At 47.8% G+C, this 139,634-nt stretch overlaps 7 protein-coding genes across 11 annotated transcripts; 6 read left to right on the top strand and 1 right to left on the bottom strand.

Moving 5' to 3' along the window:
• Window positions 1–16,288: 16,288 nt before the first annotated feature.
• LOC134390088 (serine protease 42-like) lies at window positions 16,289–20,205 on the top strand. Its single transcript, XM_063113390.1, has 5 exons — window positions 16,289–16,505; window positions 16,770–16,926; window positions 17,265–17,527; window positions 18,404–18,564; window positions 19,969–20,205. The coding sequence occupies exons 1-5, from the start codon at window positions 16,289–16,291 to the stop codon at window positions 20,203–20,205; spliced, it is 1,035 nt and encodes a 344-aa protein (XP_062969460.1).
• Window positions 20,206–43,968: 23,763 nt separating this feature from the next.
• LOC134390087 (serine protease 44-like) lies at window positions 43,969–47,256 on the top strand. The gene is made up of 5 exons (XM_063113389.1): window positions 43,969–44,218; window positions 44,575–44,731; window positions 45,096–45,361; window positions 46,185–46,339; window positions 47,029–47,256. Exons 1-5 carry the CDS (start codon window positions 43,969–43,971, stop codon window positions 47,254–47,256), a joined length of 1,056 nt encoding a protein of 351 aa, XP_062969459.1.
• Window positions 47,257–49,789: 2,533 nt separating this feature from the next.
• LOC134390086 (putative serine protease 45) lies at window positions 49,790–57,888 on the top strand. Its single transcript, XM_063113388.1, has 7 exons — window positions 49,790–49,952; window positions 50,335–50,520; window positions 51,874–51,900; window positions 55,341–55,488; window positions 55,996–56,270; window positions 57,171–57,334; window positions 57,655–57,888. Exons 1-7 carry the CDS (start codon window positions 49,790–49,792, stop codon window positions 57,886–57,888), a joined length of 1,197 nt encoding a protein of 398 aa, XP_062969458.1.
• A 6,127-nt stretch (window positions 57,889–64,015) lies between these two features.
• On the top strand, window positions 64,016–83,276 carry LOC134390302 (putative serine protease 46). Its single transcript, XM_063113506.1, has 5 exons — window positions 64,016–64,100; window positions 67,092–67,269; window positions 67,418–67,677; window positions 68,460–68,617; window positions 83,022–83,276. Exons 1-5 carry the CDS (start codon window positions 64,016–64,018, stop codon window positions 83,274–83,276), a joined length of 936 nt encoding a protein of 311 aa, XP_062969576.1.
• A 1,867-nt stretch (window positions 83,277–85,143) lies between these two features.
• On the top strand, window positions 85,144–90,316 carry PRSS50 (serine protease 50). Its single transcript, XM_063113387.1, has 7 exons — window positions 85,144–85,267; window positions 85,343–85,531; window positions 85,840–85,919; window positions 86,742–86,941; window positions 87,969–88,252; window positions 89,483–89,649; window positions 90,080–90,316. Exons 1-7 carry the CDS (start codon window positions 85,144–85,146, stop codon window positions 90,314–90,316), a joined length of 1,281 nt encoding a protein of 426 aa, XP_062969457.1.
• A 1,341-nt stretch (window positions 90,317–91,657) lies between these two features.
• TMIE (transmembrane inner ear) lies at window positions 91,658–106,683 on the bottom strand. Of its 5 annotated transcripts, none has more exons than XM_063115030.1 (6): window positions 106,624–106,683; window positions 105,818–105,994; window positions 102,281–102,386; window positions 96,797–96,914; window positions 93,142–93,291; window positions 91,658–92,823 (listed from the first exon to the last, which is right to left on the bottom strand). In XM_063115030.1, exons 4-6 carry the CDS (start codon window positions 96,846–96,848, stop codon window positions 92,726–92,728), a joined length of 300 nt encoding a protein of 99 aa, XP_062971100.1. In that variant the 5' UTR covers window positions 96,849–96,914; window positions 102,281–102,386; window positions 105,818–105,994; window positions 106,624–106,683; the 3' UTR covers window positions 91,658–92,725. The 5 variants fall into 5 exon arrangements, 4 of the variants coding, with proteins under 4 accessions (XP_062971100.1, XP_062971098.1, XP_062971099.1 ...); XM_063115028.1 differs by having other exon boundaries at window positions 106,564–106,667; XM_063115029.1 differs by lacking the exon at window positions 102,281–102,386 and having other exon boundaries at window positions 106,564–106,667.
• Window positions 106,684–106,775: 92 nt separating this feature from the next.
• Window positions 106,776–128,742, top strand: ALS2CL (ALS2 C-terminal like). Its single transcript, XM_063114807.1, has 26 exons — window positions 106,776–106,800; window positions 110,630–110,758; window positions 111,609–111,807; window positions 112,213–112,278; window positions 112,728–112,893; window positions 113,362–113,493; window positions 114,151–114,270; window positions 115,681–115,739; window positions 115,884–115,950; window positions 116,364–116,560; window positions 117,567–117,632; window positions 118,039–118,137; window positions 118,238–118,399; window positions 119,062–119,173; window positions 120,261–120,338; window positions 121,143–121,273; window positions 122,518–122,691; window positions 122,815–122,911; window positions 123,154–123,311; window positions 123,898–123,966; window positions 124,870–125,043; window positions 126,309–126,351; window positions 127,154–127,215; window positions 127,324–127,473; window positions 127,800–127,896; window positions 128,306–128,742. Exons 2-26 carry the CDS (start codon window positions 110,656–110,658, stop codon window positions 128,384–128,386), a joined length of 2,862 nt encoding a protein of 953 aa, XP_062970877.1. The 5' UTR covers window positions 106,776–106,800; window positions 110,630–110,655; the 3' UTR covers window positions 128,387–128,742.
• The last annotated feature ends 10,892 nt before the right edge of the window (window positions 128,743–139,634 follow it).

Here is a 139,634-nt window from a genome sequence, read left to right as displayed (position 1 = left end):
GTTCTATGCCCGTGGGGGCAGCCGGGGAGGGCTCATGCACGACCCTTCCCTGGTCAGCTCAGCCTCCACGTGCTGTGTGGCCGTCGCCTCCCGGGGCCCGCGCCCGCGAGCAGGTATCGCAGCTCAAGCCTCCAGCCCCAGGGCCCTGGCCAGGCCCCGCCCACTACTGTTCCTCTCGGAACAAACAGCCCAGTTTCTACTGGGAAAGCAGCGGGGGCCTGACCACCGCCTGTTTTTAATAAGGAACTGGTATTTCCCCGAAATCGCCGGCCGTGTCTGACCTCATGGGGATGACGGCTGGCCGTGGGCCAGGGGGCGGGAGCCGGCTCCGGTGTGAGTCCCGGACGCCTGGCCTTGCGGAGAGGACGGGCGGGGAGGAGGGACTCTGGTTTCTAGTCCCATCTCAGCTGCTGGCCCATCCCCAAATCTGTCCATCCGTTTGTCTGATGCGTTGCGCACCCTGGGCCGGCACCCGCCAACCCCCTGCACCTCAACCCTGCCCTGGGTCCTAGATTCAAGTTCCTCTTTACTCCTGCCTCGTGTGATCCCGGCAGTCTACTAACCTCTCATTTCCTCCTCAGAAGGATGGGACTGTTGTGGGGATTAGAGAGGGAACCAGTGTGGGAGAGTAGATGGATCCCAGGAGCATTTCCAGAGGGCAGGAGGAGGGGGCTCTCCTGGGTTACTGGGCTTCCTGGGGCAGGGGCAGTGTCGGCGAGGTAGAGGAGGGGCTTGGGGAATTGTTGGGCTGGGGGCAGATAGTATCAGCACAGGTGTTCCTGCAGAATGACAGTGCTCAGCACAGGGGGCTGTGGGCAGCTGGAGGCTGGGCAACGTGTCAGGGAATGCTTTCCAGAGCAGGGGCACTAGTCAGGTGGAGAGATGGGGAAGAATGGAGGAGAGTGGAACCAGGCAGTCTCGTCCAAGGTATCTTGGGTATGGAGGGGGACTCTGCCCGAGGAACTGCGGGGAGTGAGGGGCCCTGGGGGATGGTCTGGAAGTCCCATCTGTAACAGAGGGTCAAAGACTGAGAGAGCCAAAGGGGGATACAGGGTCCAGTGGGAGGAATAGAGGCCAGGAGCCACAGAAGGGGCAGGGAGACAGGGAAAGGAGATGCAGCAGGCGGGGAGGCCGGCAGCAGGGTGTGTCTGGTGGCTGGAAGATTTTGTTTGCTCTGGTGCTTGCACCTTCCAGATGCCTAGGGCCCCTCCCCAAAATAACAGCAATAATGTGACTGATACTTATTGAGCACTTAGTGTGTTCCAGGCAATTTTCTAAGCTCTTATAGGTATTAACATGTTCTATCTTCACTACAGTTCTATTCATTCATTCATTCATTCACTCATTCATTCAACAGATGTTTATGGAAGAGGAAGACAGCTAATATATGTGTGAATAAAATATATAGTATATCAGATTGTGAGAAGTGCTACAGAGAAAAGTAGAAGAGGATAATGGGGTTTGGGAGGGCAGGGTGAGGGGACACAGTTTTTTAGGATGTCCTGGGAAGGAGGTAACATTTCGATATAAACCAAATCTGGTCTGCCGCCTCTTAGCCCATGAGCTGAGAATAGTTTTTACGGAAGAACATTTGCAATTAATTTCATGGTAGGGCACGTTAACTTTGATGTTATCCCCCTAAAAGAATTTTATTTTTCTCTTTAGTAGACCTGTATTACCAAAAAACAAAACAAAACAAAATAAAAACTCAGTTGTAGTTTTGAATTTCATCTATAAAGTATTTTTGAAATTTGTTTTCTCTTGTTATATAAACCCCTACATAATATTTCAAGTTTGTCTCTTGGCCCATGCCTTGGGGTTATGGTAACTGCAAGGTGGAGCCTTGAAGAGGTGATTAGATCGCAGGAACTTGCCTAGTGAATGGATTAAAAATTGTGGTCATAGGCATGGTTCTAAGGGCTTTGAAAGGAGAGTGCATGAGGAGCTATCTCTCTGCTCTGCCATTTTCTGCCATGTGAGTTCCCTGCATTGCTGTAAAGCCACCACCAAAGAAGACTCACCAGATGTGTTCCCTGGACTTTGGACTTCCTCGTCTCTGAAACTGTAAGCAATAAATTTCATTTTCTTACAAAGTACCCAGTTCCATGTATTTTGTTATAAGCAACAGAAATGGACTAATACAGTCCACAAAGCCTAAAGTATTTTCTATCTGGCCCTTTACAGAGAAAGTTTGCTGACTCTGGTAATAGACCCAGGAGGCGAGGAAATGAGCTGTGTGGATATCTGGAGCCAGAGGGAAGAGCCAGTGAGGAACATCAAGGAGGCCACTGTGGCTGGAGCCCTGCAAGCAAGGAGGGCACGTGGTAAGAAAGGGTCAGAGGAACCTGGCCACATGGCACAGGATCTTGTGCCAATTCCTGGGTATCTTTTAACATGTGTGTGGCTATCATTAATGGAACATCTTTCTTCTGTTATATTTTCTAATTTGTTATTGGTGCTGGGTCGAAAGTTATTGATTCTGTGTGCTGATCTTTTCCCTCAGCCTCTTAGTTTATTTTCTTATGGTTTTCCTAACTTTTCAGTTGGTTCATTTGGATTTGTTTTACAAGATGATTACATCTTTGGCAAATGATGCATTTTGCATAACTGTGCATAACTGTACATAACTCAGTTTCTTCCTTTCTTTCCCTCTTTCCACTTCCCTCCCCTCCGTCGCCTGCCTTGTCTCCTTTTCCTTCCCTCTCCTTTTTCTTCATCTCCCTCTCCTTTCCTTCCTCCATCCTTCCCCACACCTCCCTTTCTGGTTCTGTTCCCTCCCCTCTCCTCCTTCCTCTTTCCTCCCCTCCCTTCATAAATCGAGAGGTTAAGTTTTCACAAGAGCCTGAACGAGAGGTGTCTCCATCATGTACCTTTGCTGGCCTCCCCGGGGTAGGGGGCAGAGGCTTGTCCCCTGACTCGGCCTCCACATGGGTGGTGTGGGGACTGGAAGGGCCATACATAGACTCCAATAAGGGAAAGTGGAATGACTGCCTGTGTTGATCAGAAGATGTTCTGTTGCGAGAAACAGAACACGGATGTCAAGTGGCTCCAAGAGTAAAGGAGAGTGGTGCATAGTTGTCCCTGGACAGTCCAGTGGTCGGGCAGTTTTAATGGGTGGACCCAGGCTGTCTATTTTACTCCTCTGTGCTCTGCCATCCTTAGGACCGATGATGTCAAAGGCTGACTCCTGTGAGCTTGCAGAGGGTCTGAACCACCCCAGTTAACCTACCTGTTTCCATTTACTCTCAGGGAGATGGGAGGTGGCTTTCTTCTAGAAGCCTCTTGAGAAGAATAAGGAAGCCTTTTCTTCTGAGGTCCTGGTATACCTTTCCTGAATCTCACTGGCTGGCACTGGGTCACCTGCTATTCCTTACCGAAGAGTTATAGCCTAGGATGGGATAATGGTGGATATCTCTACAGTTGGGCAATAGGGTGGCTTCTGTGAATGCCCAGGGCCTTGCAGAGATGTGTGGACACATAACGGAGACAAGTAGATTGGTGGAATCTTTGCCAGAGCAGTAACTGCCTTAAGACATCTATCAATCCACCCGCAGCCAGCCCAGCAATGCCCCCCCAACATGTGCAACCAGCTCAGCGACGACCACCAAGTTGCAGCAAGAAGGGCCCCGGATACCCGAGCTGGGATGGTGGGGGGCAAGGGCTATTGCCACCCCCACTGCCGTTACATCTGCACCCAGCCTGGTAATGACCAAGCCACCGCTGGAAGTCCCCTGGTCTCCCCTGTGGGAATGAGGGAGGTGCCACAGGCCTCAATCCCACCCCTCCTCCTTCCTCCTTCTTTCTTCCTTCAACCCATTTCCTTCCCCTTTCCCCTCTCCTCCCTCCCAAGTGCTCTGCAACAACATCCTAGAATGTAAAAAATAATATTAATAAAATTACATTTTCTTTAAAAAAAAAAGACATCTGTCAATCATTGGGCTCCCTCATGTAAATATACAGCTATGAATATAGCATGAGCTTTCTGCAGCTACCCAAATGGGATATGCTGTGTACATCATTCTTCATTTTTAATTTAATTGTGTGCCTTCAAGATCATTCTATTTCAGTGTGGGTTACTCTATTGCATCCTTTTAACAGCTTTAGCATTCCTCAGTATGACTATGTTTATTAGTTTTCTATCATGGCTGTAACAAATTACTACAAACGTGGTGGCTTAAAACAACACAGTTATTCTCTTACAGTAGGTCAGAAGTCTGAAATGAATCTTAGAGGCTAAGATCAAGGTGTTGGTGGGGTCAGTTCCTTCAGGAGTTCTAGAGGAGAATCTGTTTTCTTGCTTTTTTCTAACTTCTAGCATTCCTTGGCTCGTGGTCCCCCTTCTTCCATCATCGAAGCCAGCAGTGTTGCCTTTCTCTGACCCTTCATTGGTATTCACATCTCCACTTTTAAGAACTTATGTGATTAGATTGGGCTCACTCAAACAATCCAGGATAATATCCCATTTCAAAGTCCTTAATTTTAATCACATCTGCAAAGTTCCTTGTGTAATGTAAGGTAACATATTCACAGGTTTTGGGGATTTGAACATGGGTGTACAAGTATCTGAGTCTGCTTTCAATTCTTTTGGGTATATACCTAGAAGTAGAATTACTGGATCATACGGTGATTCTAAGTTTAACTTCTTGAGGATTTGTCAAACGTTTTGCACAGTCACTGCACCTTTTTACATTCCTACCAGCAAGCACAGGGTTCCAATTTATTCACATCCTCTCCAACACTTGTTATTTTCATTTTTTTCTTTTCTTTTTATTAACCATTCTAATAGGTGTGAAATAGTATCTCATTGTGGTTTTGATTTGCATTTACATAAAGATTAGTTATGTTGAACATCTTGTCATGTGCTTACTGGCCATTTAAATATCATCACTGGAGAAGTGTCTATTCATAAATTTCTTTACCCATTTTTAAATCAGATTGTTTTCTTGTTGTTGAGTTGTAGGAGTTCTTTATATATTCTCGGTATTAGTCCCTTATCCAGTATATGATTTACAAATATTTTCTTCCCTCTGTGGGTTCTTTTCACTCTCTTCATAGCATTCTTTGTAGCACAAAAGTTATTAATTTTTATTAAGTAAAATTTATCTATATTTTTCTTTTGTGCCTGTGCTTTTGTTGTCATATCTAAGAAATCATTGTGAAATCCAATGTCATGAAGATATTCTCCTGTGTTTCCTTCTATGGTTTTATAGTTTAACTTTTACATGGGGTTTTTGATCCATTTTGAGTTAATTTTTGGATATGATGTAAGGTAAGGGTTCAACTTCATTCTTTTGCATGTGGATACTCAGATTTTCTAGCACCTTTTTTTTTTTTTTTTTTTTTGTGGCTGACCAGTACAGGGATCAAATCCTGGACTTTGGTGTTTTTAGCATCACACTCTAACCAACTGAGCTAATTGGCCAGTCCCTCTAGCACCACTTTTTGAAAAACCTTTTCTTTGCTCATTGAATGGTCTTGTCACCCTTGTTGAAAATAACTTGTCCATATATGAGAGGGTTTTTTTTTCTGGGCTCTCTATTCTATTCCATTTGTCTATATGTATGACATTTTGCAAATATCACACTGTTTAGATGAATGTAACTTTGTAGTAAGTTTTGAAATTAGAAACTGTGAATCTTTGAGCTTTTTTCTCTTTTTCAAGATTGTTTTAGCTATCTGGGATGCTTGAGATTCCATATGAATTTTAAAATGGTTTTCCTATATCTGCAAAAAAAGTCAATGGGGTTTTGGTAGGGATTGCATTGAATATGTGGATGGCTGTGGATAATATTGTCACCTTAGCAATATTAAGTCTTCCAATCCATGAACATGGGATGTCTTTCCATTTATTTAAGTCTTCATTAATTTCTTTAAGCAATGTTGTGTAGTTTTCAGTGTACAAGTATTTCACATTCTTGGTTAAATTTGTTTCAAAGTATTTTATTCTTTTTGAGGCTATTGTAAATGGAATTGCTTTCTTATTTCCTTTTTGATTGTTCACTGTTAGTATATAGAAATGTAACTGATTTTTGCATGTTGATTTTGTATCTTGCAACTTTTCTGAATTCACTTATTAGCTCTTTCAGTTTTTGTGTGTGGAATTTTTGGGATTTTCTACATATAAGATCACGTCATCTGCAAACAGAGATCATTTTACTTCTTTTTTTCCAATTTGTATGCATTTTGTTTCTTTTTCTTACCTAATCGCTCTGGCCAGAACTTCCAACATTATGTTGAATAGAAGTGGTAAAATGAGCATCCTTGTCTTGTTCCTGATCTCAGGGGAAAAGCTTTCAGTCTTTTAACATTGAGTATAATGTTTGCTGTAGGTTTTTCATATATAGCCTTTATCATGTTGAGGAAATTTCCTTCTATTCCTAGTTTATTGAATGTTTTTTCATTTATCATGAAATGGTGTTGAATTTTGTCAAATGTTTTTCTGCATCAATTGAGATCATCATGTGGTTTCCCCCCTTCATTATATTAATGTGGCAATTATGTTGATTGATTTTCATATGTAGAATCATCCTTGAATTTTGGGAATGGATCTCAGTTGATTACTGTGTATAATCTGCCCCCCTCCCCCACCCTTTTTTGGTGGCTGGCTGATAAGGGGATCCATACTTTTGACCTTGGTGTTACCGGCACCACCCTTGAATAAACTGAGCTAACGGGCCAACCCATAATCCTCTTAATATGCTGCTGATTTAGGTTTGCTAATATTTTATTGAGGATTTTTGCATCAATGTTCATAAGGGATATGCAACAGTAGTTTTCTTTTCTTGTAGTGTCTTTGTCTGGCTTTAGTAGTATGGTAGTATTGGCCTCATGGAATGAGTTAGGAAATGTTCCCTCCTCTTCAATTATTTGGAAGAATTTGAAAAGGATTGATGTTAATTCTTCTTTAAATGTTTTGTAGAATTCACCAGTGAAGCCATTTGGTCCAGAGTTTTTCTTTGCTGGGAGGTTTTTGGTTACCGATTCAATCTCCTTACTTGTTGTTATGGATTGAATTGTGTGCTACAGAGTTCCATGTATTAGAAGTGTAATTCCTACTGTGACAGTGTTTAGAGGGTGGGAAACCTATTATGGTAATTGAAAGGTGGGGCCTTTCAGAGGTGATTAGATTCTGAGGACCATGTCCTAGTGAAGGGATTAATCCATTGATGGTTTAATGGTGGTCATGGGCATGGTTATGATAGCTTTAAAAGGAGAGCAACTGAGAAGTCTACTTCTCTCTTTTGCTCCTGCCATATTTGCTATGTGATACCCTGTGTCATTGTAGAGCCACCACCACCAAGGCCCTCACCAGATGTGTTCCTTGGACTTTGGACTTCCCAGCCTTGAAACCTGTAAGCAATAAATATTATTTCTTCATGAATTACCCAGTTTCAGGTATTTCTGTTATAAGTAACAGATATGGACTAATAAACTAGTTATAGGTCTGCTCAGCTTTTCTATTTTTTCAAGATTCAATCTTGGTATATTTGCATTTCTAGGAATTTGTCCATTAGGTTATCCAATTAGTTGGTGTACAATTTTTTACAGTGTTTTCTTTTAATTCTTTTTATTTCTGTAAAATCAGTAATAATGTCCACACTTTCAGCATCTTCATTTTCAAAAAATACTTTGCTGTATATACCATACAGGATTGGTAGTTTTTTCCTCGCACTTTGAATAAGTTGTTCCACTGCCTTCTGGCTTCTATTTTTTCAAATAAAAACTCAGATGTTAATCTTATTGTGGTTCCCTTGTATGTAATGAGTCATTTTTCTCTTGCTGGCTTTAAGATTTTCTGTTTATCTTTGGCTTTCAGCATTTGAGTATGATGTGTGGGTGTAGATCTCTTTGAGTTTATCCTACTAGGAGTTCATTGAACTTGTTGGATGTATAGATTAATTTTTGTCACCAAAATCTGGGAAGTTTTTAGCCATTATTTCTTCAAATTTTTTTTGTTTCTTACTTTCTATCCTCTTCTTCTGGTACTCCCATTATGTGTATGTTTCCATGCTTACCAGTATTTTACATTTCTCTGAGACTGTTTATTTTCCTACATTCTATTTTTGTTTTTGTTTCTTCAAATTATAAAATCTCTAAAGATCTGTCTTCAAGTTTACTAATCCAACTCAAATCTACTGTTGAGGCCATTTCATGAGTTTTTCATTTCAGTTATTGTACTTCTGCTTTTTTTTTTTTTGAGTTATTATGCTTCTTTGTTTGGTTCCATTTGATTCTTTTAAATAATTTCTCTTTTAAAATCTTCTCTATTTGATGAATCATCATTATCATACCTTACTTTAATTATTTAAACATGCTTTTCTTTAATTCTTTGAACATATTTAAAATAGCTATTTTGAAGTCTTTGTCTACTATGTTCAACATATGGTGCCCCTCAAAGACAATTTCTGTTATCTGCTTTTCTTCCTGTATATTGGCCAAACATTCTTTGCATGTCCTATGAGTTTTTCATTGAAAAGAAGACAAATATATTTGTCACAAATTCAGACCTTGATTCCTGCTTCTCTTTTCCTACTTTACTTGTGTTGTTGTTTGTTTGGTCATTTGTTTATTTGTTTAGTGACTTGGATGAGATAATTCTGTGAAGTCTATTTCCCTCTCAATTTTCAGCCTCAGATATTCCTTCTCAGGTTTTTCCCTCTTATTTTTATATTTCAGCCTGGCTTCTTAGGGTTCATTCCTGGATCAGCATAAACCACTCATTGGTTGATGGTTGTGTGTAAGCCCCCTTAGTCAATTTTATTTGTACTATTTACGATTGGATGTGTGTGTGGCTTGGAGACTGCTTTCATATATTAGGAACTTACTCTTTTTCCACATGTTGAGCCAGGAACCAGTAGCTTAGAAGTTCCCTCTTCATTCTCTCCTGAAAATACATAGCTTTGGGCCTGTGCACAGTCTCTCAGCCCACTAGGGATGAATGCGATTTTATTTTTAAGCCTGGCTTACTAGGAGTTGTCCCTGGGTCAGGGTAGCTTGTTGTTCAGCCATTATTTGATTGGAGGTTATACTTAAGTCTTTTGAGCCAGCAAGTCCACTGAGCCCTTTGCTGATAGATCTGAGAGTGGCTTGGGAAATGTATTTAAATCTGCTCCACTTCCCGCACTTATTGTTCCTGAGTTGGTGTAGCCTAGTGCCTACATAGTGTTTTAGACCCTTAGGGATAAGTGTGATTCTATGATGACTCTTCTTGGTTGTACCTTTCACTGGTTTTTCCCGTTAAGCTTCTTGATGGGTTGCTGTTTAACTTCTTGAGGCTAGTATCATGGAGCTACTAACCCTCTCTTAGTTGCTCATCAAGATCTCCATTGTTTTCAACACACCCTTAGGTATGAGCTTCTCTGCTCTCTGTTTCAAATAAATGTAGTAATCTCAGGCAGAGCTTCAGAGCACTTGTCCTTCATCCTGCCTATCCTCCTGGGCAGAATATATGTGCCACTGTACTAGAGATAGATATGGGGATGGCAGCCTACTTCTACTGGAGTGAACCCCCTGTTCTATGAATGAGTACTGGGGAGGGAGATGGTATCCATTGGTCTTCTCATTTGTCCCTTCCAAGGTGAAACCTCTGCCCTGTAAGTAGGGTGGGATGGGGCAATTGAGGCCCAAAGATTCTTGGCCTGCTTTGCCTGGGGTAGAGCTTTTGCCTTATGAGTAGGGGCTGAGTGCAAGAAGGGAGCTCCTGTTCTCCTGGTCATGTCTGCTGGAACAGAGCGAATGGACCTTGGGAGAATAAGAGATACCAGTAACATGCTTCTTCTAGGGTTAAACCATAGCTGGGGGGGGGGAGCAGGAAAGAGCCCCCCATCTTCCTGGCTACACTGGAGTAGAGATCCATAATATGGAACTGGAGACGGGGCATGGGAGAAGATAATGGCTCAAATGTCACAAATTCTTGCTGTTCTTACCAGGATTTAGTAGATTTTTATGGATAAATGTTTCTCAATTTTCTGTATGCCCTTAGGACAATTCCAAGAGAACTTCAATGATTATTTTTAAAAAATAATTTTAACAAGTTAAATAGCTTTTTCTCTAGAGAAAGGGTCAACCAATTTCTTTACATGGCATTCTAAAAGTCCAAAATAAAATTTAAAAAAATTTCCAAACATTTGGCAACTTTCAAGACATATTTCTGTTATTGGTTTCTAATTGGATGCTCTGATAACCTAAGGTCTATTCTGTAAGGTTTCAATTCTCTTAAATTTGTTGATGTTTGTTTAATGGCCCATAACATGCTCTATCTTGGTGTATGTTCCATGACCACTTGAAAAAAGTGTATATTGTGCTGTTGCTATGGTGGAATATTCTATAAATGTCAATTAGGTCTAATTCACTGACAGTTTTTTGCAGATCTTATATTTACTTACTGGTTTTCCATGTACTTATGTTATCCACTATTGAGAAAAACATGTTGAAGACTCAAATTCTAATTGTAGTTATATCTTTTTTAGGTACATTTAGGTGCATACACATTTAGGATTTTGTTTTCTTAGTGCATTGATCTGTTTAGCATTATGTAATTAATGTCTCTATTTATCCTGATAATATTCTTTGTTCTGATGTTCCCTTTGCCTGATAGTAATATAGCTATTCCTTTTTCTTCTTCTTCTTTTTTTTTTTTTTTTTTCTGGCAGCTGGCCTGTATGGGGATCTGAACCCTTGACCTTGGTGTTATACCACTGCACTCTAACTGGCCAGCTCCACTCCTTCATTTGATTAGTGTTTGCATCATATATATATTCCATCCTTTCCCCCATAACTTACCTATAGCTTTATATTTAAAGTGGGCATATAGTTGAGTCTTGTTTTTTAAAAATCCAGTCTGACAATTGCTGTCTTTTAATTCATGTGAAAGAGCATGAATATGAATTAATAGAGCTATTAATTCATTTATCAGAACAATTACCTTTATTTATTTATTTATTTATTTTTTAAAAGATGACCGGTAAGGGGATCATAACCCTTGACTTGGTGTTGTCAGCACCACGCTCACCAGTGAGCTAACCGGCCATCCCTATATAGGGATCCGAACCTGTGGCCTTGGTGTTATCAGCACCACACTCTCCCAAGCGAGCCACAGACCGGCCCTAGAACAATTACCTTTAATGTAAGTATTGATATGATTAGATTAAAATCTACCATCTTGGTAGCTGTTTTCTATTTGTTCTATCTCTCTCTTTTTAAAATTTGTTCCATCTCTTGTTTCTCTTTTCCTCTCTTTATGCTTTCTTTTGAATTAATGTTTTAAATCATAAGTTTTTAGTGATTTTTTTCCCTTCACTATTGTCCTCCTTATAATTATTTAAAATTTTTATGGTTTCCCTTGAGTTTACATGTTATATCTTTAATTGATTCCCTTCTTCCTCCAAATGATAGCATCTGCTTTTTATGTAGCACAAGGACCTTATAACAGTTTCCTCTCTATTCTTCTCTCCCATCCCGTATTAGTTTTCTATTGCTGTCTCTACTATGGTAAAATCATTTTGATGATAACAAATGTTGTTTGAATCACAAGTAATGTCAAACTTCTTTATATAGTTACTGTGCTGTCAAAAGTTAAAACAAGATTCCCGCACAAATATGAAGCGGATATATTTTCTGAGCTCTCCGCTACAGTTCAAGAAGCAGTTTTTTGACCTCTATAAGTGCAAAGGAAACTCACATATTTCAAAATCCATTTAACGGTGCCAATTGAGGATTTTCCACCTCAACTTCAGTGGATGTTATTAATCTGCAATGTAATGACATGCTAAAAGGCAAATAACAAGAGAAGAATCCAATAGAATTCAATAAATGTCTTCCAAGTGAAGAATATGCTCAATTCAGTCCATATATTCATGGATTAATATCAGCATTTGGCAGCAGCTGCTTGCATGAAAAGAAATTTTTAAAGATGAAATGCATAAAAAGTTACAGTTTGCCAGTAACAGAAAATGTGCATTTGATTTTGACAATAGAGAGCACTAACTTGAACCCTAATTAAGTAAAATGTTATTCTCCCCCTAAAAGATTTCTGTTCTTTTGTTAGTAGATCTGTATTACAAAATATTATATTCAATTAGTTTTATTCCTGTATTTTTGTGGGAAAGTTTCCTTCTTGTTAAGTAAAAACCTGCATAATATCCTCGATTTCACCTCATAAGTCCTAAAATATTTGCTATCAGGTCCTTTATAGAAAATGTTTGTTGACCTAGGAACTAGAGTCTACAAATATGTTCATCATAGTATTTTAATTTTTTTTAGCATATTTGTTATTACAAATCATACTTATTCTTTATGCCCCTTATCCAATCTCTCCCTCCCCCCCCCCACTCTAATAATCATAGATTTGTTCTCCCGGTCTGATAGATTAACTATTCCTCTGTTGAGTTGCTGCCTAGATGATCTGTCCAGTACTGAGACAGGTGTGATAAAGTCCTCCCCTATTATCGTAAATCAGATGTTTCTATTACTCTGGACTGTGCTTTGTGGAGAAAGAGGACTTCTTCTTTTTTTTTTTTTTTTGGTCTCTGCTGGTGCCTCTCCTTGTGTCAATACAATTGAGAGTCTGGTGTGCTATATGCACAGTGGCTGTGACTGCTGCTATAGAGACTAGCCACTTTTGCGGCAGCCATGGCAACTGTGGTGGCTGTGGTGGGCTACCCACGTGGAAATGGTGTTTTTGGTGTGCTCTTTTCCTGGTTGCAGCTGTCAGCTTCCCCCAGCTCTATGCCTCAGGACCCTGATGGGGTCCCAGGGCAGTAGCAGTGGTGGTGGTGGTGGCAGCATGCCTACTTGTGGCTGGGTTTGTCTTCCCCCGGCTGCAAGCCTCAGGACCCCAGCAGGCCCATCATAGTATTTTAAACTCTCTGTGTGATAGTTCCAAAATTTATGTCATAGCTGAGTCTGGTTTTGTTGATTGGTTTATCACTTGATAGTGTATTGTTTATTTTTTGTTTCATTTTGTGTCTCGTCATTTTTGTTTGAAAGCTAGTCATCTTGCGAAGGCTGTGGAGATTTAGGTAAACACTATGCTCAGAAATGGGTGTGCCTTTTCTTTAGGGAGGAATGTTGAAACAATCATGTCAGGTTTTTTGTGGCTGTGGTTACACTCAAAAAGCACAGGCTTCAAATTCTTTTAGTGTAATTTTTTGCTTAGAGTTGTGGCTGGTTTGTTTGAGAGTTTTTCTCAGTGTCTGTTCCACTCTCATCTATTGATCTTCTCTTTGTACCTATGCCTTAGAGAGGATGTCTTTCCATGCTTCTACTCCCTCCACCAGCAGTAGATTGCCGTTGCTTGTTCCTGGACACTTGCTAGCCTGGTAGTGGGGGGAAGGGTGGAACTTTATTGTTCTGGTTCAGCCTCATTATTAGGTAGGTGCTGTGTTCCTGGATCTGAGGGATGGAGCCTTCTCAGTGCCCTTGCCCCTCTCCCAGCATAGAGAATCTTTAAAGGTGTCATCCAAAATAATTTCCTGGGGCTGGCTGATTAGCTCAGTTAGTTAGGGCACAGCCTTATAACACCAAGGTCATGGGTTTGGATCCTGTATCAGCCTGTTTTTGTGTTGCTGTGACAGAATACCTGAGACTGGGTGATTTATAAAGAAAAGAGGTTTATTTGGCTCATGATTCTGGCCTCAGGCTGCTTCTACTCATGGTGGAAAATGGCAGGCAGCTGGCAGGTACAAAGAGATCACATGGCAAGAGTAAGCAAGAGAGAGAGAGAGAGAGAGAGAGAGAGAGAGAGAGGAAGTTCCAGGGTCTTTTAAACAGCCAGCTCTCAGGGGAACTAATAGAGCGAAAACTCACTCACTACCCCACCCTCAGGGCATTAATCTATTCATGAGGGATATACCCTATAACCCAAACTGCTCCCAACACTGCCAAGTTGGGGATCAGATTTCCACATGAGTTTTGGAGGGACAACACATCCAAACTGTATCAGATTCCCATACTGGCCAGCCACCAAAACAAACAAACAAAACAAAACAAACAACCCCCCCCAACAGTTTCCTGCTCCTTCCTTGGGGGTAGAGGTTATTTTATGTTCTCTTCACCCAACTACAATAGGCTTTTACCTGTGCCCTGAAAGTGAAAAGAGTTTTCTGCCTCCTCTTCTGTCATGGCATAAGACTGTTTTCATTGGAAGAGGGGCTAGGAAACAGAGTAGATGGGTCCAGGCCAGTCTTCATGTTTTTCCCACAGTGCTTTTGCTCACCTCCCCAAAGACTGCACTGTGGTCTGTCTTTGATCTCTTTCCCCTAATCTTTTTCACCTGATGGAAGTTTGTGGAGAAAGACCTGTGAGTGGGTGCAAATTTGCTTTGTGTCTGCAGTTTCCAGAATTTCTTAACTCTTACATTAGGCCGCACTCTGCCTTTCACAGTTCATTAAAAGAAAACAGGCTGTCACAATAGATGTTATTGTGGAAATGAAGAATACAAGGACTGTGGAGAGGGCTGATTATTTATTATTGCACTGAAGATTTTGTTTTGTTTTGTTTTGGCAGCTGGCAGTTAAGGGGATCTGAACCCTTGGCTTTGGTGTTATCAGTACCACACTTTAACTCAGTGAGCTAACCAGCCAGCCCCTGCACTGAAGATTTTAAAGAAAGAAAATGGCAATCTCAAATTTTAGTTTCTTGGATTAAAATCTTCTTTGATTTCCCTAAATAATTTCATAGCCCTTGTAACTGCAGGATTGAAGTAGTTGAAAATAAGATGCAGTATATGATTTTGAGGGTTGTTGAATTTCAACATAAATGGAGTTAACAGCTTCATCAGAATATATACATAAAAGTTAGGCATTGATGGGGAAAGAGTGAGATCCTGAAAATTTAAATGTGGCATATTTGGACAGATTTAGAACATTCTGACCCCCAGCCATATTGAAGCTTCCTTGCTAACAAAAGCAGTGCTTCTTCCTATTTCATAAGGCTGATCCTCTCTACCATAGAGACACTGTAATGACTTCATCTGAGGAAGTTATGTTATTAGGCATGCCAATTTTTTTTTACCTGTACCATCCTAACCAGTCTTCACTACTTGTAGACCTAATAACTTGAATCTGATCCCAGCATGCTCTAGAAAGACAGGGGCAAAGATAACCAAGGAGGAGAAACTTCCTTACAAAAAGAACTGCAAGATTTTGCTAATTTACATGAGAAGGAAACTGGGGTATTTGTATAGGATTGGATTCTAAGGACTCTTGGGCCCAATATACCAGGATACACTTGCCAGAAATTCTGAATTCAGTTTGCTTGTTCAGGCAGGTGAGTGGTGAGAGTGATTCTACATGTCTATGTGGTCGTTTTAAACCTGAACTCAGTGGTGGCCCACACTTGGCTATCAAGAGTGATACGTTAGAAATTCCTAGTTTAATGTAGGAAAAGGAATGTGAAGAGTCAGAGAGAGAATATTGGACTGGATTCATGATGTGTGACCTGCTTGCCCACTCCTCTGACCTTCAGGAGGGGCCTTAGAGAATGCCCCCTTCATCAAGACACTGAAAAATAAATTGGTGAGGGGAGCACCGGCAGCCTTGAAAACACTGTAATGGCTATCCTCTTTTGTACAGGGAAAAGTGGGAAGCACAGCAATTCGTAAGTTATGATTATTGTTTTCCCCTGACTTCAACAGGGATGATGAAGCCCAGAGAGGCAGAGGCCTAGAAGCACTTGGCCCGAAAAGACAAAAGAATGAGCTACCAGAACAGACATAGGGGACACAGGCTATTAAGAATGGACTGACCTGCAGGTATCTTTGGTGGTGGCTCATCGTTTAAGGTATTCCTGCGACTGAAATAGAAGAGCAGCCTACCCAGGTGTCTAACCTCCTTAATCTGTATGGTCTCCCTGTCCCCAAATCTAGGTCTGGTGAATGAAGCCCCGACTTGAGGAAGCACTGTGGAGCATCAGGGCTCCTCAGCTAACGCTAGACTGCCCATCCTCACCAGCTCCAGGCCAGGTACCACCCCAGAAAGGGCAGGAGGGTCAGGAAGCACCCGTGCTGGCTCTACAGTGGGAGGGCTCTCCCAAGGACGGTTTCCTAACAAGTACCTGAACCCGTGGGTCCTGGGCAGGGTTCTGGCTGGACAGAGTCAGGAGGGAGCATCTGAGTGAAACAGCGAGGGCGACATGTCCCACTCAGTCGAGGACCCTGCGCGCAGGTGTCCGCCCCGCCCAGGCCCCGCCCCGCCCCGCGGGAGGCCGCGGTTCCCGCCAGAAGCGAGGGCAGGGCCGGGGCCGCCGCGAGGGGGCGCCACCAGAGAGGCCGAGGACGCCGGCGGTCCCCATGGCGTCCCCGGGGGGCGGTGGCTCCCTGGGCCTACTGGCCTGGCTCCTGCTCCTGCTCGGCGAGGCCCGGGCGGGCGGGGCGGCGCCGCTCCCCTCGGAGGGCCCGCTCGCTCAGGGGTCCTCGCCGCCGCCCCCTGTAGGGGTTCCGGGATCCCCGGCGACAACCCAGTCTGATAAGGGTGTGATGACCACCGATATGTATGCGTTTGGCCCAGGTGACTCGCGTGGGCGTCTAGAGGACGGTTGAGGCTCCCCGGGGGAGCCGGTGCTACCTGGGAGTCTGGGAGGACACGACTGTGCCTGGGAAGTCTGCGTTAGGTGGCCGTGGCCGGCGGATCTGAAGCGCTGTCCTCAGGCTCGGAGGACACGGCTTCCTTGGCTGTCTCAGGGGCACCGGGTGCTTTCCCGGGCAGTCCCGGGCGCGGGGGAGACAGGGCCTGTTTCTTTGAGTTCTTCTTCCTCCACTCTCCTCACCCCAGTGTGTGGCCGGCCCAACCTGAAAATCGTGGGAGGCACCGACGCCGAGGAGGGGAAGTGGCCCTGGCAGGTGAGCCTGAGGATCAACGGCAGGCACGTGTGCGGAGCCTCCCTGCTCACGTCACAGTGGGTGCTGACTGCCGCCCACTGTATTTTAAGGTGAGGGGTGGCAAGTGGAGATGTGAGAGCTGTGGAGCCGGGCTTGTCCTCCTCAAACACCCGCTCAGTTCTGTTCCCTTGCAAATTGGCCAAAAGAAACAGAACATGCACTATAAAAATGGCAGGGATTCTGCACTGGTAGTCGTGGTACTAGGAATACTTAGGGGGCAGGCAAACCCGTTTGAGCGTGATGGAGGAGTTTTCAGTGACAGAGATAGGATGGGAGGGAGAGTGGCGAGGGAGGTTGGGGCCAGTTCGGGAAACAGCTGAAATGCGTGGAAAAGGCACAAGGTACGCTTCCTAGGGTCTCTGTGAGGGACATGTCCTCTCTTCTACAGCCATTTCCGGTACACTGTCAAGATAGGAGATCGGAGTGTCCGTAACGAAAACACAAGTCTGGTGATCCCCATCAAAAACATCATTGTCCACCCTAAGTTCTCAACAATTGTGAGCGCTAGAAACGACCTCGCCCTTCTCCAGCTCCTCTACGCCGTGAATTTTACCTCAACCATCCGGCCCATCTGCATCCCTAGGGAGACTTTCCAGGTGAAAGATGGGACCAAGTGCTGGGTCACCGGATGGGGCAGAACAGCAGAAGGCGGTGAGACTTTGAGGCAGAAAGCAAACTCAGGCAGAGGGAGGGACAGGGAGGCAGACTGCCTGGCAGGCGGGTGAGGGGGAAGAAGTTCGGCAACAGTAGGGGTAATGGTTCCCAGTTGGCTTGGGTGACCCCAGAAACTGGGCTGGGATCTTTTGCTGCAACACAAGTATTTGATGGCAGCCATTTAGGAAAGTTGCCTGTTCTGGGAACTGGAGTTGCTCAGCCAAGAGAAGCAGCACATGGCCAAAGTCTCCTTTTGCAGATTTGTGGGGCACTGTGTCCAGCTGGTTTGTGAATGTTGTTTTAGGTTCCCTGGGAACAGAGTCAGACGCTATGGAGTTCTCTCCAGGGTGGATTTCTGCTCACGAGGTGTTGAGCTGTTGGCTAATCAGAGCTGCTCCTCTCTGGAAGTACCTGCCTTGGTGGGTAGGAGCTTCCTGTCCTGGGGGTGTAGGCAGAGCCAAAAGACCCTTGTTGATGAGGCTGTAGGGCCTCCTATCCCTGGGGAGAGGCTGGATTTGGTACTTTAGGGGTGCTACCTGTTCGAGAGTCTTTGATCCTACTCTAGAAAGTAAAGATGCTTTATTGAGGCACAGGACACTCTGTTACTATTATTATTGATATTCGGAGTGACAGATGCTTGGTTTTGATTTTGGGGGCTGGTAAGGCCCTGTGTCTCCCTCTCCTGAAATATTCTTCCTTCTCTTCTCTTGGTTTTCCTTCTTACATCCTCCTCTCCCCATGGCAACTTTGGGCCTCAGTTTTCTCCTGTGTCAAATGGGGATAATGATCACTGCCCTTCTTCCAGGGAGATCCTGGGTCCTTGGGGGCTTACTATCCACTTGTGCAGATCCACATACTGCTGATCCTTTTCAGTGTTCCTGCCTCCATCAGAAATTCTCCAGGAGGTGGACCAATACATCATCCACTACCAAAAATGTAATAAGTTGATACAGAATTACTTGTCATCTGCTAAGGATTTAGTAGTGAAAGGCATGGTCTGTGGCTATAAAGAAAGAGGAAAAGATTCTTGTCAGGTAAGTTCATGGGCTCTTTCCTCATTTCCAGGTGGCAGGGCCTGGGTTATTTGCTATCTCCCCCATCCCCCCTAGTCAAGTTAAGGAGATTTCATGGGGAGAAGCCCTCTATGGGCTTCTGGCCTCTATGAGCTGGCCTGGCCTGTTCCTTCCAAAGGGAGCAGCCCTTGCTGCCTGGGGGCACTGCTAGGGTGTGGGGAAGTTGGGAGAGGGTAATGCATTATAATAGTATGCATTGCATTAATTGAGTTCCTTCCATGTGGCACTCACCATGCCAGTGTGATTAGTAACCCACATTATTTCAGTTAACCCATATCACAACCCTGCAACATAGACATCATACCTATTATACAGATGTGGAAGATGAGATCCAAAGATGTCAGTTCAAGGTCCTCCTGTGAGTACCTGTATGACTGCCAGGCCCACACTCTTCCCTCTGCACCAGGCTGCCTTCCTGAGGAGAAGCCATTTGAGTTGGATCTTAGGGGATAGTATTTGGATTTCTTGGAAAGAAGAGAACAGCATTGTAAGGAGAGGGAACAGCATGTACAGAGGCTCAGAGGTCTGAGGGAACTTCTCATGTTTAGGGAACATTTTACTTGCCTGGAATAAGTTGGTAGGAAATGTGGCCACAGAAGTGGGTTGGAGTCAGAATACATGTAGCCTGGAATGCTGTGCCAAGTTTCTAGATGGTGCCCAGGCAGGACTGGGAGGTGGGGCAGGGTGAACACGATCAGATTTGCCTTTTAGGTAAATGATTCCCTGAGCTGTGTGGTGCATGGACTGAAGTCTAGGAACTTGTTTTTATCATCTGGGCAATGATATTGAGTCCTGAGCAGGGCCTGGGGCAGTGAGATGGGTGAAGGAGGTGTAATTGTCAGCTCTTGGTGACTGACTGCATGGGGGGTGGGGGTGGGGGTGAGGGAGGGGTTGAGGAGGACCCTGTTTTTCTCACTGAGGTGGTTGGTGGTTAGGCTACTGGAGCAGTTTCAGAAAGGACATACAGAGTTCTGCTTGAGTCGGGGTGTGTGTGGGATGTCTGAGAGTGGGACTTAAAATGTGGAGGGAGCTGGCTACATAGGTTAGTTCTAGAGCAACTTCAGCCTAAAATGTAAGGGGCTGCCATGCAGAGGTGATATTCAAAATGTTTAACGACCACTGTGGTTTGGGAAATGATCAGTCATAATATCCTGGGAGCATATTAGAGCTTTCCTATTAACTTTTCAATTCCCATATTCACATATTCAGTTCTCGTATTCACAAAAGCCTGGGCCTAGCAGGACCTTTGGGGTGTCTAGGGAAGCCCCCTGTTTGCCTGTCTCCCCAGCATCTTGCAGTGCAATCAGCCTGCTGTGATGGGGATCCTATTCCATTCCTGCAGTTTTTTTCTTTCTCTTTCTCCAGGGAGATTCTGGGGGCCCCCTGGCCTGTGAATTTAATGACACATGGGTCCAGGTGGGGATTGTGAGCTGGGGCATTGGCTGTGGTCGCGAAGGGGTGCCAGGAGTTTATACAGAAATTGGCTTCTACAGTAAGTGGATGGTTGCAGTGGTGAACCAGGCTACCTCTTTGTGTCCAGTGATGTTCCTCATCCTACTCTTGTGTCTGGTGCTGCCCCTCGGCATCCTGGTGACCCTGTGATCACCCCAGTCCACTCCCCGTCCTTTTTCTGAGTCTCCCACTAGGCCTCTCCATTGACCTCCCATTCCTTCCAATGCCCTTTCCTCAAATTCTGGTTGGGATCCATTGACCCTGAAGAGATCCACACAACAGAGCCTGGTGGGGACACTGGGGCCTGGAAAGTGTCCCAGCGTGATTCTCTGGTCACCTGACTTGGCCACTCCTACCTGGGCTGTGCTCTGCCTGATGGGAAGAAGGGCATGAATCGATCCCAGCTAGAGGGACAGCCCATCTGCCAGGTGGAGTGTCATGACTCTTTGACATCTTGGAGAACATCAGCCAAAGAAGAGACATCATCAGCGGTGAAACAAGCGTTAGACCTGCTTCCGGTTTCAGGGCTCTCACCTGAGACTTTGCGAAACCAGTCAGCTTGGTGATGGCTCAGAGAGTGTGAAGGAGGCGTTGCCAGGTCCCTGCAGAGGTGTGAGGCCCAGGACTTCCACATCTGGCTCAGTGGACTGGGGCTGGGAGAGGTTCCCCTGCACCCCAGTGGATCCATGTGTGAGTGGACAGCCTCTGCCACACAAGCCTTCCTGGGGCAACCCAGTCCTCCCCTTTCCTCAGTGCCCTGGTGGCCACGTCCACGGACACTCCAAGTTGTGTTGAGGCAGTTATGGAAGGTGGAGATTTCAGATGTCAACTGAATAAATGTCTGGAGAGTCTTCCTGTGTGTTCTGCATCTCTACTTGCCCGGAGTGTGGGGACAGAGGAGAGAACTCAGCTCACATTAAGCTGAGGAAGATTCTTTTTAAACCATAGAGTGAGAGGGGAGGCACCTGCCTATCCTGATGTGAACTGGACTGATGGTTTTAGCCAGTTGGGTTCTGCTGCCTGTGCTCCTCATAGCCATCAGCATTTCTGCATGGAGCTTTGTAGCTAAGTTTGCTAGTATTGCATCTGGGAAGGAGGAAGCGAGAGAAACTAGGAGCAAGAGAGGGGTTAGGGCACTACATCTCAAACTGCAGCCTGCATTTTCTGCCTGTTTCTGCCCCTCTCCCTTCAGGTGCTAGAGCCTTGATAACCAGATCACTTTAATTAGGCTGTATGGAAAAGGGAGGGCTGAGGTGTAGGGAGATGATGGTAGGTTGGGGTACTTACTGTGTCTGTGGCTGGGTCATTTCCCTGTTACCCTGTGATTCCAGGGTAGCTCTTTTTTTTTTTTTTTTTTATGATACAGAGCACTTCACTGCTCCCAGTTTTCTTCTTTGTTCACGAAACTTTGAAGTAGCCTCCTTTTGGAAGAGTATTAGTGTGTTCTGCGTATGGAAAGAAGATACATGTGAACATTTAGATAAGTAAAGGAGAGGACCAGAGTAGAGATTGATAATCGTCTCCCCTGGTACCTTCCTCTCCTTCCTTCTGGGCATATAGCTGATCAGAATAAAGACTACATTTTTAAGCTCCTCTTAGATTTAGGTGTGGTAAACAGAAATGTTAGTTGTGAATTCTGGGAAATGTCCTTAAAGGGAGGCTAAGCCCTTCTTCATCCCTTTCTTCTCTTCTGGCTGGGCTGTATGTGTGGCTGCTGGAGCTTGAGCAACCATCTTGGCACATGAGGAACATGTAAAGTATATGGGACAGCAATTTAGAAGGAACTTGGCTCCATGGAATTTTATGCAACAGAAAAATAAGCTTTACTTTTAATTAAGCCACTGTCATTTTGGGTCAAAGTTATTCATAAAAACCTCATTCTTATCAATTCACTTGTATCATCTGGAGCTTTATTTCTATATATATGAAATACATATTTATGAATATAGATTTTTAAAGTCATTTCTTATTTAGGCTAAATTGTTTTTTGTTTCTACTTTCCTGCATCTCATTCCTTCCTTCTCTATTAATTTCTTTAAATTGATAGGGTTAAAAGCTTTGTTAATGCATTTTTATCTTATATTTTTTATTGAGATATAACATATATAGTAAAATGGGCAGATTGTAATATACAATTTTATTAGTTTCAGCAAATGTGTACCCCATATTCGCATCACCCAAATCATGATAGAGAACATTTCCTCCTTCCAGGATGTTCCCTTCTAATCATTTTCTCCCAGAGAAAACCACTATTCTGATTACTATCAGATTAGATTTGCATGTCAGTGAACCTCATATAAATGGAATCGTACAGTGAGTGCTCTTTTGTGTCTGGTTTCTTACCCTCCACATACTGTTTTTAAGATTCATCCATATTGTTATGTGTATCGTTCGTTCATTTCTTTTTTATTACAGAACAGTAATCCATTATATGAATACTCCACAGTTTATTCTCCTGTTGATGGACATTTGGGTTGTTTGCAGTTCGGGTTCTATTGTGAATGAAGCTGCTAATAAACATTCTAGCAGGAAACTTTTTGTGTATATGCTTTCACACCTGGGCATATAGCTGAGTGCAACTGCTGGTTCATAGAACAGATGTATGTTTAACTTTATTATAAATTTCCAAAGAGTTTTCCAAATTGGTTGTATCATTTTGTACTCCTACCAGCAATAAATGAGAGTTCCAGTTAATCTACATCCTTATTGGTACTTTTATTTGCCTGATTCTCATAGGTATAAAGTGGTATCTCATTGAAGTTTTAATTTGCATTTCCCTGTGACTAATGATATTGAGCATCTTTTCACGTGCTACTGGACATTTGTGTATCTTCTTTTGTGAAGTGTCGTTTGAAGTCTTTTGCCCATTTTTTTTTTTTTAAAGATGACCAGTAAGGGGACCTTAACCCTTGACTTGGTGTTGTCAGCACCACACTCTCCCAAGTGAGCCAACCAGCCATCCCTATATAGGGATCCAAACCTGTGGCCTTGGCGTTATTAGCACCACACTCTCCCAAGTGAGCCACGGGCTGGCCCCTATTTTTTGTCCATTTTTAATTGAGATGGTTGGCTTTTTATTGCTGATTTGTAAGTATTCTTCATAGAATAGAAGAGTCCTGATTAGAGTTCTAAGTCTGTGACTTGCTTTCTTCACTTTCTTAACTGGGGATTGCAAAGAATTTTTCTTCTATTTTTTACTCCTCTAAGCTTTATAGTTTTAACTTTTACATTTAGGTCTATAATCTACAAATCAATTTTTGTGTATAGTATGAGAAAGGGATCAAGCTACATTTTTAACATGTCTTTAATGTTTATTCCTTTGTTCTAGTACCATTTGTTGAAAATGCATTTATTTTCACATTGATTTACAGTACCCAATTGACAGTATATATTTGTACCTATTTCTGGATTCTAGTTCCTTATCTATTTATATAGGCTTATGCCAATTTTGCACTGTCCTAGTTACTGTGGCTTTATAGTTATTCCCGAAATTTGGTTTTGTTATACCTCCAAATTTGTTCATGTTTTTCAAGCTGGAGTTTTTGTAGAAATTTATAGGCTGATTCTAAAATGTATATGGAAAAGCAAAGGACCTAGAATAACCAACACAAAGAAGAACTACTGAATATCAAGACTTACTATAAAGGTATGGTGATTAAGACAGTGTTGTGTTGGTATTAGGGCAGACATATAGATGAATGGAACAGGACAGAGAGTTCAGAAATGGACCAGAAATATATTAAATATATTAATAAATTATTTTGACAAAGGTGCCAAGGTAATTCAGTGGGGGAAAGGACAGTCTTTTTTAATAAATGGTGCTAGGCCAATGGGATATTTCTATGCAAAATATGAGCCTCAATCCTTACTTTTCATTATACAGAAAAATTAACTCAAAATAGATTACATAACTAAATGTAAAACTTGAATCTATGAAACATCTGAAAGAAAGCTAGAATAAAAATCTTTGTGATCCTTGGGAGATAAAGATTATGTAGGACACAAAATGTATGAACCATGAAAGAAAAAATAATGATATATTGGACTTCATCAAAATTGAAATATTCTGCTCTTTGAAAGACATTGTTCAGAAAATGAACATATAAGCCACAGACTGGAAGAAAATAGAAACAATGTCCACCGTTGAAGAAAAAATTATTCAGTGACACTTGATAAAGCATGGTAAAGAAGACTTTATTCAGGACTATTGCACTAGGTATAGGACCACTGCAATGAGGTCTTGAAGTGGGGGAGAGAGAATGGGCTGAACTTCGAATACAGCATGGGCAAGTGGGAATTTATAGCTAAGGAGCAGTGTGGGGTTGGAGGATCAAAAATTCTAAGAGGAAACATCGGGTGTCTCAGTCTGTTTTGTGTTGTTATAACAGAATACCACAGTCTGGGTAATTTATAAAGAAAAGACATATCTCACAGTTCTGGAGGCTGGGAAATCCAATATCAAGGTGCTGACATCAAGCAAGGGTCTTCTTGATGGGTAATCCCATAGCAGGAGGTGGGAGGGAAAAGGGGTGTGTGAGCAATATTGAACTTACAGCCTTAAGCTCTCTTATAATCGGCATTAATCCATTCTTGAGGGTAGAGCCCTCATGACCTAAACACACCCCCATTAGGTCCCACCTCTCAGTACTGTTACATTGGGGATTAAGTTTCCAGCACATGAACTTTGGGAGACACATTTAAACCACAGCAAGGGGTGAGGGGGATTCTGGCTAAACTGGCCTAATAGGATTCTTGCTGAAGACAGGCCAAGGTGATCAGACATCACCTGGGGGGTGGTGGAGAATGAGGAGCATAATCAAATATTAAGAATAATTAGAGGGGTTCTGGCTAAACTGACTTAGCAAGGTTCTTTTGCTAAAGCTGGATTTTTGAGGAAGTACATGGATAGGCCTAGGAGAAGGTTCAGAAGCCTGAGTAATGTTTGGCCAAGCTAAGAATCTTTGTCACCACTCAAAGACTTATATGCAAATGTTCATAGCATCTGTATTAATAATAGCCAGAATCTGGAAACAACCCAAATTTATGGAATACTACTCAGTAATAAATTTTAAAACTAAATAAAAAAGAAAAAAATTTTAAAAAAGTAAAAAAAATAAACTGCTGATATATACAATAATAGGGATGAAATTCAAAAATCTTTTATTGGGTGAAAGAAGCCAGACCTTCTCAATTTAGATTGTAAGCTGTTGTAGGAGCCTAGGGAAGACTTCCCCTTCAACCTCCTGAAGGTTCCCTGGAAAATAACTGGTAAACAGATTAATATGAAGAAAAGGCATAACACATTTTATTATTTTAACATGTTGGGAGGGGTTAATGCATGGGGGAATCACAAGAGAGTAATTTCCCAAATTTCCAGTGGAGTACAGAAGCTTATATACCAATATTCATAGGGAAGAGGGAAGGTGGGGAATGTAGACAATGCTTTTGAGGGACAGTAAATAATTATTAGGAGATGAGACTAAGAGGCAGATAATATTTCATGAAACCATCTGTCCAGGCACGGTGACCTCCCAGTCTCTCCAATTACTCCAGGGAGTTGTTCTTTCCTGGTTATCTGATGAGATTCCTAGGTAAGGGATCTTAAGACAGTTGCATTTCTTTTGGAAGGCTTTCTTAGTCAGATAAGGAAATTCCAGAGAAAGTCTGTTCCTGTACTTAGGGTGAAAGGAACACAATAGGGTTAGAAGATCCTTGATTCTGAGCCTTATTTCTGAGGCCTTTTAGTTTTCAAAGCATTCAGCATGCCAAAGTGCCATATTTTGGGGAACAGTTTTCTGCACTCCAACACAGTCTTTCCAGTTAGGAGAACAACTGAAGGCTTTCCTAATGCTGGCTGGAGACTGTACCTCACCACACATCTGTGACTTCTTTGATGCAGGTGCTATATCTACAATGGCCTTTAAGGCTCCTCCCATAGACCAACAGCATGAGCTTTAAACGCTAGCTTTACCTTTCAGCCACTTTTACTTCTCTGCTGGTCACCAGTTGCAAAACAGAGAAATTTCACCTGCAAACTACCAAGCACCTGGGTCTTGAGTAGCCAGAGGAATAATGAAAAGGAAGAAAAGGACAAAGACCTCCCCAAACTCCCCAACTTCTTTTCTTCCCTACTTTTCTTTTCTTTTTTTTTTTTTTACATTCAAATACGATTTATTGATTGTTTTGTACCATGCACTGATTCTTCTTCTTTTTTTTTTTTAAATTTTATTTTGTCGATATACAATGTGGTTGATTATTGTGGCCCATTACTGAAGCCTCCCTCACTTTTGGTATGATGTATCATTGTTTTCATTAGTTTCAAGAAATTTTTTGATTCCCTGTTTGATTTCTTCTTGGAGCCATATGTCATTAAGTAGAATGCTGTTTAATTTCCATGTGTTTGTATAGTTTCCAGAATTTCGTTTGTTATTGACTTCTAATTTTAATCCATTGTGGTCTGAGAAAATACATGCAATAATTCCAATTTTTTTGATTTTGTTGAGACTTGATTTGTGACCTAACATGTGATTTGTCCTGGAGAATGATCCATGTGCTGATGAGAAGAATGAATATTCTGAGGTTGTTGGATGGAATGTTATGTAGATATCTGCCAAGTCCAATTGGTCTAGAGTGTTGTTTAGATCTTGTGTTTCTCTGTTGATTCTTTGCCTAGATGATCTGTCCAATATTGACAGTGGGATGTTCAGGTCCCCTGCTATTATGGTATTAGTGTCTATTTCCTTCTTTAGGTCTAATAGAGTTTGTTTTATAAATCTGGCTGCTCCAACATTGGGTGCGTATATATTTATGATTGTTATGTCTTCTTGATGGATCAATCCTTTTATCATTACGTAGTGTCCCTCATTGTCTCTTTTATGGGTTTTAGTTTAAAGTCTGTTTTATCAGATATAAGAATAGCTACTCCAGCTCGTTTTTAATTTCTGTTTGCATGGTAAATCTTTTTCCATCCTTTCACTCTTAGTCTATGTGAGTCTTTATGGGTGAGGTGGCTCTCTTGAAAGCAGCATATAGTTGGGTCCTCCTTTTTAATCCAGTCAGCCAGTCTCTGTCTTTTGATTGGGGAATTTAAGACTTTTACATTAAGAGTTGTTATTGAAAAGTGTTGATTTATTCCTAGCATTTTATTGATTAGTGTTTGGTTGTCTTAATTGTCTTTTGTTCCTTTCTTTCTGATTTACTGTTTGTTTTCTGTATTGTTGGTTCGTTGGGTTGTAGATAGCCTTTTTGTTTGTTTGTTTTCTCTTCCTGGATTTGAAGATCTGTGATTTTCCCTATACCTGGGAAGTTTTCTGCCACTATTTTGTTGAATATGTTTTCAATGCAATCTCCTTTTTCCTCCCCTCTGGAATACCCATGACTCGGATATTTGAGTGCTTAAGGTTGTCTGATATCTCTCTCAGATTTTCTTCAATGCCTTTGATTCTTTTTTCTTTCTTTTTTTTTTTTTTTGTCTGCTTGTGTTATTTCAAACAGCCCATCTTCAAGTTCAGAGGTCCTCTCTTCAACTTCCACAAGCCTGCTGGTTAGATTCTCCATTGTGTTTTTTATTTCGCTGAATAACTTCTTCAGTTCGGCAAGTTCTGCTACATTTTTTTTCAGGACATTGATTTCCTTGTACATTTCTTCTTTCAGGTCCTGTATAATTTTCCTCATTTCATCATGATGTCTAGCTGAGTTTTCTTGTATCTCATTCAGTTTCCTTAGAATTGTCACTCGAATTTCCTTGTCAGTCATTTCCAGGTCTTCTTGTTCTATAGGATCTAGAGCTTGAGAGTTATTACCCTTTGGTGGTGTACTTTCTTGATTTTTCGTATTTCTGGTATCTTTTCTTTGATGTTTATTCATTGTGGCAAGGGGTTTCACAGTCCACAGGTTTGACACTATTGTCTGACTAAGATGTTGCTGTGGTTGCCAATTTGGTATGGCCACCTCAGTGACTGCTCAGTTGGCCACTAGTGCCTTGCATGTGTGGTTGTCTCAGGTCTTGGGCCTTTCTGGGGAGCCACCTCTCTGGTCAGCTTGGACTCAGCCGGGCTGCTGGGTCACGGGGCAGTACCGCAGGGTGTGTGGTCTCTGCTGAGCTTCCACCTCCTGTGCTGGATGTCTCCCTGTTCCACGCGCACTGGGCTGGGCTACTGGATCCCACGGCAGCAGTGTGGTCTCTGTGGAGCTTCTGTCTCCCCTGCTGGACGTCTCCCCGCTCTGCGCTCACTGGGCTGGGTTGCTGGATCACGCGGCTGCGGTGTGGTCCCCGTGGAGTTCCCGCCTCCCCTGCCGGATGTCACCCTGCTCTGTGTGCACTAGGCCGGGCTGGAAATGGAGCCGGGTGCTTGTGGTGAAGCCTACCTGGTGGATCACGCAGTGGCAGCCCCACAGCGTGTGTGGTTTCTGTGGAGCCTCCTCTTCCCCTGCTGGACGTCTCCCCACTCTGTGTGCACTGGGCTGGGCTGTGAATGGAGCTGGGTGGCAGCAGTGAAGCCTATCTGCTGGATCGTGGGACGGTGGCCCTGCAGGGCATATGGTCTCCGCGGAGCTTCTGCTTCCCCCACCGGACGTCTCCCCATTCTGTATGCACTTGATGTTATGTTTTTATAGTTGTAAATCGGTTGATTTGTGGGAGAGAGTGATGCTAGGGACCGTCTATTCTGCCATCTTGACCGGAAGTTTCAGAGATGTGACTAGATAAAACTATACTTCCAATTCTCTCCAAACAGCTTTGACCTATGCTTCCATCTCATGAATTACAAGACAGTATTAAACTGATGCATATTTTCATAAATCCGGACACCGGAGAACTCATCCTCCAGCCCTCAGCGCAGAGCGGGTGGGCACGGCGAGCTGCCGGGGCATGCGGGGGCCAAGCTTGGCCTCTGCCTTGGGCGTGCAGTGGCCGGGCCCTGTCACCCTCGTGTGGCCATGCAATCCTTGTCTTGCACAGACGGATGCACTCGAGCCTGAGCCTTCCTCCCCACCCTCCTCCTGCCCTCCCTCCTCCTCTGCCGAGACCAGGAGGCGGATTCCCCTTCCCTACTTTTCTAAGTGATTGCCTCCTCTAAAGTCATGTGTCGCACAGTAAGGAGGATAGGAAGAAAAGGGAGCTGCCAAGAAGATTCTGATTCTACCTCCTTCACCAGATTGTATTAAGAATTTGTCAAAACCAGGGCTAACTCCTGTCTTCTGATTAGGTATTATTTTAATCAAAAAGTGTGATGATATGGAAATTTCAGGACAGCAAGACACCTAGAAAGCAGTCTAAACATTATTCTATCATTTTTTTAAAAACTCGAAATGATATTTTAGAACCATGAAGAAATATCTAGTACAGAACTTGCTTTCCCACTATAAGCAATTAGAAAACTGGACAGAATGAAATAAATTACTTTTCAGACATTAGGACAATAGGCATTATAGAACTGTGATCCCAGAGAGAAGGGAAAAAGGTGAGGTCAGTCCTATAATTATGTTGGCTTCCTATGTTGGGGCAATTTTCAGAGAGCACAGAGAGAGAAACCCAAACAGAATGCAATGGTATCACTAAGTTAAGGAGACAAAGGTTGGAGTTCAGGAAGGCTAGGCATCTGAAGTTTGTAGGTCAGAATGCTGTAGAGCAGGGATTGGCAAACTATGGTTTGTGGGCCATTTCAAGACATAGCCTGTTTTAGTACAAGCCTAAGATAAGAATGATTTGAGCAGTTTTTCTTTTTGTTGTTGTTGTTTTGTTTTTGGTGGCTGGCTGGCACAGGGATGGAATCCTGGACCTTGGTGTTACTAGCACTGCACTCTAACCAACTGAGCTAACCAGCCAGCCTGATATAAACAGTTTTTGAAGAGTTTTTTTTTTTAAAAAAGAATATGCAACAGAAACCATGTGTAGCCTGCAAAGCCTAAAATATTTACTATCTAGCTCTATACAGAGAAAGATTGCCAATCCCTGCTATATAGGATAGAGATGTACAGAGAGAGAGTTTCAGAAATCTGCACAGTGATCCTTTTTATTCTTTGGGTGAATATTAATCTGCACAGGGATCAGGTGAATTTCCAGGAGGCTAGGCAAAGAATAAATAACAAGAGCTATAAACTGAGCAATTCTCAGAGCTCACACAACACTGGGAAACATTCAAGTTTCATCCAGTCAGGGACCTCACTGAATAATTGGGCAATCAGTAGAGACCCCACAAGTCTCAGACCTTAGTATCAAAGCCCAAGGTAGCCTTAGAATAAAGGCTGCTCTAGATTTGCTATGTGTCCCCCCAAAAGTTCTTATGTCCCCATTGTAAAGTGTTAAGAGGGTGGGAAATCTGATTATGGTGTTTGAAAAGTGTAGCCTTTGGGAAGTGATTGGATCCTGAGGGCTATGCCTTCGTGTATGGATTAATCCGTTTACAGACTAATGGGTTGATGGTTTAATGGATTGTCATGGGTGTGGACTGGTAGCTTTATAAGGAGAGCACATGAAAGTTCTCTTGACATTCTTGCCATGTGATACCCTTTGTTGCCATGGGACCCTGTAGAGAGTTTTCATCCAGAAGAAGGCCCTCACCAGATGTGTCTTTTGGATCATGGACTTCCCAGCCCCCAAAACTGTAAGAAATAAATTTCATTTCTTTATAAATTACCCAGTTTGAGGTATCCTGTTATTAGCAACAAAAACCAGACTAATACAAGACTTATCCTAACAAATTTAAAAATCAACCTCATGGATCAAGGTGAACTGCAAGTAACTTAGATATCTGCCGAATTTCAACATTCTTTAAAGAAAGACAATACAATTCAAGTAGTCAACAATGTAACATTTACAGTGTTCAGTATCCATTAAAAATTATTAGATATGCAAAAGAGCAAATTGCTGAGCTGAAGAATTCATTCAATGAAATAAAAAACACAACAGAGAGTTTAACCAGCAGGCTAGAAGAAGCAGAATAGAGAACTTCTGACCTTGAAGATGGACTGTTTGAAATAACACAGGCAGCCAAAAAAAAAAAAAAAAAAAAAGAATTAAAAACATTGAAGAAAATCTAAGAGAGATATCAGACAACCTTAAGTGCTCAACTATCCAAGTCATGGGTATTCCAGAAGGGGAGGAAAAAGGAGATTGCATTGAAAACATATTCAACAAAATAGTGGCAGAAAACTTCCCAGGTATAGGAAAAGACACAGATCTTCAGATTCAGGAAGCTCAAAGATGCCCAACTATATTCAACCCAAAAAGGTCTTCTCCAAGACATGTTATAGTCAAACTGGCAAAACTCAAAGACAAAGAGAGAGTCTTAAAAGCTGCAAGAGAGAAGCATCAAATCACCTATAAGGGAGCCCCAATCAGACTAACATCAGACTTTTCATCACAAACCCTAAAAACCAGAAAGGAATGGGATGATATATTCAAAAAACTAAAAGACAGAGATTGCCAGCCAAGAATACTCTACGCCACAAGGCTATCCTTCCAAAATGAAGGGCAAATAGTATATTTCTCAGACAAACAAAAACTGCAGGAGTTTACTACCACACGACCACCCTTACAAGAAATTCTTAAGGGAGTACTGGGTTTGGTTCCTGAAAAATAACTACCAATACCATAAAAACTGAAAAAAAATCAAAACCCACTAGTAAAATAAAAATGCCAACAATGAAGAGAAAAAAAAGTGTATCTAAAACCCAAGGAACAAACCAATACAGAAAACAAACAGTAAATCAGAAAGAAAGGAAAAAAGACACTTGAGACATCCAAACAAAAATCAATGAAATGCTAGGAGTAAATGAACACTTTTCAATAACAACTCTTAATGTAAAAGGATTAAATTCCCCAATCAAAAGACACAGACTGGCTGACTGGATTAAAAAGGAGGACCCAACTATATGCTGCCTTCAAGAGAGCCACCTCACCCATAAAGACTCACATAGACTAAGAGTGAAAGGATGGAAAAAGATTTACCATGCAAACAGAAATTAAAAATGAGCTGGAGTAGCTATTCTTATATCTGATAAAACAGACTTTAAACTAAAACCCATAAAAGAGACAATGAGGGACACTATGTAATGATAAAAGGATTGATCCATCAAGAAGACATAACAATCATAAATATGTACACACCCAATGTTGGAGCAGCCAGATTTATAAAACAAACTCTATTAGACCTAAAGAAGGAAATAGACACTAATACCATAATAGCAGGGGACATGAACATCTCACTGTCAATATTGGACAGATCATCTAGGCAAAGAATCAACAGAGAAACACAAGATCTAAACAACACTCTAGACCAATTGGACTTGGCAGATATCTACATAACATTCCATCCAACAACCTCAGAATATTCATTCTTCTCATCAGCACATGGATCATTCTCCAGGACAAATCACATGTTAGGTCACAAATCAAGTCTCAACAAAATCAAAAAAATTGGAATTATTGCATGTATTTTCTCAGACCACAATGGATTAAAATTAGAAGTCAATAACAAACGAAATTCTGGAAACTATACAAACACATGGAAATTAAACAGCATTCTACTTAATGACATATGGCTCCAAGAAGAAATCAAACAGGGAATCAAAAAATTTCTTGAAACTAATGAAAACAATGATACATCATACCAAAACCTGTGGGATACTGCAAAAGCAGTACTAAGGGGGAAATTTATGACATTAAATGCTCACCTCAGAAGAATGGAAAGATGGCAAGTGAACAACCTAACACTTCACCTTAAAGAACTAGAAAAACAAGAACAATCCAAACCTAAAGTCAGCAGATGGAAAGAAATCATTAAGATCAGAGCAGAACTTAATGAAACTGAAACCCAAAAAATGATACAAAAGATCAATGAATCAAAAAGTTGTTTTTTTGAAAAGATAAATAAAATTGACAAACCATTAGCATAGCTAACAAAAAAAAAAAAGAAGAGAGAAGATTCAAATAACAAAAATTAGAAATGAAAAAGGTGATATTACAACTGATTCATCTGAAATACAAGGAATCATTCGAGACTACTATAAACAATTATATGCCAATAAATTTTAAAATCTGGAGGAAATGGATAAATTTCTGGACACACACAAGCTCCCAAAACTGAGCCATGAAGACGTAGAAAATCTGAACAGACCAATAACAATAAAGGAGACTGAAGCTGTTCTCAGAAGGCTCCCAACAAAGAAAAGCCCAGGACCAGATGGATTCACAGCAGAATTTTACCAAACATTCAAAGAGGAATTGACACCGATTCTTTACAAACTATTCCAAAGGATTGAAACAGACGCAAATCTCCCAAACTCATTCTATGAAGCAAACATCATCCTGATACCAAAACCAGGTAAAGATATAACCAAAAAAGAAAACTGCAGGCCGATATCCTTGATGAATATAGATGCAAAAATCCTCACTAAAATACTAGCAAGCAGAATACAGCAACATATATGTAAAATTATTCACCACGATCAAGTGGGATTCATCCCAGGGATGCAAGGTTGGTTCAACAGGATGGCTAAAATCCAAAAGACTCTGAACGATAAATGCTGGCGAGGTTGCGGAGAAAAAGGAACTCTCATACATTGTTGGTGGGACTGCAAAATGGTGCAGCCTCTATGGAAAATGGTATTGAGGTTCCTCAAACAATTGCAGATAGATCTACCATACGACCCAGCTATCCCACTTTTGGGAATATACCCAGAGGAATGGAAATCATCAAGTCGAAGGTATACCTGTTCCCCAATGTTCATCGCAGCACTCTTTACAATAGCCAAGAGTTGGAACCAGCCCAAATGTCCATCATCAGATGAGTGGATACGGAAAATGTGGTACATCTACACAATGGAATACTACTCAGCTATAAAAACGAATGAAATACTGCCATTTGCAACAACATGGATGGACCTTGAGAGAATTATATTAAGTGAAACAAGTCAGGCACAGAAAGAGAAATACCACATGTTCTCACTTATTGGTGGGAGCTAAAAATTAATATGTAATTCACACACACACACACACAAAAAAAAAAAAAAATGGGGGGGGGAAGAAGATATAACAACCACAATTACTTGAAGTTGATATGACAAGCAAACAGAAAGGACATTGTTGGGGGGAGGGGGGGAGGGAGGAGGGAGGGTGGTTTTGGTGATGGGCAACAATAATCAGCCACAATGTATATCGACATAATAAAATTAAAAAAAAAATAAAGCTGGAGGCATAACACTACCTGACTTTAAACTATACTACAAAGCTATAATAACCAAAATAGCAGGGTACTGGATAAAAACAGATACACTGATCAATGGAATAGAATAGAGAATCCAGAAATCAACCCACACACCTACAGTCATCTCATCTTTGACAAAGGCACCAAGCCTATACACTGGGGAAGAGACTGCCTCTTTAGCAAATGGTGCTGGGAGAACTGGATATCAATATGGAGGAGAATGAAACTAGACCCATAGCTCTCACCATATACTAAAATCAACTCAGAATGGATTTAAGAATTAAATATACACCCTGAAACAATAAAACTTCTTAAAGAAAACATAGGAGAGATACTTCAGGAAATAGGACTGGACACAGACTTCATGAATACGACCCCCAAAGCACGGGCAACCAAAGGAAAAATAAACAAATGGCATTATATCAAACTAAAAAGCTTCTGCACAGCAAAAGAAACAATTAACAGAGTTAAGACAACCAACAGAGTGGGAGAAAATATTTGCAAAATATACATCTGACAAAATATATTTGCAAAATATATTTGCAGAATATACAAGGAACTCAAACAACTTTACAAGAAAAAAACAAGCAACCCAATTAAAAAATGGGCAAAAGAGCTAAGTAGGCATTTCTCTAAGGAAGATATACAAATGGCCAACAGACATATGAAAAAATGCTCAACATCACTCAGCATCCGGGAAATGCAAATCAAAACCACACTGAGATACCATATAACCCCAGTTAGGATGGCTAAAATCCAAAAGACTCTGAACGATAAATGCTGGCGAGGTTGCGGAGAAAAAGGAACTCTCATACATTGTTGGTGGGACTGCAAAATGGTGCAGCCTCTATGGAAAATGGTATTGAGGTTCCTCAAACAATTGCAGATAGATCTACCATATGACCCAGCTATCCCACTTTTGGGAATATACCCAGAGGAATGGAAATCATCAAGTCGAAGGTATACCTGTTCCCCAGTATTCATTGCAGCACTCTTTACAATAGCCAAGAGTTGGAACCAGCCCAAATGTCCATCATCAGATGAGTGGATACGGAAAATGTGGTATATCTACACAATGGAATACTACTCTGCTATAAAAACAAATGAAATACTGCCATTTGCAACGACATGGATGGACCTAGAGAGAATTATATTAAGTGAAACGAGTCAGGCAGAGAAAGAGAAATACCACATGTTCTCACTTATTTGTGGGAGCTAAAAATAAATAAATAAATACACAAACAAACTGGGGGAGGGGGAGGGAAGAAGACACAAGAATTACAATTCCTTGAAGTTGATACAACAAGCAAGCAGATATGAGGTTGTTGAGAGGGAGGGGGGAGAGAGAGGAGGGAGGGAGGTTTCGGTAATGGGCCACGATGATTATCCGCACGGTGTACTGACAAAATAAAATTAAATTAAAAAAATAAATTAAATCAGAAATTAAAAATATATTTTATTATCTCTCTAAAAATAAAAATGATAAACCCATGCTTGTAATCATAAAAGACGTATTTTTATGTTAAAACTATATTTTACAATAGAAAAAACTACTGTAAAGAGTGTTTTTACAGTTTTCCAAATTTCCTTAATGTCAGGCTTAATAGAAGACAGCTGGATTATCATACTTATCGGCATTAAATTTATTGTTTTGGTTGAAGTATATGAAGAAAACTCAGCTTCACACAGATACACAGCTGGAAAGGAGAGGAGTGTTTTAATAGCCATTCAAGTAATTGTGGATATCCTTTTGTTGTTTGTGCTCCACCAAAACTTGAGAAGTTGTAGTTTCTTGCAATGTGGAATATAAAAGTTTTTGAACTTTTTGTACTCATTACATTAAAATCCATTGGTCTATCTTTCACTTTGAATGGATCTTTCATGCATGTATAACTTTGTAAAATCATTGGAAAATACTGGTTCACTTAGTTATGCAGATTTTTCCAAATGTTGATATATTTCATTATACAATGTAAAAGAGAATCACATTCACTCATATTACCACCACTGTTGTCAGAAGTCTTTATTAGAAAGCTGTTGAGTCCGTGGTAGCAAATACAAATTTTCCAAAATTAAAATTTTACTTGAAAGCTTGAATTTTATCATTGGTGACAAATATTATCAGTTGTTTTTCTAAAATGTTGCTGACTCTATTTTTGACAAAATGTCTGCCAGTACTCAAGTCTAAATAACCATAGTTTGATTATTAGTCATTCTTTTAAAGTAAAGATGAGATTTCATGATAAAACTGGCTAGTTCAGCTCACAACTCAAACAACTACACACATTTTGAGTTCATGCCATGCTTCTGTATATAGCAGAATTGCTCTATGCGTATTATCATTTCATCCCACAAAATATTAAATATATGTGGATTAAAGGGTTAATACTTAATAACACTATTTTTTATAAAAATTATTTATAAGAAATATAGAAATATATGTGTATACGTTTGTGTGTGTGTTTGTGTGTGTGTGTATAGTATACATCTTTTGCTCCATGTATTTTGAGGATCTGTTGTTACTTACATTTAGATGCATACGCATTTAGGATTTTTTCTTCTTAGTGTATTGATCCCTTCACTATTATGTAATTAATATATATGTATATCCTGTATTTACATATATATATATATATATATGTGAGTGTGTGTGTGTGTTGTCAAGACCTGCCATGATCCAAGCCCAAATGTATCATTTCCACTGAATGAGGCATTGCTGTTTTGGCCAATTGAGTATATCACTTGGCGAGTCTGACTAAATATCCACCTTATGGTAGGAAGCTCCAGTCTCTTATTCATTTAATATCCCGTGGTCTGGCACTTAGTTTCTTTTAGGGATCAGTAGTGTTACAGGATTTGCTTTTCAAATAGTGTACAGTTTCTTTGCTTCAGACAGTATGGTCTTGCTTCAGAACTGTAGAGATCTACACTGTGACTCTCTAGTTAGGACATATCAGAGACTCCTTACAACATTTTACTCACCATAGCAAACTCTAGTACCATGGGATTTGCCAGGTCATATAGCCCAAGTGACAAGGCTGCTTATACCACAGCTTGGCTCCACTCTGTGTAGAAGGAACTGCAAAGCATTGTGACCACTTTTGCATTCTCCCAGAGTTCTTTATGTATTAAACAACATCTCTTGTTAATTCCTATCTAAAAAAACTGGTTGAATAACACAAAATATTGAGTTAATGATACTGAATCAGAAAATTGCTAAGAAACTCATTTGGTCAAAACTACCTTAATAGAATTCTACCAACAAGGATGGTAAATCAAAAACTAGCCATTCTGCTTTGCTTCTAATGCTTAAGCACTTACATAGTATATAGTCAGAGGGAAAAATTGAACAGAAATAAACCAAAATGTAACAGGGTTATCCTATCTGGTTCTGATCCCAAAGTAGTATAACTGTCAATAATTCTTATAAACTTGGACTCCATAATAAAAATGATTTTATCTCTTAATTTTCTGTGCTGATGTCCGAATACATGAGGATACTTCAAAAAATTTTTGGAAAGTAGAATTAAAAAATAGAATCTTCCCATAAACTTTTTGAAGACCCCTCGTATGTCACGACTTTGGGAATATGATAATCATGTGAGAAAGTTGCTGTTTTCTCAGAATGAACAAACTAATGTAAGCTTGGTGATCTTGGTCGTTTTGTGGGGGTCTTCCCTTTAAATACTCATTGTGTAAATTTGATGAATCAGTTCTTCTGAGGTCTGACTTTCTCACACCCTACAGAGAAACTTATTTTTCTAAATATATTTATCTGAGTTATCCTTTGCCACATTTCTTGGCCATTTGTATTTCCTCTTTTGTGTAGTGCCTTCAGGGTGTCTGCCATTTTCCACGTGATTTTCAGGAGTTCTTTCTACATTCTGGATACTGGTTGTTCCTTGGTTATATGTGTTGCAAATATCTTCCCCCACCATGTGGCTTCCCCCCGCCCCACAAATTTTTATGGTCTTTTGATCAACAGAAGTTCTTAATTTAAAAGTAGTCACATTTGTTACTCTTTCCTTCATGGTCAGTGTTTTTCTGTATTTTAAGAAATAATTCTCTTCTCCATGGTCATGAAGATATTCCTTTATAACTAGTGTCTTTACTGACGAAAAACTTTTTACAGTGTTTTGCTATTACTATTACAAATAGTTGCTGCAGGGGGCTTCTTGTTGAAATAGGAATGTTTTCTTAAAGGATGTCTATGTAGAATAAATTTCTATCAGGGGAATTGCTAGATCAGAGGATATTTTAAATTTTGATAGTTGCTGAAAAAAGGCTTTCAAAAGATATTTAACAAATCTTTCATTCAAGATATTTATCACACTGCACTACAATTATTGGTCAATATATTTACCCACCTATGAAGAGATGATATAAATTTCCATGTAGCCCTGGCAACTGAAAAAGACAAAGCAAATCTGTTCTCTAACATGGCTGTAATTGGGTTGAATTTATCAACTGCAAGGGAGGAAAACAGCAGACATAGTGAAAATTGTTGCCTGGACATGGCTTAAGGTCTAGAACTTGGGTGTTGAGATCAGAGTAGTTGTATTAGTCTGTTTCTGTTGCTTATAACAAAATACAAGGAACTGGGTAATTTATAAAAAAAATGAAATTTATTGCTTACAGTTTTAGAGGCTGGGAAGTCCAAAGTCTAGGGAACACATCTGGTGAGGGCCTTGTTTGTGGTGACAGTGACCCAAGGGTCTCACATGGCAGAATGGCAGAGCAGAGAGACTAACCTCATTCACTCTCCTTTTAAAGCCACCAGAACTACTCCCATTATTCCTAGAATGGATCAATCCATTCATGAGGGTATACTCCTCACACTCTGACCACCTCTGTAAGGTGCCACCTTTCAATTACCATAATAGGATTTCCCACCCTCAACAGATACAGTGGGGATTTAAGCTTCAATGAGGTTGGGGGGCATCCAGTCTACAGCAACAGTGAAGGATTTTTTTTTCTTCAAGGAGAGAATTTAGAATGATTTCAAAAGGAACATTCTAATACGTTTTGAGATAAAGGTTGGATTGGTATATCTAATGATGACTAGAAAAGATGGCAAATTGGACTCTAATGCTGATTATTTTTTAGCTTATAATTTTAAAAATATATTTGTTGTAAGAGTATATTGTTATATTAAAAAGTGGGCTCCCAAAATATGTGTCCAGTTATTAAGATAATGAGACTTTCCTCTTCTTTTTGCTTATCTGTTTTTAAAAAAATTTTTCCACAATGGAAATAACTTTCTTTCATAATAATAATAATAGTAACAATAATAATAAATTGCTGTATACTCATAGCAGACAGGCTATACTTGGCTTTTAAAGTCAAAGTTTCAGGGTCAAGATTAGATAATAACAATACTGCATAAAAATTTTATCTTATTAAAGCTTATGATTGGGTGTATTATTTATTTATTTATTTATTAATGGATGATGGAGCTTTATTTGACAGTTGAATCTGCATGTACCCTCTTAGAAGAAATCAAAAACAGTAAAATCTCTAATTTCACATTTGTAGGTATTTATACTGTGTTATTACTGCCAAGAGAAGCAAAATTTTAATTTGATATCTCAGGAGATAATCATATTGTTGTATCTCAAATGAGGGAAATAAATTATGTGATATTGTTGTCGACCAGTACCCGAGGGGAGATGGTGAGAAATGAAGAGACACACTTTATGGGGTCAGGAGGACCTTACAGGATGCTGACTTGTAAGGCATCCTAGTTTATTTTAGGTTCCATTTTATAAGGCAGTGAAAATAACAAATTGTATTGATTAAATCAGTTATGTCTGGTACCGAGCTATTTATAGAACATTTTTGGCCGCCACAGTGCTTGAAAATTCATAGCTAACTGCTTATCAACAAAATAAGAACATAAGTTTCTCATTTACAAAGCTTCTAGGGTCCTCAGTTCAATCAAAGGTCAGACATCAAGGGCAGGGAGAAGGGGGAAGTAGGCAAAAGGGATGCCAGCCTTGCTGGCTTCCCTTGAATAGCAAGGGCTTTGTCAGCTTGCTATTTAGTACCTCACATGATATGAAACTGTCTTTCGAAAAAAATCTACTGACTTTACATCTATAAAGACAATAACAGCAACTGATTCCAAGTTTCAACTATGAGTAACTCTGTGAATTTATTTTAAGAATTTATTTTAAAAATTTTCTCTTTTTGATAATTGTTTAAGCAACTATCTACTGTTTTACTTTCTGAGATTTATGGTTAACGTTAGGGATGTATTATTTTTTTAATTAAGTTTTAAAAAATTTAAAGATAACTTTAGATTCACATGCAATTGCAGGAAATAATACAGAGACCCCTATACCATTTACTCAGTTTCCTCCAATTGTAATGTCCTGAAAAAATATCACAACCAGGTTATTGACTGTGATACAATTCATCTCTCTTATTTAGATTTCTTCAGTTTTACTTGTGTTAATTTGTGAGCATATATGTGTATACTTCTATACACTTTTATCACACGTAAGTATCTACCACTATAGTCAAGATGATACTGGAGGAGAGGGTCTGGGGAGGCCTATAACCTGCCTCAGCCCACCCCATCCTCTACCAGGTTCTTGACTCTGCCACAGGAAATAACTCAAGAGTAGAGTCACAGCAGAAAGTGAAAACAGGTTTGATACAGAAAATAAGAAATACAGACTTCACAGGGAAAGTGCAGCCTAGCTCCACAGACTGGGCGGCAGCCGCAAGTTTAATACAACAGTAAGAAGTACATGCTTCACAGACAAAGTTCAGGCTGGCTCAGGAGTGAGCACAGCCTGCTAAGGCAAGTTCGATACAAAAAGTAAGAAATACTCACCTCCGGTGAAGTGCGGGCTTGCTCCAGGAGAGTGAGCAACAGCCCAGCCTTCTTCCTGCATTTGACTTGCATAGTTTAGCTATCTATACATACTCATGCTATCTAATAGTCAACTAAGGGGGTGGTTCCAAGTTGTGTAACCTAGTCTTGCACATGCTCAGTTGGTCTCTTTGGAGCACATTCACTGTTCAAATTCGATCACATGCACCAAATATATTCAAATATATTCTAGGTGCTCTTTAGCGCCTTAGTGGGAGGTCATTCAAGGGATAAACTCCTTTTTACTGAGTATGCTTGTCCATGGAGGTTACACAAGTCTGCCTCCTGTGGTTTCAATCTCTATGTGCTGGTACCAAAAATAAGTGCTACAGGCCACTGTAGTTCAGGACTCAGAGATGGGGCTTGAGACCTAGAAGAATGGTATGAGACCCAGGGAAGTAGCCTGAAACCCAATCCCAGGGGGACTGAACACCTCCTATCACAAAGGCACAATACAATTTATTAGCAGAATATTCTTTGTGTTGTCCTTTCAAAACCACACCTACCTCGCTAACTTGGCAACCACTAATCTGTTGTTCATTTCTAAAATTTTGTCTTTCAAAATGTTATATAAATGAAATCATTCAGCATGTAATCTTTGGGATTGGCTTTTCATTCAGCATAATTCCCTGGAAATTCATCCAAGTTGCTGCATGTATTGATAGTTTATTCTTTCTGATTCTGAGTAGTATTCCATGGTATAGACGCACCACAGTTTGTTTAATCATTCACTCACTGAAGGGCATTGGGGTTTGTATTAATTTCCTATGATAGCAGTAACAATTACCACAAATTTAGCAGCTTAAAACAACCCAAATTTATTATCTTGCAGTTGTGGAGGTCAGACAGCTTAAAATCAAGGTGTTCAATGGCTGTGTTCTTCTAGAGGCCCTAGGGGAGAATCTGTTTCCTGCCTTTTCCAGTTTCTAGAAGCTTCCTGCATTTCTAGGCTCCTGGCCCCTTCCTCCATCTACAAAATCAGTAGTATAGAATGTTCAAATCTATCTCTCTCACCTCTGCTTCTGGAATTAAATTTCTTTCTCTTTATTTATTTATTTATTTTTTGGTGGCTGGCCGGCATATGGGATCCAAACCTGTGAGCTTGGTGTTTTAAGGTTGCACTCTTATCTGCTGAGCTAACCAGCCACCCCTACGTCTCTTTTCTTAGACCCTTGCTTGTGATTACATTGGGCCCACCTGGATAATCCAGAATAATCTTATCTCAAAATCTTTAATGTAATCACATTCTGTTTGCCATGTAAGGTAACATATTCACAGGTTCCAGGGATTAGAATGTGTACATCTTTGAGAGGTCATTTTTCTATCTATTACAGAGTTGTTTCCAGATGTTGGCTATTATGAATAAAGATACTATAAACATTTGTACAGGTTTGCATGTGTTTGTGTGAACAAATCTTTATTTCTTGGGGATAAATGCTCAGGAGTATAATTACTGGGTCATATGGTAATTGTGTATTTTTCGTTTTATAAGCAACTGCCGGGGCCGGTCCGTGGCTCACTTGGGAGAGCGTGGTGCTGACAACACCAAGTCAAGGGTTAAGATCCCCTTCCAGGTCATCTTTAAAAAAAAAAAAAGATACTGCCAATGTGGGGAATCAGGGGGAAGTGGTGGATTAATAGGTACAAAGCTACAGGTAGATAGGAAGAATAAGTACTGGTGTTCTAGGCTGATTAGGGCTAATATTACTATATTGTATATTTCTAAATAGATGGAAAAGAGGATCTTGACTAAGCACCAGAAAGAAAAGAAAAATGTTTGGGGGATGTATATACTGCCTACTCTAAATGAATCATTATACAGTTTATGCATGTATTTGAAACAATATACTGTACCCCACAAATGTGTACAATTAAACTTAAAATAAAAAAATTGAATAAAAATAATCTGATCAAGCCACAGACAAAAAAAAAAAAAAAAAAAAAGAAAGAAAGAAAGAAAGAAAGAACAAAAAGCATCCAATCTTTTTTTCCAGAGTGCTGTAACATTTTACATTCCCACCGCAATATATGAATGATCCAATATCTCTGCATCCACGTCAGCATTTGGTGTTGTCACTATTTTTCATTTTAGTCAGTCTGATAGGTGTGTAGTGATATTTCTGTGTGGTTTTAAGTTCCGTTTTGGTAATGGCTAATGATGTTGAACATTTTTTAATGCAAATACTGATTTTCAAAAAGGTAGCAGTATCATCTTTAACTCAGTGGTTAGTAATGTTAACAGCAACTTTTTTTTTTTTTTTTTTAAAGATGACCGGTAAGGGGATCTTAACCCTTGACGTGGTGTTGTCAGCACCACGCTCTCCCAAGTGAGCTAACCGGCCATCCCTATATAGGGATCCGAACCCATGGCCTTAGTGAGTGGGCCACGGGCCGGCCCCAAGAGCAACATTTATGTCAAGGAATTTTAATTTGTACTGCAAACAGGTGGGGGAGGGAGATTCTGGGAAAGGCCTGGCCTAATCTGAGTCTGGGGAAGGTCCGCGGTGCGGCAAGTTGTGGACACATCTCTGTGTGAACAAAGAACGGTAGAGTGGCACCTACTCGGAAGCTGCCACTCTGTGGCTAGGGACCTAGGCCAGGGGACGTTGAGTGCCTGGGAGGAGGCCCTTCACTGACACGGACAGGCCTGAGTCCACGCAGAGCAGGGGAGAGGGAAGACTCCTCTGAGACAGGACTCCACAGCGCGGCCCCGCCCAGGCCCCGCCCCGCCTCGCGGGAGGCCCCTGTTCCCGCCAGAAGCGAGGGCAGGGCCGGGGCCGCCGCAAGGGGGCGCCACCAGAGAGGCTGAGGTCGCCGGCGGTCCCCATGGCGTCCCCGGGGGGCGACGGCTCCCTGGGCTTCCTGGCCTGGCTCCTGCTTCTTCAGCTCGGGATCAGCGACGCCCAGACGAGAGCGGCGGCCCCGCCGACCCCCTCTCCTCTCCCCTCAGGTGGCGGTGGCGAGGCCCCCCTAGCGAACGAATGGGAGCCGCCCCTTGTAGGTGTTCCGGGACCCTCGGCGGCCCCCCAATCCGGGCAGAGCGCGGTGACCGCCGATTTGTATGCGTTTGCCTCAGGTGACTCTTATTCCTACAAGGCTCAGACAAACCACCCACTAACGACATCACCAGCAATGACCACAGGTACAGTGGCATTTACTCAGGTGATGTTTCTGGGCCATGCCTGATACAGAGTGGCTGGTCTGAGGAGGATGGGACCTTGCCCTAGAGGAGAAGAGTTTCAGGGGGTTGGGGGATGCTGAGGGGACCCAACCTGCCCTTGAGATCTGAGAGGGTGCAGCCCTTCCCTGAGGAGCCTTACTGCCCTGGGGGTCTGAGGGGACATGGCCTTGCTTGGAGGGTGCTGAGGATCATCTGGCTCTGGTGACGGTACAGCAAGCTGCTTTACCCTTCCCTTCACTGACCTGCTCCAGCATGTGGCCATAGGACTGTGAGGATAGTTGGTGGAATGCCAGCCCCAGAGAGGAAGTGGCCCTGGCAGGTGAGCCTGCAGATCAAAGATGAACACCTGTGCGGAGGCTCCCTTATAGCAAATCGGTGGGTGCTGACTGCGGCCCACTGCATACTAGGGTGAGTGTTTGGGGCTCAGGGGTTGGGGCCCTGATCAGGCAGTGTGACCTGGAGCCCATCCAGACTCCCTCCCTGAGCTTCCTCTTCCTTAGCTGAAAAAGTGGGTGACAGCCCTGTAGTTTTTATTCAGTCTGGGGTGGGACCTGAGGATTTGCATTTCTAACAGGTTCCCAGATGTTGCTGCTACTGGTCTGTGGACCACATGTGGAGAACCCCTGGCTAGAGTGGTCAGGGGTCTGGAGAGGGGATGTGATTTGGAGGGAGGGAGGTGGCTGATGGCTGGCATAGGAAGATGGGGCCAGGATGGGAAGCACTTATAAACTGTGGAAGCAGAATATATAGACCCTTCAGGATCTCCCTGCAGCCACGTGGAATACACGGTGAAGCTGGGAGACACAAACGTACGTCATGAGTCCAGAACAGCAGTTGTGGTCCCAGTCCGAGACATCGTTATCCATCAATATTATAATTCTATTGGATTAATTGAAAATGACATTGCCCTTGCTCTCCTCGACTTCCCTGTGAATTACTCCTCGCACATCCAGCCTGTGTGCCTCCCTGATAAGGCTTTCATGGTGCAAGCTGATACAGAGTGCTGGGTGACTGGATGGGGGAAACTAGGAGAAACAGGTAAGACTATGAAGCAAGACTATAGCAAACTTGGACCAGGGAAGAAGCTGCCTGGTGCCCTGGGGTTGGCCTACGAGGGTACTTCAGAAAGTTCATGGAAAAATGGAATTGAAAGATAATATGAATCTTTCTGTGAACTTTTCAAGTACTCTTGTATAAGCTAAAGGGAGGGACAGGGAGGCAGATTTTCTAGAAAGTGGGTAAGGGAGGAAGGTGGAGAAGATGCCGCTAGGAATTAATTTAACAACGGGTTATGAATTTGTATTGGCTTGTCAGGACCTGGGGTCTTGGGTGCCAAGCATGGTGGGTTTTCTCCAGGATGGGTTTTAGCTCAGGGGCTGATGAACTGTCTGCCAATATAAGCTGCACTTCCCTGGAAGTACCTGCCTTTGTAGACAGGGAGCTTAGGCCAGAGAACTCTCAGTGAGGCTATAGGGCTTCCTATTCTGGGGAGAGGCTGAATTAGGTACCTTAAGGGCACTACCTGTCTGAGAGCCTGTGATCCTGCCCTAGAAAGTAAAGATGCTTTACTGGTGCATAGGACAAAAGGTCACTATTACTAGTCATACTCAGAGTGACCAACAGTTTTGATTTCTCAAGCTGATATGGCTTGCCTTCCTTCTCCTGATCTGTACTTACTTATGCCTTGATTTGGATCTCACGTCCTCCTCTTTTCATGTCAACTATGGGCCTCTGTGACAAATGAGATTTCCAATGCCTAAGAGGGTATCTCTGTGTGAATATACTTTAAGACCCAGAGTGGGCACAGGATACTTATGTACATCCACTCCACTCCTAAATCGTCTCTATGTAGATCCTCCAGAATTAGCACCAAGAGAGCTTCAGGAAGCTGAGCAAAGTATTATTCGTTATGAGAAATGTAATGAGATACTCAAGAAAAAGACATCAAGGAAGACTGACTTGGTCAAGAAAGGGACTGTCTGTGCCTATAATGACCAAGGAAAAGATTCCTGCCAGGTCAGTTCATGGGCTCCTTGCTATTCTGCATTATGGTTGTCTCCTCAAAGATTCCTCATCCCCAGGCAGTAGAGCCTGGGTTACCTCCTAGCCCCTCCATTCACCTTTATTCAAATTAAAGGGACCAGAGGAGAAGCCACCAAGCTCTCCTGGGCTAGCCTGACCTGATCCTTCAGGAGAGAGTAGCTGGAGTGGGGGTGGTGTTGATCATGCAGGTAATACCAATAAAACACATTCTGTGTTTTGAGCCCCTTCTATGTGACCGGCAGTGTACTCTGGTAAGCACTTTACTCATTATTATCTCAGAGCAGGTACATTTTCCAATCTTTTTTTTTTTTTTTTTTTTTGGTGGCTGGCTGGTATAGGGATTGAATCCTGGACCTTGGTGTTATCAGCACCGTGCTCGTGCTCTAACCAACTGAGCTAACTGGCCAGGCCCAGAGTAGTTACATTTCTGTTGTTTATATTCAGTTTTTTGAAACATCACTTTTTGAGTAGGTACACAATTTTTATTTAAAGTTTTCCATTCTGAAATCTCATATTCACACAAACCTAAGGCTGGTAGGACCTTTGGGGTGTTGGGGGAAGCCCCCTGTGTACCTGTCTCCCTAGTGCCTTGTAGTGCAATCTGCCTTCTCTGATGGGGATCCTATTCCATTCCTGCAGTTTGTTTCTTTCTCTTTCTCTAGGGAGATTCAGGGGGCCCCCTGGTCTGTGAATTTAATGACACATGGATCCAGGTGGGGATTGTGAGCTGGGGCATTGGCTGTGGTAAAAAAGGATATCCTGGAGTTTATACAGAAGTTAGTTTCTACAAGGACTGGCTCATTAGACAAATGAATCAAGCTTCATGCCTGGACTCAGCAGGCTTCCTCATCCTACTCCTGTGTCTGGTGCTGCCCCTGACATCCTGGTGACCCCGTGATCACCCCAGCCCACACCCCCTCCTGTTTCTGAGTCTCCCACTAGGCCTCTCCGTTGACCTCCCATTCCTTCCAATGCCCTTTCCTCAAATTCCGGTTGGGATCCATTGACCCTGAAGAGATCCACACAACAGAGCCTGGTGGGGACACTGGGGCCTGGAAAATGTCCCAGCCTGGTGCTCTGGTCATCTGCCTTGGCCACTCCTAGAAGTGGGCTGTGCTCTGCCTGGCAGGAAGGAGGGCATGAACCGATCCCAACTAGAGAGACAGCCCACCTGCCAGGTGGGGCATCATGATTCATTGATATCTTGGAGAACATCTGCCAAAGAAGAGACATCATCAGCGGTGAAACAAGCGTTGGACCTGCTTCAGGTTTCAGAGCTCTCACCTGAGACTTTGTGAAACTAGTCAGCTTGGTGATGGCTCAGAGAGAGTGAAGGAGGCATTGCCAGGTCCCTGCAGAGGTGCGAGGCCCGGAACTTCCTTATCTGGCTCAGTGGACTGGGGCTGGGAGAGGTTCCCCTGCACCCCAGTGTGGATCCATGTGTGAGTGGACAGCCTCTGCCACACAAGCCTTCCTGGGGCAACCCAGTCCTGGCACCCCTTTCCTCAGTGCCCTAGTGGCCACGTCCACAGACACTCCAAGTTATGTTGAGGCAGTTATAGAATGTGGAGATTTCAGATGTCAACTGAATAAATGTTTGGAGACTTGCCTGTTTGTTCTGAAGCTCTGCTCACCTGAGTGTGCAGTTGCAAATAACTTGCCATGTAGAGAACTAGTTTTCCATTTAGCTAAGAAAGCTATTTGTATGAACCCTAGGAGAGGTGAGGCCCTGCCTGCTCAGAAGGGAGTGGTAGGAATGGTTTTCGCCAGTGGGCGCTGCTCTCTGTGCACCTGTTACAGTCATTAGCGTGTCTGCAAAAGCTTTATAGTTGTTTAACAGCCCCTGCAGCAAGGGAGAGGGGATCAAGAGGGAGTGGAACTGGGAGCAAGAGTGAAGCTGGGACATGAGAAATATTCCTCTTCTTCCACTACTTCTCCTTGCTGCTCACCCTCACTTTGTTACCAAAGACCTGTGTTCCCATAAGGAGAAGGATGAGATTCACTCTATTATACACAGGTTCTTTCCCCTCATTACAGAGCCTGATGTCCTAGGGTCTCTCTAACTGCCCATCAACCCCCTCCCAACCTCCTGCTCTTCTCCCTTCCAGGGGTCAATGTTTAAACCCTAGATATGGGGGCATAGATGCGTGGGCTTCAGTGGGCAGTCTGTGTCATTCCCATCTGTTGCCTGAGGAAGCCTGGGGCTGAGAGACTGAGAGCTAACGTCAAACCCAGTCTCTTAATGAACATAGCATCAGCTGCTTTAAGGAACCACTAAATAGTCATAGATTAACAAAATAAATGTAACTGCTTTTGTCTAGCACATCCCACTCAGGTGTTCTTCATCAGCATGATGCTTTCTCCATCTTACAGCTCCGCTCTTAACTCTATGGCTCACGTTTTCCCTGCACCAGAATTCCTGAGGGCTTTTTAAAATACAGATTACAGGTTCAGCCCCTGAAGTTTTCAATCCTGGGGGTCTCGGGTGGGGCCTGAGAATGGACATTTCTAACAAGTTCTCAGGTGATGCTGATGCTGCTGGTACAGCGACCTCACTTTGGGAACCGATGTGCTACATTATCAGGAGTAGAAAAGGCAGCCTTCTTTTGACCGCCTTGGCATAGAAGTGACACACATCACTTCTACTCATGTGGGCCAGCTTAGGATGGAGAATGTGGTCCTGAGTCCAGCTGGACACCCCACACTAGACAAGGGAAACAGGAATCTTGGCGGTCATCTCCCAGTCTCTGCCATGCCCAGCAGATTCAGACAGTATCCTTTTGCAAAAAAGCCCTGTCAAAGCCCAAGGCCTAGCACAGGTCACCATCCCTTTTAGTTACAAGGATCTTATTGGTGGTCTGTGAAAGCAGATGAAGGTCTTTCCTTTCTGAGGTGTCCCCCAAGACTCCTCGTTTAAGTCTTAGCTCCAACTCAAATATCACTATCTCAAAGACATCTTCCTCGATTCCCTAGCCTTAGTGTTTTTTTCCCCTTCTTGTACTAGCCACATCTTTCTGGATTCTCAGAACAGTAATGGGGAAACTCTCCAGTGCACCAGGCCTAGGGAACCAAGAGTGTAGTCAGAAGCTGGGCAACCAGGTTCCCCTAGTGGTCCAGGGATCTGGGCGCACCATCACCACCAGGATCTGGGGGCAGTCACAAACCTAGGGCACTTGGGGGTGCTTTCATGGGGCCGCCAACCTGGGAGCAATCACAGACTTAGGGCTCCGAGGTCATCTTCAAGGGACAGGCCAGACGTGGAGATGCAGGAAATGCGCCAGTACGTGTGTTGGCGGGGGGTGGGGTGGGGGTGGGCGCGTTCAGGATTCCCCTGCGCAGTCACGTGCTGGAGTGCGGTCACGCGTCCGAGACGCCGTCCCTTGCGGTGGGGGCGACACGCGTAGGGGCGCCGCGCACGGGCTCATGGGAGCCGTCTCAGCAGCCGCCAAGTGGCACCTCCCTGGCCTCATGGCCGCCCCTCTGTCCAGCCTCGGCTCTGGGCCCGGAGCCTCGAGGCCGTCGGTCCTGAGCTGCCGCGTCCTCCTCCTGCTGCTGCTGCTGCTGCCGCTGACCCCGTTGAGCTCTGGTGAGGCGGGCGCCTCCTCAGCCGTCCCGCTTCCTCCTCCTCCACCCCCTGACCCCCACCCCGCAGGCCTGCTCCCCCTCCAGGGGACGGGGACTGGCCCCGGGGCGCGTTGATCTATTCGGCTGTCCTGGACTTTTGTGGCTCACACCCACCCCACGGCCACCTCTCTCTACCACCCCCTCCCGGGACCTCGCCAGGGGTCGTCCACTCCTGCCCTCTCTGCGACTGACGCCCCGCGCACTCTCTCCACAGCATCCTCACTCCACCCCTCCGCCCAGGGAGCTGGGCCCCACGGAGTCCCCACTCGGGCAAATTCCTGGTCTTCTCCCACTTAAAGCAGTCGTTTAATATTCACCCTCTTCCCGATCCTCTGCCGCCCCAGCCGCCTCACTAGCAGCGGCTGCGTTCACCCAGAAAACAGACCCTCGGGGAGCGCTGGCTTGCTCACTCTTCCCAACCCCAGGGGCCCCTCCAAACCCGAATGCCGACACCATCCTCGCCCCTTCCTCAGGGACCAAAGAGACGTTAGTCCTGTGCAGGGCCAGCCTGCTCACCCATGCCCTGGAGTGTGGGCCCCCCTCTGCCATGCTCCCTCCACCGTCCTCTCCCTTTCTCTTTGCTGTGTTTCTTCCCCTGTCTCTTTCCCCTTCACTGCCAGGCTGCTCAAAATAATGCTTTTCTCTTCAGGCTTCCTTCCAGGGCTTCCTCATTTCCCACCTACCCTGTAGCCCATTCCCGGCATGTCCCTGCCCTTATGGTCCCTGACTCCTTACTTCTTTTTCATTTTCTGTGGCCTGCTGATTCTCCTCTCCCTCAGGGGTAATTAATTCTCTCCTCTGTCTGTCCCAGGCCGCCAGTGCTCTGTTCATCCTTGATGTACTGGTGTTCCCTAAGGGGCTGTGCGGTTCCCTGCTTCTTCTCTCCTCACTGCTCCCTGGTGAACTCACTTGCCTAGGGCACTGGGCTGCCATTCACATGTTGGTGACTCATAAAACAACGTGTCTGGAGGTGCAGGCGCCTGTTGGATATCTCCACCTGAAAGACCTAGAAACATCTTAACTCTATGGGGTCCAAAACCGAGGCCCTCCATTTCCTACAAACTAGCTTCTCTTACTTCATTCTCTAACTCAGGGGATGACAGCCACTCTTCTCCAAAACCAGAAACTGGGGTGTCATCCTAGATTAACCATGTTCCTAAGTCTCCTATCCAGTTTATCATGTTGTTCTTTCTCATAACCACACCCTCATTCAGACCTCCCCATTTCTTGCCTTGATTCTGCAGAGCCTTTGGTGGGATCTCACTGCTCTCAGTCTTATCACCTTCCTGTCTATTCTCTATGTTGCCTTCACAATTCAAGGCTGACCCTGTCACACCTCCTTTGGCCTTCCTCCTCCAGAGGGTCTCACCCCAGCTTGGCCTGGCTTACAAGGCCCTTCACGGTAGACCCCTGACTCTCCTCCCCTGGCATTATCTCTTGCCATTGCACACCTTGCCCTTCGTCCTCTGGAGTCTCTGGCGTACACCATGATATTTTTTTCTGCAAGTAATGTCATTGTCACTTTTCATTTTTGTTTTACCTTCTCGTATTTAAGACCTGGCACAATAACCCCTCCTCCCAGAAGTCTCTTCTGTTCCCCACTTCTTCTGGGCTCACCTGACATCTGTGGCCTGTCCCTGCACTGATCTCATGCAGGTGATAGTGTACTTACTTCTGTCTCCTCTGCTGGACAGTGTGTTTGTCGAGGGCAAGCTCTGTCTGATATCCCTCTGTCTCCCCAGCCTCTTGCTCCAGGCTGGGAACAGAGAGGGAAATTAGGAAATATTTGGCAAATGACAGAATGAATTAATGAAAAGTACCTCTCTTCACTGTCATCTTGTCACAAGCTCTTGCTTTATCTCTGTCTCCCTTTTCTCCTCCAGGTTACAAAGAGGACAAAACCAATCCAGGTAGGTAGAATCAGCCCCTGCTGCAGGAAAAGTTTCAGCTTTTGGGAGGGTATGTTCTGAAGAGGGTCACACAGATAATGTTTATGGGTCTGTAGGAAGTAGGAATTTAGTCTAAGGGGCCTGCTTTCTAAAGAACTGCTTGAAGCTGCCGGGACATACACACCTAACAGTCCAGAGGAAAGAGTATCCAGGCCTCCCATGGGAATGCAGACCCTCTTTGAATTCAGCCCAGACTGCATCAGGGACATCTCAGGAAACAGATGCAGATCCTTTTCACCCAGAAACTTTTTGGGTTCTAAACTGTTCAGTTGCAGATGGAGCCTCCTGGGCCCTGTGACAGTGTCTGCAGAGCCCAGCTCTTCTGGGGTTTCCCGTCTTTTACCTTAGACCTCAGGGGTGGGGGGTTGGGTTGTTCCTGTTCTTTGGTTCATGGGCTTCCACTGTCACAGGTCCTGCTAGGACTCCACCCCGACTCATTACTGGTTGTTTGGTGGACTGATTAATTAGTTATTCCTGCTCTTACTTACTCCCCTTCCCCACGCCCCCAGCCTATGTGTTCAGTGTGGATCTTTCTCTGTGTTTGTGTTTTTGTAAAAATTCATCTTGCTGTTGTGTGTGCATGTATTTTAAATTTACATAAATGATATATATATACTAGATCTGTTTCCCCTTCTTTTAATTCAGCCCCATTAATAAAATTTTTCTATTTGGAAATAATTTTAAACTTACAAAACAGTGCAAAAGTACCTGTATTACGAGGAACAGACAAACAATTTTTTTCAGAATCAGTTGAGGGAAACATACAGCATGGCTCTTTATTGCTAAATACTTTGGTATGTATTTTCTGAGAATATTCTCTTACATAACCACAGTATACTATTTATCAACTTCAACTTCAGAAGTTTACATCGATACCATGCTTTTATGTACTATCCGTATTGTGATTTAGTCAGTTCTCCAAACTCCTACCAGCAGTGCATGAAGATGTATATAATGCTACAGACCTACCAACCCTTGGCATGATCCAGCTTTTACGTTTCTCGCCAATCTAACAGATAAAAAATGACTTCTTGATTCAATTTGCATTTTCCTCATTACTAAAGAGTTTGAGCATGTCTCAATATGCTGTTGGCTTCTTGAGTTTCTTCTTTTAATGCAGTAAATTGTTTGTCTTTATCCTTTGCATATTGTCTATTGTTCTTTTTTCTTGTGGATTTCCTAGAGTTCCTTGTATATTCCTAATAAATGTTTTGTATTGATTTTCAGATATTACAAATATTGCCTCCCAATCAGTGCTCTGTCTTTTAACTTTGTTCCTGGGGTCACAGCTCCTTGATTTTGATTTCATCAAATTAATCAGTTTTATGATTTATGGCTTGTGTTTTGAGGTTTTGTTAAAGGAGTCCTTTTTCACCCATGTCACATGGTTTGTTAACTTTACGGTTTTACCTTCTACCTTTAGGTCTTCAAGTGCTATTAGCAAAGAATCCAGCTTTGCTTTTCTTATTTCTTTTATAGCGAGACTGTTTCTCACCACCATTTACTCAACAGGCCTTCCTTTACCCACAGATTGTGGTGCCTCCTTTATTTTGATGTAATAATCTCAAGCTCTCTATTCTTTCCCATTGGTCCTTTTTTTTTTTTTTGGCTGCTGACCGGTACAGGGATTGAACCCCAGACCTTGGTGTTATCAGCACCACACTCTAACCGGCTGAGCTAACCAGCCAGCGCATTGGTCCTTGTGTCGATATCACACTGTTTTTGTTATCATGGTTTTCACGTGTCTTAATATCTGCTAGGACAAATGATCCTTCTTTGCTATACTTTTTCAAAGACTGAGCTATTTGTGTACCTTTGTTTTTCTATTTGTATTTTAGAGTAAGTTTATCAAGTTTCTTAAAAATTCTAAATCGGGAAATAAATTTACAGATTAATTTTGGGGAAAATTACTTCTAACATATTTAGTCATTCTATTTAAGATCAAGGAATGTCTCTCCATTTATACTGATCATTTTCTGTGTCCTTTATCAGAGTTCTGAACTTATTACCACAGAAATCTTGTGAGGTGTTAGATAAGTTAATTCCTGTGTATTTTATAATTTTTTGCTACTGAAAAATGTATCTTATTTATCTCATTCATGCTTAGCAGTGCCTGGGCTGGGCATGATCATCTGTCTCTTACAGAAGTTCAGAGTTGGGGATTCATAAATTCACTCACTCACTCATTCATTCATTTGAGAATGTATATTTTATAGGGGGTTTTGCTGGGATAAAGAAGTATTATTGACTTTATAAGTAAGTAATTTTAATGCAGTGTTACATGCATAAAAATGTTCTCAAATTATAAGTGCCCGGTTCAAGGAATTATCAGACAGTGAACACACCTTGTTACTGATCACCCAGGTTAAAAAGTAGAGCAATATCAGCACCCAGAAGATTCCTTGTGCTCTCAGTTTATTTCCTCTGCCTTGTTCCCACAAAGTATCCTTATTCCTGACCTCTGATGGTGTAGATGCTTTTTTGCCTGTTCTTTAATGTTATGTGATGTTTACTATAAAGTTTGTGGCGTATAACTTTCCTTTCTATTTCTAGTTTGCTAAATAAGAGTTGTTTTTATTTTTTTAAGTCATAAGTATGTGTTGAGTTTTTCAAATGCTTTATTCTGTGTCTATTGAGAAAAACACATGATCTTTCTGTCTTTAGATTGTTAGAACTATTTGTGTGGAGACAGAGAGGTCTTCTAATGTGGGACCACCCTTGCACTGCTGGGATAATCCTTATGTAATCATGGTGCATTGTTTTTTAAAAATAGCATGTCGGGCTAACATTTTATTTAGAATTTCTGCGTCTGTGTTCATTCATACATTTATAGAGTCGTACAATTTGATTGGTGGAACTACGTGCAAATTAAGAAGAGTGTGCATGCTGTGAATGCGGGGCCTTTGTGGGCTCGATGCTGGTCAGTGTAAAGGCTTCTGACGTAGAATTCAGGAGCTTTTCTTCACTCTGAGCAGTGTGGGGTGGGGATAGAGGCCTTTTGCATCTAAGAGATGCAGCAAGCATTATAGCTTTTCAGTAGTATGGCCTAGGAACTTAGCCCAGACGCAAGAAAATGCATTTATGGTTTTGGGACTCCTCTGCTTCTCTCTCATTTTGAGGTTCCATGCTTATTGCTCTCTGTGAATCTCAGTATCTCTCTCTCCTGCTGTGATGTCTCTATCTTTATGCCTTTTATCTCTGTCACTGTCATTTTCTGTCTAGCTGAATGTCTTCGGGCAGGCCACTGCTCTTCTCTCACCCTCAGTCTCCCCCTCTGAAATGGGAACAAACCTCTGAATTTACACCTTGTGCAAACTGGCCTGGGAGGGAGTCTTGGTGTCAGTCATTCTCATCTTCCTCTATGTGGTCACTATGTCTCCCTGGAACACTTATTCCTGAAGTTTGTGGCGAGCCCTGGTGGTCAGAAGATTTGGTTGTGATGCGCCATTGGCCCTGGGAGGTGAGCCTCCGGATGGAAAACGAGCACGTGTGTGGAGGGGCCCTCATTGACCACAGCTGGGTGGTGACTGCTGCCCATTGCATCCAAGGGTGAGTGTGGCCCATGTGTCCAGGGCTTGGAGACCCAGAGCTACAGTAGACCCCGTCCAGTTTCCTTATTTCCTCTGTGAAACGATGTGAGAGGAGGGGGTGGTGGGGGGAGCAGGAACGGGCATCCAGAAATGGGAAGAATAATGCTCAGGATCTTGCATGGTGCCAGGGACTGAGCCGGGGCAGGAGCCTCAAGCAACAAAGACTGTATCCTAATCTGGACAACAGGAAAACCCAGAACACCTCGCCAACCCTGAGACATGAGAACATACGTGTACACTGACATCTATACATCTGCACACACAAAACATAGACCAGGCCTTGGATCAACTTGAACAATGAATGAGAAGGCAGTCAAATCTCTGACGCCAAGGGGCACCAGTCTAGATTAGACAAGATGGGGTGAACAGAGCAAATCAGGCCGGACTTCTGCTAAGGGAGAGGGGGAAGGAGCATATTCTTGCTTGGGTACCTGGTATCTACCAGGTGGCTCTGTATCTCCTGCAGCACTAAAGAGTACTCGGTGATGCTTGGCACCCACAAGCTGCAGCCCGTGAACCTCACCAGGGCCCGCTGGATCCCTGTGAGGGACATCATTATGCACCCCAAGTACTGGGGCCGGACCTTCATCATGGGTGATCTTGCCCTCCTCCGTCTGCACACTCCCGTTGCCTTCAACAAGTACATACAGCCTATCTGCCTCCCAGAGCCCAACTTCAACCTGAAGGTTGGGACTCAGTGCTGGGTGACTGGCTGGAGCCAGGTTAAACAGCGCTTCTCAGGTAAGTGGGAAGGGCCGGGGGGTGAGGGGGTGGGGGCAGTGTGGGGAAGTGGGCCGTGGGACCACAGAAAATGCACTTCTTTCCTTCCTGGGTCTTTCGTTCTGGACCCTCATCATAGTGCCTCATGGGAAACTTGTGGCTGTCACCTCTGGTCCATGGTTCTTTGAATGTGTTAGGACCACTCCTCATGTGGTGACCATTGTCACAGTTTATGTGGGCACCTCATTCATGCTTAAGCAGTGCCTGGGCTGGGCATGATCATCTGTCTCTTACAGAAGTTCAGAGTTGGGATTCATAAATTCACTCACTCACTCATTCATTCATTTGAGAAACTTTGAGCATCGGCCACATGCTGAGCCCCTGGTATTTGAAATTCATGCCCTGACTGGAAGGAAGTCACAACAAAATGTAGGTGGGTTTGCAGGCCGACAGGGAAAGAGGCAAAAACTTTGTGAGGTGATGTTGAGATCAAGCTGGGAGGGCTCAGGGCTGAGCTCTAGGCAGAGGGACTGCCTGAGATGCCTGAAGGAGGAGTGAGTACTAATCAGATGGCAGGAGGAACAGCCAGTACAACGTTCAGAGTCTGGAGAAAAGCAGCACATGGTTAGGGTCCCACTTATAAGGGGCTGCATTGGAACTTGGATCATGGCCTACTTGGTTCAGAAGCAAAAGTTTCTCAGAGAAAGGGATCCCCAATCAGAGCTTTAGAGGGTGAGGGACTTGCCAGACAAGGTCTGCACCGTGGGGGTGGGGGCTTGGTACCAGGTGAAGGAAGGCGTGGAAGTGTGAAAGGGCTTGGCTTGGCTGAGTCTCAGGGACAGCGGTGACACAGACACTGGGCAGGGGTCAAGGCTGAGTGCAGTGAGGAGTCAGTGTTCATTCCACTGGGCTCCTCCACAGCAGACTCCACGCTGACCCCAGAGCTGCGAGAGGCTGAGGTGTTCATCATGGACAACAAGAGATGTGACCGGATTTACCACAGGAATTCCCTCTTCACCCGTGCTGTCCCCCTTGTCCTGGGGGGCATGATCTGTGCCACCAATTATGGAGAAAACTTGTGCTATGTGAGTTTCCAGGAGGTTCTGGCAGATCTCCTTCTATTGGGAATGACTCCTGGGTGGGGGGCAGTTCCCTGGAGAGGGGTTTGCTTGGCCTCCCTCTTTGATACCATCAGCAAGCAGTGCTCTGCTTCCACCTTCCTTCCCTTGTGGCTTTGATTTTGGCTGCCATTCTGGGGTAGGGTCTCCAACTGAGGAGCCAAAGGAGGACCCCAGGTAGTGAGATCCTCGAGGAGTGAAAGAACCTTCCAAGCAGAACTCAGAGGGTGGGCATTTTGGGTCCCCTGGGGCCCAGAGCCTTCATCACTCCCTCTCTCTTTGTCCAGGGAGATTCTGGGGGGCCACTGGCTTGTGAAGTCGAGGGCAGATGGATTCTGGCTGGGGTGTTGTCCTGGGAAAAGGCCTGCGCCAAAGCACAGAATCCAGGAGTGTATACCCGTGTCACCAGATATACCAAATGGATCAAGAAGCAAATGAGCAATGGGTCTCTTTCAGGTCTCCACACTTCCACCTGGCTCCTATTTCTGTTCTGGCTGCTGCAGCCCCAGATGGACCCATAACCACCTCACCCCTTCCTCTTCCTGCCTTGCCTATGCTGAATGGGGCTAGAGGGAGGTTTGACCAAGGTCATGTGTCCATATTCAACGAGAGTCAGGGTAGGGAAAGAGTGGCCCTTGGGAGACTGGGTCCTGCTTTGGCATGTCAGCGGAGAGGAGTGTGTTGGATGACTAGGCCTTGGGTGACCAGGAGAAGGGAAGTGTGGCCTAAAAGGGTTGAAGAATATGGGACCAGGATAGCAGGGATTAAAGTTGTATAAACATGAACTGGCTCTTTTCTCTTTTCTGTTCTCTGGGGTGGCCCTGGGGGTTAAGAGTAGGGGATAGGGAGAGAAGAGCCTCCCGTGATTAATTCTGCCAGGAAACCTTCTTGAGTGGGGACTGATGGTTTTTGTTGTACCACTAGTGCTGGGACATAGGGAAAGGGCCTGGATGGTGGCCTTCGTTTTCTCGCTTGTAAAGTGTGCATGCTGTAAAAGAGCTGTTGAAACATGCCCGATAGGCTGACAGTAGGAACAACTCACAGACAGCACTGCAAAGCCACCTTTCTTTCTTGTTTTTGTTTTTTTTAAAGCTGATTACAAAAGTATTACATGTTCGTCGTAGAAAATTTGGAAAGAGTAAAGGCTAAAACAGTAAGCCTAAAGAAAGGAAACATCCCCTGCAGTCCCACCACCCAGAGATATCCAATCTTCTCATTCTGGTGTATTTCCTTCTACATTTTTTTTCTTTAAAAAAACAAAGAGAAGATTACAAGCAATATCTGAATACATTCTTGCTGTGATTTACTAAAAAAATTCAGAAATACGTGTCTCATCTACCCCCACCAACAGTGCTGCTCCTCTCCCTAGAAGTAATCATTATTATTATCTTTTAAAAAATCCACCTTTATGATTTTAACTAAATGGGATCTTATGTATTAAGTAATAATATGTATTATTAGTAACCCACATTTCAAAAAGGCATAACTTGAGAAACTTTCTATGTCAGTTCCTAGAGCCGTTCGTACTTTTACATAACTGCATGTGTTCTGTGCGGATGTGACATATGTGGTTTAGCTAGCACAGGTTTTTAGGTTGTTTCTGACTCGTGAGCGTTGAGGCAGTGCTGTTGTGAACACATTTCTGCATTGGGGGGGTGGGGCACATTCTGCAGCATTTCTGCAGCTGTCTTCCCAGGAGTGGGACTGAGGGGAGGGCAGTCAAAGGAAATACAAATTTTATTTATTTATTTATTTATTTGTTTATTTTCAACTTCTGGAAACACAAATTTAATAATTTTGGAAGAATACTATCAAATTCACCTCCTGTCCTGCCCAGATGAACCAGTTTACATCCACACCTACAGTATGCTACAATGTTTCTCCCTTTTGCTAAATATATCTATTATTGATCTTCTAAATTTATGCCCACCTGATGGCAAAAAATTCATTGAGAATTTCTTTTTTATGTATGGTGTGCGGTAGGGATCGAACTCTATTTCCAACTCGAGAGCCAATTTTATTGACACCAGTTTTTGTAGCATCCATCCTTTTCCCACTGATTTGAATTTCCACATTTATACTAATGAAATCCCAATATATTCCTGAGTGTATTTTTCAAGCCTCTATTATTATCCCATTGATGTGTTTGTCTGTTCCCGAGTTAGTGCTGTGCTGTTTCAGTCAGCTTTGTTATGCTTTGTTAAATGGTAGCAAAAACTCTCCTCTTCTTTAAAAAAAAATTGCCCGTTGTCTTCCATAGAAACTCTAGAATCAATTTGTCAAATTTCATTAGAAATATTATTGATATTTGAATTGGAATTAAATACACAGATTAATTTGGGGAGAACTATCATTTCTACAATGTTGAGTTTCTAACCAGGGCTCCTTTTATTCAGCTCTTCTTCTGTATCCTTTCAATAGTTTTATAGTTTTATTCATGGATGTCTGGGAAAATATTAAGTTTATTTCTAAATATTTTATAAATTTTGGTTATGTTGTGAATAATATCTTTTTTCATTACATTTTTTCTAATTCTACATGTTAGGTGTTATGAAGCTATTTATGGACTTAAAAAAAAATAGTGATCTTGATTCCTGGCCCATCTTGCAAAGCTGTCTTATTAATTCAGTACTTTTTCAGTTGATTCTCATGGCTTATTTTCGGGTAATCAAATCAACTAAAATGGTGAATTCATCTCATCCTTTCTGAAAATCATACCAGTTGTTTCTTTTTATTATCTCATGGCCTAAGACCTCCAGTGAAATAGTAGGAATAATGGTGGGAGTACATACGCCTCCTCTGACTTCATTCTTTCATCCATTCCACAGATATTTTTTCAGAGTTTTCTCTGGGCCGGGGACTGTTTTGGGCCCTGGTGATGAAGTAGTGAACTATTAAAATGATTTTATGGTTTTTCTCATTTATTTACATACTCTATTACATTCCTAGATCAATAATATATCTAGATAAATCCTGTAACATACTGTGAATTTGATTTGCTGACATTTTGTTTGGAATTTTTGTTCCACTGTTGGAATTAACCTACTATTTTTCTTTTTGTTCTATCCTTTGTTCAAATTCGGTGTCAGTACTACGCTAGCCTCTTAAAACATGTTGAAAGTCTTTCTAGTATTTTCCTATGCCCTGGAGCAGTTTATATAATACCAGCATTATCTGTGCCTTAGGTGTGGTAGTTTGTGCCCAGAAAACTCTCTGGGCCTGATGCCTTTTTAGGGGACAAATCTTGACTACTTTAAAAACTTCTTTTTAAAAATTAAAAAAAAAATTTAATTGATATGTAATTGATGTACATATTTATGGGTTACAGAGTTATATTTCAATACATGTACACAGTGTATGATGATCAAATCAGGGTTAATAGCATATTTCATCACAAAAATTTTTCTTTTATAGTTACTGGCATAGTCAGGTTTCCGACCTCTTTTTGAGTTAATTTTAGTACATTTTCCTAGGAAATCACTTAATTTAGCCTAGATTTACAAATTTCAAACTGATGTATAAAATTTGAACCTATGTTCCCTTTCCTGTTTTTCACATTATTTATATGTGTATTCTCCGTTTTTCCTAATTATTGCAGATTACAGTTGCCAAATTTTTGTCTATTTCATAGGTATTTTCAAAAAACCATGTGGCAGACTTTTATTGGTTAGCTCCATGGCATCTATCTCCCCATCCTAATGTTACCTCAGTTCCTGGCCAGGGTTCCACACCTCGCCATGCTGCCTAAGTTCTTTATGGGGAAGCGATCACTATCCCGGCTCCCTGGAGGGGTGGCTCATTGGCTTGATCTAGTTAGCATATTCCAGTGCCCTAGCCACCTAACACAGCTGGGCAATGACCTGGGTTGTCCCTGTCAGCGTAAGGCATGGTTACAGGAAAGACACGCACACTGTCTTTCTGAATGTGGATGAAGCAGCAGGAGGATGTTGGCTGTTGGCAGTCATTTTCCAGCAAGAACAACTCAGGATGAAGCTGCCACCACTGAAGGCAGAGAGAAGAGATGGAAACTGCAAGCCTGTTTGAGTGGAAATTTCTGTGACTTGAGAACTCCGAAATGGTACAAACTAAGTTTTGGTTTTAGTGATCAAATCTACTTCTTTTTATTTCATTAAAGTTCTTTTAGTTTTAGTAACTCCAGCCTTCTACTTGTGGGGGATTTATTTTAATGTCCCTTTTCTAACTTTTTGAGTAGTATGTTTAGTTCATTATTTTAGACTTTAATTTCTAGTATTTTCACTTAATTCCTTAAAATTTTCTTTAGTCCCACTCGGGTCATATTTCACAGGATTTGATATGTACTGACCTCATTGTCATCATTTCTATATTGTATATAATTTATTACTATACTTCTTATTTAGCCTAAGAGTTATTTAGAAGGGTGTTATTTAATTTCCTGATGAATAGTTTTGGGGAGGAGAGGGAACTTCTCCTTTGTTATTCAATAATAAATGCCTTTAAGGTTATAAATTTGCTTTGGACACCCCTAATAAGGTTTTAAAAAAATGCATTGCTCTAATTATTAGTATTTTCTAAATAGTTTATAGAGTTTCTTTTATTTTCCCAAACAATATAACAAAGTTTATTTTTTTAATTTTTGAATTATTTGGTTTCTTTTGTTTACTCTTTTGTTATTAAGTCCTTGTTTCATTGCATTGTGGTAAAAATTGTGGACCAAACTAGTTCAACGTTTAGGGAAGTTATTGTGGTGGTTTTCTTACTAGACTAATGGGGTCGATTTTTATAAATATTCCATCTCTCAAAGACAGAGTGAGTTGGAAGAGACTCTTCCACTACAAGTGAGTTTTCTCAATTTCTAATGTGTTGCTGATTGATTTTGCTTGATATGTTTGATGTTATTTCATTAAGTCCAGAGTGTGAACTATTACACCATGGGACCAACTAATGTTATTTTATTGATAGATTGAACTTTATGATGTTACAAATTTATTGTAATCTGTGTCATTTTTCAACGTGAAATAACTTTCTTTTTCTGTTTAAAGCTTTTGTCTTGAATCAGTTTTAGAGATTAACATTGCCATTTCTATTTTTGCTTGTGTATACTTAATATATTTTTGCCCATCTTTTTACCTTCAACTTCTTCGTGTCACTTAATTTTAGGTGTGACTCTAATAAGTAGCATGTGAGTGGATTTTTTTCTACCTAATATAAGAATCTTTTTCTTTTAAAAGTAAAATTTTATGCATTCACATTGGCTGTGAAAATGGGTATGCTTGATCTTTATTCATTTATTTTATTTTGATTCTTTCCCCCAAAGTGTTATTTTCCACAAAGGCAGAGAATAGATAGGATTTCTCTTCTCTGGAGTATCTCTTCTCCTTCTCTCCCTTCCCCTTTCTCTGTCTTTTCTCCTTGAAGGAATCTGACTGTAGAAATAATCATTTCCTTGTTTTTCTACCATATATCTCTGAAAATTGTTTTGCCTGATTTTGAATTTCATACAGTATGTACCCTTTTGTTTCTGGCTTCTTTCACTCAGAATATGTTTATGAGATTCACCAGCTATGTATAGCAATAGATGGTCCATTCTCATTGCTGTGAGTGTTTCATTTATCTGTCTGGCCTTGAGTGGCAGATGGGTAGTTTCCATCTGGGGCTCTTCTGAACAGTGCTACTGTGAACAGTCCTGTGCATCTTTCCTGCTGCATATGTGCTCTTTCTAGGGCACAGGAGTGGAACTACAGGTTGTGGGGTAGGCACACTTTCTGCTCTCCTAAATGATTCCAAATGGTTTTCTACAGTGGCTATGTCAACAGCGTGTGAACTACTGCATTACCCCATGTCCTCGACAACAGGGGCAACTGGTGAAGCAGGAGTGAGCCATCCTCATGGATAGTGTGAGCAGCACAGGATCCTTGGGGGAGAGGACCTCAGTGGAGTGGCAGGGAGGTGTCCCAAGATGTTATTCATTCTGCTGATTTATGAAGACTCAAGCTGCAATCTGTTTCCTCTCAGGAAGCTACCTTCCCAGGCCAAACACACCTGGCCTCTCTCTACTCAAGAGCTGTTCTCTTGAAAGTACCGACCCTGAGGGAAAAAGGAAAACTCTGATTCTGCCTCAATTACACACTACAGAAACTAGTCATCCCCCTCTTAGTTATTAGTGCCTTTACATTAGTGCCTCAGTTTCCACACTTCCAGGGGGCCAACTGACAGGCTTTTGAAAGGAGCCTGGGCTGAGCACTGTCTGTCACAAAACAGACACCTGGTGTGGTCATGGGCCAAGTATGTGGTGCTGTCACAGGCTCAGAACTAGGCACAAGAGGCACCATTGAGGCCAGGCTGGGCATTGGGTGCAGTGCCAAGAGTTGGGCCTGGGAGGCACTTTCACAGGCTCAGTGCTGGGCACCAGGAGCACTGTTCCAGGGAGGTTCCTGACAGCAACATCACGTTGTGGCTTGGCAGGGCCTTGCTGGGACCATACTGCCTTCTTCTGAGAATCTTGCTGCTGTCACAGCTGAGTAAGCCCCCAACACTGGAGCAGAAGCCCACTGCTGTGCTGAATAAACAAACCATGAGTTCTAGAATCTTAGCACATCAGAGATGCTCCGCCCACCCTGCCCCTATGTCCGATTATAAGCAACAGTGAGGGATAGACATCTCCTTGCCATGGCATGTGGGCCGGGGGGTCTCCAGGGCCATCTCACATCTCCATTTTCTTCTGCCGGACTTGAGAATCAGCCCTATATTGAAGGTAGGGCTTCAGGGATGGCGCAGAGGCAGGAGGGGTCTGTCTGACTGGGTGCCTGTGTCAGCTGTCCTCATGCCTGGACACCCTCCATTTGTCCATGTCCTGATGGGTACATCCCTAGCAGACTGAGGACCCGCATGGTGTTGGAGCAGTTCCAATTTTCAGGGTGACCATGAACACACGAGGGAAGAGCCTTATTAAAAATGGGGGTACAAGAGCTGGCCCATGGCTCACTTGGGAGAGTGTGGTGCTGATAACACAAAGGCCATGGGTTCGGATCCCTATATAGGGATGGCCGGTTCACTCACTTCGGAGAGTGTGGTGCGACAATACCAAGTCAAGGGTTAAGATCCTCTTACCAGTCATCTTTAAAAAAAAAAATGAGGGTACAAACGAACACCCATGAAACAGGTGAGCTTGTTTGGGAGGCACAGACTCAGGAGAAGCTGGATTTGTTGTGATGATGATGTGGTATGTGAGTGCCCACTCACTTGACATCAGGCACTGCTGAGACAGCTTTGCATCTCAACACTCTGTGAGGTGGGCTTTCCCAGCAGCCCCATTTCATAGTAGGAAACCCCAGGCCCAGAGAGCTTAAGTGGTTTGTGAATGGTGGAATCAGGATTCAATGCCAATTTCCAATAGGCTCTTTGGGGGTGAAGAATTTGGGACCCTAACTGACAGAGGGTCTCCAGGCTCCAACCCTAACCTATGACCACAGATGATGTTGTGGGGGCTGCCCTGGCTGGCATCACTTGCCAGCTGCCCATTCTGCTGCTTGGCAGGGAGCATGCTGGGGTGGCAACGTGTCCCCCAACTCAGGGACTTTGTCTTTTTCCATCTCTGGGTGACTCCCCCTCCTGGACTAGTGCCTTGTTGAATGAAGGAAGGAAGGAACGGATGGTTTCCTACTCTGAACTGTGCTATAGCGCCATCAGGCATCTGTGATGTTTTGGGATGGTGAGGATGTGTGGAGCTCCATGTAGATGACTCTGTGACTGTGATGATGTGGGGATGGGTGTGTGGCTGTTGTCTTACAGGGATGGAGGTCATGTCTTCCTGTGACCACATGTGAGTGAGTGTGAAAAATGATGGCAAAGTGCTGCTTGTGTGGGGGTGAGTTCTGACTCTGGGGCTCCAAGAGGGGGTAGAGACTGTCTGCAGTGGAATCTGCTTGAGCCACTGAGTGTTGCTGTGTATGAAATGGTGACGTTGTGCCTGAGACCAAGTTGATCTGTGATATCTTGTGCCGAATAATCCATCATGGCGCCTCCCAGATTCAGCTGCTGTACTTGGTGCTGACCTCTGGTGCTGGCATTTCCAGGCCGAATCCTGCAAATCCCGTGTAAAGTTTTGAGGAAGGGGGTTGGAGTCAACATTGTCCTGGATGTGAATTCTAAGGAGGGCTGTTCTTTGAGACCTGAGGAACCCACTGAGGATGGGGAGCACCTAGGCGAAGCCCGAACCTGTCCCCTAGAGCTGTCACTTTTTAAGTGGTGAAGTTCTTAATGGAGAACCCTAGCTCCATGGGCCTCAGCTTTGTGAGAAAGGAAATGGCAAGCTCTGGAATCCCTCTCTTACCTCCCAACGTGGAACAGTCTTGATTGGGGTGGCTGTAATCAGAAGTAAAAAGGTAACTATCAACCCACCACAGTGTAGGAGAAGGCCCAGAAATGTGGCTCCCCCTGCGGGAGACAAAACTAGGACAGCCATGGAAAGGGACATGGATGGGAATCACACAGTAAGCAGGCAAGACAAGATAGCACTCCATGGAGACATGCGGGGCTCATGGGATTCCTGTGGATCCTGGTGGAAGGCCACAGAAGTTGGCAGCAAGGGAATTGGCCATTTACATCTGATAGTGCACGGAGCCCTAGGACACATGGTGTGGATGAGCCTTAACATCAATGGTCTGTGACCCTCTGAGAGATTTCCATGAGGCAGGGCCCAGTAGATATTTCTGCTGCTATGTACAGGTCACCAAAGATATTAGCTTTGTGTGTTTATTGCTGTACTTCCTGCACCACCACTGCTTCCCACAGACTCCCCCAGCAAGGACAAGCTTTGGCTACTGCTGCTGAGTCCCTGACACTCTGCTTGTCACTGCATGCCAAGCTGTGAAGGGAAAGAGACTTTTTCTAAGCACGACAGCTTGTGATGGGGTAGACATGTCCAGCTTTGCCTCTACTGAGGAGATCCGTGATCACATGTAACAGTTTGTTGACCAGCCCAAACTTGGCAGAAGGCCATATAAGAAACCTCTCCGTTTATCTTTAATCTTGGTCTCCAACTCTTGCTGTAGAATCTTTCTGCCTTATCCTTTATGATGTTCAGTTATTAAATACCAATCCAAGCTGGTCCAGTTTAAAATCTCAATCTCATATCCAGTTCAGTGTAGTCTCCTCTCCTTCTGCCCCTGCTGTAGGGGCCAGTGAGAGTCAAGGAGGGAGTGGACAAACATCTCTACTCACTTCTGGTTATGGTCACAAAGACCACACCTCCAGTGCCGTGATCTTTATCAGAGTGGGCCCTGGAATTGTGCAATGTGACATGACTATCCATTTCTTTTTGGTTACAACTGACAGGCAGCCCGGGCCACTTGTGCCCTGTCACTTACCTCCTGGCTGACAATCTACCCCTCTGCCGATTCTCTGTTTTCATTTACTTCCCTAACCATCTGTGTGTGTAAACTATGGGCAGGGGATGATGTCCTGGGATGATGGCTTATAACAAGCCCTGGAGGAGTTGTTTAGTCCCCATTGTTTGGGGGCTCTCTTTGTAAGGCAGGGTAACTGCTGCCTCTGGGTCTCTGATTGCCAATTTTGTGGCTGTGGGAAAAGCCCCTTCCCACGTGTGCATGTGGCAGTGGCTGTGACAGGGCTGGAAGGCAGCTCTCTCTGCCTTGACAGTCTACTGTGAACAGGGGTGTGAGGGCTGCCCTCTACTGCCCAAGAGCCCGAGAGGGCACAGCCCCCTCTCCACCTCTTTCCTCAGGGTCTTGGTTCCGGGGCTGTGGTCAGACCAATATGTCTTGTAAGATGGTGCAGGGGAAGCTGGTGGAGGTAGGCAAGTGGCCATGGCAGGTGAACATCTTGTTCCTGGGCATGTACATCTGCAGTGGCTCCCTCATCCACCGCCAGTGGGTCCTCACAGCCGCGCACTGCTTACAGAGGTCAGTCAGGGTGGCCAGCCAGGCCCAGGGACTTTACTTTCTGGCCTGGGGGCCCTGGTGAATCTGGGGATCTGGGGGTAGGGGGCCTGGCTGGGTGGCCTGTGCTCAGCCCCTGCTGCCGAACTCTTACCGACCCATGGCCCTGCAGATCCAAGGATCCCCAAATGTACTCTGTGATGGTGGGAGTCCATCACCTCCCAGAAAACGGCACTCAGCTCCCCCTCACTCGCATCGTGATTCATGAGGATTTCAGCAATCTCATGTCCCAGGACATTGCCCTCCTGCAGCTCAGGGACCCCGTCTCCTGGTCCCCCCTTGTTCAGCCGGTCTGCCTTCCCACCATCAAATTGAAGCCACCCGTCGGAACCATGTGCTGGGTGATCGGGTGGGGACTTACAAAGAAGCAAGGTGAGTGAAGGCAGGCAGAGGTTCAAAGACACATGCTTCTTCAGAGCACAACCCCATCACAGGCTCATTTGTTTATTCCTTTATTCGCCCATTCACTGAGTCAGCAAACACTTCCAGGGCACCTACACATGCTGTACACTGTCCTGACCTCTTGATATACGTAATGCTCTAGTGCAGAAGACACACATGGCCTGCATGGACCTCATCCCCAAAGTTAAGTTAAATCCAGTGCCAAGCCCTCACCCTGCAGCATGGCAGGAAGTTAACCCTTGGCTATTGATGGGATTCCCTGTCTGCAGGTGGCACGAAGGCCATGCTCTCAGGAGGTACTGAGGCATTGAGGAGGCCTCTCTAGCCATCGTGTACACTGGTTACCTCGAGGCACCTGTAATCCCTGAGGCCTGGCCCCTGTTGGTGCTACCCTGGGGTCCTAGAAAATGGGTACCTTTGTGGGTTTCTGCCTCCCAGGGGATGCCACACTCTGGGCTGTAGGGTCTTACCACCTTGCCAGTGGCCATGGAGCAGTGCTCTCAGCCCCTCACCCTCATAGAACCTGGATTATTGGGGAAATCACTCCTTGTCCTCATTTGGTGCCTGGATGTCACTCCAAGCCCCTTGGCGTCTCTTTAATGAGCTGGGGGCTTTTTCAAAAGTCAGGCTATGGGCTGGAGCCTTTATAAATCACCATTTCAGGAAATGGCCCTCTCTCCCTCATGAGTGAATGAGTTGTAGATGTGCTGAAAAGTTGAGGAGATGACAAGGCAGGATCTCTCTCTCCACAGTGACCCCAAAGACCCCTTACAGCCTTCAGGAGGTGGCTGCCAGGATTGTAAACAATGATATCTGCAATAAACGGTACCGATTCCTCTTGAAGAACCAGAAGTTAATTGGGAATGACATGCTGTGTGCCAGCTCAGAGTGGGGTTTGGACACTTGTAAGGTATGGAGTGTGTGGACTGGGGCAAAGAGGAGACTTTCAGGTGTCATGCTTTCTTTTTCACATGGCTTGGGAGACCTTATGAAAATCTTCTCCCCCTGAGCTTCAGTTTCCCAGTCTGTAAAGGAAGGAAAATGATGCTAATAATGGCAGTACCTCTTAGGTCATTTTAACACTCCTAAACATCAGCCGCATGCCCAGATCTGGGTCAGGTGCTGGCAGAACCTGTTTTGTGTAAATTGCATCTTTCTGTAAGTATGCTTCTGTCACTTGCAGCTTCTATTCAACATTATTTTTGAGATTTATCCATGTTGAATACAGGCAGCTTTAATTTACTAATTAAAAGCTCTACGATATTCTCTTTTGTGAATATGACACAATTTATCCATTCTTTTCTTTACAAACATTGAGAGAGTTTCCAATTTTTTCATATCATAAACTCTCCTGCTCTGAATTTTCTCACACACATTTCCCAATTTACTTGTTCCAGAGTTTCTCAGCAGGATGCATCCTGTATGGAACTGGTGGATCATAGGCTGATTTACCTTCATCTTTAATGGTCATGGCCAAATTGTTTTCCAAAGTGAGTGTATTAATCTATGTTCTTTCAGCAGTATTTGAGAGTTGCATTGCTCCATATCATTGCCAAGTTTGGATATTGTCATACTATAAAATGTTTTCCATTCTGATGGATGAGGAATAGTACCTCACTGTGGCTGCAATGTGTACATACACAATTACTAGAGCAGTTGTGCATCTTTTCATATGTTTGTTCAGTATTTGTGATTCCTATGAATCAATCATTCATATACTTTGCACATTTTTCTATTGTTTGCCTTTTTCTTTTTTTTATATTCTGGATACTAATTCTATGTTCATTGTGTATATTGTAAATATCTTCTCCCAGTTTTCCATTTATCTTTTCATTTTATTTATACTGTCCTTTGCTGAACAGCAATTTAGATTTTATTTTAGTCAAATATATCATGTTGTCCTTTCTGGTTTATGCTTTTTGTGTCTTATTTAAGAAATCCTTCCTTTTCCTGAGGCTATAAAGACAATGCTCCAGAATTTCTCCTATATATGTTTTTTTAAAGTTTGGAAATTTTGGTTTCCATATTTTGAATCTGCATGTCATTTATTTTTTGAATGTTATATGATAGGAATCTATTTCATCATGTGGACTACCAATTGTCCCAATGCAACGCATTGAAAAAATCATTTCCTGCACTTGATTGTCACCATCTCTCTCATCTATCCAGTTTCTATATACACATAGGCTAACTTCTTAGCTGGAAACATAGTTATTTTAATTTTAGTCTTTCTTCCTTTATAATGCAAGTATTTGAGGCTACAAATTTCCCTCTGAATATTTCTTAAGCTTCATGTCACAAATTTTGATATGTAGCATTTTTATTGTTATCTAGTTTAAAATATTTTATATAGTTTCCATTTTGATTTTGTTCTGACTCGTGCATGTTTTTGTGGTTATTAATTTCCAACTCAGTTCTCCTGTAGTCATAAAATTATTTCTACAGTGGTACCAGTTATATGGAATATGTTGAGACTTGTTTGGTAGCCTGGTATGTAGTTAATTTTTTAACATTTATTTCACTATTTCTATTTCTATTAGTTTGTGTGCTTTCCTTGGTCTTGACTTGGCTTTTGTTTTATGTCTTCTTGGGCAGAAAGGTTTACTCTTCCTAGTTTTGTGTTTAAAGCATTTAAAATCATGAAATCACCTTTATTTTGAACTTTGAATTCATCCCTTTAATTTTGTACTGTTGTGATTCCATCATCACTACTTTATTTTAAAATACATATCTTTTTTTGTGATTTGGAAGGAAATGCAGACATTTTGTAAAAAAAAAAAAAAAAAAAAAAAGGTAATATCTAAATGCAAAAATTAGAAAATGATACTTTCCCATAATCAAACTACCTAGAAATTTCCACTCTAAATTGTTTGGCTTATATCCCTAACAGCTCTTTCTATACATATAAAACCCTAAGCAAGTTTTTTTTTTTTTTTACTTGTTTTGTTTTTTAACAAAAAACTTTTATACAATTTTATTCTCTAACTTTTGGGTTTTCATTTAAAATATATCTTGAGAGGGCTGGCCAGTTAGCTGACTTGGTTAGAGTGTGGTGCTGATAACACCAAGGTCAAGGGTTCAGCTCTCCATACTGTCCAACCACACACACATGCGCGCGCGCACACACACACACACGCACGCACTCTATATATCTTGGACTCCTTTCCATGTCTATATATGTAAATATATTCCATTCTCCTTAACTACTGAATAATAATTCTCTCATATGGCTATGTCACAGTCTGTTTAACCATTCTTCTATTGATAGACATTTGATCTCATTTCAGTTTATTTATTTTACCATACCAGAGTAAAAGTCTTTCTTCAAATATCTTTTTGCATTTGTTTAAGCATTTCTCTAGAATAAAATTTTAGAAGTTTAATTATAAAATCAATTGTATATGCATTTTAAATTTTAGTAGATATTAATAAAGTAGCCTCCCCAAAGATGTAATCCATTTATTTTAACACCAACAGTTTATGAATGCCCTTGTCCTATATCATCACCAGCATTAGGCATTATCTTTATTTTAACTTTTGTTATTTTGGTGGACTAAAACTTGTATTTTATTTTTGTTTTAATTTTATGAAATTGAGTAATTCTGTAAATTGCATGTGTAACAGGATATTAAATAGGAAGCTTCAACAAAGCATTAAACTACAATATGTATCAGAATTCAGAGTATAACTGATATTCTACTACATGTGTGTATCAAAGGGTGAGGAGAATTGAGTGGGAGGTGATTTTGTGTATAGGATTTCTCTGAAGAGAATGTTCTTATGGTCTCACCTTTTCCCCTTTAAGGGGATGAGGGGGTGCCTGTCCCACACTTCAAGTCTACTGGGAGGGGTTTCAATAGGATCACTCAAAATGAGTGATGTGTGCCCCTGAAGCTAGGGAAGAGTCAGCTGTAAATCCCCTCCCGGCTCAGGGAGTCGCCTGAAGAGGTTAAAAAAGTTCTCCTTTACTTCTCACTCCTCTCCTGCTTTAACTTTGCAGGTTCAGAAGGCAGCGTTAGCAAGATGGAGTGGGAGTGGAAGCTAAAAGAGAAGGAAGGGGAGAGTACAGACCTCTCTTCCCACTTCCCAGGCTTCCTGCTTGACAAAGCCCCAGATGGCAGTGGGAAGTTTTACTTTAAATCCTGTCTTAACATTGTGATTATTCGGTTGCTATGAGTCCGATATGTCTCCCAAAAGTTCACCCATTGGAAATGTAATCTCCATTATAACAGTGTTAAAGTGTGGGAAATCTCACTATGGTAATTGAAAGGTGGGGCCTTTAAGAGGTGATTAGATTGTGCGGACTGAATGGATTAATTCATTGATGGTTTAATGAGTGTTCATGGGTGTGGTTATAATGGCTTTATAAGGAGAGCAGTGAGCAAAAGCTTAGCTCACTCCTGCTCAGCCCATTTTTGCATGTGACACCCTGCAACGAAGGCCCTCAATCAGATGCACCCCTGGACCTGGGACTTCCCAGCCTCCAAAACTGTAAGAAATAAATTACCCAGTTTCAGGTATTCTGTTATAAACAACAGAAGCAGAACAACACATACGTGAAAATGGATATTCTGATTTCTGAACTGATGTATTTATGTGACACTTGATGTAATTATAGTGATTACATTAATCATAATGAGCAAAAAATTCTGGTTCTAAGTTTTACCCAGGATCAGGGAAAAACTTGCCTTCTAAATAAATTTTAAAGGGAAAAAAGGGATCCAAATAAAATGCTCACTTTGTTCGGTATACCATTTACACTTTTCCCTGTCCTTTGCCCATGTTCTTCTACTAAACTACTTGTGTTTTCATTGACTTATAAAAACTCTGGATATTATATTCTGTGGTAATTAGTGGCCAAGGAGCATTATGTCTTTTTTGACTTAATTTCAAATGGTTCATAAATATTCATATATATGTGCATATGTATACATACATGTGGAGAGAGAGAATATAAAACAAATATGGTGAAACATTAACAATTAGTGAATCTGGGTAAAAATATTATACTTGTAACTTTTCTGTAAGTCTCAAATTATTTCAAAATAAAAAGTTATCAAAAACTTTGGGTATTGGAAGTTTTAACCTTTTAAAATGCTTTATAATATTTTACCATATTTGTCCATCATTTACCTTTTTTTGGTGTGAATTTTTATCCCTATAGAGTTATGTAAAATTTTTTTGTGTTGAAATAAAATTTATCATTATTTCTCTTGATAATTTTAGGTTTTTTGCCATGTTTAGAAATACCTTTCCCACCCTAAGATTATGATATTATTTACTCATCATGTTCTAATTATTTTCTTTAAATATTTTAATTTTGGCTCATCTAGAAGGTTGAGAAAGGAAATCCAGCTTTATTTTTCTACAAATGAGTAGCCAGTTATGTAAAAATCTTTTATTGAATACTTTTGGTTTTTTGGCTATGAAACAGAAATGCCCCATTTATTGTATTCTAAATGTCCATCTTCTTTTGATTTATTTCTGCCCTTTACAGTCTCATCCTATGCCACAACTATTTTAAAATTATCATAGCATTGTAATTCTTTTTTTGTATATGGTAAGGGAAGTCCTCCTTCATTATCCTTCTTTTAAAAAGTTTACCTGGCTATTCTCCTATGTTCATTCTAATTTAACATTTGTAAAATAGTGCTGTCAAAAAAAAAATCACATGGGGATTTTGGTGGAAATTAAAAATTTAGGGAAAACAGACTCTTATTTTGCTATATTTCTTTATATTTATAGAGCAGGCATTTGTAGCTTTCTCTACATAGTTATTGCATGTTGCTCCTTAGGTTTATTCCTAGATGCTATGTATTATGTCCTTATTATGAGCAGTATATTTTATTTCATTGTGTTTTCTGTTTATGTTATAGATTTTTTGTGTATTTACTTTGTAATAAGCAACTTTTCTGGATCTTGTTGGTTCTCTTCAATTTTGTAGACCCAGATTATATATCATCTGCAAACAACAGTAAATTTTCCTCCTTTTCAATGTGTATGCCTCATTTCTTTTTCTTGTCTACTTGCAATGTCCACAACTGTATTGCAGAACAACTGCTGTCTTTCAGAAGATATTGAGGCATTTAGTTTTAGGTTTGTCTCTTGTAAACAGTGTAAAGCTAGATGCCGTTCTTTTCAACACACCTGAGAGACTGTCTTTTAGTCCATTTATCAAGAATGTATTTTTTAGTCCTTACCTTGCATTTTGATTTGATTTTTTTTCTCCCTCCATTTTTCTCCTTAAGTGGTTTAGAAGTTATGTATTTGGTAAATTCCATTCTGCTACTGGTCACCTTATATTTTCCACATACATATTTAAAATTGTATTATCACTTAAAGTTAATCAGTGTCTACATCCTCCTTTGCAGGACCAGAACCTTCCTCCATTTCCACTTTCTTCATTTCCATCATCCAGACTCATCTTCTTGTTGAAAACATCTGAAAATTCAACTTACTGAACTCTTTTATTGAATTTAAAGGTTTTTATTGACTCTCATGGATTTTTCAGACCTACACTCATATGAACTGCAATTAGAAATATCACCTCTTTTATTTCCATGACTTTTACTTTTTTTCATAGCTATGGAATTATAGCTATGTTTTCTCTTGTTGCTGACTTTCATGGAAGTGCTTCTTACACTTCATCATGAAGCATTTATTTCATGATATTAATCTGGCACTTTAAAATTGAGAGTACTTCAAAAAGTTCATGGAAAAATAGAATTAAAAGATAATATAAATCTTTTCATGAACTTATTGATGTCCCTTGTATAACCTGTCAAAGAGAGACCCATTCCTTTCTGTTTTACTATCACATTTTATTTCAAGAATGAATGCTCTGCTTTATAAATGTGTTTTCTGACCGCATGCTTTAATTTAACATGCTGAGTCAGTTCAGTGAACAGATTCCTCATGTCCATTCACCCTGCATCCCAGGATTCATCCCTCCCTGGTCATGGTATACTTTTGCCTCATTCATCGTGGGACTAAGATTTATAATATATTTTTTTAGACAGGTTTTAATTTATTTATTCATCCATCAGACACTGTGTGCTGGTCCCTGGGCCAGGCACAGGATAGCCCTGGGCCTAGGAAAGACACTGGCCTTGGGAACAAATAGCCCAGGTGGCACAATCCAGGCAATACAATTCACACAGCTCTTTTTTTTTTTTTTTTTCCTCCAGTGAGGTTAGGCTCCAATTTGAGGTGCTTAGAGGAAGACACCCCCTTTGGTCAACGTATGGTATCAGGACTATGCTTCACTTGAAAGATATTCGTCCATGTTCTGGAACATTTGAGATAACATGAATTATCTCCTCCCTGAACACTGGATAGAAGTTGTTTGTGAAACCACATAGGTGTGTTTTCCTCTGAGTGGTTGTTCTTGGGCAATATTTTAAGTTGTTTTGCGCATAGTTATTGGACCTGTCAGACTTTCATTCTTTAAATTAGTTTAAATAAATGATTTGCATGTTCTTATAAATTATTCATTTCATCCAGAATTTAAACCCACAAAGAGGAAGTTGTAAACAGTCTTGAGATTCTGAGAAAGTATATTTTCCCTTGATGTGGTTCTAGTCTCTCTTCTACACAAACTATGAAGTATTTGCATTTTCCTTCTCTTTCTGTTTTTCTTAGTAAGAGTTATAAGGTGCTTATCTATTTTGTTGTTTTTATTGAAAATATTTTAACATTTACTTGTATATTTTTGTGGGGTACAGTGTGTTGTTTCAATACATGCATGTACTGCACAGTGATTCACATAGGGTAGATAACATAGTTTTGTACCCATTAAATGTCCACTACATTTCCTCCTCTTCACCCTTTCAACCCCTGGCCTCTGGTAACCATTACTCTACACTCTACTTCTATGAGAACCACTTTTTTTTTTAAGATTCCACGTATCAGTGATATCATGAAGTATTTGCCTTTTTGTGCCTGACTTACTTCACTTAACATGATGGTTTCCAGTTCCATCCATGTTGCTGCAAATGATAGGATATTGGTTTTTATAGTTGAGTAATATTCCATTGTGTGTGTGTGTGTGTATATATATATATATATATATATATATATACCACAGTTTTTAATCCATTCATCCATTGATGGGCATTTGGTTGACTCCATCTCTTGGCTATTGTGAATAGTGCTGTGATGAACAAGGGAGTGCAGGTGTCTTTTTGATACATTGATTTCATTTCCTTTGGATATATACCCAGTAGTGGAATAGTTACTATGGTAGATCTATTTTTAGTTCACTGAGGATCCTCTGTACTGTTTTCCACAGTAGCTGTATCAATTGACACTCCTACCAGCAATGTAGGAGAGTTCCTTTTTCTCCACATTATTGTCAGCATTTGTTATTTTTTTGTCTTATTGATAGTGATCATTCTGACTAGAATGAGATGATATCTTACTGTGTATTTAATTTGCATTTCCCTGATGATTAGTGATGTTGAGCATTTTTTCATGTGCCTGTTGGCCATTTATATGTCTTCTTCTGAGAAATATCTGTTCAGGCCCTTTGCTCATTTTTTAATTGGGTTATTTGTTTTTTTGCTGTTGAGTTGTTGAAGTTCCTTATATATTCTGGATATTAGCCCCTTGTCTGATGTGTAGTTTGAAAACACTTTCTTCCATTCTGTAGGCTGTTTCTTCACTCTGTTGACAGTGTCCCTTGCTGTGCAGAGGCTTCTTAGTTTGATATAGTCCCATTTATGTATTTTTGCTTTAGTTGCCTGTGCCTTTGTAGTCTCACACAAAAAAGTGTTGCCCACTCCCATTTCATGTAGCGTTTCCCCTTTATTTTGTTCTAGTAGTTTCATACTATTAGGTCTTAAATTTATGTCTTTGATCCATTTTGAGTTGGTTTTTGTGTATGGTGAAAGATAGGGTTCTAGTTTTAATATTCTGCATGTGGATGTCTGGTTTTCCTAGCACCATTTGTTAAAGAGGTTGTCTTTTCCCATTGTATATTTTTGGCACCTTTGTTGAAAACAAGTTGACTGTAAATGTGTGGGTTTATTTTGGGGATCTCTATTCTATTACATTGGTCAATTTGTCTTTTTTCATGCCAGTACCATGCTGTTTTGGTTACTATAGCTTTATAGCATGTTCTGAAGTCAGGAAGTGTGATACCTCCAACTTTGTTCCTTTTGTTCAAGATTGCCTTAGTTATACAAGGTCTTTTATGGTTCCATACAAATTTTAAGATCATTTTTTCTATTTCTGTGAAGAATGTCATTGGTATTTTGATAGGGATTGTGTTGAATGTAGATTGCTTTGGGTAATATGGACATCTTGATGATGTTAATTCTTCTGACTCATGAACATGGGGTATTTTTCCATTTATTTGTGTTCTCTTCCATTTTTTGTTTTTTACCAATGCTTTATAATTTTCATTGTAGAGGTCTTTCACCTCCTTGGTTAAATTTACTCCTAGGTATTTCATTTTTTTGGAAGCCGTTGTGAATGGGATTACTTTCTTGATCTTCTTTGGCTATCTCATTATTGGCATATAGGAACGCTGCTAATTTTTGTGTGATGATTTTGTATCTTGCCACTGTACTGAATTCATTTATTAGTTGTAGTAATTTTTTGGTGGAGTCTTTAGGGTTTTCTGTGTATAGGATCATGTTATCTGCAGATAGGGATAATTTGACTTCCTCCCTTCTGATTTGAATGCCCTTTATTTCTTTCTCTTGCCTATTGCACTGGCTAGAACTTCTAGTACTATGTTGAATAAGAGTGGGGAAAGTGAGCATCCTTGTCTTGATCCAGATCTTAGAGGAAACACCTCCAATTTTTGTCCATTCAGTATGATATTAGCTGTGGATTTGTCTTATATGGCCTTTATAAGTGTCCTTCTATACCTAATTTGTTGAGTGTTTTTATCATGAAGCGGTGATGCTTTTACTGCATCTATTGAAATAATCACGTGATTTTTTACCCTTCCTTCTGTTAATGTGACTTTATACCAAGGGTACAAGTAGTTTATTCACCACCCTTACAATATTGGAGTATTCTGAGGTCGTCTGTGTATTTATTAATGAGTTCTGTACCTTCAGATGTTTTCTTGCTACTGTTTAGCATTGTTTCTTTCAGACTGTAGAGCCCCCTTTGGCATTTCTTCTAAGGCAGGTATAATGTTGATGATTTCCCTTAGCTTTTGCTTTTTTGGGAAAGACTATTTCTTCTTCATATTTGAAGGTTAGTTTTTCTGGATACAGAATTCTCCGTTGATAGTCTTTTTCCTTCAGCACTTTGAATATATCATCCCACTTTCTCCTGTCCTGTAGGGCTTCTACTGAGAAATCCATTGAGAGATGTATTAGGGCTCTGTTGAATGTTATGTGTCTCTTTTCTCTTGCTGCTTTCAGTATTCTCTTTCTGTCTTTGGTTTTTATAATGTGTCTTGGGGTGTTCCTCTTTGGATTGAATTTGACTGGAAATCTCTGAACTTCCTGTACCTGGATGCTGTCATCTTTCTCCATATTTGGGAAGTTTTCAGTCATTATTTCCTTGAATGTGCTTTCTAAGTCTCTTCCTCTTTCTTCTCCTTCAGGTATGCCAATTATGTGGAGGTTATTTCAGTAAAGGAGGTCCCATATTTGCTGTATTTCTATTTCATTTTTTGTTATTCTTTTTTCTTCTCTGATTGGATAATTTCATGTGTCTTATCTTTGAACTCAATGACTCTTTCCTCTGATTAAATCTGCTGTTGGAACTTTCTATCAGGTTTTTCAATTTAGATAATGTATTCTTTATTTCTAGAATTTCTTTCTTTTTTTTTCTAATTGATTCTATTCCTTTGTCAAGTTTCTTGTTCTGCTTCTGAATTTTTTCCCAGATAGCATTTAATTTTCTATCTGTATTTTCTTATGACTCCCAAACATCCTTAAGAGGGCTATCCTGAATTCTCTGTCAGACATTTCATAAATCTGCTGTTCCTCTGCATCCATTACTCGTGTTTAGTTTGTTTCCTTTGGTGGCAACATATTTGTCTGTTCTTTCTCAATATTTGTGTCTTTATGTTGATGCCTGGGCATTTGAGGAGACTACTACCTCTTCTAGGTTTTCTGGGTGTTCTTTGGTTGTGTTAGATCTTTACTGGTTAGTATCAGAGCTTTGTCTCTGGTCTGTGTGTAGGTGTGTTTTCCATTCTGTGGTGGAATAATAGCTACCACTGGCACTTAGACCCTGCACTGGAACAAATGTGCTGTTGTATGGTTAGTTCCTGAGTTGGGGGAACTTCCTGTGGGGACCAGAACTGGAGCTCTGTGCTTGAGATAAATTGCTGCTTTGCTGCCAATTCTCTGAGAAAGGCTTTTTATGTGGACCTTAATCACTTCTAGGTCTGGGTTGTGTGGAAATTCTGGCCCAGAACTGGATCTTCCCTGCAGATTGTGCCCCCTGCACTTCTATTACCCTGACCGATTTCCACTGAGACTAATGCACCTCATCCAATGTTCCCTGATGTGGCAGCCTTTCTCTTGCATTCTAACCGCTTCCAATGGAGCAGGCCATGTATGCAACCCTTGCAATAACTCACTAGCCTCTGGGAAAATCCTTTCTCCAATCAGCGGTGACTGCTTGCTCCTATGCAGGCCCAGGGGAATCTAGCCTGTGGTCTTTATGGCCTGTGGGCTGGTATGATGTGCTCCAAACTCCTCCTCTCCCTTGCAGACTCTAAGCAGGTTTATGTGAAGCATGCTGCTGCAGCTTGTTCTGGCTTTGATCAGTGTGCAGCAGCTACTCCCCACCTCCATACCAGGCTGGCTCAGAAGTGGCCAGGGCTCAGAACGATAGGCACTATCACTGCACCCTCTTGCCATGCGCTCTCGTGCATTCACAAAATTCACAGGCCTCTCCTTCTCTTCCCCCAGCTCCGGTGGTCCCAGGTTGGCAGTGTTTGCTTCTTAATAGTTGTAAATCTACCTGTGGGGAGGGGCAGTGCTGGGAATCATCTATTCTGCCATCTTGATGACGTTACTCTCCTTTTGTTGTTGTTTTTAAAGAACAGCTATTGATTTCATTTCTTGAGTGTTAAATTTCTGCTTTCCAATGCATGAATTACTTTTTGTCTTTATTAATTCCTTTTCAAGTATCTTGAGCTGAATTTGCACTGATAAATAATTGATGGTAATAACAAATAATTTATTTTCATTCTGTTTTGTCTGATATTAAAAGTATTTTAGATCAAGACTCTTCAGTGTGCAGTTTCGGCCCATATCCCATGGGCTTTGCAATATGTCCTGTTCTCATCTTTCTTCATTCTAATTGTGGATTTTAATTGTTTTTACTTTAATGTATTTGAAAGTACTTCTTTTTTTTATATTGATGGGATGGCTCACATTTTGTTATTGAGTACTGGTTTTATTTCACTATGATAAGAGAATGTCTACATACAATGGATGTCTCTCTCTCTTTCTCTCTCTCCCCTATTCTCTCTCTGTGTGTTCTCTTTCTCTGGGCCCCTAGAGTCTAGTCAATCATTTCTTCAGGAAAGGCCCTCACACTATCACTGACTTGATTATTATGGGCTTGATTTTTTTTCCTTCATCTTCCATTTCCCTTCCCCCAAAATACACCTACTCAAATCTGTTTAATGTGTATATTTAATAAATGCATAGTGTTGCTATGTGTATATTTTAATTTGTGTAAATTATATTGTGCTATATATCACCTCCTGTAATTGTTTACTGAGGAGTCTCCATTGGTAGAGTAGTCACAGTAAATGGTTTTATTCTTCAAGTCATTGCCCCTGCACGCATATGTCAAATCTTCCTCCTTCCTGCAAACATCATTTTGGGCAGAGTTCATAATTTTCAGTAACTTTCAGTTATTAAACACCCTGTTCCTTTAAAAGTTTCAATTTAAGAATCAATTTGATTTAACTCTCATTTAATGACTTACCCTTTCTCCCATCTCTGGTGCTCTTGGCAGATGGGGTTCCAGCCTCTTCTAGCCTATCTCCTGTCCACAGAAACCCTCGGATCTCTCCCAACTCTCTTTTTCTGCTTGTTATTTTCATAAATTCCTTGAATATGCTAAATATTGACCTCTAGTTGGTTTTAGACAGAACAAATGCCCTATCTTAATTTATCTATATTAATGAGATTTGGTGTCCTTCATTTAACAAATAACCTTAATTTTGACGTAATCAAGCCTAACACACTTGCCCTCTTCAGGTTTGTGGATTTAGAGTTTTATTTTTAAAAATATGCTTTGTCCCAAGTCATAAAGATATATATTTTTAATTAGCTTTATATATTTTTAAAATTAGCTTTATCTTTTTACTTTTCACATTCAGAGTTTTAATTCCTCTGGAGTGTAGTTATGGTAGACTAAAACTTTATTTTTTTCCATCTGGTGAGCCAATTTTCCCACCATCTACTGCAGAGTCCTCCTTTTCCATAGACTTGATGCTTTCTCTGATGTGTGCCCAGTCCCCTGAAGTGCAGGTTCTCCATTGCCACACTGGTCTATTTTTCTGTTTCTATGCCAGTACCACACTGTTTCTGTAATTATTCTGAAAATATGATTCAATTATTTGTCACTAGCTGGCAGGTCAAATCTGCCCTGAGTCTGACTCTCCAATTTTCTCTTCTTTCTCAAAACTGTCATGGAATTTCTGGACTATTATTCTTTAATATCAATTTTAGAATCACGTTGTCAAGTTCCTTGAAACATCCTGCTGACATTTTAGTTGGAATTGCTTGAACTTTAGAGATGAATGTAAGGAGAAGTGACATTGTTACAATTTTTAATTATTTTTATTCTATATTGAATAAAGACAAAATAATATTTATAAAAAATGTATGGAGAATAGAGAATAACACGACCAACATCCATTCATCTGCCACCAAGCCTAAGAAATAGTGCCTTGCCAGACACTGAAGTTTCCATGCACTTATTCCTGTATCTTGAGCCTCGAAGGCTCTTACTCCGTGCTCAGTTTTTCTGCTGGCTGGCTTTTGCTCATGCTGCGTTGACTTTCTTGTGTGCTGTGCAATGTTTTGAGGAGTGAGGACATGTTCTTTAGAGTATTAACTGTGGGAATGCTCTGAGGTATGGCTTGAAAGGTAGGTTCCTCTAGACAGAATCTACATTTGCTTCTGCCAGGTCCCTGGGGATATGACCAACCCAGGACCATTTTAAACAACATCCATCCTTGGCTCAGGTTTTTTGAGCCACCCAGCCAGTGAGAATTCAAGTTGCAAGTTCACACAAGGGCAGGTATTTCCAGTTCATCCTCACTCTGAGAATGTGGTTCTTTTTTGGAGGTGTAGCTTTTTGCAGGAGGCCTTCTTTTCGGGCTCTCCTCTTTGGGCAGGGCCTGGATTTTGTCTTTGGTCTCCTGCACCCATGGACAAGGCTGTGAAAACTGAAGCTCAGCTTCACTGGGTTGGAAAAGAACCTTGGGACAAAAGCTATCTTTTGAGCTTATTGACTTCTCTGGGTTCTATCTCTCACTTAGGTTTTGTACTCTGAAGAGTTTATTTTCTTGCCAGCTCACCCATACATTTAAAATGAGAATTTTTTTAATCCCACATTTTTAGCTTTCTTCAGCAAAAAGGTTGGTTAGGGTATCTTATCTTCCATACTGAATGAAGCCAAATGCTGAGAATTGACATTTTTACATTGCTTTAAGTTGTCTCATCTGTGAACACAGTGTACCTATACATTAATGTAGGTCTTCTTTTATGTTCTTAGGCATAGTTTAATTATTTTTTTCCTTAAGTGTCTTATGTACTCTTCATTAGATGATGTCTTGTAAATCTCAGTTTGCATTATGTTTAAAAAATTAAATATAATGAGCTGGTTTTCTGATTTATAAAATTACATTTCCAGCATTACCGAAGAGTGTAAAGGAAGTTTTAAAAAAAAATTATAAGAAACCCACCATCACAAGAAATAACAGCTGTTACCTTTTGATGGATGTCATTGTAAACATTGTCCTTACACATGCACCCATTTTTGCACAGAAAGAGGGAGGCTGGTTTGCATTTCAAACAGCTCACTCTGCAAGCAGGATTGTAGGAAAGACAAAGGTCAATGGCAATACCTTGGAGGCCCACCAGGATTTAGGGAGAGGGCAGAGGAGGGAACCAGGGAGTTATGGGCAGAGAGTTAGAAGAATGAAGAGAGAGGCCAGCACGTCCCAAGCTTGGGCCTCGGTGCAGAGCTTACGTGTCACGAACAAGTTCATGGCCACGTCTTGTTCTCGAGGACAGCACAGGCCTAATACAGCTCATTCTGAGGAGGCCCTCCTGCGGCCATCCTTATGCTTCCCTTCCTCTCCTCTGCAGGCTAACTCTGGCAGTTCCCTTGTCTGCCAAGTGAACAAGACCTGGATTCAGATGGGAGTGGTGAGCTGGGGCTTTGGCTGTGGCCGGCGCCAGTACCCGACCATCTACACCAGCACCTCTTACTTCACCCAGTGGATCAAGACACGGGTTGCAGACGTGAGGTTCATCAGTAGGGCTGACCCTGCCTTCCTGAGCCCAGTCTTCCTCACTGCCTACATTCTGCTAGTCTCCTTGGGCTCTCTGTGGCTCCTGTGAGCTTTGTGTCCAGGGTGGTCAATCCTGAAGGTTGCTTCTCCCTCCCCTCTGTTTTGCCCTCAAAAGTGGAGACTATAGTTTGCATAGGACATCAGGGCAGTGACCTTGGGGGAGGGTTCCAGAGCCACTGTTTTTTTGGTTGTTCAATGAAAGAGACGCTCTTGAATTCTGAGCCACTGAAGTCATCATCTTTTCTCTTGACTTTGATTGGAGCCCTTCAGAACCTCCCTCACCACCAACAGTCCTGGCTGTCCTCTCAAGATGAGCCTTCCTTGATAGTCTTACCCCATGTCTGTCTTGTGCTTGTTGTGTGACCTGTTTGGGAGATTGTTCCCCTTTCTTGCTGCAGTTTAGTCTTCCACCAAATACGGGGTTGCAGTCCCTGCTCAGTCATCCCAGCATTCCAGCAATCCCCCAGGTCCTCATGGCCCTCTGCTAGGTATCTGAAAAACACTTTCCCTCAGGTCTTCCTGCAAGGGTTGGCCTCTTTCCAAGAAACTCACAATGGCCAGATCACACACTCACATGTGGACCGTGTTCCCGAACCCACAGGCCTCTGCCAACACCTCATTTCTTCCTGAGGGTCTGCAGAACCTGACCTGTCCATCCTCCCTCCCTGGCAGGGGTGGGGGTGTGAGGGCAGCAGGAGTGCCTGCTTAGAGGATGAATGTGTGTGACTTTACTGTGAGCTCCTGAGCTGCCTCACTGACCTCCATCAGACTCCAAGAGAATGAGGAAGGCTGGCTCCAGCTGGCCAGACTGAGGACAGAGCCTTGCCCCTCCTGTCAGACCTGGTGGGCCTCAGGTTCAGAGTGGCTAGCCACCCTGGTCCCTTGGGGCACCAAAGGGCAATGCATGCTAGTCTTTTCAGAGACTAGAACACTGAATGGCCAGTTTGAGTGCCTCTTCCAAGACCCAGACCCTGACAAATGTTAGAATGTCCTGGTTTGATTTAACTTTCACCTGTTCTTTTATTAAGCTGTAATTTTCCAAGGGCTTTTAAAAAAAATTATTATTTTTTATTATACATACATGTAGGGTACTCCAAGAGCTTTGAACCAAAGCTTCTCCTAGGATTCTCCCACACTGCCTCTTAAATGTATTATCCATTTGTGTCAATGAATCATCAAAATGTCCCCCAAATCCCAACATACAAAGTGACCTTCTCCCACAACGGCCAGATGGTTACATGCTTTCTCTGTGTACGGACATTTTGCCTGTGCCATTTTCCCAAAGCAGATGGATCTGTGAAGCAAGGGACATTTGTTGAATGGGAGAGCGGTGGGGTGGGGGGAGGGATGTTTGCTTAAAATGATGCAGTCTTTAAAAATTGTTATTTAAAACATGTTGATCTGCTTAATGTCAGTGCCCTGGGGCAAAGTGACACTGCCATTACCAGACAGGAGGTGAGGTCACTTGGAGATCCGGGATGCCAGCCCCAGGGGTTTAGTCTTCATCTCACTACAGGAGGGGTGGCAGCCAGTCCAGGGCAATGGGCCACAGACTTGAGGAGGCCCAAGAACCAGCCGAGGTTAGGTTGAGCGACTCCAGGAAACTGCTTGTTCAAGAAGAGTAAGAGAGGAGGCGCCAAGGAGGGCGGAGGTGTGGCCGAAACAGGGCGGTCAGCCGGCAGAGGACACCAGCCCGGGAGGCATGCGGGAGGCCAGTCGCTAGGGACACCCTCGGCGCAGACACCAGGAGCAACGTGGCGGGTGGCCCCTGGGGGGCGCTCGCGCAGGCCGGGCCCGGAGCATCCTCCCGCCTCCAGCCCCCGCCCCGCACCCCCCACACTAGAGGACACGGCGGGCAGCCAAAGGGGGGCGCCGTCGAGACAAGAGCTCCGCAGCGCAGTCACTGCTGTCCCAGGATGGCGCCATGGTGCTGGACACGGGCCCGTGGACAGGGCCCCCAGGAGCCCCAGACGTCTGGCCACTCCCACGCCTGCGCCCCTCTCTTGCTGCTGCTGCTGCTGCTGCTGCTGAGAGCCGAGGGTGAGCCCCACCCCACCCCTCCTCCACTGAGGCCCGCGCCTGTCCACCTCTCAACCGCTCTGCGTCCTTCTCCAGGTTGCTTGGGCGCGGGAGGAGCCCAGGGGGCGCTGTCCACGGGAGCCCCGCCAGACCCAGGAGTCCCCTGCACTCCCAAGGCCGCCTCTCCCTCGGGTGGGCCTCGCCTTCCCCGGCAGGCCCCTACCGTCCAGGCGCTGACTTCCACCATCCAGTTGGAGTCCCCTGTTTCTAATGATTTCTTACCCTGTGAGTACTGTGGACTGGGCAAGGAGGGTGTCAGAGGAGTCTTAAGGACCTTTAATCTCTGGGGGCAGGAGGGATGGGAGGAAGGGGTGGAGAGACATGGGAGTAGAAGAGACCTTCCTTCTACAAGTGTTTACTGAGCACTTATTGTGGGCCAGGCCCTGGTCCTGCCTGGAGGGCCAGACCATGGGGGGTCTTGTCTTCATAGGGAGGAGACAGGAAAGTCAGAGGAGCCTGGGCCTGGCTGCAAGTTCTCGCCTCCCTGAGCTGGCTGTAGGGCAGGGGGTAGGTGGTCTCTTCTCCTGCTCCAGGCTCTGCCTGGGCCTGTCCCAACTCAGGCTCCCAGCCAGGGACCTTGGAGCTCTCCAGTACAGCTTTCAGGGTGGACTGTGTGAGCCTCTTCAGGGCACATGCATAAGACATTCTCTTAAGCAGTGGCTTTCAAGCATGTTTAACTGAGGCCCACATAAGAAATACTTATTATCCTGGGACTTAGCATGTATAATTGAACTGCCGCAGAAAGTCTCACAAACAGGACCTAGCAGTACGTGCTGATATTCTTTTTCCTGTTATCCTTTTAAAAGGCTGGTTATGGTCCACTTACATTGGTTTCACAATCCACTAATCCATTTGGAAAACTCTAGGAGTTGGACTGCTGGGATGTTGGATTTTGCATCTTCAGTCTAAAGATCTATTTTCCAGAGTGGCTGCAGCAATTGACACTCCCAGCGACCAGAGCCTCGCTGTGATTTAAGTCTGTGCTTCCCTGAGGACTAACAGGGCTGAGCAGCTTCTGTGCTCATTTGCTGCTGGGGCTTCCTCATCAGGATGTACCTGTTCGTGCACATTGCCCATTTTTCTGTTAGGTTGTCTACCTTTTTCTTACTGAATCCCAGGAGGGGGGTTCCCAGAGAAGGAAGAAGGGTCTGCCTTGGCCACAGTAGGGGGGATGGGACAAGTCTGTGAAGGGCCTGGCTGGAGCCGAGGGTGCTGGGTGGGACAAGGGGCCCAGGTGGCTGCGGATGCTCTAGGGCTTGGGCTCTGGGAATGGGCAGGGATTCCTGGGCAGTGCTGAGGTGCTTCCAAGGCTGGAAACCAGCCCACTTGTGGACAGCCCCATTCCGCGGTGATGAGTGGAAAAGGCTGGAAAGGTGGGAGGGCAGGCTGAGGCGAGAGGAGGGGCAGGGCAGGTGCCACGGGGTGTGGCTGGAAGGGCCCATCCCTCATCAAGCTCTTGCCTTCCTCCTCAGCCTGTGGCTACTCCTACGAGCAAGACCCCACCCTCAGGGACCCAGAGGCCATGGCTCGGCGGTGGCCGTGGATGGCCAGTGTGCGGGCCAATGGCACACATATCTGTGCGGGCACCATCATTGCCTCACGGTGGGTGCTGACCGTGGCCCACTGCCTGACCCAGTGAGTTGGGGCCCAAGTGGGGAGGGCAGAGAGGTGTTTGGAGCCGTTGAGGGCCCACTCACCTCGCTCGGCTAGTCTTCCAGCTGTGCCCCCTCTAGAATCCCACAGTCACAGCCCCAGCCTCACTCTGGCCCCAAGCAGGTGGGGGCTGAGTCCTGCAAATTCCTTCCTGGGGGTCAGTCTTTTGAGTGTACCCATCCTTTGTTCCCCTCACCTGCTCCTTAGTTGTGTGCAGTCATTCCACAGATAGGGAATGGAGGTTTGGATGCTATCTGTCTGGCCTCCTGCTCCTCGCCACAGGAGGAAGGTCCTCCTAGTTCATTATTTCCATCCCCGGTAATCCCTCTTACTCCTTCCTCCCTTCCTTCAGTCAACAGTCTTACACTCCTTTGAGCCAGAAGCTGGCCTAGGCACTGGAGGCAGAGAGGGGATGAATCACTCCTCTCAGATTGGTGGGGGGAGACAAACAAGCAGATAGGTGCTCACAGGGGAGTCTGGTCAGTGTTGGGACAAAAGAGTGGTTATACTGATGTTCTGGGGCTAGGGGAGTGGCTTGAGAGCTGACCAGCGGAGAAGTGTGTTCCAGGCCTAAGGGCCAACATAGAAGCCCCACGGGGTAGGCCAGTAGAGGCAGCTAGAGAGCCAGGCAGGCTGGTTCCATGGGGCCTGTGCCACCTGCCAGGTACAGCATGGGGTTGCTGGCAAGATTCCAGTGGTTGGAACCAGGGAAAACTGGATCCACATCCCAGCTCCACCACTTCCTATCTGTATATCCCTGAGTGGGTCACTAGGCTTTTCTGAGCCTTAGTTTCCCCCTTCATAAAATGAAGGCTTGTTGTGAGGACTGGACCACACTGTGTGCACAGGGCCCTACTCCCATCTACTGTGAGAAGGAGGCTCAGGGGGCTTGATGCAGATAGGTGGCCTGCCTGGATTTGCTCAGAAGCAACATTTAGGTGAAAAGCAGGGGCAGGAGGCTGGGGGTGGTGCCTGGAGCTGACTGCAGACTTCCCTCATGGTTCCCCAGGAGTGACGTTCTCTATTCAGTGAGGGTGGGGAGCCCATGGATTGACCAGATGACGCAGACTACCTCTGACATCCCGGTGCTCCAGGTCATAGTGAACAGCAGGTACCGGTCCCGGCGATACTGGTCCTGGGTTGGCCGCGCCAACAACATTGGCCTCCTCAAGCTCGAGTGGGTGCTCAGCTACAACAAGTATGTCTGGCCCGTGTGCCTGCCTGGCCTGGACTATGTGCTGAAGGACAGCTCCCTCTGCACTGTGACGGGCTGGGGACTTCCCAAAGTTGACGGTGAGTCAGAGCCTCCCCAGATCAGGGCATGGTGTGAAAGAGGAGCTTGGTGCAGGCTGGGGCGCCACCACAGGCAGACATTTCTTAGGCACCTTTCCAGGGACCTTCCTGTTGCGCTGTCATCTCTGAAGTCTTCTTCTCTTGAGGGTCTCAGCAGTGAACACCTCCTGGTCACTTGGGCCTCAGGGCCCTTATTGCCTTTGAGCCCACAGTCCTACTCCAGGGCATGTAAGCAGAACTTCTTTGAAGGCAGAGAAGGCACAGAGTAACATCTGGCAGTCCACACTCAATCCCAGGGCATCCCCAAGTGATGCAGCACATCGGAGGTGACATACAGGATTCTCTGTCTGTAAAGTGCTCCCCAGAAGACCACACATGGCTGGCCAGGGGCAGTCTGCACCTGGAGGTTGGGGTCACTCAGAGTCCGCCCAAGGTACCCCCCTCCCCTCAGTGGCTCTCAATCTCTTGTCATTGCAATTCAGGAGCAAGGCCTAGAGAGGCAAGGCCGTTTCCTGATGGACTCTGGAATGTCCATTCCTTTCAGGGAGCCCCAACCTATAAGAGAACTGCTGTCCTCTGTGGCCTCAAGGAGCCACCTTATCCCAAGAGAGCCATCAGGGGCTACAGCCCCAGGGGGAGGAGGTGAGGGGTGACTTTGTCATCCTTGCTGTGCCTGTCTGGGGAGTGGCTGGGAATGGTCAGAAGTCTCCTGTCTCCTCAAGCTCAGGCCAGGGACAGAGACACACTGGTGGAGGTGGGGAAAGGAGGAAGCAGAGCCTCCAATGGGGTCTGGGAGAAGTGTTTCAACACTTCCACAGATGGGGTCTGGGAAAGTGAGTGGGGGAAGAGGCCTTTGGAGGGACTGAAGAAAAGGAGGGATTTGGACAGAGGCTAGGCAGGCATTCGGGATAGAGAGAATGGCTAAAGCCAAGATGCTGAGGCGGGGATGGAGGGGGTGTTAAGGGGACTTAATGGGCTGGACTCTGCGGGAAGCAAGACCAGGTCCAGCAAGGCCAGATCATGGGTGCCGCCTGCTGCATGGTCTCTGTATCAAGGGCCCTTGAGGTGCCAGCTAGAGCAGTGGGCAGGCTGTGCCTGGAGATCTCCATGGCCACTGTGTAGCAAATGGAAGAGGCTGGGGGAGTGGGGAAGAGCGGAGAGGATGGAGATGAGGCGGCGGGCAGTGGGCAGCAGCCATGCGCCATGCCTGAGCGGGGCCCTGTCCCACAGGTGAGTGGCCCCAGTTCCGGACCATTCAGGAGAAGGAAGTCACCATCCTGAACAACAAGGAGTGTGACAGCCTCTACCACAAGTTCTCTAGAATCCCCTCTATGGTTCGGATCATCAACTCCCAGATGATTTGTGCAGAGGACATCAACAGAGAACACTTCTGCTATGTGAGCGCTCTCCCCTTGCTTCCCACCTCCAAGGGCACCTGGCCAAGAGTGGGGAAAGGGTGTGGGGAGGCGGGGGGATAAGTGGGGAAAGGGATGGGCAGGGATGATGGGGGGGGGACATAGGAAGATGGGAGAGGGGAGATGGGGTTGGAGGATGGGGGAAGGAGATGTGGCTGGGAGTGGGGATGGAGGTTGTAGGTGAGAGAGGGGTGGGGGGTGGTGGGGAGATAAAGGGTGGGTACTGGGTGGGGGATGAAGTCCTGTGAGGAAGATTCCTGGGTCTGAAGTACCTCTCACCTGTGTTGACACTGGGGGGCTGTGGAGAGGACCTGGTGGGAGGGCATCCTGCTTGTTCCTGAGCTGGGTCACATCTCCCTCAGGCCTTGCCTGGCCTCCCTGACCCTTTTTACTCCCCCACCCCTCCCTGCAGGAGATAACTGGTGAGCCATTGGTCTGCCCTTCGGAGGGCGTGTGGTACCTGGTAGGAATGGTGAGCTGGGGCGCAGGCTGCAACCAGAGCGAGGCCCCACCCATCTACCTACATGTCTCTTCCTATCAGCGTTGGATTCGGGACCGCCTCAACGGGCAGCCCCTGGCCCTGTTGACCCCATCCAGGACCCTGCTCCTGGCACTACCACTGCCCCTCAGTCTCCTTGCTGCACCCTGACATGCTGTGTGCTGTCCCTGGGTGTGTCCTCCCACACCCAGGCCCCTCCTCGCACTCTGTGCCCAGAATGCTCCAGGGCAGAGACGTGGTGCTCAATTAAACACTTCTCTTTCCCATGCCTCCTTCTTCCCGGGCCTCGGAGGCCCCTCACTCCCTGGGCCTGCTTTAGTGGGAGACAAGTAAACAAAATAGGGGTTGGCTGGGGGACTCCAGGCAGTTTATACTGAGAAGTGCAGAGACCCTTGGGATCTGTCTACTCCATTCAAAGGTTTGGGGTGGCTTGTGGAAGGTGGAGGGAGCGTGAAGGGGTGATATTGGGGTCAGATAATGGAGGGCCTAGAACGTACTGCCAGGCTGACGCTGGGGCTGCCAGGACAGCTGGAAGCTGGGGTGAGGGTGCAGCTCTGTCTGAGCTGGGAGGTGAGTGAGTTCTTTCTGTGATACTTTAGAGGGAATTGGGCTCTCCTCCACTTTGGCTGCCTTCTGACCAGTGGCTAGACCACACCCTTTCACTGCCCCAAAGAGCCATAGTGAACTGTGACCTTCTAGCTCTGCCCCCTACCTGGAGCTATCATCAGCAGCCATATCTGCCCATAAAGGGCTAGTGAAGGCCCCAAGTAAGAGGTAGGGAAGATGGAGCCCAGCTCTGGACCTCCCTCAGGCCACACCAATTGCTGCTGTACGTGACCTTGAGTGCCCCGCCCCTCTGGACTTCTGCTGCCAGCCACATAGGAGGGTTCTGGTCCATATGGGTAGAATGACCTTTGCCAATGCTACACGAGAAGCCCATAGCCTTCTTCAACAGCAGAGAACAGCCAGCTGCTCCCATCTGGTAGCTCCAACGGTGGCCCTTCTGCAGCCTCTGTGCCCTCACTGCCCCCAAGACCCCACGTCATACTCCTTCCTCATGTCAGCCTGGATTACTCTCCTTGCATGATGATGATGATGGTGATCAGGGTCCATGTCAGGAGCCAGGTTTGACTCTTCTGTGTCCCCAGCACCAGGCTCAGACCATCAAATGCCTATTGAAAGCCAGGGGGTGGAGTACATGGGAGTCGCATCAACCTAGCACCCGGCAGAGCCCTGATGCCTGCCTCGGAGGTGGCCCTGGAGCTGCAGCTGCCCCTCCGCCTCTTAGCCACCATTTCTCCCTCTGTCTCATCTTAATTTGGGCTGGGAGAAGATTCAGAGGGTCGGGGAACTTCAGCTGGCCTGAGCCAGCTGTGTCACCCTCCACTTACGACGGAGATGCTCCAGGAAGAGCATCCTGAGGTCATCTCAGGAGGCGGTTTATGCGCAGGTCTGAGAAGGCACTCAGCTTTATTTAAAAATCTCTGCGGTCTGCTTTCCAGCAGTGCCCCAGCTCAGAAACCTCTGTGTCTCCCGAGTCAAGTCTCCAGATGCCATCGGGAAGCCCCTCTGCGCACCTCCCCCCCCTGAGGATTCAGCCCCCAGGGATGTTTGGGTAGAGATGCTTCTTTTAGGTGCCAGGAGTGGAAAGTGGTAGAAGAGGAAGCTTTGTGCTGTTAGGAGGCCGTTTGTGCCCTGCTGTAACCCCCTATGCCCTGAGACCTCCTGCCACAGCTGGGCATAGAAAGGGCCACCAGAACAGCCTGTGGGCCTCCTTGACTTCTCAAACATTCCCTGATTCCCAAGAGAGGGTCCAAGCCCTAGCTTTCTTCCCTGCTCCCACCAGCCCACTGGCCTCAGCCCCCTGCCCTCCTGCCCTCTGAGCCCCTAGGCCTCATGCTGGGCCTCCTAGTAGCCTCAGGTTCATCACAGCGTCACAGTGTGGGAGACAAGTAGGTCCCATGGCCTTGAGCTTGGTGTCTGCTGGGCTGGGGGTTCTCCTGCTTCTGGGACCACCTCTACTCACTCCCCTGGGCCAGAACCCCTGCCAGGCTTGGAGCAGTCTCCTTGCCATCAGGGCTGCCACCTGGCTGAGTCAGCAATCCTCTCTCCCTCTTCATGGCCAGTCTAGGTGTGGCCTCACACCCCAACCCATTCAGTTCAGCCATCCCCTTCCAGAAGGAACCCCACATCTTGTTACTCCATAGTCACTGCTGTCCCTTGCTGAAAGGGTGGGACAGAGGCATCTTGGGTGGGGAGAGCATTGTGAGGCCACTCTGCATCTACAGAGAGACAGTGGCCCCAGACGACCTTTGCTGAGGAAGGTGCTCACATGGATAGGGAGAAAGGAGCAAAGTCCAAGCTGGAAGGCAAGACACCTGGTGTAGTCTTGTCCTCGACCCTGATGGGCTGTGAAGACGTGGCCATGGGCCTCAGCTTCCCCCTCTGACCACAGCCTCTGTGGTCCATATATGAGTTCGAGTCCAAGATACCTGGACCCTGGCCAGGGCTTGAGCTCCAGAGCCTGCCAGCCCCAGCGCCACCTCCAGGATGCGCCCCTCACTTCTCTCCTTTCTTCTTGGCTTCGTTCTTCTCCTCCTCCTCTACCTTGATGGCCACCGTGTCCACGCTGTCCTTCTTCTTCTTCTTCTTATCCTCTGTGGGGTAGGGGAGAGAGGCTGTGTGATAGTGGTGAGACAAGGTCCTGGGCCCAGCAGCCTCAAGGGGAAGGGTCCCAGGCCCCCCACATCCTGTCCTTTACTTCCTCCTTCCAAACCTCTCCCACTGGAGAATAGACTCCTTGTTCTACTTGCCTCACTCTGACCAATTTCCATGCTCCGGTCTCCTGGGACAGGGCCGGGTCCCCTCCCTGCACCTGCTGCAAGTGGAGGGTAGGAGAAGGGAGAGTCCAGGCAGCAGCACTGAGGAACTGGCCGGCTCAGCAGCGTCAGCTGGGGCTGGGCAGGGCTACTCACCTCCAGGGATTTCTGTGAGTTCATTGAGAGGCGGCACAGTCTCCAACTTGTCCGTGTACATCTTGGCTGCCTTTCGCTGCAGGTACCGGGCTTCGATCTCCTTCCGGGTCCGTGGCACGCGACAGTTGAAGACACAGCACAGGGTGATAACTGTAGGGAGGGCACAGCAGGCCTGGCAGGGCTGGGCCTCAGATACCCCAGGTATGGCACCCAAACTTCACGCCTGACTCCATCCGCCTATGTGTGTCTTACCCAAGGGACTCCAGCAGGAGGCTTATCATCTTACAAAACCCCTGTGGGCCCTAAGGTTTCCAAGGTGGCTTTCCTGAGCAGGGCTGACTTCATGCAGTTGCGCAGGGCCCCACGGTTAGAAGGGTATTGTGCCTGATTTAATGCTGTCCTGTAAAATTCTTTTTTTTTTTTTTTTTAAAGATGACCGGTAAGGGGATCTTAACCCTTGACTTGGTGTTGTCAGCTAACCGGCCATCCCTATATGGGATCCGAACCCATGGCCTTGGTGTTATCAGTGCCACACTCTCCCGAGTGAGCTACAGGTCGGCCCCTCCTGTAAAATTCTTAATAGCTCTTGAACAAGGAGCCTCATATTTTCATTTTACACTGGCCTTGTAAATTATGTAGCCGGTCTTGGTCCTGAGGGGCTTTCTGACTAGACTAGGAATTAGTGGAGGGTAAGGCAGAGGGCTGCGTTGTGACTAAGCCATAGTTTCCTAGAGACCATCCTGTGCTTCCAACCCAGGCTATAGTGCATTCTAGTTGCATTCCAGTGCATTCTAGTTTTTCCTCCCCAGGTCTTTGAGAGCTGGGCCAGAGCTGCCTCGGACTCCCTCCCTGAGGACAAGCCTTCAGTTCCTCCTGGGTGGGGAGGGAGCTGGGGAGAGGGCACGGATCCTGCCCTGGGGCGTTCCCCTCAGACTGAGTTATTCTAGGAGCGGTTTTCCGGCCAAGGGCAGCTGCACCCACGCCAGTTGGGCCGGGACATGGAACTGTCCTGTCTAGTGATGGGTAGGGCAGGGCAGGGCAGGGCTGCCAGGACCTGGCTGCACTGAGTTTATTTTTTTAAGGCCCCCACAGCCTGACCACCTTGGTTCCAGCCCCAGGGGAGGGGATAGAGCTGGTTCCTATTACAAATCAGATGATCAGACATGACTTCCTGGCAGACTCCTGGGGGCAGAAGGGCCCAGGCAGGACAAGCCAGGCCTATTTTGGGGAAGATGGTTCAGACCTATGTAGCCTGGGCTGAAGCATCCTTTGGGGTCATCTTGTGCAACCAAGTCAGTGTCCCTTTAGCCAAATATTGTGGTCCTACTGGATCTCATCCAGGCTCACAGAATGAACGAAAAGAGTGAATGAATGAATGAGATGGTTTTTGCTGCTGGGAACAGAACTGGACTCCTGAATGAATGGATTAGGGAGCCAAGAGCATCCAGGCACACATTGGGGTGGGGGTGGTGGGTGCTGCATAACAGACCCAGCAGTAGGTCTGACTACACCACTGTGGGGGGATAGACCTGAGCAGACAGCAGGCCTTTGTTATCCAAAGAGCTTGGTTCTGGTCTTCTCTAGATACCCAAGGTTAGTCCCCCACCTCGACCTTACTGGCTTGGGCCACTTCTTCTAGCCACCCCACTGGGCACCTCCTTGGGACCATGCCCACTTAGGCTCCATGCAGGCTGTTCCCAGGCCCTCGGGGGCTTGGGCTTCAAAGGGAGCTCAGTGGGCTATTGGCAGCCAGAGCAGGGCTCAAACACTGCCCCTCATCTTACTGCCCCACCTAGCCTGCCCGGTTGCTTGTCTTAAAGAAAGGGAAAAACAAAGTGCTTTGGATTGAGTTCCAGGGCCCAGGTACGGGCTTGGGATATAAGTCCCCAGGGCTCAAGCAGACCCCCAGAGGCACCCCATAGAGCCTCAGCCCGCTCCTTGCAGGGTTCTGGGGTTGATGCTCCACTAACAGCTGCACCACCTAGGGCCAAGCAGGCCTAAAAGCAGGAAAAATGTTTACTGTCCAGGAGAGATGGGGCTGTATTAATTCCCACTCTCCAGAGCTGTGCAATGGAAGGTAACATGTGCTGACCTGCTGCTCAGAGGCCTTGGGGATATCCCTTACCCTTTTGAGGAAACGGGATTAGGGGTAGGAGAAGGTCTCTGTGGTTGGTGTATAAGTGCCTCTTCGGATTTCACACTGTGCAACTTACTCATGTGGCCCCAGGCACCTCCGTCCTTGGGGCTAAGCAGAGCCCCAGAGAGGCTGTTGTATGTCTTGAGGCCCCAGGCCTCTTTCTCCTGCTCCCTGGGGTGCCCCAGAGCTGCTCCCTAAACAGCTCCTGTGGCTCCTGCAGGGCAGATAGCTCCCCCAACCCTGTCTCTTGGTGCTGTGGGTTGTCTCCCTCTCTGGACACCTGGGCTGAGGCTGCAGGCACACCTGTCTGGCCTTTGGGCCTCCTCTAAGATGTCTGGCCGGTTCTCAGCCTCAGCTGGGAACAAAATGCAGCCTCTTGCTCATAGGGTGCGGGGTGAGGGGGCATGCAGATATTTTCTCTTGGGAGGGCACTTCTGGTGCCAGGAGAAGCACATGCAAATCAGATGTCAAGTGTTCTTGGAGCCCCTCACATCTGGAGGGCCCTCTGTGGGCCACTCTGCCCTCCGGGGTACCTCATCCAGGGACGGCTCCAGCTAGAACTTAAACTCAGCTTTAGTGTTCAGTGAATGCCCGATAGGGGTTATCTGAGACCTTGTGTGGAGGCCACATTTCCTCCCAGCCTCTGCTCATACCATTCCCTCTGCCTGGAATGCTTTTCAAGCAGTCTTGCCTGGCAAAACCCCACCCATCCTCCCACTGGTCTGCAGCTCAGAGGACTCCTCCTCTCCAAAGCCTTTGCAGGGGAGTGGGTTTCTCTCCCTTCGCCGCCTGCACCCAGATACTCTATTTTTACCTCGTGGGAAACTCTGTCAGACTCTGTTTTGTGCCATGGCAACCTCCCCACCTGGCCTGCATTTCATGTGACTTTCTGCCCCCCTTCCCTAACTCCAGACCCCCATTCTGGGAGGAGGGCGGAGAGGAGCATGCCAAGCCTGATTCTGCTGCGACTTTGCATGAAGAAGCTCCCAGACCCCAGGAGAGGAATGGGTCTCCTGCTTTTAATTGAGGCGGGTGTGAGTCATTCTTGGGAAATGGTATTTGACAAAGCAGGGTTCAAAGCCTGGGAGCCACATCTGCTAGGCGTCTGGGGAGCCTCTGGTGGAGGGTGGCCTTGTTGGGGCCCCTTGGGTGTGGGCCCTTTAAGCTGGCCAAACTGCAGGAAAAGCATGAAGAAGCCAGCCATAGGGAAAAATGACACGTCCTCTCCTCGGTTCAGTGGAGTTCCCTGTAATTACTGTAATTGCTGTGTGGCTGCCTCCCTGGGTCCGGCAAAATACTTCGGGTCACCACTGGTCTGTCAGCCCTCCACAGGGACTTTGTGTGGATCGGGAGGTGCCAGAAACCATGATGGGCTTCCTGCGGTCTCCTGGCCTGCTTGCACTGCTCGGAATTGCTGCTCTGAGCCTGTGGGGGTGGTGCTGGGCAGGGTCGGGGGTGCTGAGGGGGTGCAGTGCTCCCACTGCAGTGTGGCAGAAAGGGCAGGGAGCAGCTACTCACTGATAGACAACACGAAGAGCGAAAAGATGCCCACCACGTGCCACAGGCGCATGTCCCAGAATACCACTGTCTCCTTGGTCAGCGGGGGTGGCTTGGGCTTGGGCGGGGCCGTGCTGGGCTGTGGGTCAGGAGAGAAGGAAGTGAGCCAGGCAGAAGCCAGGGGCTGGGACCAGGCCAAGAGAGGCCCAGGTCTCAGCATGGATTTGGCCCAAGCATTTCAGAATCTCCTAAAATCAAGCATCTTAGACATTCACAATGAGTACCCTAGACCTTGGGCAGTTCCTGATTTAGAACAAGAGAACTGAGCAGCGCCCCAGACCACAGAGCCAGTGACTTGGAGTGGAAGGATAGTTGATGCTTGGGGAAACCAAGGCTGGGAAGAGAAAACATGGACAACCTGTCCTGGCTAGGTTCAAGGCTCCTTTGGGCACTCACTCCCACTCCAGTCCTGGGTCCCACACAGGCAGACGGGGTCTCAGGACCAAGGCCAGAGACAAGGCCAGGCCTGTGCTGCGCTGGTGGACTGGCTTTGCTTTCATGTCTCTCCAGTGGGGGCTGGGGTGTGGAGCTGGGAGTCAGGGTCCTAGGGCTCTGCCACCTGGCCAGGACCCCACCAGGTGGCCTCATAAAGTCACCTACCCTATTGGGAGTCACTCTGACCAGAAAGCTAGGCTGGAGTACTCACAGGACAGGACTAGATAAATATTGTAAATACTCTGTAGTGCAGTAGTGACACCTGGAGGCCAAAAGATGTAAGTGTGGCTGCAGCAAGCCTGAGCAGAGCACATCCAGCAACTTCCCAGTGGGACATTACCCTGTCCTGGGCATCTGAGGGGACATGACCCTGCACGGGGGATGTGAGAGGACATGATCATGTCCGGGGGGCTGAAGGGACATGACTGTGCCCCAGGGTCTAGGGGACACAGTGCTGCCCCAGGTCTGAGGGTCCAGCCCTGCTCTGGGTATCTAGGGGAACAGAGTCCTGCCCCAGAATATGAGGGTAACCTCGTGTCTAGGGGACATGGAACTGCCTTCTGTGTCTCGAGGGGACATAGCCCTGTCCTGTGGAATCGGAGCAAGACTTGTCCCTGACCAGAAGTCATGTATGATCCTGTCTCTGACACCAAGTTTAGCTGATGGGAGAGGGTGGGGTCAGTGCTCAGAGGGAGAGAGGACCCTGGGGCACCTATGTGATATTTGTTTTCTGATTAACCAAATAAAGACAGGCATGAGGAGTCCCTTCTGGCTCTCTGGGAGGAAAGGCAACCTATAGCTCAACCATCCCCCCACCCCACCCCCTGCCACCGCCCAGGTCCATAAACATGGATTGGTACCTACCATGAGTCAGGTACTTCCTCATCTAATGAACTCCACCCTTCAGCATGGGTTAGGGACACTCGGGGAGGATTAGTGACCTGTCCCACATAACCCCGAGGATCTGTGGGCCAGGGATCAGTACATGATTCCTGGCTCTTTTCACCTCGCCAGGGTTAACTAGGGTGGATGCCTTCTTTCCTCTGGACTTCAGTTTTTCCATCTGTGACTGGAGTGGGGTAGTTCCAGGAGTCTCTGGGGACTCTTTCTACCCAACCTGATGGTAAAATTAACAAGAAAACAATACTCCTGCATGTATGTGTGGGGTCAGACACATGTACCCGGGTTTGGGGAACATGTGAGGGGTCAGGCACATGTGTGTGTGTACAGGGCACACGTGTGGGGAGTCAGACACATGTATGTAGTGTTGGACACACATGGCATCAGGCACACATTCATGGGTACAGGGCACATGTGTGTAGGGCGGGGTACACATTTGTGAGCACAGGGCATGTGTGTGGCTGGAGCACATGTAGATGTAAGTCAGGCACATGTCTGTGGCATTGGGTCAAGGTCTTGGCAGTGGCAGAGTTCCCAAATTCTAAGGCCCAGTGTGTTGGCCCAGCTGGGGTGGATGATCGGAAGACTCCAAGGGCCAGTGTAAAGTTCTCAGATTCTGAGCCAAGGCAGCTGAGAGCTCACTTCCTACACATTCTTGCTCCAGCCTTTAAGCCAGGCGTGCTTTCTCACTCCTGATAGAGGTCTTGGGTGGAGGGTAGCCAGTAATAGCCAGACAACTCTTCATGGTGGGCCCTGCTGGGGTCTGAATGCTGAAGTGTGGAAGCCCCCACCTCCTTCAGAGATGCACAGTTTGATGGAGGATGATGCCTGCAGGACTGGGGCAGGTGGTGACATGGACTCCCGCCCTGCCCAATGTCTCCGGTGCTTCCCTGGAGGGAAGGGCTAGACTTGCTCAGACTGTAGGCAGATGGCAGGCAAAGGGACTGCTAGTACAATTTCCCATGATGGGCTGGAAGGAGATGAGTTCCTAGGGGGTCAGGGAGAAGAGTCCTTGGTTCAGAACTGACTTGACCCCCGTCTCCAGCCTTCTGCCTGAAACCAGGCCTACTCAGCTTCTACACCCAAGGCCTCAGGGCAGCCAGTGAGGGGCACAAGTACACTCCATGGGGCTCAAGCCAGCCTGGCTCCCTTTACAGGGACACTGGAGCTGACACTTGACTCCAGCCCAGCTTCCTGGTCACGCCCCCTAGTCAGTAGCAGTGGGGAAAGGCTGCATCGGGTAGCAGGGCTCTGTCCTGATATCCCCCTCAGACCCTCCAGTTTAGGGCTGTGTTCCCTCAGAACCCCCCGCCCCCTCCTCCGGGTATGACTCGGTCCTGTCCATTCCATCCTGTCCCCTAGCACCTGCCCCTGGGGGGCTCCCCTGGGCATCTCTCACTGCCTCTCGCACTTCTGTTTCCCTGCTCCCTCCAGCCTGCCCCCTTCTCTCTGGCTGTAGTTCTTGGGCCTTCTCCCTGTGGCCTCGTGCTCCAGAATTCTAGGTCTAGTCTGCCCCTTTCCTATTTGGCTCCCCTTCCAGGCTCAGCAGGAGTGGAGTACAGAGGGGGCCAGGGAGGCTGCAGATGGTGCCCACTTTTTCCCTCCCAGCCCTTCCTGGCCCCAGCCATCCTCTGCACCTCCTCCCGGGCTATCTCAGGAGCTCCTCCCAGCTCTACCACTATGTGCCCTCTTTCCTTCCAAATCAGAATCCTCCTCTTTCCAAATCAGAATGCATCATGACTCACCCCTGCTCAGAAACCTATAATTCCCTGTTATCACCAGGACTGAGTTAGACTCCCCAGACCCTGGGGACTGCCCTGCCCACCCCCCAACCCCAGGCCTAGTGCTTCATATGGCTGCCCTGCATCCTGCTGCCCCCATCCTCCAACTTGCAATGCCCTCACCGCCTTCATGAAGCTATGTCTCCGCTATTAGACAGAGGTCCCTAGAGGACCTCTGGAGGCAGAGGCCGTTTCCTCCAGCAGACCCTAAGTGCAGGGTCTGGATCTCCCCCATCAGACTAGAGGTCAAGGAAATCAAGGGCTGTGCACCTCCCCCACTGGAGGACTGGGGCTGACTGTCTCCCATCAGAATGGGCAGGGCTGTGTCCCCAGCCAGATGGGGAATCCTTAAGACCAGGGCAAGTCTCCCCCACCAGACTAATGTTTCTGAAATCAGGGTCTGTGCCCTTCTATCAGACCAGGGACCCTAAGAATGGGGGCTGAGTCTCCAGCACAACCTGGCGGCGCTTGGGCCAGGGCTGTGTCACCCCACTAGGCCGGGTCTCCTAGGGCAAGAGGAAGGGAGAAAGCCAGCTCCCGGTCCGAGAGGCGCCCCCCGGCCCCGCCGCGCCGCCGCGCCTCACCTCCACCAGCTGCCCGGCGACCCCCGCGAAGCAAACTCCCAGCGCGGCGCCGCCCAGCGCCCAGAGCCGCCCCGCACCTCGCCGCTGCCGCGCCATCTTCGCGCCCGCCGCGCCCGCTCCCTGCAGCCGGGGAAGCCGAGCAATGGGCGGCCCGGGCTGGGCTGCCCGGCGACTGCCCCCGGCCAGCCGCGCTCGGTGGCAGCGAGCTCTGGCAGGCGAGCAGGCATCATTTATTCATCCTCGGTGTCAGGTTCCTGTGCCGCCCGCCCCGCCATCACTGCGGGTGGAACGCCCGCCCCCTCCCAGATCAGACTCCAGACCCCCCTCCCCCGCGCGCCCGACCAGGGACACTGAGGTGGACGTGGTGGGAGGGAGGACAGGGTGGGGTCTGGTCCTTAATCAACAGGTGCCCCTCCCTTTCTCACTCGGGCCTTAGGTTCCGCATGTGGGACAAGGGGAGGGGCTGGAATTTGCCGATCTAGGAGGCCCTTCCCATTCTGACTTTCTGAATTTGAAAGCCTAACTGGACTTGGGGACAAGGGGGGGCATAGCCAGCAGGTTGCTATGGTGACAGGCGTTCAGGGATGTCCTGGGTGTTCTGGTCTGGCTTCTTGCCCAGAGGCGGCTCTGGTCACCCTGGACACCAGAGCTGGAGAGCAGGGATGGGGAGCAGGGGATGGTATGGTCAGAGCTGCTGGTACTATGGAAGGTTCCTGAAGGAGCCAGCATCTTCTGCCCTACAGGATAGGGTGGGCTGCAGGACCATTTTCTGACCCTGGCTGACTCTGATATCAGTCTAATAAGCCATGACCCCAATCTCTCACTGAAGGTGGCCAGCACTGCACTCTGGTCCTGCTCCCTTTGTTGAGCCTTGACAACCCTGTGGAGGGGCTGTGGAGACTTGGACTGGGGGGAGCTGAAGACTTGGGAAGAGGAGTGGGGAGGCCTGGAGTGGGGGGACTCCTCTGATCCACCCTCTTCCTCCTCTTTTTCTCCTTTCCTTCCGTTATTTATCTCCTGCCTGCTGAGCGCTAGGAAAAGCAGCCGGGTGTTGGATCCCTGCATCTCTCCTCACCAATGACACCAGTGGAGACCTGCCCAGGCGGGGCATGGCCTGGATACCCCCAGCAAGGCCTGCCCTCAGAACTGGGGACCCCATAGATCCAGAATCTTGTGGGGCTCTGGCCTGGAGGTGCCACAGATGGGCAAGGACCAAGGCAGGCTGTAGCAGGGGGCAGAGGGCCAGCTGCAGACACCTGTTAGCATCAGGGCCTGGAGATGACGGGGCAGGCAGGAAGGTGGGAGAGCTGCTGGCAAAGGGCGACTAGTCCAGGGGATCCACTGAGTACACCCTTAACAAAGTCTGGGGCTGGGTGAGCTGGGCCACCCTGTCCTCCCTAGGCAAACCCTGGCCTGGAAAACAGGAACTCCATGAAAGCCCAAATCCCTCACCCAGCTCTTTGCCCCCCACTTCCTCATGCAATTGGTCACAGGCCAGGCTAGGGAAAGCCACACTGACCAGCCAGGGAGGTCACCCTCAGGACATGGGGTCAGAGAGGCCAGACTGGGCTAGATTAAGTGAGCCTGACAGCAGTGTTGGGCAAACCATTACTCCTCTCTGCCTGTTTCCTCTTCTATGGAATGCGGAGAGCAAGACTCCCATCAAGAGCTGAGGTGAGGATGCTGTGGACTAGCTGTGGAGTGCTGGCTCTGCTTAGTAGGATGGGCAGCCCTCTGCTGCTTACGGGGCTCCCATTCACAGCTCAGCCCAGGGGAGGAGTGTTCTTTTTCTCTATAAAGTTCATCGTCTTCTCCATCCATCAAAAAGTAGAGCAAGCCCAGTGAAGAAATCTGAAAGGGAACACAATCATGTGTGTCCCCACTGTCCCTTGAGATGGCCACTACTCCATGTGGGTTCTATTTTGCAGGCTCTTGAACACAGCCGAGACCTTGCTGTATACAGTTTCTTATAACCCTTTGAACCCAGAGCTTTTTACCCAGTACGAGCACCCTAGGTCCCCCTCACACACATGCACGCACAGAGGCTTCGAAGTCAAACTGACATAGACATATATAACAGGGTGTCCCAAAAGTCTTATTGCAGTTTTAAGCTTTAATTACCTCAAAAGTATAAAGCTACAGATTTATAAGAAACACTATTTGAAAGTAAATTTTGTTTTTTGCTCTCTGAAGATGGCAAAAGTACAAGAGTACTTCCAAAATAGAATTCATGGAAAAATAGAATTAGAAGATAATATGAGTCTTTCCATGAACTTTTTGAAGATCCCTTATAGGCTGAAAAAAATTGAAGTTATTCAAAATTCACAAAACTAGATTAACATAAAGATAATTTAAATAATTAAACTTTCAAATTATGTTTCTTGTAAATTTGTAGCTTTTTACTTTATAACTTTTAAAGTTATTAAATCTTAAAACTGCATTAGGACTTTTGGGACATAATGATACTGATAGCTGTGAACCTTCGAGTTGGCTACTTAACCTCTCTGAGCTTCAGTCCCTCATCTGTAAAACAGGTGTAATTACAGTATCATGGTGCCTGCACATCACAAGGCTTCATTAAATGCTAGTCATTATGATTATTGCTGTCATTGTTGTTAAAGGCAGTGTAATATTACACTGTATAAAAACCCAGCAGGACCTTTTTCAATCAATGCCCTATTGTTGGACATTTGCACTGTTTCCAATTCTCCAATATTAAACACCGTGTTGAGATGAACATCCTGAAAACTAAAGAGTTTTCCATCTTCGAGGACTTTTCAGCATTTGGTGTGACTCTTCCTCTTCTCTGTTTACTCATGAGGAATTGAAGCCCAGAGAGGGGTTATGCTCTGCCTAAGGTCATACAGGAACTGGAGCCTCCAATTCAGTCTTCTTCTCCTAGTGTTCTGCCTACCATCCAGTACTGTTTCTGCTTATGAGGCCCCCATATCACCCTGCACCCCACCCCTAGTTGGGCCCATCAAGTCCGGGGTGGAGGAGCTCTGGATCCCTAAACTCCGCAGCCCGCTTCCCTGGAAGACAGCGTCCCTTCCACACATGGTGGTATGAATGCTGGCCTGCAGAGCCCTGCTTGTCCCTCCTGTACTATTTTTAGCTCCTGTGGGTTTCCTGTAAGGACCCGATCCAGCCTCCAAGGCCTCTGGGTTGGAAGCTATGCGCAAAGCAGTGGGTGGTGGCCAGGGGACCCTGTGGATAGTTTTCTCTTGGAGCCTGAAACCCCAGGGCTCAAGGTTTAGCTCTGAGGAAGTTGGGGGTAGGGAGTGGGAATTCCTCAGTCACAAAGTCAGACTGGGATCCAGGGTATCATGAACTCAGCCTGGGATGGGGTAGGAGCTGGATAGCCTGGGCCTTTGATGCAGCGCCTGGCGCCTCTGAGAGCTGGCTGTACCTGACCTTATTGGCTCCAGGACCAGCCCAGAATAGCTCCAGGGCTGAGCTGGGCCTGGGTCAGAGCTGTGTGTGCATGAGCATGTGCTTGTGTATCAAGGCACTGGTGTATATGGGAGTGCATGCGCATTCTGCACAAGACTGCGTGTGAGTGTGAGTCTCAGTGTCTCTAGAATCACAGGTGCCATCAGCATACATGTGTGCATTCCCTGGAGCAGTGTGTAAGTCTACATGCCTGTGGATGAGTATGTGATCTGCACATGTGTGCTATGTACAAGGCTGCCACTAGAATTATGCAATATGGAGGCCCAGCCATGAGGTTCAGTAGTAGATGGGTCCATGTGGCACAGTTGAGTGTACACACCACCCTGTTCTTTGACTATGAGATTGTGTGTATGTATGGGGTTATGGGAGTGGTGCAGGTTGATGGGTGCACATCTGCAGTGGGACTGGGCAGGGGCCTTTGGCTGTGTTGCAGGGAGCCAAAGGCAGGTGGACCCAGTGGAATCTGTCCTTTGGGCACTACCAGGGGTCCAGAAGCCCTACCTGGCCCCAAGCCAAGGATGAGCTGGGAGAGAAGCTGGGCAGTTTTTGCCCCATTTGGCAGGTAATAAAACTGAGCTTGCGGTTCCCATGAGTTCGCTCAGTTAGTAAGGGAAGGAGCTCAGTTGACCTTCCAATTCTCCTAGATGTGGCTAAACAGGAAGTCTGGACTCTGGAGAGGAAGCTGAGGGAGCTCTTCCCTTCCTGCCTGAGCCCAGGCAGCACTGCCTTTCCTCAGCTACTGGGGAAACTGAGGCCCAGAGAGAAGGGCTGGCCCAGAGACACCCACCTAACACAAGATTAAATCTGTCCTGCTCAGGGCCCTGCCCCAAATGCTGGCTTGTCACAAGTGGTGAGGCCGCATGCTCCTCATGAGGCCATGGCCACTCCTCAGCCCTGCCACCCCTACCAAGCCCCAGAGACTCCTGTCTGCCAACATCCATGGCCTGAGGACCCATAGATCCACTAAAATCTGCTCATCCTTGAAGGACCCCTCAAACTCACCAAGCCCCACCTTCCAGAGGCACACATAACCCTTGTGAAGGAGATGCAGGCAAGACCATTTCACGAGCAGAGGTACTAAGGCTCAGAGAGGCTGCTCACTGCAGAGTCACACAGCAAGAGGAGAGGGGCACAAGGCTCCCATGCCAGGCCTTTCCATAATGCTCTGCTGCCTCCCACTGGCCCACAGACATATAGCTCTCTACAGGGAAGACCATGGAGGTCTGTTTAGAACTTGAAGCCTCAGTTCCATTGCACCTGCTGGGGCAGTGACTGTGCCTGGCTGTGTCATAGACCAGGGAGATCAACGCCCACAGCAGACAGTAACACAGGCCATCAGGGCCATGAATTGGAGGGGATGAAGTGGGAGGCGATGTCCAGGGCCTGGGAGTGGAGGGCCAGAAGGAGACTGCAGGAGCTGGGGAAGACAACACATTTTGCCTTCTCTGAGGCAGGCCCCTTAGGTACCCCCACCCCTGAGCAACAGGGCACACTGGACTAACTTCTTCAGAAGGGTGAGCAGTGCCAGCCTGTGAAGCAGAGCAGAGACACATCACAAGCCTTAGGAACATGTGAGGCCAGAGGGAGAGAGCGGACTGGCAGGGGCCAAAGGAGCAACGCCTTTGGGGGTGGGAGCCCCTCAGGCAGCAGGGGGTGCAGGAGGGCTGGAAACAGGAGGCCAGAGCCAGGGCAGGGAACTTGGCAGCATGCAGAGGGATGGAGAAAAGAGGAGGAGCTCTTCAGGCTGAGGATCCAGGAGGAGAGCAATGTGGGGCAAGAGGGCAGGGCACTGGGCATGAAGGGCAGCTTGGCAGAGCTGGAGTTCTCACCTGGTGACAACCCAAGGGAGCCAGGGGCTGATGTTGGCAGGCTCAGGCCCCTGTTACCTCCACTGGCAGGACCTGGGATGCCTCCCGTGGCCTCAGACTAGGCGGGGTACTGGTGGGCCACCCTTTCTGCTCTTCCACAGCCGGCCTCTGGACCTGGGCCTCTTCCCTCAGTGTTCCCTGGCAGAAGAGGCTCAGTGAGGCTGGTCAGTCCCTGGAACCCGGGTGCCAGGGAAGCGAGGGTGACTCGACCGGCGGGGAGGCTCGAGGGGACCAGGCGGCAGACATCGGCCTCTTTGTTACAAGTTTGAACTATGGTCCCTCCCCCACCCCTCCCGGGAGGTTGGTCCGGGACTAGTCTTCCGCCTCGCTTTCCAAGGTCGCAGGCCCTGGCGCAGAAAGCCCGCCGCTTCACGCTCTACCCGGCCATGTTTACAGCCAGGAGTGGAGGCGGGTGGCTTCCCCAAGGTCACACAGGAGTGGCGCCGGCCGTGGACGTCCAGCCCAGGGCGCCCCTACGAGCTATAAGTTTCCACCCAGCGCTCCGCTCGTCCCAGCCTCTGTGAATTCGAGCGGGTCGGGACCATGGGGCTGCACCCCAGCCCACAGAGCGTCAGAATCGGGGGGTCCCGGGCCCCCGCCGGGACGAGGACCCCGAGGCCGCCTCCCGGACTGTGCCGCGCGGTCCTCGGAGCCCTGCCGGGGAAGCGAGGCGGGAGAGGCGAGCCTGGGTGCGAGCGCCGAGTTACCCGCCTCCCACCACGCTGGAGCCGGGAGCCTTCGGGGCCCGCAGGACGCCGCAGGGAGACCTCGGGTCGGGCCGCTGCGCCGGGTCAGCGGGACACCGCGTCCGGCCTCCTCCTCCGCCGGCCCCCCTCCCCCAAGCAGCACCGGGGGCGGGGCGGGGCGGGGCGGCCGGGCGGGCGGGCGTGGGGCGGTGGCGCGCGAGCAGCCGCGGGGACACTCCCGGCGCCGCCACCGCACAGGTAAGGGCGCGGCGGAGGGCGCGCGTCTGTGGGCGGGGTCCTCCGCTCCAGGCTCTCCTCGGCCAGGTGGGGGGGTCTGGCCGCCGCGTCGCTGTCCCGCCGCACTCTTCGGTCTCTGGCGGCACGCACACCCGGGCCGTCTGAGTTGGTGGGAAGACCCCCACCGCCCTGCCCCTCAGCCCCGGCGCGGTTCACAGCGTCGTCCTCCCTGCCCTGTGGTCACCCGAGTTTAGGGTCAGCACAGAGACAGCACCCCGGGATCTGGCCTGGGCCGCGGTGCGAGGGCCGCGGGGCCTCACCCAACCTGGGAGACTGCCAGGAGGAGGTGACACCGGCTGGTCAGGGCGGAAGGGCCCGACCAGAAGCAGAGAAAGTGGCGTTGCCGGCATGGGAATGGCACAAGCAAACGGCTGGTGGCTGGAACAGGGTCTCGTGTTTGAGAAACAACGGTGACTGCGTGACTGCGTGACTGCGTGTGCCTGGGAAGGGAGAGGAAGGGAAGCTGGGACATATGCGACTGGAAGGGTGGGGGTAGGGTAGGAGGGTAGGGCAAGTAGCTTGGAGCCATGGAGGGGCTGAGGTAGAGACTGTGAGGTGTCTGCTGTGACTGTTTAGTGACCCCTCACTTGGGCAGTCCCTCTTCTCACTGTCCACCACTGGACACGCTGATTAAGGGGCCTCCTGGGAGCCCAGGAAGAACCCTCCACAGCAAGCAGAACTTCCCTTCCTGTCTAGACCAGGAAATACCACAGTGAGTGCCCTGACAGGGTGTGGCTGAGGGGCCTGAGGGACCTGAGGGGCCAGGCCTGGGAGAGGGTAGGGGAGGCCTCAGTGACCCTGCCCCAGAGGGACCTAGTGTGGACAGAGGAGAGAGCAGGTCTGCCTACTGGTTAGATGCCACAGGGACAGCAGCTGACTCACCTGGGCACACCAGGACTGATAGAGACTACAGATAGTGTCTGTGGGCCCTTCTGTCCTTCCTGGGCCTCAGTTTCCCCATCTGTATATCGTGAGCAGCCTGCCACCAAGGAACCTTTGAACTGGAGGGGTGGAGGGGGGAAAGGGGCTCTGCCTTTGAGCAGAGGGGTGTGGGATGGGGATTGGGGAGGGGAGTACTTTTGCTGGGCCCCCTCATCCCTCCTCCTGCCCTGCACACGCACACACTCAGGTGTACTCATGCACAGTCATGCCTGGCCTTGCTCCTGTCCTTACACTCTTCTCATCACTTACTGGAGGAAGCCCCAAACTTCCTAGCTTGGGAGCAGGGCCCCTTGAGGTCATCAGATAGGATTCCCAGCCTCAACTACAGCCTTCCCCCCACCAAATGCCTCCCCAGTCATGCTTAATTTCTGCCCTTTCCTCTGGGCAGCATAACTCAGTTTCCCAGGGCTAGAGATCCCTTTGGAGCCACAGACATGGAAGGGCCTGCAGAGTTAGTGGCTACCAACCTGGGTCTTTGGGCTCACCGTGAGTGGTCCCAAGTTGCTTGGGGGTGAGGACCAGGTTCCCACACCCAGAGAAGCTCCCCCCACCAGTTTGTCCTTTCAAGGGGCAACTAAAATAGTTTGAAAAGCTCTGATCTAGTCAGATCATTTCATAGAAGGGTGACTGAGGCCCAGAGGGGAGCAGGGCTGTGGATAAGCTGGGACATGGTCAGGGCTGAAAGGCCAGGTGGGGGGTCACAAGCCTTTCTTGGGGGAGATGAGTTGTTGGCCATGAGTCCAGAATAGTTCAAGGCCCTGGGGACAGACTGCGCAGTAGGGGAGGAGAGGAAGTGTGAGGTGGAGAGGCTCTCTCCAGGGGCAGAGAGCTCCCTGCCTAGGATGTGGCTTTGGCTGAGGTGGGGATTCTGGTTTTCAGGTGAGTATGGGGGATGCTGGAGTTAAAGGCCTCTCAGCAGCCAGTTATTTACTGCAGTGTCTTTTTGACTTGCCCTGATCTGGTTCCCAGTCTGCACCTCTCATCCTGGCCTTACTGCCACCCTCCCCCAGCCCTGGATGTCCTCACCTCTCAGCTCAAACCCCAGCTGACTGCCAGTCGAGAGTGGAAAGGTCACTCCCAAACAGACTTTTCTTTCCATCAGTTTCTGGAGACATGGGTGAGGGTCAGGTGGGCCCGGGCCACACTTGCTGCACCTCCAATTCCCTGGATGGGCTCTTCTGGTCTGCCTGAACTGACCTGGAGCCCCTGTGTCCCCAGGGCTGGGGCTGCCACAGGGGCCAGCAGAGAGACAAGATGGCTGCAGCTGCTTCCCCTTCCTGCCTCTCCCTCCTGAAGCCTCACCCTCCTGAAGCAGCAGGAAAGGTGTGGCAGGAATTCCTGGGCCCGGGCCTGTGGCCAGAGTTCTGAGGCAGCCGCCTCACTCCATTCCAGTCAATTCCCTGGGAGTCATAGGCTCTGCCAGGGGCCTGGGATGCCCCATGGCCTTTTTGGGGTGAGGTGGGCTGAGACCCCATCCCATTTGCCCTTTTGGGTCTGCCTATGTCACCTGCCCATCATCAGCTGCCTCAACTATGTCCCCTGCTCCACCCAGGTTGGCTAACTCCAGAGCCTCAGTGTCAGAACCAGGGAGAGGCACAGTCTAAGTGTCTTGGGCTGAAAGATCCTATATTCTCCACTCTGAGATATCTAGTCAGGTCATTTGGGCAGTTGACCTTTTTCCCAAGTGAGGGCACCGTGGTCTGGTGGGGGGAGGGCTTTGTCTAAGTAGAGCCATTGGTTGATGGTGGGTTGAGTTTCAGCCTGGCCCCTCACTGCCCCTCCCTCCAGGCAGGATGCTGCATTCCCAGGTGATTCCTACTTGCTTGGAAGGGCCCTCCCTCCAGGGCAGGAAATTCCAGGGCTCAAGCCCACCTGCCCACCCCAATGGCCTTGACCTCTGGAGAGTGGGACCCATCCAGCAGGCTCAGCCTGGTTGGGGGGACATGGAGGGTCGGGGCTCTCACCCACACTGACCTCCTTTTCTCTCACTGCCTGGCACCATCGACTCTGCAACTGTCACCAAGTTCATTTTCCCAAGTCTGACTTTGGGACCCATCATTACCTTGCTCTGAAGTCCTCCAGGCTCTCCATGGTCGAATGAGGCAAAGTCAAGCTCCATCACAGTTAGGGTACTGCTTGGTGGGCCACCCCCAGGGGTGGAGCCCTCACACCCATGAGCCTTTACTCTCACAGTTCACCCCCTGCATGCCTTGTCCTCTCTTCCTCTTCATTTCTTTTCCATCTTCATGGCTCCAGCAGGAAGCCTCCAGACTCCCTTTATCCCTCCGGACCTCTCTTTGCTACACATCCCTGTTGGGTGACAGGGAGCCCTGAGCCATGGCTTTAGGGACAAGACTGGGCTTCTCTTACAACATGTTCCTTTTTACAGAGACTGCAGAGTCCCTGCAAAGTTCCAGAGACTGCAGGGATGCAATGGAAAGGGGGCTAGGTCAGAGCAGATGTTGCTCTTGATATATTGTCTCGGGCACTTGGGAGCCCTGATATTGCCTTGGGCACTTGGGAGCCATGGTGGGTGTTTGAGCAGGGGAACAAGCAGGCCAGAACTGGGCTTGAAGAGCAACTACCCTTTTGGGTAGAAAGGGATGCTTCCCTTGGCAGTTCTGAGACTTCTCTCCCACTCCTTCAGGCCCCCTTCAGCTGGGCCCAGGCAGAGAGCAGGGCAGGGGTCAGTGGCCAGTCCATGAACTCCCCTTTGAGGTGACCTGGGCTTATTGCTCAATTCTGATGTAGGTGGTAATGGGCCTTGCTTCTGAGCACAAGCCTGAGAAAATGGGCACTGACCTTGCTCCCACCAGTGCTATCTGGCTCTGACCTGTGCCCTACCTAGGAGGCCCTGAGCCTGGCACCCTGGCCATGTGCAGCCCTGAGGAGGCAGCCCTGCTGCGGCTAGAGGAGGTCTTCTCAGCCACCCTCGCCCGCATCAACAGCCTTATCCTCCAGCCCCTGCTCTTGACCGGTGAGTCTAGGCTCTCCAGTGGGGAGGGCAGGGGAAACGGGAATGGTCCTAGGGACAGGAGTCCTGCCTTGTTGGACCCTCTCAGCCATAGCTTTCTTCACCTCAAATGAGAGAGTGGTAACACTTGTTACTGGCATCTTCTGATGGAACTATGGCCCTGGCTCCCAGTTGCTGGCTGCTCCCTTCTCAAAGTATCCCTTTGGGGCCAGGCCATGAACCTACATTATAGCCTAGACCTGGCTGTGCATAGAGATGAAATTCCTCCTCTCCCAGGGCGCAGGACTGAAGATGGCCCTCTGCCTGAATTCTCTTCTTGCTTCCATCCAGGGCACCTGCTGGTGCCGGGAAAAGCCCTAACTAGAAGGCAGGACACCTAAGTTTAATTTCCGGCATGGGTCTCACTTGTGAAGTGACCTTGGGCAGATGCCTTCCTCTCAGGGCCTCTGTTTGTACATCTGTGAAATGGAAGAGGACTGACTGTGTGACCCCATGGACTCCACATTCTGGATCTGAGGGGTACAGGGTCAGGAGGCCCAGAAATACAGGGGGAATTAGTGTACTTAGTTCCCTGAGATTATCAGGGTTATCCTTGTTTAAAGTGAGGAGGTGGACACGTGTCCCTATTTACTTCTCAAGGGCAGTTGCCCACTGCCCCAGCCTGCCCTTCCTCTGCTGAGCTCTAGGGGGCACCGGTCTTGTCTTGAGGACCCCCAGGACACAGGACCCTGCTGCACCTCCAGGGCTGGGGGATGCTGCTGGCTCTCATGTGAACACCCTGGGCCTCTGCATGTTCCCTGGGAGATGGAGTGGCCATGTCCTCATTCACAGTGTGGCTGTGCTCCTGCCCCAGCCCCAGAGCCCTTGGAGCCCCAGGGCAGAGAATGCCTGCGGCTCTTGCAGCAGCTGCACAGAAGCTCCCAGCAGCTCTGGGAGGTGACTGAGGGGAGCCTGCAGTCACTGCGGAAGAGGCTGCGCCACCCGGACTCCACCAGTCTGGAATCCCTGTTGCTGCTGCGTGATGCTGACCGTGTCCTGCAGATCTACATGGAGTAAGACCACTGAGGCAGGCCAGGGCTTGGCCTTGGTGTCAGAGCGCCACCTGGCATTAAGGCTCAGCTGGGGTGGAGGCTCACCTGGGTCGGGCCTTAGGCAAAGGTTTGGGTTCAGCCTGGCGTTGGTGCTCACCTGAGGTGGAGCATACCTGGGCCTGTCCTCAACTGGGCTTGTGTGTTAGCCTGGCCACAGTCTTAGATACTCCAGACCTGAGCCCTGGGGCCTCCCAGGGAAGAAAGACTTTGTGAATTAGAACTGTCTTGTTGGGTTTGGGCTTGAGGCCACCTGTGCCCAGAGCCAGGCCACCATCTGGGCCCTCAGGGCTGTAGCTGCTCAGTGGGAGAGATCTAGGGACCCCAGAAGGGCAGAGGCTTTCAGGGTGTCCTTTGTGCTGCCTGCAGGTATGTTGAGTCCTACACGAGCTGCGTGGTGGTGCAGGCCTTTCAGAAGGCAGCAAAGAAGAGGAGGTGAGCACTGGCCCCTGCAGTGGCCCTGAGCGGGTGGGCGTGTCTGGATGAGGGCAGGCTTGGGGAAGCCCCATCCCCGAGACAGCGAATGTCACAGTCTGTGACTCTGACTCCTGGCTCTAACAAGTCTACACTGATCCACACTGGAAGAGAGGGAGCAGAGTTCTAGGGAGGCCAGGAGCAGAATCCAGACGTCCATTAGCTGGGTGGCCCTGGGGCATGGAAGGAGGGGCATTCCCCCTCAGGGTGGGTGGTGGTAAACTGAGATTGCTACAGAGCCTTCAGGCAGGGCAACTCAGGCACTGTGTTCGTCTGATAGGGCAGAGGTTTTGGGGCTGGGGCTGGCCCTGGCATCTGGAGGGATTGGTCAGGGCAGGGAGGTGATGGTGGTGGGTGCGGGAAGGGAGGAAGGGAGGCTGAAGGTTGGGTATGGCCCTCCTTGTGTGCAGCGAGTACTGGTGGGGCCAGCGGAAGGTGCTGCGGCAGCTCCTGTGGGGCGTGAGCTCAGAGGGCTCGATGAGTGCAGCACTGGCCCAGGCCCTCTGCCAGCCGTTAACCCATCACCTGCAGCAGTATGTGCTCCTCCTGCTGAAACTTGCGGACGCCATCGGGAAGGTGGGTGTCAGGGGTGCAATCCGTGGTGGAAAGAGGGCCCAGGCTCAGGGGACCCAGCTTGTACTCAGGAACCCTAGTTCAAGAAGGACCCAGTCATATCTGGGGGGTCAGAGGGGGTCACATTCCTGCTGCGGGGGGTAGGGCCTGAGGCACATGGCCCTGTCCTGGTGGAGCCAGCAGAGCCCCAGTGAACAGATGTAGAGTCAGGTACTGGGTGTGAGGACGTGTGGCCTCAGGGCCAAGCTAGGGGTGTCATCGAATGGTCCTGACTCCTCTGTCAGCGTCTTCAATCTCCCACCCCCTACACACCCCAGCAGTAGAGGAGCTGTCAGGAAGAAAGGGTGAACTTTGGAATAGATTCAGGCCTCCTGATCAGCTGGGGCCAGGACAGGGCCAAGGCCGCTGTCATAGGGAGAGAGAAAGTTCCAACAAGCCCCTGACCTCACTGGCTGCCCTGTCCCCCTACAGCATCACCCTGCCCGGGAGCTGGTGGTACACGCAGCCACCCACTTTGGGGACCTCCAGTCTTTCACGAGGCAGGCGTTGGACCAGGCCGTGGCCACTCAGGCCCTCTGGCACACCCTGAGCAGCCGGCTGAGGGTGAGTTCAGGGCCTAAAGGGTGGTCAGGGAAAGGGGGCCCACACTGAGCATGGTTTGAGCCTATTGCTACACTCTATGCCTCAGTTCTCCCATCTGGAAGGGGATGTGGTGGCTGAACCAAATGGCTGTAAGGTCCCTCTGTCTAGCCATCCTCATCCATCTGCTGAGCACCTCCTGGGCCAGCCCCTGACCTGGCTCTGGGGAAGAGGCAGTCAGCCACACTGTACCAATCATGCAGGGGTCTCAACCACGGCATGTACAGCCCCTGCAGGGAGGAGAGTGCCCTGTGCCCTGAGAGGGCAGGGCAGGCTTGGGCCAGGTAGAGCATTAGGAGAACAGGTAGAGGGGACAAGAATTGCCGAAGGGAGGCAAGCACTGCAGAACCCCGGGTGAGGGTTGATGGGGTGTGGCTGGGGCCATGGCATGGGGGTGCGGTACGGGAGAGGAATGAGTGAAGCTTCAAGAGAGGGAAGGACTGCCTGCTGGGAGAGGCCAGGAATGACTCCCCATACCTCAGAGCCCCAGTGCCTGTCACTGGCTTGGGGGTCACCTTGGGTGCACGGAGGAGGCCTCCAGGAGGTGTCTGAGGTGCAGGGGGAGTGGCAGCTTCCAGGAGAGGGGTGCCTGAGCCCACACCTCTCTCCTTGCCCCACCAGGATGTGCTCTGCACCCCTGCTCACCGGCTCTTGCAAGACAGCCAGGACATACCCGTGACAGTCACACCGCTGCGGGCTGAGCGTGTGCTGCTCTTTGATGATGCCCTCATCCTGCTGCAGGTTGGGGTGGTGCTGATCCGAGGTCTTGGGGCCACAGTGGGGTTCTGGGGTCTGGTTAGAAAAAGAGCAGGAAAGGGACAAGCAGCTGGGACTGAGAACATGGGCTTGGGGAGGTGGTGGGGGCGGTCAGCTGCAGCTGTCCCTGAAGGAGCATGGCCCGTGGGAAAGGCCACCCAAGGTGCATCCTGCCTTCAGCCCTTCGCAGCTGGGGTCCTTGGTTAACCATCTTCACCTTGGTTTCCTCAGCTGGAAAGTGGGGATCATTGTGAGTGAGTTTGTCCTACAGCAGATGCCAAACAACTCTTAGTTTCCTTCATACTCAAATAAGAGAGAAACCCTGGACAGGAAGTCATGGGTGGCCTGTAGTGACCAAGGAAGTCGGGATGAGAAGGCTTCTAGAGAAAAGTACCCCATAGAAGTCATGCTGTGCTCTCAGCATTACAAAAGTCAGGAGAGAGGCAGACCTGGGGTTTGAATATTTTTGCATGGTCAGTAACCTTGACTGTGCTCAATCACCCCTGAACTATGTTGCCCTTGTGATGGCCTCGGCACTGTCTTCTCTGCCTCCTAGAATTCTGGCCTGGAACTCCCTTGCAGACAGGGAGGCTGAGGCCTCACAGGGATGCTGCTTGCCTAGCCCAGATGCATGTCTCTTAAATCCTGGTTTTGGGGTTGGTTCTGATTTACTTTGAGTTCCCTTCCACTCCTGACTTCATACTTTGCTCCAGGTGCACTGATGAGATACTGTCCCTTAACTGTGTTAGCCTTTTGCTACCTCTGGACCTTTGCACATGCAAAGGACCCTCTTTTGTCCCTGGCCTGTGTCTGGTGAACTTCTCAGGCAGGACTGGGCCTCATGCCTCCTCCTCCTTCTGGCCATGGAGCAGTGACTAGCCTGCCTGGGCCAGGCGGGAGGTCACTACACAAAGTCTTCCCAGAGGAAGGAATGTTCCGTTTGGCTCTCAGAGCAGGATGGCATTCCAGGTAGAAAACAGCAGGAGCAAAGGTTCAGAGCGAGGAGAGTTTGGGGCAAGCTCAGGAAGGTGCGACTATGCAGAGGCTGTGCTGTGGAGAGGGTGAGGGCTAGGGGCACACAAGCCTGGAGCGGTCTGTGGGGTCTCAAATGTTAGGCCCAGCTGTGAGTCTCCAACCCCCAGGCAGTAAGAGGCTGTCAGGGCCTGAGCTGTGTTTCCAGAAGACCACTCTGGCATGCACGTGGGGTGGGAAAGGAAATGGAGGGGCTGCCTCTGAGGTGGGGAGCAGGCCGGCATGGTGAGGAATGCGGTACTGGGCATGCTGGACTGAGCAGCCTGGGGGCGGCTTGGGTTGGAGCTTGGAGCAAGCCTGGGCCAGAGGGGAAGTGAGCATTGGTCTGGGCTCTGGATGACACCTGTGTCCATCTTATTCCAGGGCCACAACGTTCAAACCTTTGATCTGAAGCTGGTGTGGGTGAATCCTGGGCAGGATGGGTGAGCTCCCCGCTCTGCTGACACCCCAGGCCTTCCCTCCCTCCATCCGCCCCATGACTCCTGTCCACACCCCAGGCTCCAACTTGGGCTCTCCTGTCACCCCTCTGGACAGAGCCGGGCCTATTGTCACCTCCGTGTGTCTAGGTATGTGTTTCGCATCCTCACGCCTGAAGAGGAGTTCTTCATCTGTGCCAAGGACTCCCAGGGCCAGGTGAATGTGGGTGAGCTGCGACTTGGGGGGTGGGTGCAGGGGACAGGGCAGGGGGAGAGCAGAGTGTGCCACCCCGCAGGCTCCACAGGAGTGCCTTGGGCTCAGCCTGGGCTAAGCATCAGAATGCCACAGAGAACAGGCTGGCTATTTTTCTCTAGGAAGCTGGAATTTGGGCCTGTGTTGATCCCTGCCCTGTGGTCTTGTCCAGCCCCTCTGAGCAGGCCCTGAAACTGCAGAAAAAGATCTCAGGTCTGGGTGGAGAGTCTTAGGGGTCAGTATGGAGTAGTTAGAGGTTCCCCCAAGTGACAGTGAGGTGGGAGAAGAGGGGGTGGCACTTGGAGCTGCCCCAGAAGGCTTCTTAGAGGAGATACCTCCAGCAGTGGTGACTGTCCTGTGTTTTCCCGTCCCACCAGGTGGTCTGGCAGTGGAAGGTGACCCAGGCTGTGTGCCAGGCTCTGCGTGGGAAGAAGGACTTCCCAGTGCTGGGGGCAGGCCTGGAGACATCTGAGCCCCCTGCCTGCCGCTGTGTGGTGTACACCTTCCGCGCAGAGGGCCGGCTCTGCCAGGCCACATATGAGGGCGAGTGGTGCTGGGGCCGGCCCCACGGCAAGTGAGTGGCTGGAGCTTTGGTCTCCTGGGGGTCTCAAGGGCAGGTGGGTCTTTAGGGCACTTACCAAAGGCTGTTATTGTCTGTGGTCAGTGGGTCTGTGTGTCCCTGAGAGTCTCTCTTTAGTCCTCTTGGACTGGGCCTGGTCGAGAGTAGGTCTGTGCCATATAAAGTTGTGATGGTGACACTAGAAAGTAAGGGACAGCTGCAGGTGGCTGGCCCATAGGGCCTGCAGTTGCGGTGTCATCCACAGGAGGGGAGGAGCAATTCTCCTATCTCCACAACAGTGCCTGGTGGTGGTGACATGTCTGCACACATTCTGCCACCATAGGCCCTCACGAGGCCCCTCTGGGGGAGCACGTTCACCCTTTCACTGGTGCAGAAACCGAGGCCCAATGACTGGCTTGACCTGCCCCAGGGCTTGGGGCAGGTTGTAGGGTGAGTCTGGCCTCAATCATAGGTCTGTGTGACCCCACAAGCAGGCAGGACTTTAAAGACCATGTGGCTACACTCCATGCCACAGCTGGGAAAACAGACCTAGAGGGCAGAAGGGACTCACAAGGTGACCCTCTCAATCATAGCTGTTAGTTTCTTGTACCCTGCCTACTCTCAGAAAGGGCTTGAGGAAGCTCATGAATGAAAAGATAGAAAAAACAATGGCACACTGGAAGAGGGAAGGAGGATGGGGAAACCCCACTGACTAGCTCCCAGCTTCCTGTTGGTCAGGGAAAAGGGAACCTTGATGTTTCCCGGGCTCTTGCTATGGGATGTGGTGAGTGTGCCCCATGAGACTGCTGGTGCGTTTGCACCAGGACTACAGAAGGGCTGATGGGGCTTTCTGTAAGGGGTCTTAGAGCTCAGACAAGAGGGCTGGGTGGGGTCAGAGTCCACTCCAAGGGAGTGCTGGGGGTGAGGGAAGGGAGGGCCTCTGAGAAGACCTCCGGCTGAGAAGGCTGTTGAGGGATGGGTCTGGTGGCCCTGAAGCCCATGGACTTCGACTGTGTTCCAGGGGAACCCTGAAGTGGCCAGACGGGCAGAATCATGTGGGGGATTTCTGCTGGGGCCTGGAGCACGGGTAAGGCTGGCTGGGGCTCACGCTGGGATGTGTGTGGTAGGCAGGGAAGTGGTTTCCTCCCCTGCTGCAGTCACCAGCCTGGCCCTGTCCTAAATTCCCAAACCTCAAGCAGGAACTTAGAGACCCTCTGAACCAGCTCCCCTCATTGTAAAAAGGGAAACGGCAGCCCTGATGGGCCGGGCGGGTCTCAGCTTGGGGTCATGGAGGGGGTGGTCCAGGGCCAGAGGTGCTCTCAAGTGCATGGAGCAAGATAGAGGGAGAGGTGTCCTGAGAGGGTCCCTTTGAAGATGGGGCACCTTGAGATCCTTCCTGTCATCTGAGAAGGCTCCTGGAGGCAGGGACATGCCTGGGTGGCAGGAAGGAGGTGTGATGGGCTGATTTCCCATCCCACCCCACCCGTGGTCAGCTTTGGCATCCGCCTGGTACCCCAGGCCTCCGAGGACAAGTTCGACTGTTACAAGTGCCACTGGCAGGAAGGCAGCATGTGTGGCTATGGCATCTGTGAGTAAGTGACCCCAGGCTGGTGGGGGATGAGCTCATGGGGTGGGCATGCCCTCTGGGCCCAGCTCTGTGAGGCAGGGCCAGCCATTTGTGACCCTCTCCAGGCACGGCATGGACGAAGTGTATAAGGGCTACTTCCAGGCGGGCCTGCGGCATGGATTTGGGGTCCTCGAGAGTGCCCCGCAGGCCTCCCAGCCCTTCAGGTACACGGGCCACTGGGAGAGGGGCCAAAGGAGCGGCTATGGCATCGAGGAGGATGGTGACAGGTGAGCACTCTGCGGCCACCACCCCTGGTATCCGGGGGCGGAGGCCAAATTGTCTCAGGGTATAGGCTCCCTGGTGTTTGTCCCGCACAGAGTCTCCCTGAAGTCCCTCACTTCCCCTCCACTCCCTGGGTTGTTGCTGAGGCTCAGGCTGAGGGAGCCCTGACCATCCCGACTGCTGGACCCCTTTCCCCCCACACACTCCAGCCTCTCCTCCTGCTCAGAGGAGTTTCTGACCCCCTGATCTGGTCCCATCTGAGGACTGCAGCCCTTTCAGGCTCTCTGGGCTGTGGGATGAAGCCTGGTCTGTGGCCTGGTATTTGAGGCCTCGTGTACTCCCCTGTCCTCACCCCAGCAGAGCCTCCTGTGTACCCCTCCATCCTTTCTGGACCACCTCATGTCCCCACATATCTGTTACATGCTCCCCAGGCTTTGTATGCACCCCATTCCATCTGTCCTTCCTGCCACCTCCACCGGGAAGACCCGCAAGATGTCCTCCCCCAGGCAGACTCCCTCCCTCCTCCATACTCTTGGGGGTCCTGAATTGGGTGGATTCAGGCGATGTCACTGCTCCCCCTGTGCCCCCTCCCCATGCCCGCGGAGCACACAGAAAGTGCATGGGAATGATTCGGATCCAACTCTGGCTGCACTTCCTCTTTTCCCAGGGGCGAGCGCTATATTGGCATGTGGCAGGCCAACCAGCGTCATGGCCCTGGGGTTGTGGTCACCCAGGCAGGTGTCTGTTACCAGGGCACCTTCCAGGCGGACAAGATGGTGGTGAGTGGGGTGAACTGTGTGTGTCCTGAGCTGTCCCTCTCCCTGTACCCCGCCTGCTCTGGGGGCCCTGAGGCTGAGCTGAGGCCAGTCAGGGGTGGCCAGGGAAGGAAGCTGGTCCCAGGTGCTGAAGAAAGCTGGGCAGGGACCCGGGTCTGCTACCCATCTACCCTGGCCTGGGCCAAATCCCTGCCCCTCCCAGCCCCAGTTTCCCCATCAGCAACTCAGACTAGGAGTACTTATTGTGGACTCAGTGAAGTAGCAAGAATGAAGTGTGCAGTGACGGTGATGCCAGTAGCCTCAGTAATTGACCTTTGTAGACCCCTAACTCAATGCCTGGCTCTGGGCTAAGCCTCCCACCAACATCTTGTAGGATCCTCCCGGGATCCCTGCAGGCTGATATCATTATCCCTAGCATATGAAGGACAAATGTGTATGAATGACAAATGAGAGGCTCGAAGGGACCAGAGAAGCTGCCCAGTGTCACATTCTACTGAGTGGCAGAGCTGAGCCTGAGCTCTCCCTTCCGCCTCACCCACCCTGCCAGGTGCTTGGTGCCTGGGGGGCTGCGGCCTCATGGCTGTTCCTGTTTTATGGCTTGTTTGTTTGTTTATGCTTCACTCTGTTCTGGAAAGGATAGAAGGAGGCTCTACAGGGAAAGAGGAAGAAAAGGCAAGAATAGTCACACAAAACAGATTCAGAAATAACTTGGACACAAATTGTATCCTTTGGCTCTGAGCTTCCTGGCAACAAGCATGGCAAGGGACCCTGATTAGCTCGACTCTCCCCAGGGTCAGTGACAGGAATCAGGGAAGTAGGGACAGTCGAGCACTTCCTGAGTTCCCAGGGGCTTCCTGTGGAGGCTGTGCGGAGTGAGGAGCCAGTCTGAGGGTGTTTAGGGAAACCCACGGATGAGGTCCATGGGGTGGGTACTCAACAGGCCAAGGGCTAGGGTCCCACTTAGGCACGATCCTGGGGAGAGTGACAGGGCTCAGGGCCCACTCCCCCTGGGTCAATGTCCACCTCCCCACCCCTGGTTTCCTGGCCCTTCCTCACCCACCATTTCTACTCTCCCCACTTCCTTCCAAAGGGCTCAGGCATCCTTCTCTCTGAAGACGACTCCCTGTATGAGGGCACCTTCACCAGGGACCTGACCCTTGTAGGGAAGGTGAGGGCCTTGGCTGGGGTCTGTGATCTCCCTTCCTGAGCTCAGGGCAGGCAGGGGGTGGGGCAGGCAGGCCAGGGCCTGCTCCCACCTCCATCCCATTCAAGGGGTGGGCACGGCAACAGCTCCCTGCCATGGGTTTATCATTTGATTCTGGACCAAGCTGAGGTGGCCGGTGGGCTTGCCTTGTGTCCAGAGGGTACTAGTGACCTCTTGGCTGTGTCCCCCAGTGGCTCCTTAGTTCAGAATGTACATCTTCCACCACAGTCACCACCAGTGCCTGGCGAAGCTGTACCTGGTGTCACTGTCCGTTAGTCTGTTCCTGCCCAAGCAGACCCAGCAAAAGGCACTTGTGCCCCTGTGGGAAATGTGGGGGCTATTTTGGTTTCACAATGACTGGAGGGCATTACTGGCGTACAAGTGGAGACCAGGGTGCTATGAATGGGACAGACCCACGCAGCAAGAATTGCCCTCCCCAGGCCTTTGCTGTCCCTGGCTTACCCCCAGCCCAGCCCCACCGTGGTGGTTCTCCCCACTCTTTCCTGTGAGTCCCTTCTTCTCCACCTCTCTCCCCATCTCCTACATCAGAGGTGAGCCCCTGAGAGGTGGGCACAGATTTTTGGGGTGCTTCTGCAGGGGTAGAGGATTCTGAGCCCTTCCTGGTGGGGCAGATTGAATGGATGGCGGGAAGCCCATCTATCAGTCCTTAGCCTCTCTGACCCAGAGGAACAGGCACAAAGCCTGTCATGATTGGATGGAAGGGTGGCTGGACAGACAGACTCCTTGCCTTCCTCTCCTGGCTCCCAGGGCAAGGTCACCTTCCCTAATGGCTTCACCCTGGAGGGCTCATTTGGCAGTGGGGCAGGGAGAGGACTGAACGTGCAGGGTGTGCTGGACATGGCTGCCCTCCCGCTGGACCCGAGCAGCACTTGCAAGAGGTGAGAACCTGGCCCTTCTGGCCTGGGCATTCCAGAGTCTGTTGGGGACTGTGTCTGGGTGTGTCTGTTTTCACCCCAAGGACTCAGGTCTCATCAGAGGGACTTCTCTGTACCCCTTCTTAACACTTAGCACTTTAGAGAGTTCAGATAGCCCAGAGCACAGAACCCTGCAGAGACTCTTGGAATCAGGATAACTCCATACACCACAAAACTGGAGAAAACTATTTGTAGGCTTTGCTTAGCCCATGCTTCTTTTTTTAGAAAGGGTACAAGACAGTTCACAAAGCAAACACACAAGAGAAAAAATAGAGAATAAAAGCATGAGTTGATCTTAAAAGAAAGGGATGTGCAGATAGGCCCTACAATATTTATGATTAAGCATTAGTCAGGCTCTGAGTTCCCTGGCAGGCAAGGTGAAGAAGGAAACTTGCCAAGTGGACTCACTGTCATTATCAAGGGGTTTTTGAGAAGGGGGCAGACCTCTTTTCCTTGTTTCCAAGGGGGCAGAGTTCTTCCTTGGAAAACTGTAGTTCAAGTAGTGACTCTTGCCATGTCTGTTGAGGAAGATGACATTGCAGATTAGGGAATCTGTGTGTGGGGCAGTTTTAATGGGGAGCGGTCCTAGGCAGCATTTCAGATGTAGGGAGGGGATAGAGTTGACTACTTGACCCATCGTCCCTGCCTGCTTCTTCTCCCTGACAGCAGGAGCTGGGAGTGGATGACAATCCCTAGGGGCGTGCCCTAGCCCAGGGGGGTGCAGGTGTAGGGTGACCTGTGAGGTGATGCAGGAGAACAGGGCCCCATGAGACAGTGTCCATTAGATACACACAGCCAGGCCCCAGTCAGTTGGCCAGGAGGGGGTCAACCACAAGAAGGAACCGGCTGTGGGGCAGGGCAGAGTGGCATATTGAGGCAGGGGAATCCCGGACTTCAGGCACTGGTCTTCCTTGGGCCAAGACCACTCTCTGGACCTGGACCTGGCCTGCATCTCTCCTGATCTGCTCATCTTTCTGTCTCCATCTCCCAGGACTCTATGCGCCCCTGTCTCTCCTCCGTCACAAGGTAGATTCTCACTGTCTCTCTCTCTGCCTCTCTTTCTCCTCCTGGAGCCTTGGAGGTCAGCCCCATCTGCATGTCCCGATCCATCCACCCCTCCAAGGGCCTGGACAGCGTCCTGCCCACCACAGCTCCATTTCTCCCCCAGCTTCTCACCACTCATTCCCCTCTCTCCCCTCCCATCACAGGCAGCTGGGTCTGGGTGTCTTCCCCGTAGAGAGCCGCTGGCAGGGAGCCTACAGCCCCTTCAGGGACTTTGTGCATGCTGGCTGTCCTGGGGACCTGCAGGAGGCTATGCTGGGCTTCCACGTGCAGAGCTCGAAGGAGCTGCGCAAGTCCCAGGAGTACCTGCGCTGTGAGAGGTGAGGCCCGGCATGTGCGTATGTGCACTTACAAGTCAGAGTGGGCCGGGGGGAGGGCTCCCTGGAGCGGGGTGCTGGCCTGGGCCCAGGTATGGGTGAGGGATGCTGTGTGTGGTGTGCCAGGACCCACCCCGAGGACAGTGCGGGCAGTATGGAAGACATCCTGGAGGAGCTGCTGCAGCACCGGAAGCCCAAGGCCCTGCAGCAGTACCTGAGGAAGGTGAGGGCCCCAGTATGGGCGGCTTGAGGGAGAGGCCTTCTCCCTTCCCTCTCATGAGGAAGGCTTTCCGTTTCTCACAGCAGAGTGCAGACTGGAGGGGACAGGCCCCTGGGCTCCTTGTCCTCACAGGGCCTCAGTGTTCTTATCTATGAAATGGGAGCAGTCTTGGGAGGCTTGTCTGGGTGTGCTGTGCTCCAGGCCCTGGTGCTGAGAGTCTCCTTGCTGCCTTTGCACTGGCCCAGGCTCTGAGCAACTCGCTGCACCCACTGGGAAAGCTGCTCCAGACGCTGATGCTGACCTTCCAGGCTACTTACGCAGGTGTTGGGGCCAACAAGCACCTGCAGGGGCTGGCCCAGGAGGAGGTGAAACAGCATGCCCAGGAAATCTGGGCCTTCTACAGGTGAGCTCGATGGCACATGGGGACAGCCATTGCCCTGTGACCCTGGGGTTGGGGGTTGCCCTTCCCAAGCATCAGCTCTGCCTGGCAGCCCAGTAGGAATGGTGCCTCCACCTCAGGTCAGAATCAACAAAGAACCAGAGGGTTGGTCCGTGTGCAGCTGGTGAGCAGAGGGACAGATGGTGGGGAGATGATAGCAAGGGCCCAACTGCAGCCTACAGCTAGAGTCCAGCCCCAGCCAGGTCCTGGGCTGACCCTGACCCCAGGGGACACTAACCCACTGCAGGCTGAACCTGGTCTTGGACTCAGATCTCATTGCCAGTACAAAGCTGAGCTGTGACCCCATCAAACATACAAATAGAAGCCTTAGACTTGTAGTTCCTTATGTTGCTGGTGTTCCAGGGTTCTCTGGTTGATATCCTGTAGCTCCAGCCTTCTATCTGCTGAGATTTAAAGCTGGACTCTGTAGGCCCTATGTCCACAGTTCTGAGAGGCAGAGGCCACCTACTCTCACGTTTGGTGACTGAGAGGGTAGCACTGGTTCTGTGGGAGGTGGCAGCCATGCCATCTCTCTCTCATTGGTTTGCAGGGGTCTGCTGCGGGTTGCCTTACAGCGCAAGGGCCAGGCCCTGGAGGAGGATGAAGACGCAGAGTCAAGGTGACCGGCCCTGGCCTCCATGGTGTCTGCCAAGTTCAGGAAGCCCTCACACCTCTGCTCCTTGGGCTTCCCTGAGGGGAAGGGGTGCTCCTGAGGGAAGTGTTGGGCATTCATGCTACTGACCTAAGCATTGTTCATGGATCATTTGTGGATCAAAATGACCGATGACTTCTGTCCTGTGAGCAACCAGGGAGGGGACACTGCCACAATGCATTGAATGCATTTTTGTTCTAAATGTGTCATCTCAGCCTCATCTTGGGTACATGGAGGGTGAGCAGCTCCCTGAGGCATAGCCTTCTCCCTGCACACAGATGGGGAAGCTGAGGACTGGTAGGGGATGAGCCTGAGGTCTCATAGAGCAGGAGTTAGGTAGATCAATAAATCTATCTCCCTCAGTCCCTGGAGCAAACCTTACAATTTGCCAATTTTCCAGGCCTGGAGATGCTCCTGATCAGAGTGGCCTTTCTGTCACTGCATTGCAGGAGGGGTGGGAAATGGGGTTAGATATTAGGCAGAACTTCCCCCTGGAGTCGTAGGTAGCACAGCAGACTGGGAGGCAGACTGGACTAGTCTGGAATGGTTGCTGAGATCTTTGCTGCAAGTTGCTTGTTCATCCGGGGTCCCGGTTTTGCTTTCAGTCAGATTGAGATCAAATTCCTGCCCCACCAGCCATTTAGTTCTCAAAGTCAAATGAGGGAATGAGGCAGCTGCAGATATCAATTGAATGCGCGAATGATGACCAAGGACAGGCTTGGAAAGGGCTTTCTAAGGAGTGGAGGGCTCTGGAGGCTGAGGCACTATTGTGGGACTAGCAGCTCTATGGGCTCTTTGAAGGGCAGCCCCAAGTAGTGATCCCCACCCCCAGGCCTTGCCGACCCCAACCTGTTCTGGTCTCTCACTCAGGGACATGCAAGTGTATGGCTTGGTGCTGCCCCTCATGCTACGCAGCTTCTACTCAGAGCTCTTCACTCTCTACCTGCTTCTTCATGAGCGGGAGGACAGTCTCTACAGCCAGGGCATTGCCAACCTGAGCCTACTCCCCGACACCAAGCTGCTCGAGTTCCTGGACGTGCAGAAGTAAGCCTTCCCCCGACACTGTGTTAGTCAGGGCTCTAGCATGGCAGAAAATACAAACTCAACTCAGACTGTCTTCAGTGGAAAAGGGGGGTGGGGGTAAATTGGCTCATCTACACACGAAGTTCTGGGGTTGTGCATTCAGGTGTGGCTGGATCTAGGGGCCCAATAGCATGACAAAGGGAAGCACCTTTTCTCTCTTTCTGTTGGTCTTTTCTCTGGCTTCCCTTTGTGGTGACAAGCCTGGCATGAGCCACCTGAGGTTTGTGTCCTCCCAGCTCAGTCCCTCCACTGTCCCCACAGGTAGCTGGCATTTCCTTCACAACAGCTCCGGTCTCTGGAGCCCCTCACCAGTTTGGCTTGGGTCTTGAGCCCACCCTTGAATGCTGGCTGTGATTGCCCAGGCCTGCCTCAATATCCACCACTAAGGCACTTATACTGAGAGTGAGGGAGGGGATGTCCCAAAGGGGAAACTGAGGACTGTTTTGGGGGCAGGTCAAGTGGGTGTTTCCCACATCCCAGGGCCTCCCTTCTCTCCTTAGTCTCCAAAATGTCCTTTCTCCTCAGCACCCCTTCTGATCTGTGGATGCCATGAGTGAGCCCTGTCCCTGAGGAAGGTCACGGGCACTGTCCTTCCACAGCCAGGCCTTCTTTGTCACATAGCGATGGTGCTCCTCCCACTTCCCTCAAATCCCTGTTTCTTCTTCCATCTCGGTGCATGTTTTCTGCATCTGGCCAGTCACCAGCCCAGAGACCTGTTTTCCAACGACTTCCCAAGTGTCCCTCGTCTCCCCACCCTCCTGCTGCCTCATTGCCGCTTCCTCCACATGGCCTTCTGGCTCTGCTGTCTCTCCAAGTCCCTGCCCCATGTTGCGCCACTGCGATGTGTCTAAGTTGCACAATGGCTGCATCCCTCCCTGCTCACCACTCTGCACTGGCTCACCAGTGCCTCTGGAACAGAGGCCAGTGTCCTCATGATCTTGCTCATGCAGGCCCCTTGGCCTGCAGCGCTGCCCTCACCTCCTGGCCCCCCAGGTTCCTCTCAAGTTCTGGCACTGGATGGAGCGCAGCCTTCTCCGGAAATCCCTTGGCCTCCCCTTGCCTCAGGCTCCACACATGTACTCAGGGATGCCATGGTGGACCCGTTTCCTTCCCTTTTCCTGTGCTCAGCCTTGCTGGGGGACATGGTGGCAAAGGGAATTTGTCCTCTGAATTCAGGCTCTGTCGCCTGTCCTGGCAAAGCCTTCTGTCCACTTTTTCCATTTCAGGCACCTGTGGCCCCTCAAGGACCTCACACTGACGACCAGTCAGGTGAGAGGGTAGGCCCATTACCTGCCCCAGGTAGGGGTGCCCTGAGCTAGGGGCCCCCATAGGTTGCTCAGGCTTGCAAGGAGCCCCCTGCCTCATGATTGCTCGGAGGGGCAGAGGGGTTTGAAGACCAGGCTTTCTGCTTGTTCTGACCTCCTGGTGAGGTGAGGGTGCAGCCACTGGCCCATAATGACCAGGCTCAGACATGGCTGTGCCCCTTTACTGGCTCTGTGACTGGGCAAGATTCCTGAGCTCTGTGCCTCAGTTTCCTAAGCTGTACAAGGGTGCTGTAATCCTAGAACCACCTCATAGGACTGTTGTGAGGGGGAAGGGGGCACCTGAGGCAGTTGTTCTTAAATGCGCTTGCAGAGCCGTGGCGGCAGCGTCCGAGAACCTATTAGAAAAGCAGATTCTTGGACCCACTGCCGACCACTGAGTCAGAAACTTAGCAAGTGGACCCAGCAATCTGTTTCAACAAGCCCTTGGGACTGAGGACCATTGACATAGTCACTCAGAAATGGGCGGCACCGGTGACCACTGGCTGTTACAATGACTGACTTCTTTATCTATTTTGATCCTCCCAACCTCCTGGAGACCATCCATCCCACCTTATAGTTGCATAAACTGAGACCCACAGTGGAGCTGTGACTTGCCCCAGGTCACTCAGCCCTCAGGGTAGTGCTGTGCTGAAGTCAGTGATGGGGAAGGGGAGGGTGGCAAGGGGCTCAGGGCCAGCCCAGGCCCTGGGAGAAGGTGTCAGTGCTGGAGAGTCTTGCCTCATCCAGCCCTCTCCCCCACCACACAGAGGTGCTCCCTGATCAGGGACAAGTGCTTCCTGTCAGCCACTGAGTGCCTGCAGAAGATCATGTGAGTCATGCCTTGGGGAGGATGGGGAGCTGGAGGTGGGAGTGTTGGGGGCCCCGGGTTGGGACTGAACCCCAGGGCCTTGACCTGGAGCCAGCTACCCTGCTGCAGCACCACGGTGGACCCGCGGGAGAAGCTGGAGGTGCTGGACAGGACATATGGGGAAATCGAGACCACGGTGTCACGGGTGCTGGGCCGGGAGCACAAGCTTCCCATGGACGACCTGCTGCCACTGCTCATCTATGTGGTATCACGAGCCCGGTGAGTCCCAGCCAGGCTGGGAGCTGGGGATGGGCTGCAGCAGGGTCCCTTCGCACCCTGTCCCACCCCCAGCCAAATTTTCTCGGAAATCTCAGAGCATCAGGGTTTATGGACACAGCTTTTCTCCATACAGATGGGAAAACCAAGGCCCCCAAAGGGCAGGGTCCCACTTCGGGTTCTGTGGGTGCCAGGGGCAGAGTGAGGACCACACTCCAGGTGTCCAGCCATCCAGGCCAGGGTTCCTTCCTCAGTTGCGTGGTGCCTGCCCATGACGCCCCTTTCTCCTTCTCTCTCTCACTCTCTTTTGGGGGGAGTGTATTCTCCAGAATCCAGCACCTGGGAGCTGAGATCCACCTGATCCGTGACATGATGGACCCCGTCCACACAGGAGGCCTGTATGACTTCCTGCTTACAGCCCTGGAGGTGAGGGACAGAGGCTGTGGGCCGAGGTGGAAATGCCCTGGCCACTGGGGCAGACCCCTTCCCCGCCCCCCAACACCGTTGTGGGGATGAGCTCAAATTCACGGCCCCTGTCTGTCTCTGTGGGAAGGGTCCTTACAGCTCCCTGGTCCTGCTTTTGTTAAAAGGGGCCAGGGAGGCTGCATCCCAGCTGTGGGGACCCAGGGCGTGGCTGCTGCAGGCTGCATCTGCCAGCACAGTGGGGCAGGGGGAAGGCCCCATTTCCCTTGCAGACTGTGGCTGAGGGCTGCGTTGGAGCCATGGCTGGTTCAGGCTGGGGAGGTGGTGCACCCAGCTTTTGGGTCCTAGAGCCCGTACCTGTGCCTGCGGGTGGGCAGACCCACTGGCCCCAGCCTTGCCTCTCTCCTGCCAGTCCTGTTACGAGCACATCCAAAAGGAAGACATGAGGCTGCACTGCTTGCCGGGCCACTGGGACTTCAGGGAGCTCTGGTAGCTGGGCGTCTCCTGGACAAACTGCAGAGCTGAGAGGGGTCGCTGTGGACTTCCTGCGGAAGCAAGCACTGCTGGCCTGTCCTTCATTGCCACAGACAAAGGGTGGGATGGGCCCTCGGAGGCTGCTCTTGGAGGAGAAGGGTGCATTGTTTTGCACAGGGAGACGCCACTGCTGCCCTAACCGGGATGAGGGTGAAGGGTGATGGGTGTGGCCCGGAGCTGGTGGTTTTCTGTTGGCCACTAGACCAGTCTCCGATGACCCCTTAACCTGCAGTGGCTCACAGTTTGGGCATGAGGAGCCTCTGGCTTCTCTTAGCCTGAGCCTTGCTCCTGTTATTGGGCCTCTCTGGGTCTCAGTGTTGCCATCTGTAAAATGGTGGAGTGGATGGTCTTTAAATGACCTCCCTTCCAGCTCGCTGAATTCTGGAGTCCTTTACAAAGTCTGACTTTACTGTGTTGGGCTGTAACTGAAATTCTCATGTCACTGGTTGTCTCATTCCCTGTTTCTCCATTCCTGGTCAGAAGGCTTTGAGCTGCTAGTGACCACTCTGTTTATTGGGCCCTTGTCCCATGAGTGGTCTTCTGGGGACCTGCTTCCTTCCAGGTCTGCCCCAGGACCCAATTGGCCTCTGAGGGCTACAAGGCAGGAAAGCTCCAGCTGCACACCGACCTGCATGCGGTCAACAGAGTGGGCTTGCAGGCCCACGAACTGCAGTCTGCTTACCCACAATGTAAACGACGGTGCTGGAGCAAGCTGTGGGTAGGGGGATGTAAGCCCACCTTGCTTCCTTCATGTCTCAGGCTCCAAGTGGCCTGTGAGTTACTCACCTGTGACCTTTGTGGGTTTGCCTTTGTGAGAACAGCTGGGGCAAATGAGGCCTGCCTGTGCCCTGACCAGTAAGCACCTCGTGCTCAGGTCCCTGCTGGGGTGGGGAGCTTGGACACCTCTGGGAGGGGAGGACTTATAGTGGCTCTGGTGTGGGACCAAGACATGCAGGAGCTGGCTCTTGGGCAACTTCGTCCCTGCTGGGCCTCAGTTTCTCCTCCCTACGTCGAGGGCCTTGGTCCAGGTGACCTGTGGGGTTTCCCCCTGCCCTCACAGGAGATGAGTGACAACAGGCAATGTGACTGTGCGCTGAAGGGATCCAGGGGCGAAGCTTAGGGAGAGAGTGGATTTATGCAGGGGTGCAGCCCTGGAGGACAAGCTGCCGCCATGCTCTGGACCATAGGCAAGTCGGGTTACTGTTTCTGGCTCCAGGTGTGCCCTCCACAAATGACATACTGACCTCAGCCTGTGGGGGAAGGACCAATGGAGGCTCCAAGGAAGCCAGTCACACCTGAGCTGAGGACCTACCAGGAGCCTCAGGGCAGTGGCACCTACAGAGCCTCAGAGTTGTGTGCAGTGGGCAGACAGACTCAGGTGCCTCCCTTCACTGCCACCTCCAGAGGAAGCGGGGAGAGGCCTTTGCTGGGTTCACTGAATGTGCCAGCCTGAATGAAGTGCCCTGGGCTCTGGTTCTGCCAGGAACCTGTAATGTCCTCAGGAAGGTCCCTGGGAGGGGATGGAACTGATGAAGAGAGAGGGTACCCAGGACGCTGTGGGCATTCATGTTTACCCAGGACACGACAACTCCCTTGCATGTTCTTTCTATCTGTTATCAGCTAGGTCTGGTCCCTCCCTCAAAGGCAGCCCTGAGTTCACACTATGCTGCAGAGACCCCATACTGCCGGCCTCCTCTGGTATAAATGAACCCTGCTGCAGTTCGGATTCAACAAGACCCTGACACCTGCCCTCTTGCTGGGCCTCACCCAACACCACCTGAACTGGAGCCTCTGGATGGGGCCTTGGGGGCTGCAGGGTTTTAAAAAGTCCCCAGCAGAGTCCAAGGGCAGGCAGGGCTGTATCAGACCTTATGACAAAACCTGTAGAGCAGGTGGGGGTCCTTTGCACTAGATAGCAAGGAGGCTGACAGCAGGGAAGCTGGTGGAGATGGGGCACCGGCAGGCAGGCCAATCTGTGGCTGAGTGATTGTGACTGCACCGAGGGCACACTGATGTCCATTGTCTGGATGTGGGGTTGGCAAGCTGGCACTCCCGTGCCTTTGTGATCCTGTGATGTCAAATGCAGCCTGCTCCTGCTGCCCTCCACCTTTCCAGTCCCCATCTCCTTCTCCAGGGTGAGGATTCTCCTTTCAGTGATGACCGTGAGGAAGTGGTAAAATTCTTCATCATGATTCCAAACAGGACTTGATGATCGCCCGGGCCAGAGTGGAGAGAGGCCAAGGGGGACACTGCTTGTTTACAGCCTTCATGCCATTTTCTGACAGCTGAGGGCTGAGTCCAAGCTATAAAGGGACCCAAACACACTGGCCCTGTCCTTGAAGGCCAGGATTTGGGACTGAGAAAGACACCCAAGAGGCTAAATGGACTCTCAGTGAGCAGATGTGTCCACCTTGCACAGCCACTTACCCCAGACTGCAACTCTGACCCTTCCCTCTCCCTCTGCAGCCGTGGCCTCGAGACCTGCCCGAGCCTCACTGCAGCCCAGTCCTGCATGCAGTCTCATACGACTTGTCAACCCTGCTTCCCCCACGTCCACTAATTCCCTTCACCAGCCAAACCTATCTGCTGGCACCCCCTGCCGTCTGGCTCCTTTCCCTCTGACTCATGATGTTGTCCCCAGAAATGCCCTCCTCCCATCCCTCTGGACCCAGGCTTCCATCCTTGCAGACCCAGCTCATGTGATCCCCTGTGTCCCAAAGAAGGAGCTCCCCTCTCCATGGCCCTTCTCCAGGCCCCTTCCTGGGCCCATCAAGTTAGTGGTGAATGACTGGAGGTGCCTGCTTCCCCTCCATTCCCCATGCACACTGTTGGCTGCCTCGCCTGAGCCCACGCTCCATAGCAGTGGGAGACAGGGCAGAAACACAGGTTGACACGGGAAAGGTCGGACTGTGTGGGGCCTGAACCCCAGGGCAGGAGTGCACCTGAGACTGGCTGGGGACACATTTGTGCAAACAGCCCCTCAAGCATGTCAGGACATGCAGGGGCCATGGGGAAATGGAAGCCTGGCCAAACTCAGCTGGGAGCAGACAAGAAGTTGATGCCAAAGCATCAGCAGAAGGGGAAGAAAAGATAGACACTGTCTGGCTCCAGGGTACCAAAATTGCCTGGGCACCAGAGGCTCAGGCCTGGTTCTCATGGGCCAGGGCCCCGTCTACCCCTGGCAGCAATGACGCTGGTCTGCGGTGACATCTCTACTCACTGCTGCTTGGTGTTGAGCTCTAGCTGCAGGAATGCCCTGCGGTGACCAGGTTGCAGCCCTTAACTGTTGCGGTTGATGGAGATGGTGTCCTCCTAAAAGGGACAAAGGGTGCAGGGTGATTCCATGAAGTCAGTCAGTGAGCCTTACCATGGGCCTCCTGGGTGCCAGCCCTATTCCTTGTCTGGGGTACAGCTGGGAACACAACAGATGAGGTTCAGGCCCTATTCAGATGAGAAGGGTTGGCTCTCCTCTCCAAACAAGATGCCAACAGGCAGAGAGAAGAGGAACTGGAAGAAATTGAGTCCAGAGCTCATTTGCAGTGAGGGCTGGCAGACGTCCAGAGGGACCCAAGTGCTGACCAAGCCTCTTTTTATTTAGATCACCCCCAAGGGTGCTGGGAGCCAGTGCACAGCCAAGGCACAGCACTGTGTGTGGGCTCCTTGCCCACTGCCATGCCAGAGAAGGCTGGAGGGAGTGGGGATACTGGGACCAGAGGGGTGATGAGGGGCTGCTGGAGAGGCTCTTAGCATCACTGTGGGAATGAAGCAAGTGTTCACTGAGCAGGGACCTAAGGAGGACCACGTGGTCTCAGCTGTTGGCTCTCCCGGAGGGATGGCTGACCACTGTGGAATCAGCAGGGGCAGGACTGCCCTCCTGTGGGCACTGGGATAGGGATAAGGTTAGGGTTTGGGTCAGAGTCAGTGTTTGGGATTGGGGTTAAGGTCAGGTTAGACTTAGAGGTTAGGATTAGAGTTACAGTGAGGGCGAGAGTGAGAATTTAAAATGAGGTAGCTCAGAATGAGGGTCAAGGTCAAGTTCAGACCAGGTCAGGGCTTTCTGCTTGGCTCTGTCAAGGGTTACACAGCTGTGAACCCTAGCTTCTACTCCTGCTGTGGGCAAGAGCCCAGGATGGGGGCCAGGCTGCCAGGGCCTGGGTTTCCCCATGATCTAGGCCAAGTCCTTTCCCTGACTGGGTCCTGTCTGTTGTCTGTAAGGAAAGGTGATGCGCAGGCACCTCTGTTTTGCCCTCAGGACCATCCTCTGCTGTGAAAAGCAGGCAAGAGATGTGGCTTGGGCTCTGATGCTTTGAAGAGGGGCCACTGCTGAGGCCAGGCTTGAGCTAAGTAGTTTATATCCTTTATCTCAATTTCCTCCTTACCAAAGTGCAGGAATCACAAGTTAGGAAGTCAAGCCCCTCAGGGAAAGGAGGAACACACGTTCTGCTCTTGGATAAACAGCGGGCTGACGAGCTAGGTGGGAATTGGACCCAGACAGTCTCATTCCAGAGCCCAGATGCCAACTGGTTGACTGCGCGGCCCCAGCACCATCTGAGTGCTGAGCCTGGAGCCCAGGTGTTGGCCCACCCATCCCTCCCCCCGCTCACAGGGAGCCAGGCAGTTTATTAGTTACAAAGACAGCAGAGGTGAGATGAGCATGATGTCAGCTCCCAAGTCTCTTGTCCCACAGCATGACACTGAGCCGAGGGGCTAGATGACAGACAGCATGAGCCACTGAGGGGCTGCCTCCAGATTGCACCTAAGCAGTACTGTAGCCTGCAGCTGTACCCTAAGAGGTGTGTGTGTGTGTGCATGCGTGTGTGTGCGTGTGAGTGTGTGTGTGTACGTGTGTGTGTGCGTGTGTGTGTATGTGTTGGAATGTCCTGCCCTCTACTGCTGCTAGGAAGATGGATGAGAAAGGCCTTGTAGTGGCTCCTTGCCAGGCTTAACTGTCCCCACTCTAGGAGGAATTGTAGGGCATTCGGCCAAGGCACAGGCCAGATTGCAGTCAAGCCTTGCTTGTGTGGCTTGGTCCCCAGGATTCCATGCAGAGCCACAGCCTGTCGTACACTCCCTGTTACCAAATGAAGACCTGACATCCCTCCCCATCCCACCTTCATCCCTGGTCAGGCCCAGAGAGTGCACCCAGAAATCCTGAGAGCTCTGTGATTCCCCCTCGCTGTCCCCACCTCTGCTCCATCAGCACATCTGTGAGCCCCAAGGCCAATGTGGGTCCTGAGAACACCTGCTTCTCTTCCCGTCCATATGGGCCCCCTTCTCCAGGCCACAGTCCCCTCTCAGCTGTACATCTGCCCCTATCTCCTTGCTGGTCTTCCTGATGCCTGTCCTGCCCCACCCCAGCAGTTCTCCAGGGCAGCCAGGAGGCCCCTGCTTACAGCCGTCCAGTGCCTTTGCGGTGCACCCAGAATCAAATCTAGCCTGTTTACCCTGACCTGTAGGGTGTGTCTCTGAGGTTACGCAGAATCTCTCTGCCCACCCCTGGTGACCCCTACCCTCTGTGCTTGTGCTGGGGCCACTCTCACCACCTGTCTTGATGCTCCTGGAGCCCACTGGGCCTCTCCCGACTCAGCCTCTGCATTTGCACCCTCCGCCTGGCCCTGCTCTCTCCAAAGCAGGCTGGGTCTTATCCTTCAGGGTTCCAGGCTGAACACTGCTTCCTACAAGGGGCCAGTCTGCGGCATCCGCCCCTCCCTCATCCTGCCATTGTGCATGTTTTGTCCTCATTGATGCCACCTCCTGGCTAAACTTCCTGCTCCTTGCTGGACTGGGAGCTCAGGGAGGGCGGGGAGAGACCTTGTCTGCCTTGGTCACTACTTCAACCCAGGGCCTTGAACTGTGCTTTGTACAAGGGCCGTCGGTTGCATAAATGACAAGTGAAGCTGCAGCTCTCGTAGCACCGTCTATGGGGTCCTCCTTCTGCCTCCCCCCGCCACCCAATTCATCAAGTTTAATGAATAAAACAGCAAGGCCATCAGGGCAGCTGTCACTCCACAGTGTGCCCCAGTGGGGGCCAGACGGAATGGTTTAGGTGGACCCCAAGATGGGGCTGGAGCAGCTAAGAACACTCCTGCTGATACACCCGAGGCTGCGGGTGGGCGGTGTCTGTCCCTGTCCTTCATAGACCCTACTCCAATTTTAAATAGTAATATACATTCAGTGAGGGAGGGCAGGGAAAGAGAATGACAAGGACTCCAAACCATCTCGCAGTGAAATTTCCATGGAAATAAGACCTACTGGCCCCCCCTCTTGGTGCTGGGGGTGGGGTCGGGGGAGGGCAGCACTTCTGGAAACTCAGGGATCCGTTTTCAGGCTTTCTGCTTTGGCACCAATGGGAGAAGGGGGCGAGGAGGGTTTGAAGCATTGTTTCTTTCCCCAAATCCACACCTGAGGTTTGCCGAATGGGAAATCCCTCAACCCCAACTGATCACTAAACCAGGACCCATGGGTGGTGGGGGGGAGGTGGAGGCAGGCAAGGGGTGGGTATAATGTGTGGCTTTTCCTGGAGGGGAGAGAACAGGAGTGGGAAGTCACGGCCTGGGCAACAGGGGAACCAGACAGCAAGGCTGTGCTGCCCTGCTCAGCCCTGGGCTCAGAGCACTCCTGAGACGGGTGTTGTGGAGACAGAGCTAACCAGGGTGCATGTGGTGCCCTTGGGTGGGGGCTGCTGGTGGTGGGACCAATGAGTCCTGCCTGCCCTGTCTTTCCCCGGGGGACAGTGACATCTTCCCCTACTCTGCTGGCTTGAAAGGACCTACAGTGTCTCTTCTGTCCAGAGCAGCATTGAGGCTCTTCCTGTGTGTCTCGAGGAGTGGGTGCTCTCTGCACCCCTACCCACTGGAGCCGTCAGGGTGGCAGCCTGGAGACAGAATGGCTGTACCTGGTGCAGCGAGAGCACTGGGTCTGTGTGCAGGGAAGGAGTGAGGACCATTGAAAAGGGGCCCTGCTGCCTTTCACCCTGGTCCTTCAACTGTTATTCCAAGGCTTGCCTTAAGAGGCCAGCTCTTCCATCCAGCACAATTTCTGTGATCCTCTTGAGAAATGCTGGTGGACTGGGGCAGGGGTAGAAGGTGGGGTAGTGGGAAGAGAGAGAAAGGGGCCATCAAGGCATGTGGGAGATGACTTGGCCTCAGGGAACCACCGTTTCATACAAGGAGGGTTCTTTTATACCCCATTGGCCATGCAGCCAAACCTGGCTCAATGTCAGAAACCAAAGGAACATAACAGCAACCAGGTTCAACCCATCAATCTGGACACCTTCAGTAAACAGTGCTGACAAGCTGTTGTGGGTTGCCCCCAGTCTGTCTCAGACACTAGCACAGGGCTCTATTAATCGCTAGTTTGTGCATGTCATTCAGGTTTGCAAGGTGGTCAGAAAATGTTTTGTGACTAAGCATTTTTCATAGTCCGTAAAATGCCCCAAACTCTTTCCATGTTTCTCTCTATAATCCTGTATATCTGGCAGTTGTGGGTACCAAGCTGATAATAAAAAAATCTGCTCTGACCAGGTCAGCTAAATTACAGTGCCTTGAAAGATTTGGGATAAGCCAGCAGTCATATCCACCTGTCCTGAAAAAAGTCATCATAAGACCATTTTACTTAGAAGCAGCCATAAGGATGCCAGAAAGCCATAAAGATTAGGAGAGCTGTCCTTCTACCGCTCCCCTCTGACTTCTCCCCCTTCCTGCTGGCCCTTTTCGGAACACGTTTTCAGGGCTACCTGATCTACATGTCTCCCTGATTGTAAGTGTCATATTGGCTCAATAAATTCTTGCTATATGTATTCGGCCTCAGTTTGTTTTTAGGTCAACAAAGCGTTAGAAACAATCAAATATGGTCAGGATGGAGGCGGGTCTTTCTGTTATTCACACTCTCCTTCCTCCATTACTGTTATCACCTCATTTTGCTCAAACCCTCTTATGGAATCCTATAATTTGAAAACAGGAAGGCTGTTAGGGACCAGTCAGCCCAGCCCCTCACCTCACAGGTGAAGAGCAGAGCCTTCCCCTAACCCCAGGGATTGTGATGAGGCGAGTGTGGAGTGGCCCAAGCATGGCTACGTCTGGTGGTGTTTCCCGACCACACGTGGACAGCCAGCCACGAGCCCTAGAGCAAGGGGGCATGAGCAGTTCTAACTCCCCTTGCAACCAGCACCCACGGAAGATCAGGGAAGTTGGGTCTGGAATCCATGAAGTCCAGGCTCTGGCCCTGGCTTAATCTTGGCTGCATGCTGGAGTCATTTGGGGATTTTTACAAATAGTGACACTGGGTCCCCCCATGCAATTCTGATTTGATCTGTCTACACTGCAGCCTGTGGTTCTTTCAGAAGCTCCCCAGGTGATTCTACGTGGCGCCAAGTTTGGGAACCGCTGCTTACAGCCTGTCAAGCTGAGAGCAAGGGCTGTTGTCTGAGCAAGATCTTGACTGGCCTGGAGGTAAGTGGCATGTGGGCCCGGGAGAGCCTCAGTCTTCATAACAGGACATTAACTCTGTCCCCCCCGAAACTGATTTTAAAGCATATGAATCTAGGCTTAATTGGCAACATGAAATATCTGTATTTGAGGCTTTAACTATTCAGTTTTCGTTTCTGGTTTTAGATTAAGTTTTGACCCGGCCTTTCTCAGTGAGAAGTAAACAGAAGTGGGATGTCTCGTGCCCTGCTGAGCTTGGTGACTTCAAATTCAAGAGAGAACAAGGCTCTTGTGTAGGAAATCTTCTGAGATGCTTCACAAGTGTATACAGAGTTCTCCTTCCACCCATTTCCCTGTCCCTCCAGTGAGCCATCCCCTTTAACCCTTTCCTCTAAAGCATTATCCCTGAAGGACTGGGAACCCATGCCAGTGCCTGCCAGCCTGTCACAGCAAGGATAACTCAGCAGAGAATTAAAAGCTAGCATTAAAAGAGCACCTCCTATAGGCCTGGCATGTGGATGAAATACAACAGCTCCTACTCTTTACTGAACAGTAGATATCGCTGATAATGTACTCTTTGTGGTTTGAGTCAAGACAATGCCCTTTTTTTGAAACTGCATGTCACTAAATGTAATAAAATGTAACTACAATTAAAAATAGATACCTATTTCAGTATAGTCTATATTTTCTCTAAATGTCCCCTACTTAGTTTTATTCATTAGTTAAGATTACTCAACAATCCTTAAGAGAGAATTCTGTTTTCCTAATGTAAAATCAGATCAGGACTCTGTTGATTGGTCAACTCGATCCTTCCTGCAGGTGGAAAGTAGAGCCTGTGGAAGAGAGAGAAGGGGTTTCACAGTGACACTGACTCCAGTCCCAGCCGTGAGGCTGCAGGAGCTTGAACAAGTAACTCAAAGTCTCCAGATGTCAGGTTCCAAAAGGAATTCCAGTAGTCATTTGGGATACTAATAATATCTACCTGACATGGTGGTGTTGGGATGTAAAGTATCTAGACTGGGCTGTCCAGTAGAATTTCCTGTAACGATGGAAATTCTCAGCACCTGCATTGTCCAATGTGGTAGCCAACAGACTAGTGTAAAATGTGGCCAGTGTGGCTGCGGAACTGAATTTTAAATTTTATTTAATTTTAACTTTAATTTAGCCAACGGCTACTGTATTGGACAGTGTGAGTCTGGCATATTAGAAATATTCAATAAATATCAGTATAACTTGGACTTTGGCATCAGGGTGTCCTAGGTTTTAGTTACTACACAAATTACGTACTGTTCTAAGCCTCAGTTTCCTCATCTGTAATTGGGGCTAATAATAAAACCTGCCTCAGGTTTGTTCAGAGGATAAGTGAGAAAATACATGTCAAGGGCTTAACACAGTGCCTGGCACAGAGAAGTTCTCGTAACTTTGGCTACTTTAATAATTTACTAAGAATGGCTACATCTTCCAGGCTGGGATTGTGCTCTCCACGCAGTGCTCGTAACGGTGGGCATCCCTAGGGAAAGGACGCTGCTTTCTGTAATTGTTACCTCCATGATATTTTGAAATACATTTTTTTGCCTCTTCAGTTCTTCCATTGCCAGCTGTGGTAGGCAGAATAATTGTCCCCTGAAGGTATCTGCGTCCTAATCCCCAGAACCTGTAAACGTTACCTTACATGGCAAAAGGGACTTTGCAGGTGTGATTAAGGACCTTGAAATGGGGAAATTATCCTGGATTATGTGGATGAGCCCAATCTAATCACACGAGTCCTTAAAAGTGGAAGAGGGCAGCAGAAGAGAGTCAGAGGGCCTTTGGTAGCGCCCAAGAGATTCTGCAGGGTTGGCTTTGAAGCTGGGGCATCGGGTGGGAGCACGAGCCAAGGAATGTGAGAGGCCTCTAGAAGTTGCAAAAAGCGAAGAAATGGATTCTCTCCCAGAGCCTCCAGAAAGGAACACAGCCCTGCTAGCACCTTGATTTTAGCCCACTGACACCCATGTCAGATTTCTAACCTAGAGACTGGAAAGATAATACATTTAAGCCCCTAAATTTGTAGTAATTTGTTACAGCAGCAATAGAAAGCAAATGTTCGCCAAGTCCCTTAAGTGCTATCTATCCCCATCACCTCCAAATGCCTGGACAATGTGCCCAGGGCAGACCCCACATCTCCCACCCTGACCTCCTGTGCTGGCTGGCTCTGACTCTCAGGAGTTTCTTCAATCTCTGATGTGGCCTCTTATTCTCTCGGATCTTAGACTACCTGTCATTGGCCTCTGGGTGGCATAGACCCCAGAGGATTCCCAGGTTCCCAGGAAGCCCAGATTCTGTTCTGTCCTCGCAATGACATCTTCAGCTTACATATTCCCCTGCAATCATGTAGGACCTCCCTAAAGTGGAGCTTTGGGCCCCAAACTCCCTTCAGTCTTACTCGTTGGGCCCAGCTGCCCTCTCCCTTCTGGCCACGTGGACCCTGCTCAATCCCGGAGGTGACGGACCACAGCCCCTCTGGCTCTCTCTCTTGAAAAGAGATGATGTAGCTTCCTTCACAACCTTCCCCCAAATAAATACCAGATGAATCGAATAGTTAGAAGTTAAAAATAAAACTCAAAAATATTAGAAGAAAAGAAAGGAGAATAAGTCCCAAAATTAGGATGTGAAAGACCATTTTAGGGCCGACCCCGTGGCTCACTCGGGAGAGTGTGGCGCTGGGAGCGCAGCGGCGCTCCTGCCACGGGTTCGGATCCTATAAAGGGATGGCCGGTGCGCTCACTGGCTGAGCGTGGTGCA

Source organism: Cynocephalus volans, chromosome 11 (assembly GCF_027409185.1).
Source record: "Cynocephalus volans isolate mCynVol1 chromosome 11, mCynVol1.pri, whole genome shotgun sequence".
Taxonomy (NCBI): domain Eukaryota; kingdom Metazoa; phylum Chordata; class Mammalia; order Dermoptera; family Cynocephalidae; genus Cynocephalus; species Cynocephalus volans.
This window is presented reverse-complemented; position numbering and strand designations above follow the sequence as displayed.

Excerpts from the sequence above, each read along its gene's own strand:
- LOC134390088 (XM_063113390.1), top strand. The coding sequence starts at position 16,289 with ATGGCGTCCCCGGGGGGCGGTGGCTCCCTGGGCCTACTGGCCTGGCTC. Across the intron at positions 16,506-16,769 it reads TATGTATGCGTTTGGCCCAG|TGTGTGGCCGGCCCAACCTG; the intron begins GTGACTCGCGTG and ends TCCTCACCCCAG. Across the intron at positions 16,927-17,264 it reads GCCGCCCACTGTATTTTAAG|CCATTTCCGGTACACTGTCA; the intron begins GTGAGGGGTGGC and ends TCTCTTCTACAG.
- LOC134390302 (XM_063113506.1), top strand. The coding sequence starts at position 64,016 with ATGGCATGTGGGCCGGGGGGTCTCCAGGGCCATCTCACATCTCCATTT. Across the intron at positions 64,101-67,091 it reads GAATCAGCCCTATATTGAAG|GGTCTTGGTTCCGGGGCTGT; the intron begins GTAGGGCTTCAG and ends CTCTTTCCTCAG. Across the intron at positions 67,678-68,459 it reads GGGACTTACAAAGAAGCAAG|TGACCCCAAAGACCCCTTAC; the intron begins GTGAGTGAAGGC and ends CTCTCTCCACAG.
- PRSS50 (XM_063113387.1), top strand. The coding sequence starts at position 85,144 with ATGGCGCCATGGTGCTGGACACGGGCCCGTGGACAGGGCCCCCAGGAG. Across the intron at positions 85,920-86,741 it reads CAGCTTTCAGGGTGGACTGT|GGCCCATCCCTCATCAAGCT; the intron begins GTGAGCCTCTTC and ends TGTGGCTGGAAG. Across the intron at positions 86,942-87,968 it reads GTGGCCCACTGCCTGACCCA|GAGTGACGTTCTCTATTCAG; the intron begins GTGAGTTGGGGC and ends ATGGTTCCCCAG.
- LOC134390086 (XM_063113388.1), top strand. The coding sequence starts at position 49,790 with ATGGGAGCCGTCTCAGCAGCCGCCAAGTGGCACCTCCCTGGCCTCATG. Across the intron at positions 50,521-51,873 it reads GCTCACCCATGCCCTGGAGT|GTTACAAAGAGGACAAAACC; the intron begins GTGGGCCCCCCT and ends TTTCTCCTCCAG. Across the intron at positions 56,271-57,170 it reads GGTTAAACAGCGCTTCTCAG|CAGACTCCACGCTGACCCCA; the intron begins GTAAGTGGGAAG and ends GCTCCTCCACAG.
- ALS2CL (XM_063114807.1), top strand. The coding sequence starts at position 110,656 with ATGTGCAGCCCTGAGGAGGCAGCCCTGCTGCGGCTAGAGGAGGTCTTC. Across the intron at positions 111,808-112,212 it reads GTCCTGCAGATCTACATGGA|GTATGTTGAGTCCTACACGA; the intron begins GTAAGACCACTG and ends TGCTGCCTGCAG. Across the intron at positions 127,216-127,323 it reads GAGTGCCTGCAGAAGATCAT|CACCACGGTGGACCCGCGGG; the intron begins GTGAGTCATGCC and ends ACCCTGCTGCAG.
- TMIE (XM_063115027.1), bottom strand. Across the intron at positions 93,292-96,796 it reads GCTCTTCGTGTTGTCTATCA|TTATCACCCTGTGCTGTGTC; the intron begins GTGAGTAGCTGC and ends CCCTCCCTACAG. Across the intron at positions 92,824-93,141 it reads ACTCACAGAAATCCCTGGAG|AGGATAAGAAGAAGAAGAAG; the intron begins GTGAGTAGCCCT and ends CCTACCCCACAG.
- LOC134390087 (XM_063113389.1), top strand. The coding sequence starts at position 43,969 with ATGGCGTCCCCGGGGGGCGACGGCTCCCTGGGCTTCCTGGCCTGGCTC. Across the intron at positions 44,219-44,574 it reads TTTGTATGCGTTTGCCTCAG|CATGTGGCCATAGGACTGTG; the intron begins GTGACTCTTATT and ends GACCTGCTCCAG. Across the intron at positions 44,732-45,095 it reads GCGGCCCACTGCATACTAGG|CCACGTGGAATACACGGTGA; the intron begins GTGAGTGTTTGG and ends ATCTCCCTGCAG.